The sequence below is a fragment of the Pogona vitticeps genome, chromosome 3 (genome assembly GCF_051106095.1).
Source record: "Pogona vitticeps strain Pit_001003342236 chromosome 3, PviZW2.1, whole genome shotgun sequence".
NCBI lineage: Eukaryota > Metazoa > Chordata > Lepidosauria > Squamata > Agamidae > Pogona > Pogona vitticeps.
The window spans coordinates 102,928,123-103,046,591 of record NC_135785.1 but is presented as its reverse complement, the minus strand read 5'-3'; the positions used below and the strand labels follow the sequence as shown (position 1 = coordinate 103,046,591).

General features: G+C 41.4%; 1 protein-coding gene and 1 long non-coding RNA gene across 6 annotated transcripts; one reads left to right on the top strand and one right to left on the bottom strand.

Moving 5' to 3' along the window:
* Positions 1–6,931: 6,931 nt before the first annotated feature.
* Positions 6,932–68,812, bottom strand: OPN4 (opsin 4). 5 transcript variants are annotated; one of them, XM_078390972.1, is made up of 14 exons: positions 68,060–68,150; positions 67,665–67,720; positions 60,375–60,536; positions 51,847–51,989; positions 42,313–42,446; positions 39,918–40,121; positions 36,384–36,555; positions 34,287–34,448; positions 32,578–32,685; positions 31,790–31,967; positions 23,737–23,889; positions 19,425–19,460; positions 17,899–17,937; positions 6,932–11,720 (listed from the first exon to the last, which is right to left on the bottom strand). In XM_078390972.1, the coding sequence occupies exons 4-14, from the start codon at positions 51,978–51,980 to the stop codon at positions 11,433–11,435; spliced, it is 1,608 nt and encodes a 535-aa protein (XP_078247098.1). In that variant the 5' UTR covers positions 51,981–51,989; positions 60,375–60,536; positions 67,665–67,720; positions 68,060–68,150; the 3' UTR covers positions 6,932–11,432. The 5 variants fall into 5 exon arrangements, with proteins under 5 accessions (XP_078247098.1, XP_072851208.2, XP_020661617.3 ...); XM_072995107.2 differs by lacking the exon at positions 60,375–60,536 and having other exon boundaries at positions 68,060–68,812; XM_020805958.3 differs by lacking the exons at positions 60,375–60,536; positions 67,665–67,720 and having other exon boundaries at positions 68,060–68,812.
* A 15,725-nt stretch (positions 68,813–84,537) lies between these two features.
* LOC110085617 (uncharacterized) lies at positions 84,538–112,283 on the top strand. Its single transcript, XR_012085461.2, has 3 exons — positions 84,538–85,012; positions 106,588–106,760; positions 110,205–112,283. It is a non-coding gene; the product is annotated as an uncharacterized LOC110085617 (long non-coding RNA).
* Positions 112,284–118,469: the final 6,186 nt, after the last annotated feature.

The following is a 118,469-nucleotide window of genomic DNA, read 5'->3' as shown; positions in this document are numbered from 1 at the left end:
AGGTGTACGTCTTTTTATAGCAACAGAATCTTCCCTGGCTGAACTTTACACTCCAGATTCAGAAGGCATTACTAGCCAGGGAAGTATTTCCTCAGTACCCACTTACGTTTGGTGGTGCTAGTAAAGCATATTAAAGATGCCAAAGTTGACAAACTGGTAGAAAACGTTTGAAAATGTGCAAGGGAACAATTAATGGGAATCCTTTTGTCCTGAAGTAATACTTTTCTTTTAAGACATAAAATTTTGTTGCATTTGAGTTCCTAAAATCCTTCAGGTTTACCACAACTTCTATTTATTTGTGGGATTGACAGGTGCCTTTTCAAAATAACTGATGTGCAACACAACTTTATCTAATTAGCTAAGGTGGCAATCCTGTACATATTTGCTTTGGAGCAAGCTACACCAAATTCGGTGTAGTATACTTCTAAATAGATGTTCATTAGGAATTGTGCTCTGACTATCTTTTTACACACCGCTTTTCAGTAAAATGTTCCGGCTGGCTTGCGAGAAAGTGTTAAAACAGAAATGGGGTGGAGTGGGGGTTTCATAATAAATAAAAGTTAAATAGGTGAAAGAATAAAGGAGGAAAAACCAGAAAATTTGAATCATTATTATTTTGGACTACAGATCTCCAAATCCACAGCCAGCATATCTGGTGGGGGATTTGGGAAGTTGTAGTCAAGGAATTAATCCCCCTGAAGCTCTAGTAAAAAAAACTCACACATCCAAGAGAATACAATACCTTTATTGAGCCACTTTTTAAAAAATCAAACAAACAGCAATCTTTAGTGGTTTAATAAAAGTTATCCCTACTTTTGTAATTGTGCAATCTTGAGGACCACACAGTCTTTTCTTGATTTTTTTTTTTTCTGGACCAGTAAGAAAGCAGCATTTAACAACAGCCTGCAACATTTAGCTAAAGAGATAAACCCTGGACCTGCAATTAGTTTGATGGTACTCATGCTGAGAAAACAAAGAAGTCTTTGGTTTTCACCAAAGTGGCATCAGAGGTGGTGTCCAATGAGCCTCCATAGGGAGAGATTGCCTTCCACAGATAGCATGCTATAACCATGAAGGGCTCTGCTGTCATGACCAGCCTGACCTCAGAGGGCAATGGAGGGATCTCTGCAGTGAAGAGTCTCTAAAGGTGACCAGAGTGTGCCTACAGGCTGGCCATGAAGGGCTTGATCATAAGAACAAACAAAAAGGAATTTAAGGTCACATCCATACCCTCCGCTGCAGGTTTCCTTCAGCAGATGCCCGTATAACTGTCCCACAAGTAGAGCTATTTGCATGCAGCAACTGAGATGTTGAGTGGCGAGAAGAGACCATAAGTGAGGGAACTTGTGTGGGGGAGGAAGGAGCGAGAACCCGCGGAACGGCGCCGGACACCCCCCTCCCTGGAAAGCGAGCCCGACTGTGGAGGCGCAGGGGGAGCTCAGAAAGCCTGTCCCGGGCTTGGAATAGAGGTTCCGGTGAGGACGGGGCTGCCTGGAGCTGGAGTTGGAGCTCGGGACCCCAGGATCACTAGCAACCTGCACAAGCGGGGCTTGATCTCGGAGACGCAGAGATTCCTGCCGGCTGAGAGGGTCTGTTGGCGTTTCTTTGGAGGGGACCTGGCGGCGGATGATTAAAGGCTTGTGGAACTTTAAAGATCAGGCGGAGAATCGGGGACTGGTCTTAACGTGGTCTGGGAAGGATAAGCATTAGAGCCGTGGCAGGAGTTGGCGGGTGCTACGAGACAGCGAGCCACGAGATCGGCAGAACGCCGGAGGGTTAGCGCACCAACGCCATGTTGGTGTTTCTTTCCCCAGCCCTTTTCTTCCCCACTTCCCCCGCTTGTTGTCCCCCAGCCTATAAGGACATCACTCTAACTGTTACACTAGGGCTGAGAATGGTGGAATCTGTGCCTTTTTCAATCTGGCCCTCCGTGACTCTGATACTGTTTGTGCATAATACTGGGAACTCTGAACTAAGAACTGTGGTCTGGGAGTTATACCCCTTGAACGATTGTAAATCAGTGCTGCCTCCGATAACATCAAGGACAAGGACACACGGGGGAGAAAGTCAGACCTGGGATGCAGGTGGGGGGATAGTTATTATAGACACTTAATTAGTTGTTCTTTTATAATTATTGTTATTATTTCATTACTACTATTGTTATTATTTTATTATTATTTTATTATTATATTTTACTGCATTGGGTTCATGCATATGTACTTAATGCACATTATTTTTATTTTGATGCACTTTATATTTTATTGTTTTGATTATTTACTTCAATTATTATTAAGTTTGACACTGTTACTTTATATTTTTATTGCTTGTATTTAATTTAGTCCTTGTATAGTATAATTTTTTGTTATTCTTTGGTTTATCTGTATTAGTTTTTTTTTTTTTTTGTCTTTTGCTTTTCTTTTCTTCTCTATCTCTCCTTTTCGTCATGGAATGGGGGGCCCGCTTTCCCAGCGAGGGGCCACAAAACATCTCTGTGACCATTGGTAGAGGGCGATATGGCGTTGGCTCCGTCCCTACTCGTGTCAGAAGAACTTTGAACAGATGTTTAAAGGCTGTTCCTTGTTCTGAGTCGGAGACCAACCTTCAATATCGAGGTAACCAGACCAGCCAGCCCTCTACTCTACGCCTGGTGTTGTTGAATGCCAGGTCTGTATCTAACAAAACCCAACTAATTTATGACCTTATCTTGGAGGAAGATGCAGACCTGGCTTGCATAACCGAAACATGGATTGGCGGTGAGGGGGGTCCCCCCCTAGCTCTCATCTGTCCGCCCGGTTATGCTGTCCAACACCAGGGTAGACTGGAGGGACGGGGGGGGGAGTTGCCATCGTCTACAAATCCACCTTCGAGGTAGCTAGGCGCTCCTCGGTGGTAAAGCCGGGTCTTGAGGCCCTCCACGTGTGGATTGGGGCCAGGGACGGTATTGGGATCTTGCTGGGCTACCGTGCTCCCCGCGACCCAGCCATTTCCCTACCGGAGCTGGTGGACTTTGTCTCCGCGGCACTGTTGGGTTCCCCGAGGCTATTGGTCCTGGGGGACTTTAACGTGCATGCGGGGGCAGGGACCTCCGGTCCAGCTCTTGAGTTCCTGGAGACCATGGCCTTCTTGAACATGTCCCAACATGTTAACGGCCCTACACACGTGGGTGGCCATACATTAGACCTGGTCTTTTCCACCAATGGGAGTGAGAGTGGTCCGATGGTGACTGACCTTGAGTCGGCTCCCTTGTCATGGTCGGATCACCACCTAATAAAATGCACCCTCAAGATGGCTCTCCCCCCTCGCAGGGAGCAAGGACCTATTGTCATGGTCCGCCCTCGAAGGCTACTGGATCCGACTGGATTCCAGGATGCCATGAGAGGGGTTACGGCTGACCTGGTTGGCGCTCCTGTCGAGGCTCTGGTCGACGGCTGGTTCACCGCCGCGGCTAGTGCCGTAGACACGATCGCGCCTAAACGCCCTCTCCGCCGCAGAGATCGCCCGGCGCCCTGGTTTAACCAGGATCTCCGGACGTCGAAGCGGGTCAGGAGACGGCTAGAGCGCAAATGGAGAAAGGACCCGACGGTTTTTAATCGTATAGCTGTTAAGGTCGCTACTAACCTTTACCAAGCTAAGGTAAAGGCTGCCAGTCGAACCTACCTCACTAACCGGATAAGTGAGGCATCCAACCAGCAGGCGGAATTATTCCGTATAGTACGTGACCTATCCGGAATTGGCCCGGGTGATAGGCCTCCCCCTAGTTTTACACCGGACCAATTTGCAGCATTTTTTAAATCTAAAGTGGAGGCCATCCGCCGGGACCTCTCCCCTTTTTTGAATACAGTGAGTCGAGCTGAGATGTCCAGCGCTCCGTCTTGCCCGGTGACTTTTGACTCCTTTCAGCCCGTCTCGCCCGACACTGTGGCCAGGACGCTTGATCGCTGTCGTGCCACCACCTCCTCCTTGGACCCTTGCCCGGCCTGGCTAATCAAGGCAGCCAGGCCTTCAACAACAGAATGGGCTACTGTAATAATTAATGGGTCTTTCCTTGAGGGCAGATTTCCTTCTGCCCTCAAGGAAACACTCATTAGGCCCATCAGAAAGAAACCTAGTTTGGCGGCGGACGAAATTGGCAATTATAGGCCCGTCGCCAATGTTTCTTTCTTGAGCAAGGTAGTCGAGAGGGTGGTGGCCGATCAGCTTCAGGCGCTCCTGGATGAAACAGATGCCCTGGATCCGTTCCAGTCGGGCTTCAGGCCGCGCCATGGAACAGAAACGGCATTGGTCGCCCTGTGTGATGACCTATTGAGGGAGGCCGACAGGGGCAAAGTGTCTCTGCTGGTCCTCCTCGATATCTCAGCGGCCTTTGATACCATTGACCACGGTATCCTCCTGGGGAGGCTCTCTGAGTTGGGAATTGGTGGCCTCGCATTGGCCTGGCTCCGTTCCTTCTTGGTGGACCGCCCCCAGAGAGTACAGCTTGGGGAGGCTGTCTCGGCCCCGTGGAGCCTCAATTGTGGGGTCCCACAGGGGTCGATCATCTCCCCAATGCTGTTCAACATCTATATGAGGCCGCTGGGTGGGGTCATCAGGAGGTGTGGGGCACTGTGCCACCAATATGCGGATGACACACAGCTCTACATCTCCTTTTTTCCAACTGCAGGAGATGCCGTTCTGTCCCTTCAGCGTTGCCTGGAGTCCGTACTGGAATGGATGCAGGAGAACGGGCTGAGGCTGAACCCGGACAAGACGGAGGTACTGAGGGTGGGTGCCCCCACACTTGGGGATATGGGAAACTCCCTCACTTTTGGGGGGGTGACTCTGTCCGCCAGGGATGGGGTCCGCAGCTTGGGGATCCATCTGGACCCGGCGCTCACCATGGAATCCCAGGTGGCGTCCGTGGTCCGCACCGCTTTCTTTCATCTTAGGCGGATAGCCCAGCTGCGGCCCTACCTCGATGTTGGGGCTCTCACCACTTTGGTGCATGCGCTTGTAATCTCAAGATTAGACCACTGTAATGCGCTCTACGTGGGGCTACCTTTGAGGCTGCTGCGGAAACTACAGGTGGTGCAGAATGCTGCGGCCAGATTACTCAGTGGAGTGAGAAGATACCAACATATCTCCCCCACTCTGGCCGCGTTGCATTGGCTGCCCATCCGATTCCGCATCGACTTCAAAGTCTTGATGCTTACTTACAAAGCCCTAAACGGTTTAGGACCTCGATACTTGATGGAGCGCCTTCTCCCACCAAGATCTACCCGTGTCACTCGTGCAAGCCAGGAGGTGAGGCTGAGGAGCCTAACGCCGAGAGAGGCCCGGAAGGAAAAGACTAGAAATAGGGCCTTCTCGGCGGTGGCTCCTCGCCTCTGGAACAACTTACCTCCTGAGATTCGCGCGGCTCCCTCGCTGGGCATGTTCAAGAAACAATTAAAAACGCTGTTGTATAAGCGGGCCTTTCCAACAGAAAACTCCTGACGATTTTCTTTCTATATCTTTTTAATTTCTATCTTTCTTAAATTGTAATGTTTTAAAATTTTGTTGTTGCTGTTTGTTGTGAGCCGCCTAGAGTGGTCTAGTACGACCAGATAGGCGGGATAGAAATAAAATAAATAAATAAATAAATAAATAAATTGCAGAAAATGTAGCAGGAAGCTGGATTGTCACCTTGTTTAATTAAATTGACATTTTGCTGTGAGATCAAAGGAAACACTGCGACAGCTTGATCTGATACATCCTTATTTAGGAGTAAATTTTGAAGCAGGGCATTTACAGTAACGTGCCATTTTGCAGCATTTGGTATTCTCTTCCCCTGGCAAGCAACAGACTCTAGTAACTCTTATTTTAGATGCATGATACACAGTGAGTTGGAATACCTGCCCGTAGAGCCAAGGTTTGGGTGTTCAATTCCCCACCATGCCTCCCAGGAAGAGAGCCACTCTGTGTTGTCTTTGGCAACCTGCACAATCTCAAAGAACTCCCCAGAATGGAACAGTAAACCAATTCAGATTACGGTAGGCCTAGAGTTGACTTGAGGGCACACAATTATTATTATTGAAGACTTTCCTATTTTTATAAGCCCTTCCTAGTCTATCAGGTATTGTATAGCTTAAAGCTAATCCTATACCGATTTTATGTGTTGTTTTTATTGTTCTATATCTTTCGATGAGAGTAATGTATAAGCCCGTGTAAACATATGAAGAGATTTTACCGAATTTATTCATACTAACTGATAAGCAAGTATGCATGAAACTACAGCCTTAGTTTGACAGAGTAGCTCAAAGGCTTCTGCTATGATTCCAAATATTTTACCCACTCCTCTATCAGGGCTTGACCTTGTACAGGTGTGAAAATCCCAAATGCATTCCTGATGCTCCTTTGCAGCAGAGATATGTGACTGGTGAATGTTCTTCTCTCTAAATCTCTTGCTCATAGGCGCCCTAAGAGTGCACATCAGGAGGGATGCAGCTGATATACAGTATACCAGTAATTCCCGAACATGAGGACTCAGATTTTCTTGCATTGCAACTACCAGAATCCCTACGTGACACAACCAATGCATAGGTCTTCTGGGAACTGTAGTCCGAGAAGAGCCTGGTGCTCATTTTTGGAGCCATTGTGTACAGGGATAGAGTTCACAATTTCTGAATTTCCTTTGGGAATGGGAGGGACTGGATGACAACTTCTTACAGTTGATTAATTTACTATCTACTGTACCTTGTGTTTGAGACCAATATTCTGCACTAACAGAAGAAGGGGGAATTTTAATACATCACTTTAATCTTTTTTATTTTGATTAGGGGGAACAATGATCTTGTTTTTAATATACGTCTTTCCTTCTTTCCTTGTTGACCTCATAATCTTGTTTTCAGTCCCAAAGTAATGACAGAGGAAATAATAACAGAACAAGACAGATATTTGGCAAACTACAGGCAGCTTGTAGGGTTTTATACATATTTTGTTTATTTTTTAAAAAGAAAGGTACATCTAGATATTCAAAATAATAAAATACCACAAAATACATTCTAGATATGTTATCAGTGCCAAAAGACAATGACTCATGTCTGGCTGGCAAGAGAATCTGCAGTGCCTTTTGCTGTGATGATACTGTCCTGTATCAGCTACAGTTTCTGTCAGGTTCAGGAGGAGGGAAGAAAGAGGGACAGAAACTATTACTGGGAACATGTCAGCAGAATTGGGGTTGCTTTTCTTCTTAGTGGCTCTTTGGCCAGAAATGAGTAGTTATGATGACACAAAGGTGGAAGGTCTCCCTTCCCTCATCTTGCTGACAGAATCACAGAACGTGTATTATAGATATCATGCAGAGAATATATGAAATGCCTTTCACGTGATGGATATGTCTGCATTACTATAATATTTAGATTACTATATTAGCTCTGTTTTAAGCACTGAGTCCTGAGCTTCTCTCCCTCCTCCCCATGATACCTACAGCAGAATGGTTCACAAAGCAACCATAAGGGTATGCCTATAGGCACTACTGATTACTTCCATCTCTGCTGGAACAAGAGTAGATTAATTACTTAAGCAGATTAATATGCATATGGCCCATGTCATCTAAGGCTTCCCACAGGTCGGGAAACTGGACCAGAAACATTTTGTTTTTCTGCAACAAGAACACAACTATAGAAAACCCCATTTATTCAAAAACAGCTATGTCTAGTGCCACCTGGTAGCTAAAGAAAGGAACAAACTAGTCCCATCCCCTCGTTATAGCTGTCTTAACACAGACTGTGATAGTTTAAAAAGGAGAACATCTGCTATATACAAGGCTGTACAGTCATCTATTTTTCTTCTGAAATTATTGGTATGTTCCTTAAACCAACGTCTATTTGCAGTATAGTATCTAGTGTCTCCTGCTTTCTGAATCCAGACTGAATACTGTATCTCGATTTCTCACTCCATATAAACATTGAGCATCACTTTATTTAAGACAGGATGTATTACTATAGGGATTTTTTTTCATTCTGAGAATTAGGTAATTAAGAACTTCAGAAGTTCTCTTATACTGAATGAGATCAGTAGTCCATCTGGTTTACTATTGCCTTTGCTAGCCTATAATCCACCCACATGATGAAGGTACCAAGTTCAGAAAAGCCGGTCTGCACCAGCTAGAGGTGGTTCTCCAAGCTTTCAGGTTCTCCAAGTCCTTGTGGGAGATACCAGGGACTGAATCTGGGATGTTCATCATGCAGAACATATACCCAGGATGGACACTTCACACACAAGAGAAAAGTGTCCCCCTAACAAAGGAGGGCACGGATCTGTGTGACATATACATGTGCTAATTTGTATGTATAGATGTAAAATTGGAAATAATGACTATCTTTAAGAAGAAATCTAAAGCATCTCATTATGATAGGGTACATCTGTGACTAGGTGATTTGTACAGGACTGCTAAGTCTGCTATCAAAGTGCTAACTGCATTAACAAGGCCTCTGTTCTCCCTTCTTGAAAACAGGCTTAAATCAGACTTGGACTGCATTTCCCCTTGTATAATGCAACAGAGAGTAGACTCCAAGGCCTCCCACAGAAACTGTGACCTGTCCTTCATTCTGCAACACCTGTCTCATGTCAGTCCTGGCTATAAAGCTATAAGATCCTTTTCATTCTGAGCACTGGATTGCTGTTGGAAGCCCCTAAACAGCCCCCCTCAACTCTTCTGGTATTGTGGGCTTATGGGAGCTGTAGTCTGACATATCTGAGAGTGTCAGTACACTGACTGTTCTAGGCTTTTTCCTTGCTTGATGCCTTTCCAGATGGAACTTACAGGACTTCATGCCAAACAGTTAGGATCTGTGGCTGATGGTGCGTAATCAGTACGAGAGACAGAGACTGTCCACACAACGACCATGTGTGGACCAGCTCTTAGGGGTAATATCTGGTTCTTTTGCTTTTAAACCTCAGCTTTTTAACAGCAGTATGATAGAGAATGCGGTACATAAGGTGCATGAAGGCAAAGATGGACTACTTATAAACATGACCTACTTTAAAATTGCCAGATAGTGAAACGTCTCCCCCATTGCCTCTTTTCTCCTATTTTTCTTATTAAAACAGACACCACACAGCAGTAGCCTTGTAAAAACAGCAGGAGAGGAATAAACAAACATCACTTTACCATAGAGTCAGTAGAGGAGCTTGTATGAAGATACACTCGTGCACTACTTCCCTATTCAGCAACTATCATTATCTCTTTCAAACAGGGACCATATTTTTCAACTGAGAAAGCACGGAAGGTGATTTTAATCCCCTTTCTCTCCCTCTGAAAAACAATAGGAGCTTTGCCATACCCCTCCTCTTCTTACGAATTTTTCAAGCATTTAGATCCATTTGGGGACACCTTATATTTATTTATTTATTATTTATTTATTGTATTTATACCCCACCTATCTAGTCATTTCTACCACTCTAGGCAGCTTACAACATAAAGGATAACAAGTTCAAGAAAAATTTATAACAATTAAATAATTATAAATAATTATACTAGCAAATTAAATTAGAGATGGGTATGCATTTAAAAAAAATTGCCAAATTCATTCGAAAATCATGAATTCATTGATTTGTATTCACACAAATCAATGTCCTGATGAATCACAAATCAATGCAATGTAGTGATGTTTGATTCAGCAATTCATTTGGCTGTCAAGCAGCCCCCAAGGCATTTTATAGGGTTTTAAAGTAAAAAAAAAAACAAAAAACAAATTGACAAATCAATTTATCGATTTTTCTGAAAAAATTCATAAATTTGTCGTTTAAGATTTGTTGACCTTGACAAATCATGAATCAAAATGAATCACAAATTTTCTGATTCATGCCCATCTCTAGATTAAATCCTTACAGTTCAGGAGAAAATGAAACAATCTTCTCCTTCCTTCCTTCCTTCCTTCCTTCCTTCCTTCCTTCCTTCCTTCCTTCCTTCCTTCCTTCCTTCCTTCCTTCCTTCTTCATAAAGAACTCATTAAACCAATAATTGTTTTGTATCTGGGAAGATTATCTAAATATGATGGCCTCAGTCCAAATGGAAATCCCAGCTAGAGCAGACTTGATAATAGAAACTTGCTAAGTCAACACTTATGTAGCTTCCTTCCACTAAGTAAGTCTACTCTAGTGGATACTTAACTGGATTTAAGTCCAAGTCCTCTTTCTTCTATGTGATACAAATAAAAAGGGTGGGCAGGTAACAGAGTTCTACTGTGAGATCAGTTCACTCAGTCAGTAATTTTGGTGTACTGGTGTTTCCATGTTCTTGGTTTGCTGGATAGTGAACTAGAGTGAGCAGCTGGCAGGCCTGGGCCTAGCATTATGCAAATTTGCATGGCTATTTGAGACAGCAGGTGGTGGGGATGGGAGGAGGAAGAAATTTCATTAAATTTTTAAAGGACAGAACCATGTGTCTGACCTGCTCTATATTCTGTAAACCAGTGATCCCCCAACCTTGGGCCTCCAGATGTTCTTGGATTTCAGCTCCCAGAAATCCTGACCAGCAGAAGTGGTGGTGAAGGCTTCTGGGAGTTGTAGTCCAAGAACATCTGGAGGCCCAAGGTTGGGGATCACTACTCTAAACTAACTTGCTTCCCTCAGGTGTGGTAGGCAAGACTGTTGTCCTCTTGCCAAGTGTTAAACTACCATGCCATTCAGCTCCCATATCTGGGGAGTTCTAAAAATGGTGACTACCATTATGTTGGAATTTTGTAAGGAGATTACATGGAGTTTTAGCTGAATGAGTGATGCACTGTCAAGATAGCACTCTGGTGATTTTGTTGCACGTGCAATGACAACAACGTGTTATTCTATTCTATTCTACCATTTTGTCCTTCAGCTCAGGTGGCAAAATGTACTGGACGGGCCATGTGGTTGATATAGAAAAGAGTCTGGCAGAATTTCTGTTGCTCATGACACTACAGGGAGGGGGTAAAGAGAAAACAACTAATTTGGGGGAGAAAACAACTAAAAGGGAAAGGAAGGGAGTCCAAAGCTATAGGACTGCTGAGAAAGCATCTGGAGGCTAGATCCATATAATGTATTGGGCTTTCAGTGACTTTCTCCTCACAAGCTGGCAAGGCTCAAAGTAGATTTTCCTGTGAGACATGTGCCATAACAGTCAGACTTGCAAATTAAATTCATGTTTATATTCCGGTGAACAATCTGCAAAAAAAAGGACACTAAATACAAGATACATAGGTGAAGAAAATCACATGCTAACAAACTGACTTTTTTTTTTACCACTTCAGAGAGCACTCCTTTTGAAATGCTAAATGTATCATCTAGTTTGACCTTCAATGAGGTCTGGTAGAAAAATCACCAATGTAGAAAACAAACTACCATAAAAAGATGATGAATGCACACCTTGTCTTCTTGACAGATTTACAGAACTGGTTTCAAGTCCACATAGAAAAGGGATTTATTATTTTTCATCTGGTTCAAAGTAGTTTTGGAAGATTTTCTACACTAAGCTGACACATACTTTTTCCTGAGGTAGGAGCTAAGGCACTACCCTGACACAGCCATTCTAGGTGGGTGCTGGAGTTTCTCTCCCAGCTATAGCCACTGGTCCTGGAGTTGATCACATCTGAATTGGATTCCAAAGGCAGGTCTGTTCTCTGGACATTGCTGAAGGTCACAATGATGCTGGGTATCTGGGCTGCTGTAGATGGTCCATAATAAGAGTCTTCCCTTCTCCATCCAAAAGCATTCAAATCTTCACCTGCCTATTGCATTAAGGAAAATATTTAAACCCATTAAGTGCCTGAGTTGTCACCAGGAAAAAAGAAAGCCGCATCGGATTAAAAAAAGACAGCCTGAGACTCTATCCCGTCAAGTCAAACCAAGCCTCAGGATAATGTACATACAAAGAGTGGAGTCAGTCAAGAAAAGAAACTAATAAAATGCAAAGAAGAGAAATACTTCTAGTTTTGGGGGAGGTAGCAGTGTTAGTTTGTGGAAGGATATCAAGCAAAATCCAAAAAACCAAACAAAAACAAGACAAAAACATATGGCAGTAAGCTTTCGTGGACATGTGCACTTCGTCAGACATATGATAACAGAATGAAATGTAGAATGAAATAGCAGTTTCACAAGTAGAACATTCTAAATAGCCATTGGATTTTGGGGAATGATATATCTACATGCAGTATCTGGAAGTTGAGTCCTGATATATTCTGATATATTCTCCATGTTGGTTTCACTTCCCCCTGATCTGAATCGGCTCATTAGACGGACAAAGGAGGGGGAGTGAGTGACAATCCTACTTTTGCAGTCCTTCTCCACCCATTGTCATGGGCTGTTAACAGTGGCCCTTCTGGTGGATATAGTCCTGATCTTTCTGGGACTGATGAAAGGGCAGCATTATAAGTAGGAAATAGATTGTGTCTAAGGCCCCCACCCCTGCTGAGTGGGGGATTTTCTGTATGCACATGTAGGGCCTCCCTGACTTCTCTCTCAAACCACCTGTCTTCTCAGTCCAAAATGGGTACATCTTGGCCATTAAATGAGTGTCCTTTATCCTTCAAATGAAGGAACATTGCTAATTTACAGAAAACCTACACACACTGATCAATACAAACTAGGGGACATCAGTGTGCTTAACCACGGAACAAGAAATGTCCCCACCTCCACAGAAGTCAAGAAGAAGGAAGACAGACATCTGAAGACAGCCCTACAGGCCTGTGGATATCCAAAATGGGCCTTCAACAGGTCAATGTCCCAGCCCAGCAGGACAATGGAACAATCTGAGACCCAGAGCAGATGGAAGAACCTGGTCATTCCTTCTGTGAAGATTCTTGATCATCCAGGTGATCTTTCTTGTTAGTCTGAAAAGTTTTTCTACCCATCCAAGTAGTTTCTTCAGTCTGAAGAAGCTATTTGGATGAGTAGCGAAATATTTCAGCATAACAAGAAATAAGTCCAGTCACCATGACTCAACTTCCTGGTCATTTCTTACATGGCAGGTGTGACTGAAAAGCTCAAAAGGATTTTTAGTAAACACCACATACTCGTGCACTTCAAACCCACAAACACATTAAAGCAGAGACTCATCCACCCAAAAGACCAGACAGCAAAACAGAACAGAGCAATATAGTATATGCGGTCCAATGCATATACTCTCTGTCCTTTGTCCATCTAATGAGCCTATTCAGACTAGGGGGAAGTGAAACCAATGTGAAAAATGTATTAGGGGTCTCCGACCAACTCTCCTCAGACTGAAGAAGCTACTTGGACGAGTAACGAAACGTTTCAACCTAATATGAAAGAAATCCAGTTGTCATAACTCAACTTCCAGATAACCTCACCTGGATGACTGAGAATCTTCACAGATCTACATGCAATAATTCATGGCCTATGTGTTTTAGGGCACTGTTGTAAACTTTCTTCCAGGAGACAGAAAAAATTTAGGTCAATTTTTTTTCATTTTTAGGTCCTGCAATCATGCTGCCAAAATCAATGTGTGGGCAGAGTTGGCATCTGGGTCTGTGGCAGGGTTTAGTTCCCCCCCCATCCGTGTTGCTGTTTTGTGGTCCTTTCTGCTTTTATATTTGCTTGAGGTTGGGGGCGTTATCTGTAGGCGAATATGGGTCTTCCACTAAGGGCTTTGGAGAGTGAAGTGTTTTTGTCAAAGATGGACTGGAGATAGTTTAAGACGCATGTCAGTGGTCTCAGTTGTGGACTGTAAGTGACAACTAGCAGTGTTGTGTCATTTTGTCTTCTGAGTCTGTCTTGCAGTAAATTATTTCTGGGTATGTGTCTTGCTTTGTTGATTTGTTCCTTAATCATGTGAGGTGAGTACTGTACTATATTTGTACATTGTATTATATATCATTTTGTAACAATGCCTCATACAATATCAAAGGCACCTTTACTTGCTCCTCACGTAATGTGATCTATGTCATCTTTTGTCAACAATGCCCCTCTGTATAGGACAAACAGGACAATCTCTACAGAAACAGGTCAATGGTCATAAATCTGACATCAGAAACCACAACACACAGAAAACTGTCTCCAACCATTTCAGGTTGGACACTTGGTAGAAAATTTGAAAGTCACTATTTTAAAACAGAATGATTACAATCCAAGAACACAGAGGCAAACAGCTGAGGTAAATGTATACGCATGATGGACATCCATATACAGTGGTGCCTCGCTTAACGAGTGCACCGTTTAACAACGAATCCGCATAGCGATGTCGCTTTTGCGATCGGAAAAGCGATCGCATTGCGATGTTTACATAGGCAAAACTTGCATTGCAATGATCGGTAAGCGTTTCGCTTACCAATCTTCGCATTGCGATGTTTTTTTAAACAGCTGATCGGCGGTTCCAAAATGGCCACCAGGTGCCCAAAATGGCTGCCGCAAGTCTTTTCGCGCCCTGCCCTCGCTTACCGAGGTCGCGAAAATGGCGGCGCTATGGAGGAACTTCGCTGAACGGTGCGTTTGGGCCCCATAGGAACGCATTAAACCAAGTTTAATGCGTTCCTATGGGTTTTTCGATCCGTTTAGCGATGTTTCTGCATAGCGATGATTAATCCGGAATGGATTAACGTCGCTATGCGGGGCACCACTGTAAATGGACTGTAAATAAATCTGCATTTCTTACATCATTATCAAATGTAATACTTCTGCTGTCATCTACTGCCATTGTTATTTTCTTCATAACTACCAAGCCCCTCTCTCATCACAAGTCTCAAAGGTAAAAAACTGTCAGTATTCTCTACATTATCTACATGTGATTTCTTTGTCATTTACTTTTATATATTCTTCCCCCCCTCTTGTGTTTTAACTAAATCTCCAGTCTCAATGCCCTGCCCCATCCCATCTCTCTCTCTTCTCTCTCCCCCCCCCATCTTTGCTCAGGCCTGGTGTCTGTTTTCTGTCTTCTGGAGGAAAATTTACAACAATGCCCTAAAACACTGGTTCTTAACCTTGGGTTACTCAGGAGTTTTGGACTGCAACTCCCAGAAGCCTTCACCACCAGCTGTCCTGACTGGGGTTTCTGGGAGTTGCAGTTCAAAAGCATCCAAGTAACAAAGGTTAAGAACCACTGCCCTAAAACACATAGGCCATAAATTACTGCATGTAGATGTACTATTGCCCAAGATTCTATTGATATTTAGAATGTTCTGCTTGTGAAACTGCTATTTCATTCTCTTTCCATAAGTCTGATGAAGTGGACGTGTCCACAAAAGCTTACATTAAAATATAATAGTCTTTAAGATGCCACATCTTTTTGTCTTGTTTTCTTTTGTTTTGTTTCTTTAGTTTCCATTCATGATGCATTGATGTTTGCAATTTCAGGTGGGGTAGGGCTGTTGTGGATAAGAGTATGATGATACCCATAAGCTGAACAGGTGAAGATCATTTTTAAAAAAAACATGAAGTGTGATGATGTTAAGAAAGCCTTCCTGAATATTGATGTGACTTGCAATGTGTTACTTTTGGGTGTAGTGAGGCAAATAATTAAATTCTGTTCTTTCTATTTATAACATTAATACAAACATGTTATATAGGGAGGCAAATAATGTTTATTGTTATTTTACAAATGTTACTTTCAGGACCTTGGGGGCATTTTTCTATTTCTGAAAGATTTAAAAGGAATTAAATTGAATTAAAACTTGCATATTAGTAATGACATAGCAATATAATCTTTTAAAAACCCAGCTGCTAACATTAATCCATTTTTAAAATGCCAAAGTAGTTTAAAGTGTCACCCACAGATATTTAGGAATGCCAAAGCCAGATCAAAATAATTTTTTTTATTAGTAACATGTTCAATTATACTGTATATGAGAGCCCAGAATTTAGCTGTTTCTGAGGAGGTTCACCACATGGGTGAGAAAGACTACAGTTTTCTGCATCTCTACAGCACAAACTGAAATATTTGTTAGAAATATAGGTATGCCTAATTAGGATTAAATGGCAGTAACAGATAATTTTATAGTAGTTCATCTAACAACTCACACAGAAATGGGTACAAGTGCGTTACTATTCCATGTCTCCACTAGAATGGAATAACCCACATCCCAATTCCCGTGTGTGTGTGTGTGTGTGTGTGTGTGTGTGTGTGTGTGTGTGCGTGTTATTATTTTAATTTATTTTATTTTAATTTTATTTTTAGAAGTTGCTCACAAAGGTGTGAGAGGCTGATTGGCTTGTTCTTTTATTTCCTCCATGTTAGCAACATGCAAAGTCTGGTAAATATGGAACCACAAGCCTGAGACAACTGGTATTTCTCTTTAATTTGTTGATAACCCCAATAGATTCCAGTTTGAGAATTGAATACTTCTGTTGTGGTGGCAAAAAGGGGGTGGTGATAAAAGAAAATAATTGGAGTAAGGAGTGAAAGCAAAAGTGCCTTTTTTTAATGCCATTTCTTTTCTATGAGTAATGCAGCTAAAGAAATAGATTGTTAATCTTGGTAACTTCAGAGCAACTCAGTGCTATAAACATTTTTTTTCTGTCATTAAGGATTCTGTTTCCACCTACTCAAGTTGTTAGGTTTCACAGCTACAATTCTATGAAGATAAAAAGCATCCTGATGTTTAACTATATCTGTCATTTCCTTGCCACCCCTTATAGCTTTAGGAGCCTCGTGGCGCAGTGGTTAAACTGCTGTACTGCAGCCAAAACTGTGCTCACGACCTGGGGTTCAATCCCAGGTAGCCGGCTCAAGGTTGACTCACCCTTCTATCCTTCTGAGGTCGGTAAAATGAGTACTTAGCTCCCTGGGGGGCAATGTGTAGCCTGCATAATTAACTTGTAAACCGCCCAGAGAGTGCTTGAAGCACTATGGGGCCGTATATAAGCAGCACGCTTTGCTTTGAATACATTATACATTTTTTAGAAATTCTAGATTTTAAAAATTGTTTTCAAAATAATTTGTTTATCAGTGTTTGCCAGCTCTTGATCATTTTATATGATAATCATATAGGGAAGATTTATAATGAAACATTAATTTGGGAAGTGTATTGAGTTTCTTTATACCAGTCCTTCCTAACTGGGACATGCTTAATTTAGACTATTAAGGAACATAATTTCTGTTTATGATTGAGTCTCTTCAATTTGGCTAAATTTGTAGAGATTCTAATGTCCAAATACTTAAAAAATAAAGATGCAATATTTAATCCTGCTGAAGAACTATGTATATGTTACATCACAGTTGTAGATTTATGTGTTATGCCTCTGAATTTCCTTAATTAATTACTACTGCTACTTGAGCTCATTCCTGTTGGCAGTGGTACAACAAGAAATAACCAGTCAGTAGAAAGATGCAAAAGATATAACTCATGACAGCTGACATAAACACATTTGGCACTTTGCTCTTTTGGAAAAGTTAATGCAAGAATTGAAGAGGAATAAAGATGAAATAGTCTCAAATGCTTTTGATACTGTTAGGATGTTATTTATTGCATTTATTCAATGAGGTGTGAAATAGTATGCTAGGATGATATCGATCAATATATGTCATTTGGTCATTTGTTTGCCTCTGATTTATGGTAAGGAAGGAGGGTTTGTATTATACTTCTTTGGTTGGACAAGATGATCATGACACCCTCTCAAGCCACCTCAAAGTGGCCAAGGCTGTATTTTTGTACTTTGATGCTAGCACAGTTCCCTACCTGGGACAGTTAGTTGTTGTACACAACAAGATGAGGGCAGTGTGTAATACAGTACGTAATTGTATTTCACAATCAAAGCCAGTTTTGGGAGCTTATCACAGTCTCCTGTCACATTTTGGGTTCTTGAAGTTACTGAATTTTCATTCTAGATTCTCAGGCCAAGATTTATTACAGGCTCCACCATTTCACATACCCTTGGAATAAGCCTTCTGTGTTTGACACCATTAGGAAACAAATTGTCCATACAACAGCTTATTAAAACTGGAATGTAACTTACCAGGCTGTCTTCAAAGCTGTAAGCTCCAAAATGTAGTTCCTAGACAAATAAAAGTAACAGTTGAGCAAAATTTCCCACTTCTATGTGAACAGGTTTCTGCCTCATGCCATTAACTGTGATAATTATTTCTGAATTGTCATTTAATATACGTTTGTTTAGAAGTAAATCTTAAAGTTTGATGTAAGTGCACAGTGTGGAACTTTGTTGGCCAGTTCCATGCATACTCAGGCCTCACCTCTAGTGGTTTCAAGTGTTGTGCAAACGATTGCACCTTACTGGGATGTAGATGTAGTAAAGGCTGGCAGTTGACTTCAGAAACAAGTTTGTGGACCTGGTCAATTACTGTTATTTCGTAACAGCAGAACAGAAATGTAAAATAGCCAGAGCTGGGAGAATTTGTTACAATGTGATTAATAATCATGTGTAACAAATTGAAGATCTTAGAACTGAAGAGCTGAAAGGGATCCTATGGATCACTGAATCCAGCCCTGATCAAGGAGGCACAGAGGGGAATCGAACTCCCAACCTCCGACTCCACAGCCAGAGACCAAAACCAATGAGCTATCCAGCAATTCAATTGCTTATGGTCATAACAACTGCCAAACACTGTAACTCCTTCTGAGTAACAGAATGGATCCATCATTTCTTTTCCCACAACAGTGCATCCCCATAACCCTGCTGCTGCGTTAGTTCCTGAACTACTGAATTCATTCTTCAAAACTGAGACTGGACACAAAATGCACAGTTTAACTAACCTCCCAGAAGTGCTGTCCATGACATTTTTGGGCACTGCACTGGAAATGCAATTTTGTGTCATTTCTGATGGTGTTGTGTGTGTGGAATGCTCTAATATCTTATTGTCAGTGGTTCCCAGCCTTGGGTCCAAGATGTTCTTGGACTACAACTCCCAGAAATCCTGGCCAGCACAGCTAGTGGTGAAGGCTTCTGGGAGTTTTAGTCCAAGAACATTTGGGGACCCAAGGTTGGGAAGTACTGTTTTATGTTACAGCTGTATGCAGGGCCAGTGAAAGCGATCCCATGACCACTTCCAGGAGCCTTTCCCGAATGCTGTACATCTATCCAAGAAGCTGTGTATCTTGGACACTGCTTCAGTTCTGGTTTGAAAGAAAGATTTCTGAATGTTTAACAGCAGAATAAAAACCAATTTGCAACATCTAGGAACCAGGATGGCTTGAGCCCCAGTTGGATGGGGCTTTCATAATGTTTCCAAGGAGAAATAGAAATAACACATTGTGTTCTTAATGCATTTTGCCCATCCCTAAATATTGGAATGTACAAATAAGCCATTATAATGAAGATTCCAACTATATCACGTCACAGCACAAAAAGAATGATCAATATTTGAAATATAAGAGCATATGAACTATTAGGGAAAGGCTGATATATAGAAACACTGCTGTCTTTATTTTCTTTTGTCCCTCCCACCAAAACCTCAAATGAGCTGAAAATATGACATGTTCATCCTTCAGTACAAATAAAATTAAAAAGTAACTTCTGATATTCACCTCCACCATGGAAATGTCATCTGCATCCACTGAAGTCTATAAGAGAAGAGGTGGGAAGAGAAGATAACAATAGCATGCAGATGAGTCTTCGCTATGCTTACAACAAATGCTTCCCCCACTTTCACAGAGCATCCCATGCATTTTAGAGTGCTCCAGGGTTTCATACAGAAGTAGTGAGTGCTCCGTCATTAATCTTTATTTATGCATAGGTGCAATTACAGCAGGTTAGTTGTTGCAAAGTTGCCAGTTTAAGGAAAAAGAGGGCTAGGTATTTGGTGTTGTGGTCGACATCCCAGGATTGGGAACATCCCTTGCACCAAGAACTTCAAGTCCAAATACACCATGATGCCCTTCCATAGACAACCCTCTTTGACTGTGAATGAGGTTGGAGGGCTTCAGCAGCCAATCACGGAACAGCAACAGAGCACCCCTAAGCAGGAGAACCCAGCTCATGCATTAATAGATAGAATGGATAGGATGGGCTGCAGCTCCATTCCCTTGCCTTCAGTCTGTAAGCACACTAGCAAGATGCAGAGGAAATGGTGAGTAGGGGGGCCTCAAAGCAGAAGGAAAGCACACAAAATGCTGGGCGCAAAAGGAAGCCCTTGCACAAACAAAAGCACCTCACGGGGGGGGGGGAGACTGCAAGCTCAACGAAGTGTGTGTTTTGGATGCATGGCAAGATTGAAAGCAGAAAGGGTGGGTGGGGAGAGAGGCTAACAACAGTCCCGGGCTACACACAGTGTTGCTTTGTTCTCCCTCTAGCCACTATTTATAGGAGTGCATCATTTGGAAACATGAGTGTGGTTAGCAGGGACGCTAAGTGTTCAGCCGGATTCTTCCAAAACAGAAGCCACCGTGTAACAACAAGCAAGAGTTAGAATGAAATGAAATAAAAAAATTGAAAAGAAAGAAGGTGCCGAATACACTGCTTACACACTACACAGCAATGACAGTGAGTGACAGACAGCTGGAAACAGGATGGTGGATGCTAATGTTGTGGGCTGTTTCCATCAGGATTACCAGAGCTACCTTTTTTTCCTGCAGCATTAATAGCAATCCAATATGCAGGACAGATGGAAGACGTCTCTCTCTGCTAAATGTGTGCATGTTAGGCTGCTGGCCAAAGCACAGGAGCAAGGCTGATGAAAAGAGGCCAACTACTGTATATATTTTCTTGGGTATATTATAATGGTAAATGTTGATTTAAAAAAAACCAATTAGCTTGGCTGTGACGTTTCTGTGGCTCAGTCAGTAGCATTATGTCAATGGCTGGATTTTCTTGCAATCTTCTGTTCCTGGTGATGCTTCTGGTGTTATGTTCAGCTCCACAATTACATATGGAGTCCCTTGTAGGCATGGGTTAAATAAATACTTGATCAGTTGTGTTTTTAAATGGATGGGAATAATAACCTTTACTTTTATGAAATGCAGCTTGAGGTAAATCTAATTTAAATGGGGAGCAGGGAAGTGGTGACAGATTCAGAAGTTAAACTTCCTCATCTGCCGTCATTTGTATTCACAGACAGTACGCCCATGCATGCAGCCTCACTATCTTAGGTCCAGCCTATTTAATCCATCCCCCGAACCTCAGCAGTTTCAGAAATATTTGATGTTACATGCTGAACAGGAAAGGATGTGGCTATTTTCCTTCAGGGCTGAGTGATGCTCTCATGACAGACATCAAGTTCTGAGATGTGAGGAATGTCAGGACTTCCATCAAATGACAGACATGCCTTGATCCCTTTTTAAAAGACAGTAGATTGAGCTGAGATGTCCAGTGCATTGTCTTGCCTGGCGAGGTTAACTTGCTTTCAACCTGTGACGTCCAATGAGGTGGACAGGGTGCTTGCACATTGTCGTGCCACCTCCTCCTCTTTAGACCCTTGTCCGATCTGGCTTCTCAAAGCAGCCAAGCCGGTAACAGCAGAAAGGGGCACCACAATAATTAATGGGTCTCTCCAGGAGGGCATGGTTCCCCCTGCTCTCAAGGAGACACTCATTAGGCCCATTAGAAAGAAAACTAATTTGATGGCGGACAAAATTGGGAATTATAGGCCCGTCGCCAATGTTTCTTTCGAGTAAAGTGGTCGAGAGGGCAGTGGCCCTCCTAGAGGAAACTGATGCCCTTGATCCATTCCAGTCAGGCTTCAGGCCACGGCATGGCATGGAAACAGCATTGGTTGCCCTGCAGGATGACCTCCTGACGGAGGCCGACAGGGGCAATATGTCCTTGTTCGTCCTCCTCAATATCTCAGCAGCCTTTGATACCATCGAACACGGTATCCTCCTGGGGCAGCTCTCTGAGTTGGGAATCGCTGGGCTCATTTTGGTGTGGCTCAGTTCCTTCTTGGAGGACCATCCCCAGAGAGTGTAGCTTGGTGAGATGACTTCTACCCTGTGGATCCTCAATTGTGGGGTTCCACAGGGCTCAATCTTCTCGCCAATGCTATTTAATATCTATATGAGGCCGCTGGGTGAGGTCATCCGGAGTTGTGGGGTCCGGCGTCATGAGTACGCTGATTACACCTAGCTCTACCTCTCCTTTTTTCCTACTGCACTGGATGCTGTTCCAACCCTTGAACACTGCTTGGGGACTGTTCTGGAATGGATGAGGGCAAATGGACTGAGGCTGAATATGGACAAGATAAAAATCTTGCACATGGGCGGCTCTGGCATCAGTGGGTTGGGAAACTCCCTCTCCTTCGGGGGAGTGATTCTTCCCACAAAGAGTGAGATTCGCAGCTTGGACATCTGCCTGGACCCAGATCTCGCCATGGAAACCCAGGTGGCATCTGTGGTCCGGGCAGCCCATTTCCATCTTCAGAGGATTGCCCAACTGCATCCCTATCTAGATGTGGGGACACTCACAATGCTGATTCATGCTCTCATAATTTCAAGAATAGACTACTGCAGTACTCTCTATGTGGGGTTACCCTTGAGGCTGATGCAGAGACTTCGGCAACCAGATTAATAACTGGGGTGAATTCCAGCATATCTTCCCCCACATTGGCTACCGGTTTGTTTCTGCATCGACTTCAAGGTTATGATGATAACATTCAAAGCCCTAAACAGTTAGGACCTTGGTATGCCTGCTCACAGCCAGATCTGTCCGTAGTACCCATTCTTCACAGACCGGGTGGTTGAGGGCCTTGACCCTGAAGGAGGCCCGGAGTGAAAGAACAAGAAACTGGGCCTTCTTGGCTGTCACCCCTTGCCTATTGAGATCTGCCTGACACCCTTGCTGGATGGGTTCAAAAGAGCATTGAAGACCTGGCTCTTCTGCCAGGCTTTCCCGGAGTATTAAGATCTCAGCCTTCCTTTTACCATCCTTTTTGCCATCCTCTCCGTCATCCCTTTTTACCACCTTCATTACCATCTGTTTTAGTTTACCCTATTTGGTTATGTATTATTTTTTTATTATGTTTTAATATTGTTGCTGATATTTTTGTTAGCCGCCCAGAGTGGCCTGGTTGCCAGATGGTGCGGGATAGAAATTCAATAAATAAATAAATAAATAAATGGGAGTGTGGTGTGGGCATATCGTTGCATAAGGAACCTGGTGTTTCACTTATTTTTAAAGACTTCTCAATCATATCAGCAACAAACTCCCAACTTCCTTTTTACATATCTTATACCTGCTTCTGAAAGCCCTTTGGTTCTTGACTATCATTCTCATTAGCACTAAACCTATTCTTTTTTGGGGGGCGGGGGGGGAAATGACTCACTTAATGCATCCCTTACCTATTCTGGACAAGCTGGCTTTGCAATTAAAGTGCATTTGTTGTTGCATAACACAGCAGTCCCCCTCCTTCAAATGTTAGTGGCACAGACCCCACAGTGTCCTGTGTGGCAGAACTGACAGAAAGCCATAGCACAAATAAAAAGTGTGACTAGAGGCTAGAACTGCTTCTCTCATGCTTCTGAAGGAACAAGAGTACACACACACACACAAACTGCTTGTCGTTTTAAAGCTGGAGCTTATTGCTGTAACGTTGCCAACAGGTGGCGGGTGAGGGACAAAGCAAGAGTGACATCACAAAGGGATTCAAACCTGCACCTGTGTACAGCCTTCCTATGGTTTCTGGAAGGATGGAAGGAGAGGTATTTCTCAGAAATCAGAGGCAGACCAAACATAAGCTATTAAGTTTCCTTTTGCTTGCACTTCCAAATGGCAATTTTCCTATACAAATAAATTGAAATGTTTTAGGATAAGATGAGTGACACAGAGAAACCTTCTGAGATGAAACATGATATGGAATGATGGAGGGGTCTGGGAAATGATCTCTCTGAGAATGCAACATTTAATTACCCTTTCAAATATCCCAGAATCATGGCTTCTCAGTTTAGATTTGACTTTGATGTCACTTGTTTCAGCCGTGTCTTCACCCATTTCATGAGAAACCGGCCCATTGGCACCTCTGGAATTCAAACTGGCCAAGTCAGCTTCTGTGTCCGTCCACTCCTGTATACACCAACACAAACAGTTTTAGAGATTCTCTGTGAGTTTTAATTATTTTTCTTCATTCACTTAAATTAGGTGTCAACTAAATGCAGTGAATGAAAAAGAACATGAAAGGAGCATCAGTGTTGGTTTACATGTTCACCAGAATCAAGCAGTAAGTTTATTTCTGAACTATTCCCTTTCAGGATGCAAATGGAGTTCCACATGTTTGAGTATTACTTTAGTGGGAACAGAACTCCTATCCATCAGCAGAAAAACCACATCAGGAATAACATTACATTATTCTCCCTGACATGGTATTTTTCTATTTATTGGAAAATCCTGAACCCCTGGTACTGATCACTAGTATGTACCATTTTGACTTCATCTTTCTCCCTGTATCATGGATAGAGAGTATGTGGGCCTCCAGATGTTGCTGAATGTCCACAACTCCCATCTGTCCTTGCCAGCATATCAAAGGACAGGAGGATGAAAGGAAAAAAAGATGGGAAGATAATTTTGGGGGGGAACTATAATTCCCAGAAACCTTAACCCATCATGTTCTCCTGCTGGCTTAACCCATCATGTTCTCCTGCTCCTCCTCTTGTTGGCTGAGGGACTATGGAAGTTGCAGTCTTCCCCACGCTCTTCCTACAACTGCATCTTACCACACATGAGAACCACCATCCACAGGGAGTCCTTTGCAGGCTCATCTAAACCAGTGCATACAACCTCCCAAACAACTTACATGGCATGCTGGCTTTAGGAATCTGGGAGACGGACTCCGAAAAAATATTGTCCATGGGACAACAGGAGACATCAGGGGCAGAGCAGAATGTGTGTGTAATTCCCAAAATCCTTCAATCAGCACTGCCACTAGCCATGCTGGTGGGGGATTCTAGGTGTTGGGATCAAGAAGGGAAGTTTTTTCTAGATTCTGGTTCATGTGGGACTGTGCGGATGCCCCTGTCATTCTTGATCAGAGTAATGGGTCAACTCAAACTGGAGTTTTCCGAACCTCTGACAGACGGCTTACTTAGACAAGAGCTGTTTTGGCGCTGGTCTTATGCACTGAAAGTTGGGGAGTGAGTGGCTCTTCCACTCTCAGCATCCTTTGAAACTCTGACAGAGAGAAGCATCATGCAAAGATATTGTATGAGAAGGTCCCAATCATGTGCAGCCTTCACATATACAGCCACGCACAGGAAGGATCGTTCTTTGCAAACATTTGCATGATTACACTAATGGGGGCTGTACATGTGGGGGTTGCCACATTATATCTGAGCCAGGTTAGTTCTGCTCCCACATGTATGAGCCCACATTTGAAGAGGGCTAAGGTCCTGAGTTTGTTTGAGACTTCATGTACTCCTGCTTCTTTAAAGCTCTTAGCCCCATAGCAAGGAAGGAATTCTACTGTAACACCTACTGAAGGTAAAAAGAGAAAGGCAGCCTACAAATAATAAACAAACAAACAAACAAACAAACCCTGAAGTGAACAAAGAGTGGGTGGATCATTAGAGATCTTGCCTAAAATCTCAGGAGTGTAAGAATGAAAGAGATGTGGGATTGGGTTAGGGTTATCTTTGGGGGAAGATGTGCTGGAGTTTTTACAACCTTGCGTGCTGACTGTCATTTGAGTGACTGGGGGGGGGCACTTTTCTGGGTTGGAGTGATTATCAATCTATCCAGAACCAATTGTTTGCTCCGTCCTCTGAATTAAGGAGAGCTTCTTTCCTACTCTTTTTAGTCTGTTGAAGTTGTTTGTTTGCTGTTGTTCACAACTGTTGTTGTTGCTGTTTAGTCATTTAGTCGTGTCCGACTCTTCATGACCCCATGGACCAGAGCATGCCAGGCCCTCCTGTCTTCCACTGCCTCCCGGAGTTGGGTCAAAATTATAGGAAGGAGAATAAAAACCTTTCACTACAAGTGTAGTGAAAGGTTTTTATTCTCCTTCCTATAAATGTCTCAGAGTGAGTTACTGGGACCTTAAGTACCACTTTGTGAGAAAGGGATGGACTATCTGGAGAGCTTGAAGCTATTCTCCTTCATAAGTCTCTGTAGTTCTACTACATAGCAAAAGGGAATTTTACCATAAATTCTAAATTCTACAACAAGGCTGAATTATCAGAACACTGGCATCTTGAAGGTGTTGCTTTTGTGGATTACAGCTGAGGGAATCAGAGCTGAGGCGGCAAAAGAAGATGTTGCTCTGCTTTAGCTGCCTTTAACTCAGGCTGAGGCATAGTAGTGAAGGGAAGACACGCTCTGGCAGTACAGGGAGAACAGCAGCAGCAGTTCCCTCTTTCTCACCGGCACATGCCTCCCCATATGCCCTAGACCAGGCTTGTCCAACCCATGGTCCAGGGGCCACATGGGGCCCAGGTCGGGTCCTAATGCGGCCCAGTGAAGGTCCTGCACCTCCCACAATGCTGTGCTAGCATTCCAGTTCTGCTACCCAGCCTCTCTCCTGGTGAAGAGTGGGTCAGTGGGTGAGCGAGGAAGCAAAAAAGAGCTGGAAATACACAGCGAGGGGAAGGCGGAGAGGGAGAAGCTGCCCGCCCTCCCGCGGAGTGTGTGTGTGTCCGGTGGGAAAAAGCCAGCCTCAAACTCTGGAGCCTTAGCGCCAAATTCACCCCGCAGCGCAACAGCCAACTCAGCACCTGGGGGGGGAAGAGGGTAGCTGAGCAGCTCAACGCCGTTGCTGCCCAGAGTAAGGGAGGAAGTCAGCCCAGTGGTTTGTCCATCCAGTTGCCAGGCTTTGGGTTTTCCGGCCGAGCGGGGAGAAAGGCAACCCGCTGCAGGTCGGAGTCCAGAGGGGAGACCGACGCAACCGTGGTCGCCGACTTCAGCGGGGCTGGATTTGGCTGGTGAAAGGCTGAGTGTAAGTAGAAACTTCAGAGTTTCTACTTGGGAAGCCAGCAGCACGGAGAGACACAGCAGCAGGAGGCAGGAGCCTGGTGGGGGAGGGCTCTGTCTCCAGCCGCGGGGTCGCTCTGTGCTGCTAGCTTTCCAGCCATTCTTTCTTTCTAGCTGAAAGAATGTTTGTACCAATCAGCATATTTCCTTAAGCCTCCTTTACCTCAGATTTATCTCATCCTTCTACAATAGGAAGGAATCAAATACTGTATGGATGCATTGGTGGCTGAGAAACAATGTCAAACATCTCACTAACTTCGTTTCCAAGTAAATTTTATATGTTAACTATGTTTTCTATTGTTTTTTTTTTTTTTTTTGATGATGATGATCAGGTATAATTACTGTTATTTTATTTTATGTGTTGCCCAAACCAAATTTTCATCTTCTAATGTGGCCCAAGGAAGGTGAAAGGTTGGACACCCCTGCCCTAGACCATATTTTCGAGAACAACTCAAGAGACCTAGAAAAACAGATGCCTATAAAGAGTGAGAAAGGTGAATCCGAGGAGTCTATTTATTTACTATTTCTCCCTCCTCCTTATCCCTTTTTGCCATATTTTGGATTTTTTGTATGTGTATGTGTGTTGTGTATGTGTGTTAAAGTGTATGTCAACATAATGCTGGAAACCTTCCCCCCCCAACACTGCCATTTTGGGCAAACTTTGCACACACGTAAACACACAAGTGAGTGTGCAAGCATTTCTTTTGGGGGGGAGATTTACTCTCCATTCCTGTGCCTGTCTTTCAGTTCCAATCCAGTAGAATGGTAATAGTTTGAATCCAAATCCCAGTAAATTTCATGCTCTTTTGGAAACAAGTGATAGAAGGAAGGGATGGGACAAAGTGGTACAAATGCTCCATCACAAAGATTTCCTTAGTCTTCCAGGGTAACAAAGAGACAGAACTCAGGAACTACATTTCTTCAGGCTGTTCAAATATTAAAAAGGATCGAAATACCGTATATCAGCCTTACTGCAAGCAAAAGAAACAGGGAACAGGGAAAAGCATTTGTGGAGGCACTATGATATTTATTTCTCTTACTTATAAATGTTTATGTCATATAGATGTGTTCTCCAAACTGATTTCTGTTAACTCAACCTGCTTGGTTAGATTTTAATCAGGGATTTCAAATTTATAGAGTTAAGAACCACTACAGCTGAAAGCCCCTGTAAGAATGCAGAGCACGTCAATTTCCCATAAAAGCACACTACTAAAAAAAATTGCAGCTTAGAAGGCATAATAGCATTTTTGTTTTTCCAGAGCTTGTCTTTAAACACATGCACATACATTTGTGCACGCATGCACGCACACATGTACACACGTGACTGCTTGAAAAATACTATGCTAATGTTCCTTTAACAGCACAGGAGGAGAATCACAGACTCCAAAGTGTAGAACTGCTTCCGGCTTCCACACAAGGAACACTATTTGGCTGCCAAAAGCTTCTGGAGGGAGGAATTAGTCCTTAGATGGATTTGTCAATTTGTTTAAAGCTGCCAACAAATTTTTAAATTTTCTGGTTCTTGATCTGCAAAAGCATTAGCCTTTTCATTCAGAAACATGTGCCCTTCAGCTGTGGCTTTATTGAAGTAATAAGCTGTCTTTCTCAAACATGCCAGCCTCTGTGAGCACAGTTTTTTTTAATGAATTTAGAAGCACAAGCCTTACACAACTCAGGCCTGGATCCCCCAGGAGATCTGAAGAGAGCCTCTGTGTGATCAGAAGCTTCTGGCTGGCTAGACTAGCTACTGATTCTGACAGGCACTACACTCAGATTTTCTCCTCCACTCCTCTCTCCCGCTGACTGCCCTCCCGTTCACCCTGTGGTACTTCAGGGAACTTCTTGTCGCACTGGAGAGGAACAAGACTATAGACTATAACTTCATAAATTCGTTGTTCTTATTTGGGAATGAAGGTGATGCTAAGACTTTCCTATTCTTGTTTTGTCCTGTTAGAATGATGCTTGCAGTGTCGAAGCAAAGGTGAGAGGGCATAGAAAAATGGCAGGAATGGCCCCTCCAGGTGACTAGAGCAATTATCGACATAGGTGGATTGTGGCAAGAGCTGAAGGAACCCCCTCCATATTATAGGGAGAATCCCTTCCTCCACGAGACACAGCTAGTTGTCAGATCTAGTCACTGTAACAGCCAACAAAGGGCACATGAGTTGAGAAGCTTTGCAGTTAGCTTTCTTAAGCAGTAAAAGATATGTGATTATGATCTAACATTCTCCCATAGCTTTGCAAGCTCTGGATGTGCTTTTGTTTGGTGATCAAACTTGAAGAGGAAACAGTGGGATTCTATTTGCACATTGACTGTGGAAACATGGCCTCTTGGGAGACTATGCCTTTGGGGGTAATGTTTTATCCTTACACACACACACACACACACACACACACACACACACACACACACACACACACACACACACACACACACACACACACACACACACACACACACACACACACACACACACACACCCCGAGAGAGAGAGAGAGAGAGAGAGAGAGAGAGAGGGAGGGAGGGAAGGAGGGAGGAGAGGGAGAGATACTTTCTGAATTGGGCCTTCTCCTCAGAGCCCAGTTGGCAACTGGAAGTGAAGGGTTTGGTAATTCCAACAGATATCTCCAAATATTGTTGGAATTACAAAAAAAACATTGGGAGGGCCTGATGACTGTGAATCCTTAAGGAAAAGATGAGGAACTTTAGGCCTTTGCCTGGTGATAAATTCAATTTCAAAAGTTACGCTACTTGTGTAACCATGGAAAAAGGATTTCAGCCATTAATTCTGATTCCAGCCAGCTTTCAGTGAAAATAGCACTGCCTCTTCATGTCCAGCAGCTGCGTTTCACAGATTTTTCACATATCCAATCAACATATAAAATCAATTATCTCCAAAACCTAAAAACTGAACTAACTTTATAAAGGATTGCATCCAGACTAATGGTAGGTATAAATGATGATTTACCATTATTATAGGTGAGACTAGGTAGCATACAAGGAAATAAAACTAAGTCAGCGAGAAAAAGAAGAGCGCAATATTTCTGAGGCTGAATAAAATGAATTTAATTTTATTTACAAACAGCTGACACATTTAAGAGTGGATTTTGTACATTGACTATTTTGGTCTTTTTAAAGATCAATGCTGAGGGCTCTTTAATGATTGTGACAAGATTTTAGTGAACTCTTTAAAAATACTTTTATGTTCACGCCTGAAGTGAATAAAAGTACAGTACTTTTCGAAGAGTTCACTGTAATCAGCATATTTTATATACTTAAATGTTGTCAGCTATTTGTTTTACCTTTAATAATGTTGACTTTTGTTTTACCTTTTTTGTAGTTATAAGTCCTAAAGAAATCTTTCTTTTGTTGTTGCTAAGTAACTATACTCTTTCTTTCTTCGTATCAGAGAGGTGCACAATTTAAAATTAACACATATGAAATATAAGTAAAATTAAAAGCAAATAAAAATGTTAAAATAATTAGACTATTTTGGACCAAAAAGCAGGCTTCCCTGAAGAGTAAAAAGCATTGCAAGTGAACTCGGGCATTCCCTGGGCAATTTAAAATTAACACATATAAAATATAGGTAAAATTAAAAGCAAATAAAAATTTTAAAATAATTAGACTATTTTGGGCAATTGCGTATAGCTGGTCACTTCACTTCCAGAAGCATTGCACTGTAAAGTTGCTGATAAGTAACCATAATACTATTAATTTCATTCGACATCAAACTTTGGCTGATTCATTTTATCATTAGGGGAGGCAGCCTGAGGCTCATGTACAAGTGCCAGCCATGTCATTATATCCTGTTTCAACCATTCCCCTTATGTTCTCTGGACTTTTCATCTGTTGTAAAGGAAAGCTGGGTGTGGCACACAGCCTGTCGAGTACCCAATGAATTAGACCACCACCCTCAAAATCCACAGAGAATCACTGGCCCGTTGCCAGTGCTGAAGTAAGATTCAGCAGCCAATCCAATTCGCTTTTACATATGGAATGGAAGAAAGGGATGACTTCTGGTCCTTTGCTTCAGGCAGGAAAAATTTCTGGACTCGCCCTGCCATTTGTTATTTATTCTCCTTTCTTTCATTGTCATAGTGGTGCAAATAAGACCAGAAAAGATTGCATTCAACAGCTTTTTTGAACTAGCTGAATTTTAGCATTATATCTAGTTCTTGACAAATTGTGAGGAGTCTTAACTGTGGTTTACAGAAACAAGCTAAATTCAAACTAAGATTTATGTATCTTGCTTCAAGAAATCATACTAACCAGTATGTAGGGTTCAGGATTAAGTATTGACTCTGTAACGGAAAATTGCTTTTTCAGAATGCCATCCCCGCAATCCCCCATTGGCTACACTGGCTGGAAGACTCTGGACATTTTAGCCCCCCTTCCATGAAGTAATTATTCCAGACTCTGGACTGATAAACTGAAACAGAAGTGGAAGTTTCCATTCTCCTTACAGCCGTGCCAGAGAAGGACAGGGTGAGTTGAGTTGAGGATACAGTGATGCCTTGTAAGATGAATGCCTCGTGCAACGAAAAACTCGCAAGACGAAAGTGTTTTGCGTGGTTTTTTTGGTGATTCGCAAGACAAATATTTCTATGCCCTTGCTTCGCAAGATGAATAGAAAGGCATTAATTAAATTTCAATGCATTCCTATGGGAAACCACGTTTCGCAAGATGAAATTTTCGCAATACAAAATGACTCGCGGAACGAATTATTTTCGTCTTGTGAGGCATCACTGCAGTACCCAAAGCTGCCAACATTGATCAGGTTTGTTGATGTTGTTTCATTGATTATTCGTTTGTAATGTGAAAAGTCTTTGCAAAGGTTTTTCATTATTTCATGACAGAAGCTCTCATAATAATGTTTATGGCTTGGTTATAACTAATTTTAAGAACAAAACTTATGGAAAAGCAGAACGACTGGAAAAGTTTGCTGTCTGATTTTTCATTTATGCTGTATGTTAAGATAAAGTAGACAAAGGATTTCCTTACAGATTCACTGTCTGAGACAGAAGATAGTTTTCGGTGTCCTCTTGGCAACCCATTTATATCAGAGGACTGGCTGGTGACTGTGGGACGTCTGGTGGAGGGGTTGCTGAAAGATCTGGAGTCCTTATGGGAAACTCTAAGCAGAAATCCAAGGCATGGTAGAAACTGTGCAATCACCATTCTAATAGATAAGAAATTGAACAATCAGTTCATTCCCAATGTATACAGAAATATAATTTTTAAAATATCTGCATATATTATGTGTTCACATTCTATTCTGCATAAGGTAACATGCATATTCATTCAAGACAGAAACAGACAATAGTTTGAAGATACAGTAGCAGCTTTATGAAAACTGGAAAAGTTATATATTCGGCTGTTTCCAGGACACTTGTGGATGAACCTGTAATAGTGCAATTGCCTTGGTTTATTCACTGTACTTCAACAGGGCCCCCGAGAAAAAAATACATTCTGATATTTGTAACTTTTCTGTGTTTTCCTGTGTTTTACTCCTTTTCTTATCAGAAAGAAAAATCCCTTGTGGTGGAGAAGATAGCATACCTGTACAATGTTATTTAAACTGGTAATGCTAGTAGCCCTCCATTTGAAATCACCCTTGGTTATCCTAAATCAGAGATGATAGACCTGTGACTCCCAACCAATTCTGCTGAACAATGTCTTTCAGCATAGCTGACTATCAGTACAAGATTGGAAGGACCACATATTCCCTGTTCCCAATCATTACAAGTTTTCTTTACAGCCAATGAAACGTTACAGCCAATGAAACGTACCTGTATTTGGGATGGGCAATTGCGTAAATGATTGGGTTGTGGATGGTAGAGGCCTTGGCAATCACTGCAGGGACTGAGTTCATGTAAGGTGTGAGAAGATGGGAGTACCTAAAGTAATGAGGAAAAGACATTTTTCAGGTTCTGATTTCTTGACGTACCTTATTCTCTTTATGTAGTATCTTGTACATGTGAACACTCCACTACAAATTTTCTTCAAGTGCTCGATGCACAGGGGCAAGCCAAACATAAAAAATGTTCTTCTGGATGCCCTTCAAATCTCTTGGGGACGGATTAGTATAGAATATTGTACAGACTCTCTCTAAAGGGTCTAAACAACATGGAAAGCTCTCCACCTACAAATAACAGACCAGAAAAAGCACAATACATACAGTAAAAGCAAAACCCTCTATTGGAAAAGCAGTTTGCTGTAGCAAAAGTACACCAGCAAATAACCATGTAAACAATACACAGCAACACTTTCTTAGAAAAGTTCTCTAAAACCAGAACATCTTTACTGGAGGGTAGAAGACATCAAGACATTGGAGATGTCTTGATGTCTTCTGCCCACAGTGTGCATCCTGCAGTGGAAGATGCCCTGCTTCTGATCTTTGATAACTTGGGCAAGGGATGAAATGAAGAGCTGAGAGCCTCACCCTCGTGAACCCAAAGACAGGAAATGGGCAGGAATGTGTAAGAGCACACATTCCTCAAGGTTCAGTGAAGACACGCTCTTTAGAGCAGAGATGAGCAACCTGTGGCTCTAGCACTGCATGCAGCCCTTAGCCTGCCATCATGTAGCCCACTGGCATAATTTCAGGAACCCTCTGTGAGTGATCCATTCAAGCCCCTGCAAGGGCAGTCTGTCTCCTCCTTCTATTGGATGGAAAGGAAGAGAGAGAGAGAGAGATTGAGGTTTTCTTGGACAACAACTCCCAGAAATCCTGGCCAGCGCAGCTAGTGGTGAAGGCTTCTAGGAGTTTTAATCCAAGAAAACCTTGGGACTCAAGGTTGCGAACAACTGGTTTAGAGAATTAAAAATAAGTACCCTGCTTGTATAAACTGAGTTTATAAGCAATTAGGGAGACAATGGAAATGAACTAGCATTGGCCATCTGTTTCCTTCCTCTGACAGAAGATAAGCTGCTGAGTCATGCATTAGCTGAAGTGTCCACATCACCTTCAGGAGCTCTTCACACTGTGACTAAGCTTTCTGGAATCAGGAGCTCTTCACACTGACTAAGCTTTCTGGAATCATTCTGGCAGTCAACATTTTTCTCAGCCATTTAAAGAAAAGGAAATCCTCCTAGCTCTGTCTGTATCCTGTACACATGTTAACACTCTCCATGTCAATGTATTTCTACATATTTAGCTAGGCTGTGCCCCACAAGGAAGTCCTGTAATTTGCATGTCAACAGTGGTCCACTGTGTGATCAAAAACAGGAAGAGGATGCCCAAAACCTACCCCATTCATCAATTTCCCCACTCCAGTTGCTGTTGTGGAATAGAGACCTCCCAGGTCAATTCATAACTGCTTGGCCAACTGCAGAGCTTAAAAACATTACTTTCAAAGCAGTCATGCTTTGCAGGGGGAGGGGTGAGATTATGCCAGCCATGACCCAAAATAATGTATTGTCCAGGTGCTGACCATTTATCCCATGATGCTTACATTACTTCTTTTCCCATTTCAGGAATAATAATACTGATGATTACCCTGCAAAAGCCACCAGAGCGACCACAGAATACGGAGACCAGGAGATGACAAAAAATGAGATTATAACCAAGGCAATTTTGGCCATTTTCCATTCATTCTTAATTTTCTGGTAAATTCTTTGAGATTCTTTGCCACTGTCCAAGCTGATTCTTCTAACGGTCCTGCATAAAACATACATATAATGAAATGTCTCCATGCCCTCAGCATGGAATTAGCTAGTACAGCACATTTTAATACATGCCATGGTTGGCCTTCAAAGATCCACTTCCACATATATGTGGCTAATTTCCTTCTTTTTTGCTACAACTTCATAACTTTAGAAGGGTGGAGAAATTAGACTTGCAGATGATGCTGTGGTTAGATCCCAAAGACCAATGACAATCACACTCTTTTATCAGTTAAAGCATTATCTTCTCTAATGATAGATTATTTATAACAAACAGTTCACTACTCAATATTGTTCTCTTAGATGGGCAGTATAGCTTTTGAATGGATAGCCCCTTCCATCATCTTTACTGTACTTCTCCTATTTAAGAAGAGGTGCCCAGGCCACTGAAGATGATAATTATCTTCTGTTTTCTTTTTCCTTATATAAATAGCATATAAATAGTCAGACAACCATAAATGACCAGGAAATTGACTTCAGAACTGCAGCTGGCAGATCTGGCCTGTGAACTCTTTTTTTTTTTTTTTTTTTTTTTGATACACTGCCAAAATCTCACTTAGGGCACATTGTTACTACCAATTCAAATCAATTTCAGACACGTTTATTTATCACACTCTCAATCAAGGGATTCTAGGAACTCTAATACTGTTGTGGGGCCTGAAACCCCTCAGGGAGAAACATTGGCACATTCATATAACTGCACTTGCCAGTTTATCTGGGGCAAATCATTTTTCAGTGTGCTTAAACCTCCAGTCTACATTTGTGTGTGCCACAAACAGCTTATCTGAAAGTGGAGTTTGCATGCAATATTCATAATTGATAAAGGCATGGGTACTTTGGCCCCTTCTCCCTATATTGTTTCCTTCTCTTCTTGTAGCTCCTCGCTCCATCTTCAGCTTTTCCAGTGCAAGATTAATATAAAGCTAAGAAAACTACAGTTCAGGGCCTCAGATACATAGAGTTCTAAATGCAAAAAACATCTGATTGAATGGTATGTATTTTGGTAATATTCTGGGGCATCTTGACATAGCTTTGGGCAAGGTAGCAAAACTTTGATGGTCCATTGTCAACTCCTACTGTCCTTTATCACTGTCAGTAAAACCCAGGGATTCGGGGAGTTGTAGTAAAAAAAAATCCTGCAGTGCCAAAGGTTTGCTACCCATGGCTTAAGGCCTCAGCAAGCCTTAACCCAGTTCTGAGCTTCATACCACTGGTGCAAGAAAAATAAAGGGAGGTCATCCTTTGTACATGACAAGTTGTATACCGTTCTGCCCTTGGACCAGTTTGCACCAGCATTTACCGTGATACTTCTCTACAGCAGGAGAGGTAGAAGAAATAATTCAGTTAAGAAAATATATGCAACTTTGATTAATTAATGTTTTGTATTTTGAAGTGGTTTCAAAGCTCTGTAATAAATAAAACTCTGTGAGCAAAAAAAAAAAAAAAGGAAAGGAACACAGATGATAAAGAGCAGAGAAAATTATTGATGTACTTTGTGCCGGTTGCAGATTTATGCTTCTTTGCAGAAGAATTTGAGCTTAATAAAAAGGAAAAGTATGCAGAGCACTGGTCCAGATGGACCATTGGTCTAATGAACTACGTCAGTTCTTAATTGCAAACCATGTTCCCTAATTCATCCTGAACATTTCTCCAATTAGATCCAGTGCTCCCCTGCCTTTCCCAATCCTGATTAATAGTAGAGCTGTTTTCTAAATCTGCACCAGTAATCTCCAGCTGCCTTTTATAAACTGAACGAGTGCGTATCAGTATGATGTGGACTATGCCATAGAGTTGACAGAGATTCTGTGTGTGTACTTCCTGTGTCATTTCAGTTTCGTGCTGGCCAGAGAGCACGATGTTTGTGTTTCAAATTCCATCCAATTTGCCAGTAAAAAGCAAACAATGGGGAGCTAGCTTCTAGGTGACTCACCTGTTGGCCTTCTTGATGGCTCTAAAGATGAACACATAACTATATATAATAACAATCAGGGGAATGAAGAATACAAAACAGAAGAGGAGCATTGTGTAGGCACGAATCGATGGGGTGAAGGTGATGTAATCCCAAGAACAGGAAGTCAGGAGGCCCTCTGGAACATAAGCACCTTAGGGGAAAGATAGGGAAAATAGCTTTTAAAAAAGTCAGGTACATTCTTATTGAATTTAAAATTAAATTAAACTGATGGATTTTAAGCTTGACAAACCGAAGTGACTATACCTTTAAAAGTGTCATGAGATGTTTCCTTGCTAGGTAATTGGCTGTTAGTTATTTGAAACTAAAGCTGTATGAACGAGCATAGGCAGAGTTTTACAGAGCCCTGAGCTTCATGGAGAAAATATTCTCTCTCAGAATGTGGATTTATCTACATAGATTGCTTAGCAGTAGGATAAGAATGGACAAAGGGAAGAAACTCTAGATAATTATTTTGGACAATCTGTCCTCTTCCTCTAATGTTACCCCGCAAAGTTAATTCTAAACTCACATAAATTCTAAATGTTCTCATGTGACATTTTTAACCAGGTCAAAGACAGCATACATACACTGGTTTAGAGCCTAGCATCTCTTCTGCAGGGGATCAAAACAGACATTAATGTGGGGTTTCAGAAGCGAAACTCCCTTAAAATGTTAAATGTATTTATTATGCTTGACGCTTCTTAAGTCTACAGAATGCAAACTAGTTTGCTTTTATTTAGTGAGTGGTTATCAGGATATGAGAATAGGCTGTTTGTTTATCTCCTATGAGTCCAGTTAGTTTTCTTATTTGAAGCTGACTTGGCTGCAAATGCTGTAAAATTTGCAAAGGAATAGCTTGGGCTAATGGGAAAATTTGGGGGGCAAGCGCATTCTCCTCCTTTCATCATGATCCACCCACGATTTTTCTAATAGGGAAAGTGCTTCCATCCTCTGATTCTTTTGTTTGCCATCTTCCCAAAACTTAGCATTATTTCTGCTCAGAAGTAATGTATTTGATTGGCCTTGATTAGGAACAAATTTGTCTCAGCATATTCCCCAAAAATGCATATTTCTTGTGAGTAAACATGAGATAAATTCTTAAAGCTCTCGGTAAAACCACCAGCAGAATAGGGATTAATTGGATACATATAATTAATGTTGTGATTCTATTTCTTTTTTTTTTCAATATATAAAAAAAGAAAACCACACAAAATAGAAAATATTCAGTCCGAAACAAAATTAGCAGTGGATGTTAAACTGCTCTTTTAGTCTCTGTAATTTCCAACCTTTCTACTGATCATTTCCATGAAAATTTTGTGTCGTGAGGACATGGTGCGGTTGGTCACACTTTGTTCCAGACTGCTGCTAAGGACAACCCAAGAGCAAAATATGTGCCGAATATCGTATACAGTATTCTGGCTGTTGTCGTTTTATTCTCTGTAAATTGTTTTGGAACATACTGTATTTATTGAAATACGGTATGCAAATAAAATGACTAAATTATGTAGATTTTGATCTACACATATGTGCACCAGGTGCAGAGTTTAGCTTTGGCATCTCAATATACTCTCCAAAGGGGGAGGGGGAGAGATCAAGTAAGAATAGATAAATGGGCCACAGAACATGATCAGAGCACATTTTCTTCATTACTGAAAAAGTATACAATATTCCTCCATCCGAGTGAAGGATGATAATTTTGATTTAGTTCATTTCTGATAATTTGCCAAAATTTACAATATCCTATGGTGGGAGAAAAAGACACTGACAAATTTACTGACTTCATATACATCAAGCTTGAGAAGAAGGCCTTCCAGAAAACAAAGACAGCAATTTCTGGACAGATCTGAACCTTGATATCTCTGTCCTGTGGAAGGAAATAGTGCCAAGGGTGTAATAGACTTTCCAAGACTCAGTAGCATGCTTAGCACATAGCACTTACAGCCATATGTTTGCAGCCTCACTGAATCTGCCTAGGATTGCTGGCTACTGCACTACCACACCCTGCAGAAGAGCAGCGCTATCTAAATAGCCACCCTTTCCTTCAAAGTATGGTTCAGGCTTGGTTTTAAGAAAGCTTCAAGGACTTGAGAATCCCGCTGCCAACTAACCTCGGCAGTTCTTTGTGGACTGGCACTTAGCGCTCCAAGGCTTTTTGTTTCCCAAATGCTTTGAAAAAGTTTGCCGTTCAAAAGACATAACTGGCTTATGGTCTGAGCAGAAGAGCCAAATCACCCTCAGATTTTGGGCTGCAATGCTCCTCCTGTTCAGGAAGGAGCTGCATCAAAAGATGCTTCAACACATGTTCTTTCAATGCTCTCCTTTTTCGCAATTCATATTTAAATATGCATTTTCTTTCTTATGTCCTGTCAAAATCCAGATTAATGAGGAACTGGAGGAGGATGAATTTATGGACAAACCAATGCAGAAGTAAGAATGATTTTGCCAGTCCCCTGATTTGTGATACTAGCTAAAACAATAAAGGGAAGTTGTAGCATCAGTCTGGTTAAGCAAAGGGCTTTTTAGGGGTTCCTGTGTTTTTAATCAAAAGTCTTCTGTTCACTAGTCCCACTCATTTCACTGTTTCAAAGCAAGCTTCTGAGTTGAATGGTATGATAGGGTTCCTCCTCTCTTTTCAATGCTGGATCTTAACACGCAGGAGAGCATTTTAGTTTTAACATATTGGCCGAAATCTTTTTGCGTAGCTACACAAATCACATAGTTTCTGGAGACAAACTGCCCCAGGAAATCATTGTTGATATGATCAGCTGCATGCTGAGTCACACAACCCAGTACACAACAGTGTCTGCAGTGACTTCTTACCTTAAGGCAATGTGCCTCTAAAAGGTGCACTGTTTGTGTTACACCAGCTTAACTGAGCAAAAAGATTTGGGTCACTGCCCTTCACCTTCACTAAACAGATACCTTGGGCCCTTTCTCTCTGATACAGTGGGACAGCTTACAGCATAGTAAACACATAGAATGCTAAGAACTGCCTATAGCTAGATATGCATGAACTGGTGATTTCACATAATTGTCTTTTGTGAATGTTAACAAACACTTTGAATTACACACACACACACACACACACACACACACACACACACACACACACACACACACACACACACACACTTTTCCACAACAGCCTTCTGCTTGTTCACACCTGTTATTTATGTAGTTCAGCTCAGCCTGGCTCTGGAAAGTTATGCAAATGCTATGCAAAATGTCTTCCCTCCCTGTTATTTTCACCCCTGATTTTTATCTCCTTATTTCTGTGCAGTGCACTAATGAGTTTTCCAGCAAAAGCGTCGCTGCAGCGTAATTTAACATGATCTAAGCTCATCCCTCCTTAACATGTCTTAGGGATTCGTTTGCGTGACCCAGAGCTCTTCATGGAGAATTTCTTCAGTGTTAAATATGTAAATCCTTTTCATCTGTCACCAGCTCTAAAAGGCCATTATATAAAGTCCCACATTTCCTCTTATATCAAGCATTTTATTCGGTCTCACTTACTCCATCCAAAGAAGGGGGGGAGACTCCAAGCTAAGGAATACAGCCAGATTCCTAATAGGATTAGCAAAGCCTTCTTCTTAGACATTACTCCAATGGAGGCCAGGGGTCGTGTAATCACAAAATACCTGTCGAGGGCGATCACTGTTAGAGTGATCATAGAAGCAATGCCAAAGAGGGCGCCACAGAAAGCGTATAGTTCACAACCTTTTTTAAAAAAAAAAGAGCACAGGGGAGTTAGTAGGTAGACTAAAAGACTTGTTTTACTTTATTTAATTTTCATTTTTAAAGATTTGATTAATTTATTGATTTAAAGCCCTTGCATCCTGCCTACTACAGCAATGCCCTACGCAATGTATCTCTAACATCTTAAAACATGACATAATAGAAATAAAACAGGGGAAAAAAAATAAGAGAGTTGCCTGAATGTATATATTGGGGAGTTGGTCAGATGTGAATAACATAATTCAGAGGAGCCGGCAAGCTCATGGAAATAACATGTATTTGCTGATCAAATACCATCACGTAGGGGACAGAGCAAACCTCTCTGGCAGGTCCAGCCATGTCATTAGGCAAGGTGAGGCGACAACTTCAGGTGACAGATGCTGGGGGTAATGACAACAATCAGTTGGGTTGGTCTGACTGACCTCCCCAGTTGCTCCCTTCTCTCGAAGGGCAGGGCAACTTCTACCACACAGCTGCCTCACACACAGGCTGGATGTTTCAAGTGTGACAGAAAATGCCAGTCCAGTTAACGTACATATCTGGAATGGGGAAGAGACGTCTTTAGCTAGGATGTCTTCATACATCTTCAGCTAGGATCTGCTTTTTAAATTCTCTCTTTAGGTTTTTCTCCCTTGTCTCTGTATTAGAAAAACAGGGCGGGCGGGTGGGATTGTCGGTTTATGCTATACAGTGGTGCCTTGACATACAAACTTAATTCATATTGGAATGGCGTTCGTAAGTCAGAATGTTTGTAAGTCAAAGCACATTTTCCTATAGGAATGCATTGAAAACCCATTAATCTGTTCTGGCTGAAGAAAAAAAATACCCCCCCAAATAAAAATAAAAATGTGCAAGCCCTAGGGCTGCAAAAAAAAATTGAAACAAACCACAAAAACCCCCACCAGCCCAATCGCACCCTGCAAAAACCACCCAAAATAGTAAAAAGCAGCACACTTACCTCCCCACAAAGCCTCTTCTCAAGCCTCCCGGCCATGGTCAGCTGCCCAGACCCCACCGCCACCAAAACCACAGTCGGCGGGGAGCCATCCAGGAGCTCACCCAGCATTCCCCACAGCAGCGCAAGCCCCGCTGCCATCCAAACCAACAGCGGCAGGGAGCTGTCCGGGAGCTCACCCGGCCTTCCACCGCTGCCTAGCTTGGGCTCCACCACCAATGCCTGGCCAGGATGGGCCGAAGAAAAAATTACCCCCCCAAATAAAAATAAAAATCTGCAAGCCCCTGGGGCTGCAAAAAACAAAACACAAAAATAACCCCCAAAAATAACCCCACCAGCCCAATCCCACCCTGCAAAAGCCAGCCAAAACAGTAAAAAGCAGCATACTTACCTCCCCACAAAGCCTGCTCTCAAGCCTCCCGGCCATGGTCAGCTGTCCGGGCCGGGATCTGGCCAGGAGTCCAGCCAGGAGCTAGAGGCCAGCTGGGATGGGTCCTTGCCTCCCAGCCGGACCCCCGCCACCGCCACCCCATCCCTTTCTCTAACCATTGGGGTGGAAGAGCTATAAAGAAGCAGCCTCTTTGCCACCAGCAGTTAGTCTTTTTGAATTTCCCGCCCCTTTCCCCTGCCTTGTTTTGTTCGTAGATCAAAGCTCCAGCCGCAAGTCAAAGCAAAATTTTGCGGCCGGAGCTGTTCGTAAGTCAATTTGTTCGTAGGTCAGGGCATTTTTAAGTCAAGGCACCACTGTACTAGTCCAGCCTGGGGCCCTTTAAATATGTTGTGCTATATCCTCCATCATCCTCAGCTATGGGCAGCATGGCCACTGTTTGTGCTAAATAAGAGTGATTAAAGGAGGAATTTAAATTTATCATCTGGAGGACATAATATAAGAGGAAAGCTGTTAGGGGAGGAAAATTTATATATATATCTATACAGTATGATTATGACTACACTGAAATGTGTTGCTTCTGGCCTCATAAATGGTTTGGGCTGGCAAAAAATAAAATTTTTACATATATAAAGGCTACAAGAGGTAGGAACAGACAGGGAATGGTTTGCATTTGTTCTATTGAAAAAAGATTTAAACACCTCTAGCAAACCATCCATGAAACATTTGCAAGAACTGTAGTATTAAAAACATGTACATCATCCCCTCAGTACCTGGAGATCCAGCCCAGTCCATTCAAACTGAATCTTGCTCTATACATTGATGTATACCTTTTTTGCCAAATATCCATCGTCTGTTGAGGCTGTTGGTGAAGAAAACTGGACACTGAGTGATGGACATGAGAAAATCACTGACTGCCAGATTGATAATGAACATGTTGGCAGGCGTTCGAAGGCCTCTGCTCCTGTGGAGAAAAGGGAACAGAATGAACAGAAGTGGCAGTCAAGGATGTGGGACGTGAGGTGGGGGGGGCTGCTGCTTTGTTGGCCTCAAAAGCTTTGTGTGCAGCTTCACTTGGGTCAAAATGGAGCAACAAACCAACATATTGATATTGATACTGCTATTCCTTTTCTCCTGGAAAGGATGTTACTAATGCCATGACCCTAAACATACTGGATCAGCCTGCTGGGCAGCACTGATTACCCATCTGGTGTGTTGATAACTGTCCAGAGTGACATCTCTAACAGGCAGAAATAGGGCATGACAGAGACATCTCTTCTGTTTTTGCTAATCCTCAGTGTAGACTGTAAATTGTAAAGTAAGAACACATAGTATTGGTGTACTATGTTAATGCAGAACTGTGGACCTGTGGCCCACACTTAGAAAGGTAGAAGCTCCCCAGTTCTGCTTCAGCTCGTTCAAAATAGTACTTCACATATACGCTACCTCTATTTCCTTTACCAGGAAAGGGAAGGAAAGGAGAACAGGTCAGAAGTCCATTCTGGTTCTGCTTTGCCCCATCACCAAACTTTACAACAATCTTGTAAGCAGTATAACCTTCTAAGTATAATGTTAGAAGGTGAGAAGAGAACATGGATTAGTGTGGTTAGATCATTGGATGAGAGAATGGGAAAAGCAAAATGACAAATGCTGAAAGTTGAAGAAGTCTGTGGAAATGATAATTCAAAGAGAGAAGGAAAAGGATAAGCCAATGAAAGGGATGCTGGGAAAAATTGTAAGATATTGTCAGGAGTAGAAAACTGTCAAGAAGGTCTTAAAACATTATCGGAAACAGATTTGGCTAAGGAAATAGGTACTGACATGTGAATTAGTATATGGCGAAAAACATTTTAAAATCCGTATCTTTAAGAATAAAAGAAAATTATTACAAATTGATTTGGAGCTGGTACTACTGTGTTTCCCTGAAAATAAGACAGGGTCTTATATTAAATTTCGCTCCAGAAATGCATGAGGGCTGATTTTCAGGGGATGTTTTATTAATGTATAACAATCTACATTTATTCAAACATAGTCATGTCATCTTCTGGTTGCTGCACAATGCTACACAATGGTGGAGGATGGGGTTTCACTTAACTGGGGATTATTTTTGGGGTAGGGCTTATATTACGAGCATCCTGAAAAATCATATTAGGGCTTATTTTCAGGTTAGGACTTATTTTGGGGGAAACAGGGTGGAAACCTGCGAAATTAAATATCATGGCTTTAAATACTTCAAGGTATGCTGGAGATGTGGACAGGATGTAGGCATTTATTTCCATATGTAGTGGGAATGTGAAATAGTAATGACATTTTGGAAGTTAGTTTTAAAGAAATGGAAGAATTGTAAAAGTAATGTTAGAGGTTTTCCAAAAAATTGCATTACTATTTACTTTTGAAGACCAGTGGGACTGGGCCAAAAAAGAGAGTTTATTATGAATTTGATAACAGCAGCCAGATCAGTGATTGTGAGAAACTGGAAACCTAGATTAACCTTCAATTAACTGAGGGCTCAATCACATGTGCCAAAAGAACCCTACTTGCACGGATTCTTTTTATCCCTTTTTTGAATCAATACATATTTACATGTGGCCACGTGGTATATACACTATTGGGCTGTGATATTTGTACTGATTCTGTAGGCTGCATGTGCCATCTCATATAAATTGATTCATTTGCCATCCTGTTTCTGGGGTTCCTCACTGCCCTAAATTTTTCTTTTAAAAAACCCTCAAAAACCACTGTTAGCTGATGTGCTACCTGGGTTATGTGTCATTTGCAGCCCATCCTTCCTTTTTTAATTTTCACTTCTGATTCCTTGCTTCATTCTCTATTTTTCTTCCTCCTTTTAACTTCTCTCCTCCCCCACTTTTCTCTTTCCTCCTTTACCCACTCATTTCCTTTTCCTTATTTCCCTGCTTATCTCTCTTTCTCAGTTCTTGGCTTTCATTTTTCTTTTCCCTTTTGTACAGCGTTGGGAGGAAGAAGCGAGTTTTAAAAGACTTGCAAAGTATTGTGAAGAGCAGGGCTAGAGAGAGAGAGAGAGAGAGAGAGAGAGAGAGAGAGATTTATGCAATGTCCCTTTCTTTATAATTCAAAGCAGGAAATCTCTCTTTCTCTGTTCAGGCACTCTTTCCTACAATGGGGGTGGGGGTGAGGAAGACTGTCTGAGCAATGTAGTCATGTTGTTTTTGTGGCTGCTGCTGCTACTAGCAATTTATCCATACCCTTAAAAAATTAAGAGTACAAGTTCAGTGGCCATGAAGTGGCCAAAGCACCCAAAAACCCAACCCCTTCACAAAGTAAATAAATTGACAGCAACGTTCAGAAGTGCTGAAACAAGTAATGAAGCAATACATGATCCGTGCATTTTAAAGCAACCTTCCCAGCATAGGGGAAAGAACCTGACTGGCTAGTCAAGTGGATCAATATTACCCATGCATCATGTGAATGGAAATTTATAAAACTATTTTAAAAAACAGCAGTATCGATATAACTGGTGCGCATTTGGCACGTGTGATCAAACCCTGAATGGTATAATGAAGTGCGGGAAATTGCAGTTAATGACAGGTTGACAGTTAATGTCAAAAGAGAAGTAGTTTGTTGATATATGGTAGGACTTTTTGAACTCTGTATTATTGAAAAGAAAAGTTTGTTTACCTAAACAAGAGATAATGTCATTTTGGAAGGCATCATAATCAACAGTTTGAAGAAAATACTACTGGTCCCAATAGTGGGTGCACTATTTTTATTTTATTTGTTAAAGGAAATAAAAGTATGAAAAATACAAAGAAAAAATATTTAAAACTCAATATACATAATACATTTAACATCAAGTGCACCCATCCATTAATATATGTGTACTAATTTTAGTTCATTTTCTTGAGTTCTAGTAAGATATATGTATTGTTTGTTTCCTTTTATGTTATGTTTGTATATTGTTGAAATATTGTAAATATTAAGAGTGGTCTTAATCGACTAGATAGGCGGGATATAAATAAATAAATAAATAAATAAATAAATAAATAAATAAATAAATAAATAAATAAATAAATAAATAAATAAATAAATAAATAAAATGTTTTTTTAAAAAATAAGCTTGCAAGTAGGGTCAGCAGTGCAACACATTTCCTATTCCCCTTTACATGCTTTATGCGGCTCCTTCCTGTGCTCCATGACCTGCTACGCTACTGTCTGCCAAAAGCTGCCGATAATGAGATTTTGTTTTTCTTCTTCCCACCCAACCACTTTTCTTTTTGTGTTGTGTGGTTTTTTTTAAAGATTGTAAGCCTAAAGGCAAGAAATGTCATTAGTGCTCTGGTAGCCATGTTCAGCTGAGAAGCAAAGTAGAAATGCTTCTGATAATAAATGCACATGCGAGTGAGCATGCCAGCTGATATAACACAGTGAAGTATGTGAACAAAGCTTTGCTCACTAGTCCAGTGACACAGACAAAATGCACGTCTCTTTCTGCTTTGCCCTCCTGTTCTTCTACGCTGGTGATTAAAGGGAAATTAAAGTAGATGGACTATGGATTTTCTGCATCTGGGTCATACTGCAATGGGAATGCATTCTCCACTGTTGGCCAGATTAGCAGCAGCTTCCAGATACAGATTAACCCCAATGTTTTTACATTGCCTGCAACATTTTGTTTTGCACTAGTTACCTAGGCTTTGAAGCAAACAGCGGGAAGCCTTTTCTGTTATTCCTTTGCCAACTTACTCTGTTTTGGGGAAAACAAAGAGGTAGGCCTAGTCTTTTGCTCGACTGTTATTTTCAGTGTAGTTCACGGAATGGAGCATAGCTCTGGGGCTATTTCAAAATCTGGAGGACACCCTTCTTGCCTGTGACAACAACACATTTCGAGGCCTGTTCATTGTGAGAGCAGTTGTTCTCCATCTTTGGCCCTCCAAATGTCTTGGACTGCCATTCCCGGCTGCCTCAGTCGGCGATAAAGGATTGTGGTAGTTGAAGTCCAAAACAAATGGAAGGCCAGAGGTCAAAACTGTCTTTGTAAAGCAATTACCTTTACACTGGGCAGCTTGGCTTAGCTGGTGGATGCTGGACAGCCACAAGCAACTTCCTTGAGTAAAGGGTTGTATCTCCCACAGCCTGCCCTCTAACCCCTAGGGTAGCCTGCTGCCTCATGTGCCATACAGGACATTGTTCGAATGTTGTCAGTGTTGAAGAAGAAAGATTCCGCTGCTAACTGGTGTGTGTATGTGTTGGGCTGTTATTTGTACATAAAATGGGACAGGTGACATGCTGTCTGCTGCCTCAGGCAGAAAAATGTATTGGGCCACTTCAGGGCCATGTCACAGTCACTTTTTCCTGGACTGTTCCCATGAGTCCATGATGTATACTGTATACACCAAAGGCCTAATCAGTGGCCAGTCCCACGTCAGTTGCTTTTTAACCCTTACACATCCCTTCACATGACAGAACGTCTCCATGGAATAACACTTCTATAGAGACACAGAAAAAGTGGATTTGAGAGTTTGTTGTCAGGGATTTGTAGGAATTCACAGATTTGTTGACAGATGTCATCCCAGATGCAGAGTTAATTAACCACCCCGGGTACAAACACAGAATGAGGTTGCTTAGCAGTTACCTCCGGCCCAAAGAGTTCTCCCTACCTTGAGCTCCTGTAGGAAAGTCTGTTCAGTGCTCATCCAAATAACATCTCTGTGCCTCTTTATAGTTAAGTTAGCTTTCAGTTTAAACTCACTGGCTAGACTTTTATTAGTGTTTGTGTATCTTGCAGCAGTATAGTGTAGCTAATTGACAAGTTGTTGGGGTACATCTCAATTGTGCAGACCAAGCACATGACTGAGACACAGTCTGGTGCTTCATCAATTAGTCACAATTTGCTGCAACAGTTTATACAACAGGGATGGAACTTTCATCTTAACATAAATGGAGAAAAGACATGAATGAGGTTCTTAATCCATTCCCTATAGAGAGTCTCAGAAACACAAAATATTTGAAACAAAGGGGCATGGAAAATGTCATGTCCTTTTTGTGTTTTCCTCTTTCCTTGAGGCTTTCTTTATGCTTTCATCCTTTGTCAAATCACCATTTAATAAAGTTGCATTGTGAGGGCTGCTACCAGCAGCCAATCAGAGCATTGAGGAGCAAGGCAGCAGGAACTGTGAAGCTCTATAAAGGCCAGGATTGGTTGGCACCCAGCGAGGAGGGTGCTGTACTGCTCTGCTCTTTCTTTGCTACCATTGGTCCTTGCAGGAATGGGAGACAGAAAACATGACTCTTCAAAATTGACCAGGAAGCTGGTGGTTGACGTGGCTTTTGGGAACTGGAGAAGGTTAGTAGATGGCAGGGATTCTCAGATTAGGTGGAGAAGGGAGTCAACAACAAGTTGCTTTGTGGGAAATATACAGACAAGGGAGCTGATGAGGAGAGAGACAGGAAAGGAGAGACCACTTGGGAAGGGGAAAAAAAAAGAAAATGGGAACTTTTATATCCACAAGATCCAGTCATGTTTTCTGTAATAATAACAAACAGAAGGGAGCTCCCACTCGCAAGCCTCTGTCATTATTGTTGCCCATCAATGATGTGGGGTTGAGGAGGCAACTACAGCAGTGGTCCCCAACCTTGGGCCTCCAGATGTTCTTGGACTGCAACTCCCAGAAACCTTCACCACCACCTCTGCTGGCCAGGATTTCTGGGAGTTGAAGTCCAAGAACATCTGGAGGCCCAAGGTTGAGGACCCCTGAACTACAGTACATATTGTTACTTAAGTGGTGGTGCTGGTAATTGTTTCACTAGGGAATAAGAGTCACATGTTTGTTTTGAGACTCTTGTTGGGGGAACTGAGTCTAGTGCAGTGGAGGGCTTGAGGTTTTTGCTTTCCGTTTTAAAAACATGCCATCTAGCAGCTACGTTACCTCTTTAAAAACACAGTTCAGCTGAAGCCTGTTTGCACAAGGATTGCTTGCCATGATGGACTTTGTGAATTATTTACAACAAAGGTGGAAAATCTTCCTTGTGACTGGGCCAAATGGGGAGAAATGAAAGAACCTGAAAGAGCTAGTCGTTTGCATGTTTAATTAAGGGACCAGCACAAGAAAGATTTGATAATGAAAGTGCCACCCCCTGAAAGAACCCAAAAACAAAACAAACATGAAAGTTTTCAACATGCACATCCCTATTTGTACGTGAATACAAATAGAACTCTATTATTTGCTAACAGTTTCTCCATATAGAACCTTGTCTTTGTATGTAGAAAGCTAGCATCTAGGAAAAGAGAGAGACTGAAGCACTTTGCCATGATCTCTAGCTATTTTTTAAACTCCTCTTTGTGCTTTTGCATGTAGAAAAACATTCAGTCCCATGTCCTCCCCTGCTCAATCTAATATTATATTGTCCAGGCATAAATTTAGTACTTCTATAAACTCTAGACTTCTCTTGCTTTCTAATATCTATGTTTCCACAAACATGGAAAGCCTAGACTATTTGGCACAAAACTCTGGAGTCATCCAATAATATTCTGTCATTAACATCTAAAGAGTTTTTTTAAATATTTGTTTATTACTTTATTTTATTTTACTTTTTGCTATTGAAAGTATCTCATTTCAAATGCCACAAGCTTCTTCTGGAATGGAAACACTGAAACTACTTTCATAAGTATTTACCCTTAAACAAACGCAAACTGTTTGCATAGTTTGCTATTTCAAGGACTTCCTGTGAACTCATAACATATAAAGGTCTAACAAAACAGAATCAAAGCCAAGTATCCAACTCAAATACACAATTACATTATGCTAACTTAGCCCTGATCCCTCCCAAACAGGAATGCTTCTCAGCACCCTCCTCAGAGTGCTGTGATGCTCTCTGGAATATCTAAGGTGGCTACCTACACATTGTCAAAGAGGAATCACTAAAAAGAAGCAAAAGGATGGCACAGATTGGCATATGCTGAACATATATAGGTGAACATTATTTAATTTAATTTAAAGTATTTAGATGCTGTTTTTCACCTAAAAGGATCCAAGACAGCTCACAGTATTGAAATAAACATTTAATTTATATATATATATTCTCTATCAGTTGTTAGTGTTGTCTCAGCAAGACAGAGCAAGAACACAGGTCATCTGATCACAATCTCTCACATTTATAATATTACCTAACATATAATATCATATATATATAAAGTGAGTGAGAAAGATTGTGGTCAGGTGACCTGTATTCTTGCTCAGCCATTTGAGATGGTGCTAGCTACTGATAGACACTATGAAACTTCAATTCTCTTTTCTTATTGTTCTTTCTGTTCTGAATATTCATACTCGAGGGAGAGTAGAGGAAATGTCTCTTAGTAGCAGAGGAAGTGTTGTATAGACATGGGCTGTTAGTCTCACCATAAAGCAGGAGAAGCAGGCAAAACAAACAACTAATCTATATCAAAGATGGAAAAGCCAAAATCCTAATTCTAATCAAATAAGACACATTCCCTTGGAGCGCACATGGAAGAGGATTAATAGTATGTCTCCTCCGTACAGTCAGGGGGAAAAAGGGAAGAAAGAAAGAAGGCCCATCCAGAAGGGTGTGTGTCTTGGATCGATGTGGGCTGAAAACATGATGTCTTTCCTGTGTACTTCCAGAATAACTCACCACAAGCTTCCATATCATGGAATGAGTTTCTTTTGAATTGTGTTTACACACGACACACCTCCTTTTCCCTGTTCATTTCCCTCTCATGCCCTCCTCATTCTCTGTGAGTTTATCCCTAACATGGTGAATGTCTTGCAGAGTTTGAAAGAGAGTCTAGAGTTGTTAACTCTTTTTTTTTTTTTGCAAGATAAAACAGCATCCTGTTTAAATTGATTCTGCCAGGTAAGAAGCAAATGGCAAGAGGCAGCTATGCTAGGGGGAACACTCCTACCCTTCCACCTCCATTTAAAGAGTCAGCCAGAAGCAGCTATGTTGAAAACACTCCCACATGACATCACAACTGATCTCAGGGGAGTTCTGATGCCACATGTCACCACAAGACTCAAGCTTCTCCAAGAGAAATGGACAGACAGAAATAACAGATATCATTCATGCTGCCAAGAAAAACACAGTTTCTAAGCAAAAGGAAAATAATCCTGCAATGGAGGGGAAGTAGGAGAGGATGATTCAAATCTGATGTAACATCATGTAGATATGCTAAGCTAATTTGAATCAATAGGTAACTGAACCTCTTCTTCGACAGAAGCAGATTGAGTGTGTGGATGAGCTCTAAGAGCCAGATTGGAGAAGAACTGTTTAAAATCGATGCAGGAAGTGGAAGTCAGAGAGTCAAAAGGGCAGACAGGATCTTTGGCTTTATTACTCCCAAATGCACTGTGTGGTCACTTGGGCTGGATACATGTTAAAAGGTGATACTTGGAAGATCTCAACCCAACATTTTCAACTGGACTTAGACATCAAATTGCCCATTTTTGGGGCCTGGGCCCTCAACTGAGGACCCAGGGAATTGCTATGCTTCCTGGGTCTCTAGCTAGGGAGAGGAATTTCAGAGTGAGCAGCACTGGGAAAGAAAACTTGATATTTGCATGTGATATATCTCAGTGCCCTTTTTCACATGGCGCCAGGGCTCACCGAGCAAAGGTATTTGTGTGTTGGGCTTGTTTCCCTCCCAATCCTGCACTGCTTCTGCAACATCACAAGGATTGTTCCCATGACATCAGAAGGACCTGGCAAATCTGTCTACAGTGTTTAGCCTATTTGGAGGGATACATTCAGCACCTTGGAGAGCTCTTCTAATGTTCAGACTCAAATCAGACTGGTGTCATCATCTCTCCTGCCCTGATCTTAAGTTTTGGCCCTGAAATCTCATGGTACAGTGGTACCTCGCTAGATGATGACCCCGCTGTACAATGAATCCACAGGGTGGTGACTTTTTTGCGATCACTATAGCAATCGCAAAATTATGTTTCCTATGGGGGATTTTCGCTTGACGTTGATTAGGTCCGTGCTTCGCAAACCATTTGTTTGCAAGACGATGTTTTCCGGCTCCGCAAAATGGCTGCCCTATGTTTTCTGGACCCATGCTTCGCAGGGCGGCCATTTTAACAGCTGATCGGCACTCGGAAAGTGACTTCCCCTGTGGGCGATCTTTGCTGGACAACGAGGTAATTTCCCCAGATGGGGAAATTGTTTTCGCTGGATGCTGTTTTCACTTAACAGTGATTTCAGGGGAACGGATTATTGTTGTGGTGCAGGGCACCACTGTATAGGATGCTATAGACCTGGCACCCATACCTGGGCTGAAGAAAGCTTCAAATTCAGGATCATCCTCTTTATTGCATGAGCTAGGATGTGTGTTCCACAAATACTGTACAGCAGAAAGTAACTGTATTTAATACCTGCAGAAAGCATAGATGACCAGGAGGTTACCAAGAGTCCCTGTGATCCCCACTGCAAGAATAACACCTCCAATGGTATAATGTGCATGGGCTGGCACGTCTGCTGTTGGAAAGGGGTCCGGAAGGTTTAACATGGTGTGTTCCTACAGGGAAAAGAGAATGGCAGAAATTCAGAAGAGCATAATTTGTCTTCCAGCAAACAGCAGCTGTTTCAACACCTCTCTAAGATAAAAAATAATATTAGAATCTAGATGGAACAAACACCTTGGAGAAACTCATTCTTTTCAAAGCTATATTTATTTTTGCTCAGCCTTTGAACACAAATACAGTAGATATGGTCAAAACAGATGAGCCAAAGGGCTATTTTTGTTTGCATTTCCAGCTTGATGAGAGTTTGGAGTTTGTATAAAAGAAAACTGAGAGGAGTGTCCCACTCTTTAAAAAAGACAATACAGAGAGATAGATTTCACATATCTATATTACAAAAGCTTTGTTGTTTAAATCACCTGTTTTCATCATCCCTAACAAGTGAAATTCAATTTGGCAAAAATTATTTATTTGGGTTTCCTAGCCCAAGTATCTTGTTCTTTTTTTTAATTCTTATTCTTATTTGAAATAAAAATTTGTACCAATTTAATCCAAACTCAACAAAAAAAGATGGAGGCCTCTCTCTGTATCCATTGGGCAAATCAAGCAAATTTGAATACACGGTATTGATCTGCATAGTCTATTTCACTACTGTCAATCAAGGGGCCGCAGAGGGCATGGAATTCCTAATCCAGCTGTTGCAAGGCTTGTTCAGCTAATCCTCTGGCTTCCAAGATTTCAGTATACTTTGTCTGCTCAGTGTTTTCAGCTGTATTGTCTCAGCCGAAAGGGCTAGAACCCTGCATTTTAAAAGACTGGAAATCTGAGGTTCAAAGAGTGCTGAATTCCTTGTCCTGTTCTTTGACCCTTGGAGAAGAGCCACAGCTCAGTGATAGAGAGTGCATGCTTTGTTTCTCAGCATCACGAAATATTTACGGGAAAGACTGTCCAGTTGGAACCTCTCCTAACCCACATAGATAGTACTGAGCTAGGTGGCCAGTGATCCAACTTGGGAAAAGGCAACTCCAATGTTCTGAGACTACATTCTGTGACTTTTCACACTGTGCGTGGGACCCACATTGTGTTAAACACATGGTGACTTTGTTGATGTATAAACCAGGGCAAGGAGGATCTAACAAGAAATGTCGGGAGGAAGGAAGTTCCACCACTCTTTCAAGAACTAGAGTGTAGCAAGAGCAAAGAGCTTACAGTTTTCTTTTGCACATTTCTTTCTTTTAGTAACATCCTGCTCTTGCTTATTTATATGCAGAATAATTAGAGGTTGTCAGAAGAGAAGGAAAAGAAATGATCCAGGATCACATTTCTTTATGAAGATAACATGCTGCGCCTCTCAACACTGGCAACAGGACAAAGTGCATCTTAGCCTGGAAATCTATATATTTCTAAAGCTTGTGATGAATTTGGCAAAGAACAAATGTGCACAAAACCATGCACACTGTGGGCAAATGTGCATGATGAAAATAAGGATATGAAGAATGTGCACCAAACACACAGATGGTAATGTTCCATGTTAATGAGACAGTGTATTTCTTTTATCTGACAACATTTTTGTCCAGTGTTTTTATCTTTCAAAGTAAGTGCCTGAGAAATCACATGTGTAAAAGAAGCTGTCCTTATCTCCAGGAGACAGAAGCATTTGCAGATTGAAATAAGTTTGTGTTAGAACAGTCTTTTACCTCTTAAAAGAGTTCTGCTCCAAATAACATGTTAACTGTACTGTTTTGTTCATTCCATGGTCAAAGGAAAATACATTGTAAAATCTATACATTAGCAAAAAAGAACACCCTGATACATATGAATTTACATGGAGGAGTGGGAAGAGGGAGTTAGGCAATCTGAAACAGAACTGAGACAGAGTAAACATACCAGTGAGTTCTGAGAAATGCAATGGAAATGAAGCTACCTATTTTTTCACTTCCCTAGATGCTACAGAGTTTGGTCAAAGAGAGTGAATTCACTTTGTAGTCAATTCCCTAATCTGCCTTTCATTTCCCTGCCATCTTGCTGATTTTTTTTGTTGTTGTTGTTGAACACCTCATGATTTTTAAAACAAAGGATCTTGCCATAGCTATTCTTGAAAGAATCTTCAATAAAGGCAAAGCCAGGAAAAGAAAAGGAAAGGGGCCATAGGGACCATGAATTAAATGTGAGATCTGAATGGGGTAATATCTTTCTTGGGCCTTCAAGTATATTTTTGAAAGATGATTTGTCAAACCTTCAAGGCTCTTAATCAGCCTGAACATTACAGAACTTGGGATGAAAGTCCAAAAAGATATGGCCATTTGGGTGATTATATATGCTACATTCAGAGGAATGCTGTCAAATGCACTTAGTCTAGAAAGGAAAAAAACAGAAAGAGCTGGGTGGCCATTTTGTAAGAAGGCTGTGAGATGTCACCATGTTTCACTAACCAAGAAAGAAAGAATTAGGTGCAGGAAAATAACATCCCTGCATCTGAAGCTTCAGGCCACTTGGTGCCAGTATACCTTCACTACTTTGATAGAGGGTTAAGACAGCATTCAAGCTATAGCATTATCAGTTGAAGAATCCGAGCTCTCTTTATGTTACCACAGAAAACAAAACAGGAACACATTGCAGATCCTTCCAGACAACAATGAAAGAAAAAGGCAGAGAGCATTCTGTTAGGCTTGATCCAAGCAGTTGCTCTGGAAGGGGCTTTTAGAGGAGCAATTTTTTCTTAGCCATCTTTTCTTACTAAGACTGCTTGCTCAAATTGCTAACAGGCCAGCTGGTAACAAACAAGTGTACAAGCAAGACCACACTGTGATTTAGTACAGCTTCATCCAGTCTTGTGTCCTGCAAGCATGTTGAGCTTCAGTGCCCATCACCCCAGTCTGTGCCCCCATGCTAGGAGGTATGTTCCCATCCAGCACATGGAGAGGGGGAAGGTTTGGAGGAAATCTGATCTAGAACACTGTTGGGGAATGTGTAGCCCTCCAGCTTTTGTTAGACTACACATTCCATTGGACCTAGCTGTTGCACCTTGAGATGATGGATCATGGGGCTTCTAGCACCACATTCATTCATTCATTCATTCATTCATTCATTCATTCATTCATTCATTCATTCATTCATTCATATTTATTTTTACTCTGCCTTTCTCCCTGTAAAAAGACTCGAGGAAGGTTACAAATGATTTGGAAACAAAAATATTAAAACAGTTACAAATATAACACATCTCATAATTAAAAATCCAAAATGTATTGATTTTGAGAAAGTATGAAAGTATGAAATAAACTCCCTTTAAAACAATTTAAAAGACACATGGAAAAAAGATGAAAACAACTCCCTGCGCTTAGCATCCATTCAGCAATTTATATATTTTAAAAAGTCTTTGTCTTCTGGCAGGAGTAGAGCACAGAGAGGACCACTTGGATCTCCTGTGGGGGGCATTCCATAGCGTGGGCACAGCCCTCAAAAAGTTAGTTTCCCTTGTTCTTACCAACCATGCTTGTGAGGGTGCTAGGATCAAGAGAATGCACTTTCCACTGTTTAGAGTGGTCAATGTTAAAGACTTTTTTAAAAGCTTGGGGATTTGGCAAGAAATTCACAGAAGCAATAGATCAATTATATTTGAATAACACTTCTGCAAAAACAGTTAATGATGGAATAACAGAACAGATTTCCTTAGGTCGAGGTACAAAACAAGGTTGTCCCCTTTCCCCAGTTCTATTTAATTTAAGTTATTGAAATGTTAGCGAATGCAATCAGGAATGATAACTTAATTAAAGGTATAGGTAAGAGCAATAAAATAAAGATTAATTTATTTGCAGATGATTCATTATTAACTATTAGTAACCCCTTAGAGAGTATGGATAGAATTAAAAACCATTTAGAAAAGTTTGGGGAAATAACTGGATTACAAATAAAATGGCAAAAATCAGAAATGATGTTGTTTAATCATAATAAATTAGAACAGGAATTGTTTGTTGATAAATATCATTTCAAGATATGCAATTCAATTAAATACAGTGGGGTCTCTACTTAAGAACGTCCCTACTTAAGAACAATTCCACTTAAGAACAGCTCCATTTGCTAAATTTTGCTTCTACTTGAGAACAAAAATCCAGATAAGAACAGGAAAAAAAAACTTTCCTGCTCTTTTTTTAACCTTAGGTCATCTTAGGTTAAAAAAAAGTTCTCCCCCTAGTGGTAGAGTACGTATTAACCAGCTTTGCATTAGTTCCTATGGGAACTAATGCTTCAATGTACGAACGCACCTCTACATAAAAAAAACAGCCAGAACGGATTAATTGGTTTTCAGTCCATTGCTTCAAAATTAGCTTCGTCAGAAGTGCTTTTAACACTGTTCCCTGACCTAAGGGGAAAAAAAGAAAAAATCCCCCTCTAGTGGTAGAAGGCGGAATAGCAGCTTCCCATTAGTTTCTATGGACGGAAAAGAGCAGATACGGATTAAATGGTTTTCAATGCATTCCTATGGGAAATGCAGATTCTACATAAGAACTTTTCCACTTGAGAACCACCTTCCAATACGGATTAAGTTCTTAAGTAGAGACCCCACTTGTATTTGGGTATAGATATTTTAAAGGATATTCAGAAAATAAAATAACATAATTATAATAAATTTAAAAGGGATATTAAAAATAAGTTACAAGAATATTCTAATTTGAAGCTTGAAAAATTCTTTAGGATGAAGTGAGTGAGTAGACTAAAAGTCTGGATTGAAAAAATGAGATTGAAGAAACAAATGAAACAAATTCTTTAAAGTAAGGATCCAACTTGGTTAAACTATGATCAATTAGAGAAATGGACTAAAGAATGGATAAAGAATAATAATAAATGTAGAGAATATATGAAATATGAACAAGTCCTTTTAACCAATGAAAATATACAAAAGGATGATTTAGTGAAAGGTGTAGTAAGTAAAACATAAAATAATTATGGAGTTGGAAGGAGATGAGACTGATAGTGAAGTACTGAAAGAGGTATGGGGGCAAGACTTTAAAAAATAAATAAAACAAGAAGACTGGGAAATGATATGGAAAACGAGGTTATTACAATGTATGTCAGTGAGAATAAAAGACAATTTCTATAAAGTAGTTTTAAGATGGTACTTAACACTAGTTAAACTGAGTAAAGTAAATACTAAATATTCAAATGTTTGTTGGAAATGTGGTAGCAAAATTGGTATATATTTTAACTTGTGGTGGCAGTGTGAGAGGGTACAAATATTCTGGAAACTAATTACTAAGGAATTAAGAGATATTTTTGATAGAGATATAAAGCTGAATTCAGAAATGGCCTTGTTATCAATATTTGTTACTGAAGAATATGATTTTACAACTAGAGAACTGCTTACTAATTTATTGTTTGCTGTGAAATTAATTATAGCTAGGGATTGGAAATCTAAACTTGAATTTCAACTGGAAGAATGATACAATGAAGTTTGGAATCTTGCTGTAAATGATAAATTGACTTGTATTCTAAAAGTTAAGAAAGGGGAATGTGACGTCCACCCTCGTACCCCTTTTGCTTGACCTTCAAGCCTCAGAGCACACGAAGGCAAACACTCTTCTTTTACACTTGCTGCCACCAGGTGATCTCTAAATCACCATTTACTTCAGAAAGATTCAGGTCCACACTTCAAGTTCTTTTAAATAAAACTTTGGTTTATTGATTACAGAGATTCATAAATATCTTCAGTAGCTAATCACACCAAAATTTCCCAAACTACACACTCTATTACTCAGTCTGGCTTTTCTCTCCTGCCTGACTCTTACATTTCTCTTATTGACTGAGGCTCCGCCTCTTATAGCATCTCTCTCGGCTCCGCCTCTCAGCAATATGAATATTCATAAATCATTATTTATGGTTTATAACAAACATAAACCATTACATAATATAACATGAACCATAGATCTAATAATTAGAGAATGCTACAGGGAGATTAAAAAAAGATATTTTTAATGATATGTGGGGTAGATTATGTGTTAATAAGAGGAGGAGGTAAAGTCCCAACACAAGGATCAATATACTGTAGTTCTGGAAAGGAGGACAGTGAGAACAGCTCTCCAGAAGGTCCTGATGGTGGTGGGGAGCACAATTATTTTAGTTTGTATCTTGTATTTTGTAGAATTAAAAATTATAAAATTTTTAAAAATTACACCTTCCAAAGATCTTAAAACACAGGGAGACTAGTATGAGAGATTTGTTATGTGTCATCAGTTCAGGACTGACATATATCAACCCTAATAGGGCTTTCAAGTGAGATATTTAAGGACTGGCTTTACCAGTTCCATAGGGACGTGGTGGCGCTGTGGGCTAAACCGCAGAAGCCTGTGCTGCAGGGTCAGAAGACCAGCAGTCGTAAGATCGAATCCACGCAACGGAATGAGCTCCCGTCGCTTGTCCCAGCTCCCGCCAACCTAGCGGTTCGAAAGCATGCAAATGCAACTAGATCAATAGGCACCACCTCAGTGGGAAGGTAACAGCGTTCCATGTCTAAGTCGCACTGGCCATGTGACCACGGAAGATTGTCTTCGGACAAAAAAAAATGCTGGCTCTATGGCTTGGAAACGGGGATGAGCACCGCCCCCTAGAGTCGAACATGACTGGACAAAAATTGTCAAGGGGAACCTTTACCTTTACCAGTTCCACACTCCCAGTGAGCTTCCATGGTTGAGCAGAGATTATGAACCCAGGCCTCCTGAGTTCTACTCTGGCACTCTATCCACTAATCCACATGGAAAGATACAGTCCTTCAAATAGCCTGGAGCCAATTCATGTTGATCTAGATTACAAGAAGCAACTTTGCTGGACTGCACTACTGAAAAGAGGAATGGGAAATGGGTTAGATTGCATTGTGTGGGGTTGTGGGAGCTGCACTTTGAATGCATTTGGGCACCACGAGGTTCAGAAATAATTGTGCAAAAGGCCCTTGTGACAGTGAGTTCCAAGGAAAACATTATGGCTGTGTTGCTAAACTTGTTCATCTGAAGGTAAGAGAAATTGAATTCAATCGGACTTAACTTTTGAGAAGGCATGATTTTAAAGTTTTTTTTAAAAACAGCACTGTAACTATTTTACAAAACTAATACATCATCATCATCATCATCATCATCATCTATTTATTTATTTATTTATTTATTTATTTATTTATTTATATCCCGCCCATCTGGTAAATTTATACTACTCTGAGCGGTACCACTCATCAGCTCAAAACAGAACAAGGCATGGGGCCATCAATAAAATTTTAACAAAGAGATACAATTTTTCATACTGGTGGAGAGAGTTTCAAAATCTGAAGCCTTTTGCATAATCAACACTTAGGTAAGTCTTCAGATTTCTGACATTCTGACATAAAGCCTAGAGAAGCTAGATTGTTATCTGGACCGAGGGCCATTCCCAGACAGTTGACTACAGTACTTGAGCTGAAAAACAACCTCCACATTTTACATATGGAATCTACGTGGGGCTGCCTTTGAGGCTGATGCGGAAACTTCAGATGGTCCAGAATGCGGCAGCCAGGTTACTTAGTGGGGTGAGAAAACACCAACATATCTCCCCCATTCCGGCTGCACTACACTGGTTGCCCATCCGTTTCCGCGTCGACTTCAAAGTGCTAATGATCACTTATAAAGCCCTAAACGGTTTGGGAACTCAATATTTGGCAGACCGTTTTCTCCCACCCAGATCTACCCTAATCACCCGTCATTGCCAGCAGGGACGGCTGAGGGGTCTGACGCCAAGAGAGGCTCGGAAGGAAAAAACTAGAAACCGGGCCTTCTCGGCGGTGGCTGTGGAATGCCCTTCCAGCAGAAATTCGGCTGGCACCCTTGCTGGGTGTTTTTAAAAAACAGTTTAAAACTTGGCTATTTAAGCAGGCCTTCCCTCCAGTCAGCTAAGTCTTTTATTTTCTTTCTCTCATCTCATTCCATTTTGCTAATTTTAATCTTACTGTATTAACTAATATATTAATTGTATTTTATGATTATTTACATTTTATACTGTCTTATTTTATGTTGTAAGCTGTCCCGAGTAGACATGGTCTAGCGGGGCGGGGTATAAATAAATAAATAAATAAATAAATAAATAAATAAATAAATAAATAAATAAATAAATAAATAAATAAATAAATAAATAAATAAATGAAATGGCAGCTGAATTTAATTTAAAATTACCCACAGAGTAGCACCTGCCAACTCACCTGAGGATAGTAGTCAAACTCCTGGGGTACAAAACAGGCTGCAAAGCCTCTCTCACCTCTACTCCTCCTCCCTGCCACTTGCTACCTGCAGCATCTATTGCTGGAGAGGGCAGCCTCACCCTACCTAATGACAGGGCTGGCTGAAGACATTTGGTTGCCTTGAGGCAAAGATGGCACATAATACACATACTGTATGAAAGTTCACTAGATCAGACTGGAAAATGCATCTTACTTCAAAGCTGGAAGTAGAACAGCATCCTTCACTATCCCTGTAGGTGTCAGGCTAGCGGAGGGGCTGTGGGACAGATGGCATGGCTCAGAGCTTTGTCCTTCCAACACTTTGCTACGGCTTCCTGCTTTACCAGCATCTGCTGCCTGAGGCAGCTGCCTCACTCTGCATGATGGTAAATTGCATTAATATCTGCGTTAATATCCAGAACTGACGGATTCATTACTAAAAGTCCATATCATATGTGACATCACAGTAAGGTATTAAAGCCCACTTTGAACTATTGAACTCTGTGCTTTAAAGCAGCTTAAATCAGATGGGCAATAAAATAAAATAAAATAAAATCATTCTTTATCTCTCCTGGGCATATATTTCCTACTCATCTCTCTCTCTCTCTTCCTCTGTCTCCCTTTTTCATTTGTTTAATGCACACTAAAACAAAATGTCATATTCATCCAGTGCCTGGAAGAAAATTGCTTACAAAATTTCCTGACCTTACTATATTTACATCACGGAATATTCTTGAACAGTCTACATATACAGTAATCCACTCAAAATGCTATGGAGTAAACCAGGTCATTTTTTTCATGGACTATATCATTCTCTTGCTAAAGATTTTCCGATGACTAAAAATAAGACACTGTTTACAGAAAATCAATTAGACACAACACGCAAGAAGAGGGGGAAATAACATGTACCTTTATATCCTCCGAATTCTTTCCCAAAGACTTGATATTTCTCAATAAAAATAAAGACTGAGCTTTGTCTAATATTAATGTGAGATTTTTAAGACATGGACTTGCTCCCATGAGTCTTTATATATTGAACAAATTATCACTGAATTATGGAGCTGGAAGTAACATTAGGGGTCTATTAAGCTTAACCCACTGCTCAGTGCAGGAACCTGCAAATTCTGAGGAAGGAGTCTGAACAGTTCCAAGAAAGCCTTGAATAAAGTATCCTTTGTAAGGGGGGTAGGCTCCTACTTACCTTTGGGTGCCCCTTCCATAGCTGGGAAATTGTTTTTAGAAAGTAGGAAGCTAGAGTTATAGTTCCAACCAACTGTCCTTCAATTCTCATTATACTTAATTCCCATAGTTAATTTTTTTTAAGTAACTCTTTAATATCTTGTAGTTTGTTGGACAAAAAAAATCCAGAATGCTACAAACTGTCAGACTTTGGGATTAAACACACCTAGAAGTGAGGCTATACGTCTGTAACTAGAAAAGTAACAAAAAGAGAGACAGGTAACCAGAAAAGAAGTGGAGTTACCCCTCAACAAATAACATACTGTAATGAAGAGTGAGATCAGACAGGATGATTGTTCCAGACTGACAGGTGTTCCTTGTACTTCAGTCACTGTTCATATTGATTATGTGATTCACATATCTTGTGCTTCTTTTCATGTCTGGTACAGTACTGTGTTTCTCTTAACCCAGTGGGAGATATTAGCAAGATTTCTCCTCTGCCTTCCCATCCTTATTCACCATTTTCCTCCGCAAACATTGGCATTTTAAAAAAATTCTTTACACTGCTTTTTATATATTGTTCTTATCCATCTACAATAGGGCCTGCTGTGTAAGTAAATATACACTAAAAATTTTAGATACATTGATTAAGAAAACAAAATATTCAAAAAGTACCTTATACTTCTGCTGCAGATAGCTGTTGATTCAATGTCTTTTTTTAAAAACCACAACTAATGACTAATGGAATGATGGATTTAGCAATATATCGATATAGTGCAAAACACGAACCAGACCAATCATTCTGCTTAAATCTGCAGTTTGTGGGGTCATGGATTTGTTGATTTTTTTTTTGTTTCATATGTATTTCTTGCTTCCGTTGCATTTAGCTCTTGATTCAAACAGGCACTAAACAAAATTTAACCACTCAAATATTGCTGAAATGGTATGTCAGTAACAAAAAGAGAAACGGAGCAGTTGGGGGCTGAAATGGGGAGAAGCATGGAAGAAGCATATGCCTATCTGGTCATGCCCTGTGTTATTGACAAAAGGGGTTCATTGCAAGCCCCACAGAGATTGCCCATTCATGCACTGAGGTTTTGCCCTCGTTGCAGTTTTTTTTCCCTCCATTTTCCCCACAGGACTGAATGGTAGCAGTTCATCTATTTGAGGGAAAATTGAGGGCTCTCTGTGGGCACACCAGCAGGCTGAGGTTCACTCTGCCCCATAGCCACTGGTCACCAGAGTTTGGACACTCCCGTAGCAACATGAAATGTCCACAGTCTAAGGGTTAAGTTATACTTGCATGCTCATAATTTGGGGAGCAATCACTAAAATCTAGCCAAAGTGTGCAAATTGTGTCTGTGCCAAGAAAGAAGCTACGTTTGAGTTGAAAGTATAAAAGGATGATTCTGTCTCTGGCAACTGAACTGCAACGTATGATTCACACAAGTCATTCATTTAGATGAAAACCATGTCTGTGTTTGAGTGGAGACAGTGCACTTATTGAACTTATTGAACAAAGGTGGTGCCCACAGATGTGAGAATCAGCACAGGGACTTTGCCAGTAGTTTCATGCTCATGAAAGCCTCAAAACCTGTTTACAGTAGAAGAGTGAATATGCACGGCATGGGCAATGCACTGATGCTCCTTGTTCTGATCTGATTGCTTCCTTATTGTTTCCCTTCTCCTTGTGATGTCAATCAAGGAGGCTATTATGATGTTGTGTAGTGAGTTAGGTATCTGGATGCAGAACCAGAGGTTGGGAGTTCAGTTCCCCACTGTGCATCCCAAAAGAGCCAACCTGTGTGGCCGTGGGGAAGCTGCACAGTCACAGAAGGGAATGATAAACCACTTCTGCATATTCTGTACTTAGAAAATTCTGAAAGCAGCTGCCATAAATCAGAATTGTGACAAAAGTGCTGTGGCCTCTCGGAAGCCAAGTAAGGCCAGCCATAGCATGGGATAGTTCTTTTTCCATTTTATTGTACTAATTCTTATTTTGCTTGCCAATTTTTTTTGGAATGCTGCCTAGATTCTTTCATGGCCCTTATTGAATTTATGTAATGTTTGTTGAATATTTTTAATCTTGTTTGGGCTGAATACTAACAAATTGGGTTCCCCTAAAAAACAATGTTACTTTTTTAGAATTAACCTGTACAGAATTAACCTGTTCAAGAGCGACATATAAAATAAACCTGCTTTTCCCAGACTAATACCTCCCAGACATTTTAGACTACAGCTCCCATCATGTGCAACCAACATGGCTGGCAATATAGGGGTTATAGTCCAAATATAAGTGTAAGATGCCAGGGATGAATTCAGCTAACCTAAACTAGGTAAACAATAGGTGGTGGTAACAGTAAGCACTGAGCAGTCTGATTCTCCCTTGTTACTACTGTTTGGAGAAAAGAGAATGTTTTTCCTCAGCAAATTAAATAAAAGAGAGAGTCTAAATCTGTTTCATGATAAAGTTCAAATGATATATAGCATCTCCTAATAAGCATGTTTCCAGCATGCTTATCATGCATTAGGCTAAGTGTAAGTTTTACAAAAGGGCTGGACCTACCACTATGTATAATGAGGTAGCCGCCTCATTATGGGGTACATAATGGGGTGGGGAGAGACAAGTGGCAGTGATATACTGAAGAACAGAGCTGTGGATCAGCCAAGTGGCCTACCATGTGCCTGCTAAACTAATCTGTTTCCTTCGGGTGTAGGAGACTACGGTACCATCCTATCAAACAGTGCTCGAAATAAATGTCACCTGTTTCTCTAGACAACTTCTTTAGAGGTGTGTACATGTGATAATCCACAGATTGCTGCTGTGTCATGGCGAAGAAGCTTGAGTAATTCAGAAAAGCTATGGGCTATGCCATGCAGAGACACCCAAGATGGACAGGTCATAGTGGAGAGCTCTGACTAAACATGATCCACATGGAGCAGGAACTGGCAAGCCACTCCAGTATCTTTGCCAAGATAACCCCATGAACAGAAAAAAAGGCTAAAAAATATGACGCTGGAAGATGGGACCCTCAAGTCAGAAGGTGTCCAACATGCTACTGAGGAAAAGCAGAGGACAAGGACAAGTAGCTCCAGAGCTAATGAAGTGGTTGGGCCGAAGCTGAAAGGATGCTCAACTGCGGACATGCCTGGAAAGGAAAGTCCAATTCTGCAAAGAAAAATACTGCATAGGAACCTAGAATGTAAGATCTATGAACCTTGATAAGGAGATGGCAAGAATAAACATTGACATCCTGGGCGTCAGTGAACTAAAATGGACAGGAATGGGCAAATTCAATTCAGACGATTATCATATCTACTATTGTTGGCAAGAATCTCATAAAAGAAATGTAGCAGCCCTCATAGTCAACAAAAGAGTGGGAAAAGCTGTATTATACAATCTCAAAAATGATAGAATGATTTCAATACGAATCCAAGGCAGACCTTTCAACATCACAGTAATCCAAGTTTATGCACCAACCACCAATGCTGAAAAGTCTGAAACTGACTAATTCTATGAAGACTTAAAACACCTTCTAAAATTGACACCAAAGAAAGATGTTCCTCTCATTATAAGGGACTGGAATGCTAAAGTAGGGAGTCAAGAGATAAAAGGAACAACAAGTAAATTTGGCCTTGGAGTTCAAAACGAAGCAGGGCAAAGACTAATAGAGTTTTGTCAAGAGAACAAGTTGTTCATCACAAACACTCTTTTCCAGCAACACAAGATGCGACTCTACACATGGGCAATACCAAAATCAGATTGATTATATTCTCTGCAGCCAAAGATGGATTTGCTCTATACAGTCAGCAAAAACAAAGAAAAAGATCAGTCTACATCCCAATCCTAAAGAAGGGAAGTGCCAAAGAATTCTCCAACTACCGTACAATTGCACTCATTTCACACATTAGCAAGGTTATGCTCAAAATCCTACAAAACACCCTGTACTGAAATTCAGTTACCAGTCTAGTAAGCTTTTATCTTTCATTTCATTTTATTGGTTATATTCCAATATTTCCTCTTGGCTCATCTCCTCTGAATTTTTCTTCACAACAACCGTGCAGGGTAGGTGAATATGAGGATTATGATTAGCTACAGTCACTGAGAGAATTTTGTGGCTAAGCAAGAATTCGAATCCATGTCTTTCTCATCATAGGCCAGGCTGATAGCCACTGCCTTTTATAGATGAAGCTTGGGAGATGGATGTACATCTTGGCCTTTACTTCAAGCAACAAGATCTTCTCCATGTAAAAAGTGATAACCAAGTCACTTTCTTGATCTGCTTCTCCCAGAATCCCCCTGGCTGACATGGCCATTGGCCACGGGGCGTCCAGCAATCTGGGAGGTGTGGTCCAGATACGTCATCTCCCTGAGGCTTCAGGATAGCAAAAGATAAAATAACTGTTGTGGTTATAGTTTCATAGTGACAGGTGATCCCCAGTTTCTAACAGACTATATAGGTCATCCTGTTCACAAAAGTGGATAGCATCACTGCCTTTTTTTTGGATTTCAGCCTAAATTTTTTATGATTTGAGTTGCCCATAAGTATAATCATTTCACACAAAAAAGGGGGGGCAGTAGAAATTGGAAGCTAAATAAATTCATATTAATGTAGATAAAAGGTCAACAACAGATGTAATCTCAAAAGTTTTGAGCTGCTCCCATTTGTAAATGACATCTTCACTGGACCGTTTCCCATTACATCTTTGTCCTCCCCCCTGCCCCCAATACTACGCAGCCTGATGTCCATTTACATGTTGCTATTTTGTCATGTTCTTTGGGACAGACTGCTTCCTTTCTTGCCTTTAAGAGGCAGTGGGTTTTTTAAAGAAAATAGGTATCAAAAAGGTCATTCTTTACAGAAATGAAGCAAAAACCCTGCATAACGTCCCCTTCATATCTTCTTATCCTTCCAGACAATTCTTTTTTCCTCTCTAATATAGACCGTAAGCTCCTTGGGGACAGATTATTATGCTTGCACTTTTCCTGTGTGCTTATGTTACTCTCTAAAATATGATATATCCCACTGCTGCTCTCTGAATAAATCCTGAAAGTCCAATCCCCTCCTGTCTTCATAGGCTTGATGTAATTTTCATATTACAGTACTGTATATGCATGCAAAACACAATATTATTCAGGTTGGCTGTACTAATTTGCAGTCCAGTACTATGCATGAATATTCAAAGGTATGTCCTATTGGTTTAAAGGGGTCTTGCACCACTTAGGTGCCTGGACAACTGCAGCCTAGTTTAAGCCAATTATTATATAGCATTCAGTTCAGACCGTGATAATCCTCTTAGGGTTTGGTTCTTGAGTAAATGGTTATTTTACACAAGGAGGGAACTTGCAGAAAAACTCAAGGGAAACACCAACTGCTCATAGATGTCAGGATGAGGTTTTCTGCATTCCTTCCTCTGACAGTCATGGGAGTAGGACTGCTGATTGAGGTGACAGCTCTCCAAACACTAATTTCACTGATACCTATGCCAAAATCCATTCAAAAAATTTATATCCAATAGAAGACAATTTAAACAAATTCTGAGCCGTCTTCACTATAATGGATTTTTTTTTTGTAGATGGGGGAGAAAGATGTATATTGATCTCTTACAAAGTGTAACAGAGCAGGGCAAGCCTTGTGTGCAGCTAACTCTATCAGGATCAAGGGCCCAACTCTGTAAACGCATGGCTTTTTCCATGCCATATGTCAGCACATCACAGAAAGTAGTTGCTATTCTTCCTCATCTCAAAATAATTTATTTTTCTGTTTCTTTCAGTTTAAAGCCATGAACAAGAATTATTTTGATTCCCAGTCCCAATTATGAGGTAAACAGTGGATAAGGCATTTTACTTTATAGAACACCTGAGGTAAATTCAAGCTATATGTTATCACAAACACCAGAGAAATTGGAACAATATAGCAGTAAAAATAGGAAGACACCAAAATAACAATGAGTCATGTGACATTGTATGAGAAGTGTATTCTAGTATAAACTATCATAGGCCTACTCAGAGATAGACTGCTATTGTCTATGGAAGCTCATACTAGAGTAAAAGGTGTCAACCGGTGGCTGCTGTTGCTACAAGAGACTGAAGCAGCTGTCCTTCTGGAAGTGCATAGCTTTTCTTCAATTATGAAATATACTGGAATTTCTTTCCAAGGGAACAACGTACCACAACCTTTCCTGGAGTGTCAACAAACAGCAGTTTTAACACAGATTAATGTTCACTTATACCCATTGACCTACAAGGTAGCTGGGCAACTCCATAGTCTTAATGAAACCGACAAGTCATTTCATAACAAGGAAAAACAAATTTAAATGTTACCGTCTATTTTTTCTTTTTCTGATCATGTGACCTCATCATATGCCAAACCTTTTTTTCTGCAAGAGATATATACAACAGCAATAAGTTTTCATTTTGTTATTTGTTTTTGTTTTGCCATGGGGACTCCTGTGAAATTATGACCAGCTTCAATCCGTGACAGGTCACACACATAGTAACTAAAGAGATTTAATTGCAGGTTCACCAGTTAAACAGACCACATCCCCCACTTGAAATTCCCCTGGAAGATGCTGGCTTCTTAACTGCATTCACAGTCCCACCACCCCCGAACCCAATAGATCCTGTACAGTTCTACTCAAGATGGCAATATATTTACCAGCTGAACTATTTGCAAGAGGTTCGAATCACAGACTAGCAAACATCTTTGCCACACTTACTGTTGAACTTGATGGAGTCAGATCCACCATCAGCTTGTAGGCATTCACTTCCGAATCATTCAGGGCACCTATGGTTTTACTGCAGTTGAAGTCCGTGGATGGGCATAAGATGCTTTTTTGGAAGGACTGAGTATTCATATGGGGGGAAAAAACAAAACAACTTCCCAAGGAAACAGCACCTAAACAAAGACCAACCAACCAACCAAAAACCAAAAACAAAACACCAAGCAAGCAAACAAAAAACAAAACTCTTCCACTGAACTCTTTAAACAATCAACACAGTTTTTCCCATTTTAAACTTCTCAAAAAGCTCTCTCTCTCTCCCTTGAATATGAGCATAATCCAATGGGAGGTTTTTTCCCTCCATAAAGACTCAGCCATCCCTCTTTCAGCCTGTAAGCTCAGCAATAGGCAGCAGCAGCAGAAACAGCTTTCCATTTAAATATACGTGCCAGCAGATGTTGCACATGCCCAGTGAGGTGCTGATTTGTCCCATGCAAATTCAAGGCAGCACTTTAACTCTTCCATCAAATCCACAGACATTTCAGCTGTTCCGTTGCCCCTTGGACAAATCAAGCCACTGTCACCGTGGCAGGAGGAAGAAAGAGAAAGAGAAAAACAGCCTGATTTTACATGCCAGCGCAAAGGGTGTCATTCTGGAATATGTAAAGATGCATCTAATCACTCTTTTGCTGCCATGGAAGATGGCTTTGTCTGTACCTAAAAACAACATTTAACACAACAACGTAAGGGGTATGACCCAGCCGAAACTTAATACTTCTTTAGAAAATCCTATTCTAAAAAGTACTTAGCTGAAAAGAAATAACTGTGGGCATGAATGTCCTACTGACATCCATAGGGGACTTGTTTTGTCTGCATTGGACTGCAGATAGGCACAGATACAACAGTGATACCTGTTGTATTATTTTATATATGAGTTAAGAACTTCATTTGCAACTATAGGTCAAAACTAATCATTGTCCTTCTTTTCGAAACAGAAAAAAGATATAAATACTGCAACACTAAAGAAAATGCAATGTATGCTGTCTGGTAATCTGTCCTTTGGATTTAAACACAGACAAAAAAAATTAGACTTTAAAAAAATGCTGAGACCGAATCAGTCCTCAGTCACATCCCTCTTTCCTTGCTGCCTGAATAGCTGGCTGCATTCATGGAGCAGTAGTGTGGACATAATGGGCTAACTGGGCTGGCCCCTGCATAAGCATGGGTTTTTTAAATGTCCTGGTAAATTTTGCTTCAGACATGCATCAGGATCTGACTTCCTGCATATATATTAAGACGCATCTGCACAGCTGATCTTCCAAACCCTATGGAGCGTAAATGGTAAGGGATGGCATGCTCTTGGGGCCACCTTAATTTTTTTAATTCCCAAGGAGCAGAAAATAATGTGGGTTGGCCTAACCCCTCTTGAACGCTCATACATGGGCTAGAGCAGCCTTTCTCAGCCTGTGGTTTCCATATCTTTAGGATTTCCAATGCCATCAGCCTCAGCCAGCACAGTCAGTATTAGGCATGCAAAATAGGGAGAGGCACCAGTTTAGGAAGGACTGGGCTGGAAGGTTGTGTGAAGGACTGGCCTGTGCCAAAAAGGTGAGCACCATGCACATATATGTCAGGAGGAACTTCAGGAACTAGAAGTAGAAGCCTTTAGTTCTATGAACAGTTGCGTCACACAGATAACAATTAGAGCTGCAGCTTACAGCTTTGAGTTGATTTTGATGGTCCAAGCTGGTCAGGCCCTCCTGTGTAGGAGAGCAGTGATCCTCAACCTTGGGCCTCCAGATGTTCTTGGACTACAGCTCCCAGAACCCTTCACGACCACCTCTGCTGGCCAAGATTTCTGGGAGTTGAAGTCCAAGAACATCTGGAGGCCCAAGGTTGGGGACCACTGCAGTAGAGGATGGCTGTTTGTGGAGAAAAACAGAATGCAAAACAATGTTTGTGGAGAAAAATGGAAGACAAAAATGACCATGTGGACCGGCCATTAGTCATGTGTCCTTGACGAGTCATAGTTTCTTGTTTTAGGTACCATCTGGAGGCATCACCAAGAAATGAGTGGTTATTTCACTATAATGGGACAGTTTTAGTTGGGCCAGGGAATAATTTTCTGCTCCAGGATCCTTCACAGACCACAAAGATTTGCCCAAAATGCTAAAAGGGGGAGTGATCCTAAAAGGAAGTGACAAGAAGTTTGTTGCCAGTTTTTGAGACTCTGGTGTGTTTGTGTATGTGTGTATGTTTTGTATTGAGTAAAGCAAGAGTGGGTCTTGCATCTTAGTTAGCATATGAATTCCTGCTTCCATTTCCCCACCCAGGCTAGCTACTGGAAGGCACATGAGCATATGAGAAGGCTTTCTACTCCCATTAAACTTTGATGAAGGAACAAAGTCTTCTGTGTTCTGGTATTTATATGTACTGAAAGGTTTAGCTTTCAGTTCTGAGTTGTGGCTTGCTCTTGAATTCTGCCTCCTGTTCTCTTCCAGGTGATGATGTATTTAGGTGGGGTTTCAACACAATTGTTGTGGAGGGAGGAGGTTAAATGCAAGCCAGGCAAGCAAACCAAGCCAAAGTTCACACTCTACATAGGTAGCACCCTGGATAGCTCCTTAAGGAAGTCTTTTAACAGGAGAGAACCCCAGACTGAGATGTCTACACAGTTTCTTTCAGCACTACCAGGAATAGCTGCTTTCATTTAAAGGTGAATTTCCCACTTCAGCAGCCACTGGGTCTAACAGTTTGTGAGAGACTGTGGTTCTACTGAGATTTCTGGGCCCCATGGTTGAGGGTTGAGGGTGTTGGACATTGTAATCCAATACATGAGAAGAGCACCAGTTGCAAAGGCTGCTCCATTACTTTGTATGCAGAGGATATCAGTGTGACCACAGGCCATGAAGGCAAGAACAAATGAGGGCCAGTGATGAGGGCAGTTTGCTGGCACTCTGACATTGTCTCTAAGCCGCCTCTGGGATCATAAGACCTTTTTATTTTATCCTTGGTCCTCATTTGGTCATTAAACCCGATTTCTTTCCCCTCTCCCTCCATCCCTCCTGGCTTATACTGTATTTTGATTGCAGCTTCCCCTTCAGTCCTGGCTTCTGGCTTGTCCCACAATATCTATCTTATCTCAGAGTGATGACCACAATCCAGACCTAACACTGCCTGATAGAGATGCCCAAACTCATATTAGATGAGGGATCAAGCTGAGAGTGGATTGGGTATTTGCCCCATGGATGATGATTTTGGTAAGCACAACTTGTCAGCTCTAAATTAGGATCACCGGTGCAAGAGTGTTACCCCAACCTGGCACTCTCCTTATGTGTTGGGCTATAACGCCCATCATCCCCAGCCAGTATACTCCATTACCAAATGTTCTCCCTACATTTGAAGATGAGGGTTTCTTTGGGCTCCAAGCAAGAAGTTAAAGCTCAAGAGACTGGATAACATCTGGCCAATTATCAGCTATCCAACTATCACAGCCATGGTTAATTGCGGCTGTCATGGTTCCCCGAGCCTTGCAGCCACCCTGTCTGTTCCCTGATTGACCTTAATTACCATCATTAAATTTAGTTGTAAAAATAGATGGCATTAGCTATTACTGAAAAACCTTTTCTGAGCGGAGGGAAATCTTACTATAACAAGGAAAATTGGGCCTAGAGGGACTTACTTGGAGGTTAAAGCTCTTACATTGCTTTTCTGGCTACAGTTCATCTCAGCTGGGAGAGAAAAGTGTTTCTGTACCATGGGAACTGATGGCCATGCCAGGTTATCCTTATGCCTTCTCACTTCTCTTTCCACTGCACCCCCAGCATGCTCAGCAAACAAAAAAAGCAGACATACTTCCTTCTAGGAAATGAGCAGCCCAGATGTTCACTCCAGCTTCTCACAGGATTTCTGACAGCTATATAGATCTATCTCCCAGTTATATAGATCAGCTACTGTGGTGTGCACGGCAAGGACAGTAGCTCAGTAGCAGCAGGTGTGGGTTTCTCTAGTTCAAACAGCCACATGGTACCGGATGTGAAAGAGTTCTGCCTGCCAGTCTGAACAGCCAATGCTAGAGAGTCAATCTCTCTTCCCCAAATTGTCCCTCTTCATATATCTTGGATTGCAACACCCATTCACCTGGCCCGAGGTACCTTGAGGACACTAGAGGTCTATTCAAGTGTTAGGTCTGAAGCTGTGTGGAAGGCTGAAAGAGTTATTAGGGTTGTAATTCACACCCACTCTCATGTCCCCTTGCCCCCTAGAAGTCACTGAGAACTTTGTGTGAGGAATACAAAAGTCTGAAGGAAAGACTGAGTGTGCTCGGATCAACATGCTTAGAGTACTTGTATGATTTAGAGGCATTGCCTTATCTGGCCTCCCAGTCATGAGAACACTGTAAGGGTGTTGAGCCTAGCACACCTACAGTCTTTGTTTCAGAACGTTTGGACCTTCAGACCTCACATAAAGGTCTCAGTGAATTTCACATGGAGAGGGGGAAGCCCTGCCCACATATAAGCTGTAAAGCCTGAATAGGGCTTTGGTTGAGAGATACTGGACTAGATAGAAGAATAATCTTTATAGGTGTAAGGCAGCTGCCTCTAATTTTTCTGCTGGAGCACAAACAAAAAGACCTTTAATTAAACCCATTCACCAGTCTGGTATTAACAGAGCTACCCTCTCATAAACCCCCACCTCCATTTGCCTTTATTTCTTGGCTTATATGTAGGGATCAACAGCTAAAGTGCATGATGGGGCAACTGCACCCAAATCTCTGTTGCTATTCACTGTAAGAAGGATGGGGTTAAAGAGTTTTTTGTCAGTATGTTCTCTGTCATGGAACTCCCTCTGTGCTTCATTCAGATTTTAAAACAGGCATAAAAACAGCATGATGAGAATAGCTCACGTATTGATAGTTTCATTGTAGAATATAACCTCTAGGTAGCATCTCCGTAGGAATTTCCTGTTCTTATTCTGTTCCTGATTGGCACGGGAAAATCTCTTGCCCAACTTCCAAACTATTTGGAATATTTGCCATGTTGTATCTTTCTCTTATTATGTCTGAGGAGGTGGACATCCGCCAAAGCTCACATTAAAACATACCCTGTTTTCCCCAAAATAAGACCTAACCTAAGCCCTATTATGATTTTTCAGGATGCTGGTAATATAAACCCTACCCCCAAAATAAGCCCCAGTGAAGTGAGACCCCTCCCTCCATCACTGTGCAGCAACCAGAAGAAGATGACATGACTGTATTTGAATAAATGTAGATGATTGTACACAAAAAGAATAAAACATCCCCTGAATATAAGCCCTAATGCATTTTTAGAGCAAAAATTAATATAAGAATGTGTCTTATTTTTAGGGAAACATGGTAACAGTTAATCATTAAGGTATCACCATGCTATTGCTGCTGCTGCACTTATTCTTGTTGTTCTTGTTTTGTTGTTGTTTCTGTTATTTTTGTTACTCTTCTTCTTAATTTATCATGCTTGCACAGACTAACACAGCCCTGTGGTTACAAGTTTTATAAGACTTGGCAGCCAAAGGGGAGAGATTATTGGAACTGTAGTCCAAAATTTCTGGAGACACTAGGTTGCTTGTTCCTATTTTATGTCTGAAAAGCAAGTCCTACTTGTTCTGCTTTCACCTGACATATCTACAGTGGAATTGCCTTTGCCCACCCCCTTTTTTACAACACATCTACACAATGGTGTCAAATTGTTGTCCTCCTATGTGAAATCATCATCCGACTGTTGCCCTATTTTCTTTCATGCTGCTTCTGTCTTTCTCCCCTAGAACTGTAGAACACCTGACTTAAGGAAGGAAGGAAGGAAAATGCAATATTTTCTCAGATGTAACCTGCCTCAAGGTTAATCTTCTATTAACTGAAAGGTGCTTTATTAGGCAAGTGAACCTACTGCGATCTCAGCAGAGTGTCACAATAACATTCCTCCTGCATTTTTAAAAACTATTGTATGAGTTTGTTCTGAAACAGTCTTTTAGATTTGCTTCCAGTTCGCACATTTGCACCAAGACTCTTTATAGCATTTTTGAGCATATTTTGCAAGTAATGAAAGTCAGCTTCCAACAGCTGTTAAATAAATAAACATTTTTCCTTTAAAAAAGATTGATTTCTCCCTTCTGGAAACTCAGTGAGGAACTGTAATTTCCTCATCCTCATAGCTGTGTCATGGAATCATAGAACTGGAGGGAACTTAAGAGTCATCAAGTACAATCCTTTGCTTGAAACAGGGATACAATGCCTACTGGTCTGCATGGACACAATGACAACAATAACAACAACAAAGTACTTTATTTTCCAAAATGTAAAATGCCTAATTGCAATCCTGTTTATAGCTTGTAATAATGTGCTGTCACTTCAATTCTGACTTAAGACATGGTTTTCCTAGAGAGAGGATATTCAGAAGTTCTTTACCACTCTCTCCTTCGGTGAGCGCCTTGGGACTGTGCAGCTTGTGCAGATTGCCCAAGGTCATACAGGCTGGCTCTATTTGTAGGAGACACAGGGAATTGAACTCCCAATCTTGGGCTGCACAGTCAGATACCTAAATCACTGTAGCTTACAGTTGAGGAGCAATTATCAGATATTCATGCTAGAGCAGGGGAAGGCAAATTGTGGTCCTCCAGATACCGTTGGGCTCCTATCCTCAGCATCAGTTACCACTGGCTATGCTGGCTAGGGCAGATGGGAGTTGCTCAAGCCTGTGCCAGAACTGTCTTTCCAGAAGCACTATTCAATTGGATTTTCTTTGAGGTAAACAGGCACACAATCAGGAGAAAAGAGTGATTTGTAAAAAAAAAAAACCAAAAAAACAGAGGGGTTGTTACCACTTTATGGTGCTTGATGTGGACCTGGGAAAATGGAATGGAGTTATTGATGGAGTATGAGAGAGGTTCGGGGAAGAGCATGCCTACACACTATTCTAATGGCACACTCAAAATTCTGCAGTGGAATTCTACATCAAGAGAAGACTTGATGTAAAAATTCCTCCCATTGATTCTACTTGGAGCACAAGGATAATATGAAGACGTCTCTATATCCTGCCATCTTTTCCACACACTTTTTTCTTGTTTGTTGAGCTGGATATGGCATTGATGTTCAGAAGACATGCAGGGATATAATTACAGGAAATCCACTCACACTCCTTTATGCTGGAACAAGAGAACAGGGTGGCTCTCTAAGAGTAGTTTCACACTTCTGCACCTTTGGACCTGGCAGATTAATTGTTATAACTCATCAGTGGCTGAAATTTGTTATGCAATTATGCAAATATTAACTTTTAGAGGTGAATTGCTACAAGTTTTTTTAAAAAAAATCTCTGCAGACCTTGTCTGCTGCATACTGAGTTGTGTAACTCAGCATTGAACGGAGAATGTTTATGGAGATTTCCTAATTTATGGCGATTCGTTTCCACAAATTATGCCATTTCTATAAGTACACAACAGGATTTCAGCCAGTGGAACTAACAGGTAGATGTCTTCTGTATTTCTGTCTCCAAATTCCTAGAAATCACTAACTCTTGCTGTTTTATCTGTCAAGGCATTCTATAATTTATTTGACTTCTGTTACTTCTCCGATTCATTTTCTTGCCCCAACATTTTTGTTCATTCAAGTGTTTTTTGAATTGGCTTGCAAAGGTTGAAAACATAACGTAAAACTACATCAGATTTCAGCACATGCTGCTTTCAGTATAAAACAGGAACTAAAGAAAATTGTAAACCCATTCTGCTCATTACAAAAATTTCCCAGGGCCTGAAAAGTTATTTTAGGACTATTATCAAATCCCCCAGGGCTTCTCAGTGCACACCCATCCTGTCAGATTACGGTAGTTGTAGTTCCAAAAAGGTAACTTTTCAAGCTTTTGGGAATTCCAAAATTCTAAATGCTCAGTTTATATACAGAGGATAGAAAGATCTCCTGAAGAAGACATGTTTATAGCTCTTAAACTAAGAGACTGCGAATAAATAGCAACCTACACATGATGCCTTTAAGGAGTTTTAGCTGGGAGGGACATTTCTGGACTTGGTGGATATCAGTCAATTGAGAAGCAGCCAATTGTTCTCTCTCTACCTCAGATACTTTCCCCCACCTTTTTCCCAGCCAGGGTTCAATTAGAGCCAGTGTTAGCAATGGAATCTGTTAGAAGTGGATAGTCAGAGTGATGTGTTCTTTCAGATACGTAACCAGTCAGTTAGTCAGTAATGAACTAGTTAAGCTCAGTCAATGTAACCAGTTACCATTTTTAAACAATATGGTGTTTGTTTTTGTCTATGAAGAACTGTAAATAAATGGAAACATCTTATTCCTTCTCATTGCCAGAGTCTCTGAGTGAATGTACTAAGACAATAAGTGCCAGGTGAGGTAAAATAACAAATAAGAGGTGGTTTACTGAGGGAGACTTGTAGCTAAATGAGCTCTATAGATTCCTGACTGAACAAATTTTAATTAAAGCCCCACATGCTCTGCCCCTGAGAAAAACAAGAACGTACACTTTGCAATTCATAGGTGCTGTTAACATTTCTCGGCAGGTAGATATGGTCACCGTAACCATAGCAGTTCTGCACAAATTTCTTGCCACTTGTGTCATCTGTATCTTTGAAAGTAATATCTGCAAATTACTTCAAAAAGAGAATTGGAAGTAAGCGCATGATCAAATTCCTCCTACCTACCCCCATTTATCAGAGAAAGTAATGAGCTGATTTGCTGTGCATGAACATAGCATGTGCTGAAATTCTAGCACTACTTTAAGATTTGACAGCCCCTTATTTATTGTTATAATAAATAAGTTCGTGATCTGCCTGTTTAAAGGGCTTAAAAAGCTGTGCAATATGGGTTCTTAGAGATGAGGATTTCCTGTCATGAAATAAACTTGCCCTAATTATAGATTTTTATTAGGGGTACAGGTTACAGTAGAGGGATGTGGTGGCGCTGTGGGTTAAATTGCAGAAGTCTCTGTGCTGCAAGGTCAGAAGACCAGCAGTCGTAAGATCGAATCCATATGACGGATTGAGCTCCCATCGCTTGTCCCAGTTCTTGCCAACCTAGCAGTTCGAAAGCATGTAAAAATGCAAGTAGATAAATAGGGACCACCTTGGTGGGAAGGTAACGGCCTTCTGTATCTAGTCACGCTGACTATGTGACCACAGAAACTGTCTTCAGACAAACGCTCTATGGTTGTCCTGGGTTTTTCGGGCTCTTTGGCCGTGTTCTGAAGGTTGTTCTTCCTAACGTTTCGCCAATCTCTGTGTCCAGCATCTTCAGAGGACAGCACTCTGTGCTCTATGGCTTGGAGATGGGGATGAGCACCACACCCTAGAGTCAGACATGACTGGACTAAATGTCAAGGGGAACCTTATATATTACAGTCATTTATTTCAAATTCTTCCATGGTTACAGGCCACTTCTTCCATTTCTTTTTTTTAATGGTTGATTACTTTTGTTGTTACCAGAGAAGAGTCTAACAGTGAGAGGAAGCAAATACGTAGCTGTGGAGTCCCTTTGATTAGTATTGCTAGCAGCCATCACCCTACTGGAGAGGCCATGGCACTAGCTGACAATGCTCTGCACAGAACTCTCAAGCACAAAGAATTTCTGAAAGTGGTGTAATTGAGGACACATACTGTCCACACCCTGCAATGGCTCCTAGAATTGTGTGGAGTTGTACTGTATACTTTCCACCATGGTTTCAGAAGAAGACCATAACTCTATAGTTGGAGATACATTTTGTGCTGACAAAATTACTCATTTTATTGATTCTGTTAAATGCTTTGATCCAACTGATCTTAAACAGGTCTCCTAGAAATTCAAATATGTGATTTGTTACCAAGATTAGAATCAATTCACTTTTCACAAAACTGCTCAGAGGTATGATGATCCCTATACTTCAGCTGATCATCTATTCCAAGTCACATCATTTCACGCTAGTAGTCATCATCTGTAAAACAGTTACAACAGGGATGGGCCCCCTGATGTTGTAAACTTCCATTCTCACAGTCATTTCTCATGACTGTGCTATGTAAAGCTGATGGGAACTGAATTTCAAAAATACTTGGAAGGCTAAAAGTTCCACAACCTTGATCTGCAAGATGGCCATCACACAGATCATGCAGGTTATGTTGTCTTGTGCCTCCGTTATCCGAAAACTATCAGAGTTCAAACAAAGTATCTGTCTAACTGTCTTCTACTCTCATGCTTTGCTTCTCTAGACGGTTCCAAGAACTGATGTTCATTTTCCCATCTACCATCATCTGCCAGTGAGCCTAGCATTCATAGACTTCTGATCATGGTGAAAGAATGGTTCACAAAGACAAAATGTCAAGAAAGTCCTATCCGTGCTTCTTCAGCAATTGAAACTAGTACATATAGAGTGGATGTTGCTGTGGAATTACTTGAGGAGCACAAAGATCTACCCGACTTTGCTGGGTAAAGGACCTTTACTTAGACAAGTTATATAGTGTTGCTAGAATTTTTACAGTGGCAGCAGTTCAAACAAAGATCACCACCATCTCTAGCTCTGTACAAAACAGTACAGTGTATCTCTTGTACAACCTGGGAGAAGCTTTGGGCAATCTCAAAGTGTTGTTTCTGTTGACAAGTGTTGTGCTTGTTCTCCCTAGACACTGCTCGCTCTCTCCGGTCACTGTTGTGGATCCAAATACTGCCAGCCTCCCACAGTGTAAATTCCCACAGGACATCTACCAACATAGCCATGCTAGGATATCACTAATTATTGCTGTGAATTGTTACATTGTGAATCTGGCACATTTTAAAGGTTTTCTTGAATTTCTCCAGGCTCTACTTTTTGAATATCATTACCATTTGAGTCTGATGCTTGCATGCACTTGCCTATGCCCCAACCTCTCCACCACCCTAGGATAACACTTCATATATTTGATGAAGTGGGATGTAGTCCATGCAAGGTCATGCAATGCAAAATGGATTAGACTTGAAGCTGCCACAAGACTCCATGTTATTTTCATTTTAAATACTTGTACAGGTCTTATCCTCCTTAGAATGTTGTAAGCAGCTCACGTGGGGCTTTCTATCCAGCCACTCATCTGAGCTTCAACAAAGCTATAACAGCCAGGTCCTCCACATTTGATTAGTTGTGGCATTTTTTTTATGATGACAACTCTCTCCTTCATGGAAGCCTTTATGTATGTATGGTCTTGAGTAGTTATGCGAGGAGGAGGAGGAGGAAATGTCTGGATCATTGACATGACAATTCCAGGAGATGCCAGAGTTGAAAATAAAGAAATGGAAAAACTATCAAAGTACAGAGACATGGCAATCGAAACCTCTCGCTTGGGGATGAAATACACTTCAGTGGTCCCCGTATTCATTGAGCTTTGGAAATAATATCAATAAATTTCACACAGTATTATAAGCAGTTGCAAATCTCAAAAGTAACACCATCAGAGCTACAAAGATGGAAATATTAGGAACCAGCATACATACTGTGCTGATATTTAACAGATACTTAGGTTTTTGGTTAAAACCTGTATGTGTTATATGATACCAGTCAATGTTTTTATAATCTTGATTGACTGTGCCTATTGTTTTTGAAGAAGAAGAATGAGCCATCAAGTCTATTTTAATGTATGTAGATTTCCCACAACCCCCAAACTAAACTAAACTAAATGTACAATAGAAAATGGAAGGGTTTTGGGTTTCCCCCAGTTTTTCTTCACATTTGCTGAGACTGCTGCAGCCCATGGGGGATCCTGGGTGTGGAAAATTGGCCCAGATCCTCAAAAATACCCTACTTCATTTTTGTTGACAAAATACATCCATTCAAAGGCTACCTTTCCATCTCAGTATGCTTCCAGATAGTGAGTTCTTATCACTGCTGTTCAAAAGTCATCGTGTGGCTATGCCATTTTTGCCTCACTGACCTATTTTTGCTTCAAGTAAGGAAAAAAGAAGCTGAGAGAAACAGTGGGTGAATGCAGGAGAGGTACAGGTGGAAGGCAGCATTGTCTGGACCCCCTGTACAATTCTGTGAATGTGTTGCATAATGAAAGCTTCATCCAAAATCTTGAACAAAGCCTGAAATGCCCCTCTGCCCGTCACTAAAGGGAAGCTTGCCAACTTGTGTTAGAAACCCCTCTCTTATCCCCACATATCTCCCAGTTTAAAAAGGTCAGAAGTATCTATAAAGGGGTCTCTGTATGATATAATGAACAAAGCACTAACTGTGCAAATTAACAAAGAGGAAAAAGCTAAAAAGGGGATAAAGAAAAAAGCCATGGAAGAAGGCTTTCTTTTATGTGACGGCACAGGAAGGAAAGGAAGAATAATGGGAAACCTCTCATTTCTCTTAACATTTTTGGATATAATGCATGCAACATTCTTTCAAAAGCACCCGTTGGGGCAAATGACACAAGCATAATAGAAACTGTCCATTTCCTTAGTCCACAAATGCATATAAATTGAGATACCCCTGGCCATTTCTAATGAAATAAAAGAATAGCTGGAATTGTATGGTGGAGTTTCAATCTGTAAGATTCCTCAGAGAGGTCACAGGCCTGTCATGAACAGCTGGTAGAGCATTATCTCTTCTATAATTATTCCTTGCTAAAGAGCCATTTATTTCATTCAGAGTAACATCTGAAAAGCAGAATGTAGCCCAGGCAGAATCCTCTTTACTTTTTGATCTATATTTCTAGAACTTTAACAGCCATATGGAGATACCCCTGCATAATTAAAGAATGCTGTTTGGTTGAAAAGAGAACAAGTTGTACATACAGAACTACAAGTAATAGCACTATTATTACTACTACTGTTGTTCCTACTGCTGTTATGTATGATACTGCTACTGTTATTACTACTCCTGGATCTAGCAATGCAGTTCTCCAGATGACAATGCTTCTTATGAATTAAATATGCACTGAAGGGTGATATCAGCAGTGGCTGATGGGAACTGCCAGCCAAATGTTTGGAGAGCTAAGTCCTTCAGCTAATGCCTCTCTATGGATCTTTGTTCTGTCATGCTGATATTTTAATGACACGGCTAAAAGAGTGCCCTTAAAGGAACTTAAGACATCACAATGAGAGACGTTCCACACTCCACTGTTTTTCCTTAAATTTATTGAAGGAAAGAGCTTTACTGTCACAGGAAAAGAACAGTAGAGCTACAATTTTTAATTAAGAAAGATGAAACAAAAAAGATGCCGTGGCACTTTAAAGACAACTGCTATATTTTAATGTGGGCCTTTGTGGAACAAGTCCACTGCTTCAGAGACTACATGGCAAAATAGTCACTAAGAGGCAGTGGTGTTTGGTTGTATTTCACACATTGTAATGATTTATGACCCATCTGATATTCAGTTCTTCTGAAGTTAGGCTCTGTAAAGAGCAAAATGAATAAAGTAAACAACAGGAGAACAACATGTGATAATGTAACGAATGGCAGACTTTACCTTTGAGCCTTGTTCTGAAAAGATGGGCCCAGTTATTCTGAAGGAAAATAACAATAGATAACAGTGTAATTATATCATTTCATAATGACTTAAGAAACCTTGACTAATGTTTAATTGCTCTGTATATATCTGTATATATTTTATCTAACTCTTTCCCTCTGGATTCTTGTTCTGCAGTTTTTCTTCTCCAGAATTGTAATGTTCATATCTTGTGTCCTGGTGAATTGAAGTGATTTGAGATAGGTTTCTGTGTTTTGAGATTTCTGACGTCTGGTTTATGTTTATTCATTCATTTGTGTAGAGATTGTTCTGTTTGTCCTGTGTAGACTGCAGAGGGGAACTGTTAGCAAATGATTGTATAGATCACATTAGCTGAGGAAGAACTAAGGTGCCCTTGAGATTGTGTGTAATATTGTTGGGTCCTGTGATAATGTTGCCAGAGCAAATGTGGGGGCTACCTTATACAATTACCTGTATTCAATCTGATAATATCCATTACTGATCATTTTAAACATTGTTGTTGGAAGCTGCCTTGGAAAGACTCAGTCAAAAAGGGTGTTACATCTGCATAAATAACGAAAAATTAAGTCAGTGGATTTTTTTTGTTATTGCCTTCTTAGGGTAGGCAGGTTCAAAGAGCACTAACCAGACTTGCAAACAGAAACTAGCCTGGTCACCTCCAGTAAGGAAGAATCACCCACCAATGACCAGTAGACAATATTGGAGGGAGAGCAATATGATTAGTGGTGGTGGTGGTTCTGCTGTTGCCACTACCACGGGTGGTAAATGACCTAGGGAGAGCTCTCTACACATTTTCAAAATGAATGAATTGGTGTGGACTCTTGGCAAACAATGCTGCTGCAGTTACTGTGTCTGAGCCTACTATGGGAGCCACTGGAGGGGTGTCCAGGAAAAATAATAGTATGGGGTCAATGCCAAATCCTAATCAGGACACACTGATGAAGACATACAACCATGGCCAGAAAACCATTAGCCTGACCTCCTGTCCCATGGATCAAGCAATTAAAAGATCAAAGCATGTTCAAGACACAAGTACTCTAAGCAAGTTAACTCTCTCCCTCTCTCTCCGTGTGTGTGTGTGTGTGTGTGTGTGTGTGTGTGTGTGTGTGTGTGTGTGTGTGTGTGTGTGTGTGTGTGTGTGTGTGTGTGTGTGTGTGTGTGTGTGTGTGTGTGTGTGTATTGTAAGAAGCACAACAATTGCTTTCATAGATGTCACTGCTCTCTTTCAAAAGCAACCTTTTCTCTGGAAATTCAGATAGCCACCTAGTTATTAATGCAGAATCTAAGGGCTGATGCAGGCAAGGTGTTGAATTATAATGTTTTCTGCAATAAACATACTAGATGTGAGCTAGTTTAGCCCTTCTGCCACATACCTGGAACAAAGTGTTCGATAGCATGTTTGTTGACCCTGTCTTCCTACAATGACTTGGCCTGCTGCTCGACCACCATTCACCATTTATGTGTTCTGCTGGAAGTGAAACAAGCAGACATGAGAAGAGTGGGTAGCTTTGGGCAATGAACAGTAAACATGACTGCCATTGACATATATTATGCTAAATCAGATACATAGTTATACATAAAGTGCGTACTTGTACAATTGAGCTGGGCTGGTTTCTTGTGTAGTTTTAAACAGCTATCAGATCCTTCCTCCAGTAATAGCTCCAAAGGAATACTCCAGTCACTTGACACGCTTATTAGGGAGGAAATGTTTTAGAATGTGGGGTTATATGATGTTAATCAAGTCCTGAAAAGCTCCTCTTTCTTACCAGTACATCATTTTCCTCACCTCCTCCACCCCTTTCGGTGAGCTGCTAGAAAATCTGCTGGTGAATGTTGCAAAACCAACAAAAAAAGGGAATGCATTTGATAATAAACACAATATGAAAAACAGAGAGAAAATGATATCAATATATAACAGGAGGCTCATTGGGCAGTGACTAAACTGCAGTATTGCAGTCAAATCTTTGCTAAGTTCGATCCCAACAGGCTCAGGTAGCTGGCTCAAGACAGACGCAGCCTTCCTTCCTTCTGAGGTCGGTAAATTGAATACCCAGCTCACAAGGGATGGGCAATGTGTAGCCCACATAATTAAATTGTAAAGCACCCAGAGAGTACTTAAAATTCCATGGAGCAGTAAATAAACAGCACACTTTTATGTACAGTGGTACCTCGCAAGACGACGCCCCCGCTGAATGATGAATCTGCATTACGATGACTTTTTGCGATCGCTATAGCGATTCGCGAAACAGTCATTCCAATGGGGGATTTTCACTTGACATTGATTAGGTCCGTGCTTTGCGAACCATTTGTTCGCGAGACGACGATTTTTCTGGCTCCGGAAAATGGCTCCTCTGTGTTTTCCGGACCCATGCTTCACAGGGCAGCCATTTTTACAGCTGATCAGTGCTTCGCAAAATGGCTTCCTTATGGGCGATCTTCGCTGGATGAGGAGGTATTTTCCCCATTGGAACGCATTAAACGGGTTTCAATGCATTCCAGTGGGAAAACTGATTTCGCATGATGATGATTTCACTAAACAGCGATTTTCCTGGAACGGATTATCATTGTCATGCGGGGCACCACTGTATAAGCAACTTGTCATTCAAATAAGAAGAGAGCTAGTCCTGAAATTTTGTGGGGAAAGTGCTTCCGCTTGTTGGACCACAAGCCACACACCAAAGGGTCTACATTGTTGATGATATCCAATGCATGTTGAAACCACAGGGAATGGCATAGAACAGCACATTGTGGCTCATTTTTGAGATGAGAAAAGTCCCTACACAAGGAATAATTCAGAAACATGTTGCACATAATACACAGCTTAACATGTTGCATATAATACACAGCTTCTTTGTGCTCCATTTCTCTCTGGTTGTTTTCATGGGTTTTTGAAACAGGTTGCATGCCTCTAAAACAAAACCCACTTCCTCCTAGATTATTTTCAGTTTTGAAACAAGATTGCTCTTCCTCACCAAACGCACTTCCGTGGTGAAGTCTTGAACACTGTTAACTGAAGATGGAGGGAGTCTGTTTTTGGATTGGATTTACAATTATTTTGGAAATGTTTTTGCTGTGTTTGCTAATCATGTTTTACAGGAGACTCAGGCAGTTCTTTGGCTTTTTTGTAGCTACCATCAACTGTTATCACAAAAGACCAGGTGCAGATAAGTGAAGAGTTTCTTAGAAGTGTGGCCTTTTCTACCACAGCACAAAAAGGAAGGGGAGGGGAGGGAGTCAACAGGATGTCCCCTTTACAATATCAGTCTTTTCTTTCCTCACAGCTAAACATTTTAAACCAATATACTATCTTGAAATTGAAGTTAGCTTTGTGGGGAAAAGAGGTCCTCAGCAAAAGGCAAGACTTTTCAGCTTAAACAACAGTACTCCATTAAATTTGTTTCTGTAAAATGAACTGAAACTATCAGAAAAGTGAAATCTACTAAATCAAAGAAAATGCAGGACTGTTTCTGTTGCTTTGAACAGGTAGGTGGAAAGAACTGTCTTCCTTCTGCGCCCCATTTAATTCCCCTTTCCTTTTCTTGAATTGTCAAGACTATTCAGGTGTGGAGATTTATCTCAATTAAATTATGAATGCATTTTCAACATAAATGTCTCCAGCAAAGGAAGAAAAGCACCCTGTTAAATGTTGCGTCTTGCCAGTTTAGCTTTTTATGCTGTAAAAGAGACAGTCACAAATTTACAGTACATTTACCACAAGTAAATAATAGTTTGTATCCAGTTTTCTTTCTCAAGGCTCTGCTGCATGACTCGTGGGCCCCGTGAGACCTATAAAAAGCTAGCCAGGTATCTTCCATGTATCAGCTGCTTACCTAGATCAGCTTTAGAAGAGGTAGCCGTGTTAGTCTCTGCTAGTATATCAGGCAAAACAAAATAAAAATAAAATAAAGAACACAAAAACATTTTTTTAAAAGGTTCCCCTTGACAATTTTTGTCCAGTCGTGTTCAACTCTAGGGGGCGGTGCTCATCCCCATTTCCAAGCCATAGAGCCAGCTTTTGTCCAAAGACAATCTTTCCATGGTCACATGGCCAGTGCGACTTAAACACGGAACGCTGTTACCTTCCCACCGAGGTGGTCCCTATTGATCTACTTGCATTTGCATGCTTTCAAACCGCTAGGTTGGCGGGAGCTGGGACAAGCGACAGGAGCTCACTCCGTCACGTGGATTCGATCTTACGACTGCTTGGTCTTCTGACCCTGCAGCACAGAGGCTTCTGCGGTTTAGCCCACAGCGCCACCAAAATACATTATGGCACCTTAAAAGCTATATTTTAATGTGAGCTTTTGTGGCCAGGTCCATTTCCACTTACCTCAGTCTTTTTGTTATATGCAATAAGTATCTCCATGTGCATGGTTCTGCATGTTCATGGTGGGTGCTTGCAAATAATGGAAAAGGATAGCACTTTTGTCAGTTTTCCTTTACCTGGTACCTCAGAGATTTGTTGAAAAATTTATCAGCGCTAGGCTTTGGCAGAGGACTATGATTGTAATGATGCAGTGGGCAAAGTGGCGGCCTTGTCCTGCATGTGCCAATCTCGAAAGGCTCGGTTTTTGGGCCTCTAACCTCTGTCCCAACCTTGTCATGTTCCACAAAAACATAGTGAACTGCAGCTCTTGGAAGTCTCCAGAGGTGACAATTCACTTTTTAAAAAGGACTTGATTGATTGATTGATTGAATTTGATATACTGCACCTGTTAGTGCCACAACACTACTCTGGGCAGTTCACATAAATTAAACAAATAGTTAATATAAAATCATAACATCTAATCATGTAAAAACAGAGGGCGCTAGAGCATTAATAAAAAAGGCCTCAATGCACCATTTAACTGTCCCCATAAACCTATTTTTTCCAAAGTAGAAATGGACCCCTAGCCTCTTCTCATTTCTTTCTTTCTTTTTTACTTTTTCTGCATTCTTGGCAGTCTGTGCAGCCCCCAAAGGGCCTGTTGGCAGGGAAGTGGCTCCTAGACACTCTGTACTGCCCCTGAAAGTAATCTGATTCTGATTCAGCTAGTACAGAGCCCAGATTTCTGGCTGGTTCGCTTGGGCTGGCAAATTCTATGGGCGGGGGGGGGCTCTGGATTCCGATGAGCGCATTAGCGCTAGCACTGCCATCAGCGCTGATTTTGCTATGGGCAGTTTTGTTGATGGCAACCAACAGTGGCTCTCTATGACACAAGCAGATTCCAGAATGCCTTCCTGTAACATCAGTCCCTGCTAATGTACAGCACAGAACAGAACATCCTCTTTCTTTCCAGAGGGAAAGGTAGAGGATGGCTTCTTCAGTGCCTTGAGATTCATCTGTGGCGGCAAATAGACATCAATAAGGCCTGGGATGTGTGCCCAGCCTTGTGAGCCATGACTTGCTCAAGGTAAGCTGAAACTCCATCCTGAATACAGTCAGCTTTCCCTACCAGCTCCTAGAAGACACACCACAATTGTGTACAGACTTATCTGTTATCTGTCATCCCAGTTTTCTGAGGCAGCTGTTTCGGGTCAGAAAGAGAGCTTATAGGTAACTCATCATCAGAGCTCCACATAAATCCCTGTTAAAGAGACATCTGATATGGGCCTAATTTCCCCATCTGAGAAGTCAGTTTTTCGAGGAATCGCATGCTGCGTCCCAATGGCCAGATGAACCATCAAATAAAGAAAGCTGCTTTGTTGAGAAATGGGAGAAGCTCTTCCTATGAAATTCACAGGCCATCAGCCTTCAAGGATTTTCCTTTTCTACTGACGGGTTATCTACAAGGTCTCTGTTGGCCCCCACCTTAAGCAACTCATCACATTAGGCAATCACAGAGACCCATATACAATGTAGCTTGCTTGCCTCACCCTGCTACTGTCCCGTGCCTCCTCTGGAATCTGACCACATGCCCAGCTTGGACCACATAAGTTTTCTGCCTCTGACTCTCTTGATTCTCAGGAGCCACTTCTGGAACTGGTTGATGTTTTCAGCCACATTATCTATCTCCTGGTCATTTAGATCCATGGTGCCTTGTGCCAGGACTGTTCTCCCACCTTCACTCCCACCTGCAACCTCTCTTGGGCCTTCATCAAGGCCTGGCCTGCTTTCCAGGAAACTCTGGCTTGCAGGTGGAATTCAGCCCTCAGAAATTCCCAGCCTCATCTGTGAAGGGCTCCTTGACTGCTTGGAAAACAGGCTCAAAGAGGGAAATGTGCGACTGGCAGAGCTCTTTCACCCAGCAGAAATGATTAGATTAGGATCATTGTAAGTAATTCTGTTGTGGTGAACCCTTTGATTAACTAGCACTACACCACAGCGAGAAGGAAGGTTTTAAGCATCTCTTTCGAATAATAGAGTGCATTGATCCTAACTGTGGGAGGCAGTGGATTTAAGCATTAACACTCTGGTGCGATTATTTCTAAAGGAAAAATCAAATTCATCTCACATGTAGGTCAATAACATCTATCATTTAGTTCAATAAATCCATCAGTAGGAAGGATGGAACACTGCTGTTCTGCTTGATCGTGTCTATGTGGATTTTTTTTTAGATGCATGCATTTAGCATGCATATTTCTTTTTCACTGAATAATGTGCCATAATCCCCCTTTTTCATTCTTGTTACAGAGTGCTGCATTGCAATGCTCTGCATTTTTACTCGGGAGTAAATCTCACCTTCTTGCTCTCTTATCTCTAAATCTGCACTTTAGCTTGCTGCTGCTGTCAGTCTATGGGGTGGGCAAGCCCCCAGCAGCCCAGTGGCGGACACACTTTGCCAGGATGCTTCTGGCTTCTGGCTCTGGCTTTGGTCCACCTAGCACTCCTGGCAAACTGTAGTCTGAGCAGAGCAGGAAGCATCTTACCCTATTACCGTCTGAAGAGGCATGGCCTATTTGCTCTGTCTACAGACAGCCTATACCTAGCACAGCGTTATATGTTAGAGAGCAAGCACAACTCTATACACAGAATTAGAAAAGAATCTCAAAATGAGTCTTGTTATTTAGTCGTTTAGTCATGTCCGACTCTTCGTGACCCCATGGACCAGAGCACGCCAGGCCCTCCTGTCTTCCACTGCCTCCTGGAGTTGGGTCAAATTCATGTTGGTAGCTTCGGTGACACTGTCCAATCATCTCGTCCTCTGTTGTCCCCTTCTCCCCTTGCCTTCACACTTTCCCAACATCCATCAGGGTCTTTTCCAGGGAGTCTTCTCTTCTCATGAGATGGCCAAAGTACTGGAGCCTCACCTTCAGGATCTGTCCTTCCAGTAGCACTCAGGGTTGATTTCCTTCAGAATGGATACGTTCGATCTCCTTGCAGTCCAGGGCACTCTCAAGAGTCTCCTCCAGCACCCCAATTCAAAAGCATGACTTCTTCGGCAGTCAGCTTTCTTTATGGTCCCGCTCTCACTTCCATACATCACTACTGGAAAAACCTTAGCTTTGACTATGCAGACCTTTGTCAGCGAGGTGAGGTATCTGCTTTTTAAGATGCCATCTAGGTTTGTCATCCCTTTCTTCCCAAGAAGCAGGCGTCTTTTAATTTTGTGGCTGCTGTCACCATCTGCAGTGATCATGCAGCCCAAGAAAGTAAAATCCGTCACTGGATCCATATCTTCCCCTTCTATTTGCCAGGAGGTGATGGGATCAGTGGCCATGATCTTCGTTTTTTTAATGTTGAGCTTCAGACCATTTTTTGCATTCTCCTCTTTCACCCTCAATAAGAGGTTCTTTAAATCCTCCTCAGTTTCTGCCATCAGAGTGGTATCATCTGTATATCGGAGGTTGTTGATATTTCTTCCGGCAGTCTTAATTCCGGCTTGGGATTCATCCAGTCCAGCCTTTTGTATGATGTATTCTGCATATAATTTAAATGAGCTGGGGGATAATATACAGCCTTGTCATACTCCTTTCCCAATGTTGAACCAATCAGTGTTTCCATATCCAGTTCTAACTGTTGCTTCTTGTCCCACATATAAGTTTCTCAGGAGATAGATAAGGTGGTCAGGCACTCCCATTTCTTTAAAGACTTGCCACAGTTTGTTGTGTTCCACACAGTCAAAGGCATTTGCATAGGCAATGAAGCAGAATGATATGTTTTTCTGGAACTCTCTGGCTTTCTCCATAATCCAGCACATGTTAGCAATTTGGTCTCTAGTTCCTCTGCCCCTTCGAAATCCAGCTTGTACTTCTGGGAGTTCTAGGTGCGCATACGGCTGAAACCTACCTTGTAGGATTTTGAGCATAACCTTGCTAGCATTAGAAATGAGTGCAATTGTATGGTAGTTGGAGCATTCTTTGGCACTGCCCTTCTTTGGGATTGGGATGTAGACTGCTCTTTTCCAATCCTCTGGGCATTGCTGAGTTTTCCAAACTTGCTGGCATATTGAGTGTAACACCTTAACAGTGTCATCTTTTAAGATTTTAAATAGTTCATCTGGAATGCCATCACCTCCACTGGCCTTGTTGTTAGCCATGCTTTCTAAGGCCCAGTTGACTTCGCTCTCCAGGATGTCTGGCTCAAGGTCAGCAACCATGTTATCTGGGTTGTCCCAGACATCCAAATCTTTCTGATATAATTCCTCTGTGTATTCTTGCCACCTCTTCTTGATCTCTTCTGCTTCTGTGAGGTCCCTGCTATTTTTGTCCTTTATCATGTCCATCTTTGCACTTTAATATCTCCAATTTTCTTGAACAAATCTCTGGTTTTTCCCTTTCTATTATTTTCCTCTGTTTCTTTGCATTGTTCATTTAAGAAGGCCCTCTTGTCTCTCCTTCCTATTCTTTGGAAGCCAGCATTCCGTTTTCTGTAACTTTCCCTATCTCCCTTGCATTTTGTTTCCCTTCTCTTCTCTGCTATTTCTAAGGCCTCGTTGGACAGCCACTTTGCTTTTTTGCATTTCCTTTTCTTTGGTCTTTGGGGTGGTTTTTGTTGCTGCCTCCTGTACAATGTTAAGAGCCCTCATCCATTGTTCTTCAGGCACTCTGTCCACCAAATCGAGTTCCTTAAATCTGTTCTTCACTTCCACTGTGTATTCATAAGAGATTTGGGTTAGATTATACCTGAGTAGCCCAGTGGTTTTTCCTATTTTCTTCAGTTTAAGCTTGAGTTTTGCTATAAGAAGCTGATGATCAGAGCCACAATCAGCTCCAGGTCTTGTTTTTGCAGACTGTATAGAGCTTCTCCATCTTTGGCTGCAGAGAACATAATCAATCTTATTTCAGTATTGTCCATCTGATGATGTCCATGTGTAGAGTTGCCGCTTGTGTTGTTGGAAAAGAGTGTTTGTGATGACCCGCTTGTTCTCTTGACAAAACTCTATTAGCTTTTTCCCTGCTTCATTTTGAACTCCAACGCCAAACTTACCTGTTCCTTTTATCTCTTGACTCCCTACTTTAGCATTTCAGTCCCCTAGAATGAGAAGAACATCTTTCTTTGGAAGGTGTTATAAATTCTGGAAGGTGTTATAAATCTTCATAAAATTGGTCAATTTCAGTCTCCTCAGCATTGGTGGTTGGTACATAAACTTGGATTACTGTGATGTTGAAAGGTCTGCCTTGGATTCATATTGAAATCATTCTATCATTTTTGAGATTATATCCCAGTACAGCTTTTCCCACTCTTTTGTCGACTATGAGGGCTACTCCATTTCTTCTACGGGCTTCTTGCCCACAGTAGTAGATATAATAATTGTCTGAATTGAATTCTCCCATTCCCGTCCATTTTAGTTCACTGACGCCCAGGATGTCAATGTTTATTCTTGCCATCTCCTGTTTGACCACATCCAGCTTACCAAGGTTCATAGATCTTACATTCCAGGTTCCTATGCAGTATTTTTCTTTGAAGCATTGGACTTTGCTTTCACTTCCAGGGACGTCCGCAGCTGAGCATCCTTTCAGCTTTGGCCCAACCCCTTCATTAGCTCTGGAGCTACTAGAAATTTTCCTCCGCTCTTCCTCAGTAGCATGTTGGACGCCTTCCGACCTGAGGGTCCCATCTTCCAGTGTCATCTCTTTTGGCCTTTTTTTCTGTTCATGTGGTTTTCTTGGCAAAGATACTGGAGTGGCTTGCCAGTTCCTGCTCCAGGTGGATTCTATTTAGTCAGAACTCTCCACTGTGACCTGTTTGTCTTGGGTGTCCCTGCACGGCATAGCCCATAGCTTCTCTGAATTACTCAAGCCCCTTCACCACAACAAGGCAGCAATCCATGAAGGGGAAGTAAACTTTAAATGCTACTAAAAAAGAAAAAAAATCTAATGGAACTTTACATGGAAGCTGAGCAAATTGTATATCTTAATGTATTTTTAAATGTGTTTGAAAGGTTGTTTAAAATGATTCAATAGATCAAGATATGACTCACGAGGCAAGTTTGGAATCTTATTATACCATGGCTTGATAACCTATGAATCACACAGTAGGTTAATTATTTTCTTTCTGCTGACTTTTATCTCTTACTCCATTTTCCTGTTAGGACACCCTGAAGCCCTCACAGACACACACACTTGTTCTTCTCCTTTCTCTTGTAAGAAAAGTTCAGATGTATTTTCTCAATTCTCGCTATGGGTTTTTCAGAAAATTGCAGAGAAGGTGCTCTAATGTTCTTTAAAAGGGCACAACATTTCAAGAAATGTCTTTTACAGGAGTGTTCATAGCCCACCATCAGTTTTATGCATTACTATGCTTAGCAATATTTAAAATATCACTTTATTGTTTTGTTCTTCCTGTGGGGTGTGATTCATCAAGATCTGTTGGTGTGTCTCAGTGCTCAGAAATTACATCAATGAAATGGAGATGAGGCCTGAGCAGGAAACAGTGAAATATGTGAGTTGATGCAAAAGTTTGCCACAAGCTCACCCAAAAAAGAGTAACATGCCAGTCTACTGGCAAAATGCACCCATGACAGAGGACGAACAAAAATGCTACATGGAGATGCAATCTTTGTGTCCTCCAGAATTCTTCACAGGAGAATCTGAAAACCTTCATACTATTGTGGCATTGAGGGTCAAACTAGATGGTACAGACAGCAAGTGTCTAGAAGCAGGGTTCCTTAAACTTTGAGTTGAAAAACACCAATTTATCTTAGCACTGAGTTTGTCATGTTCCACATGTTGGAAATCTGCTTGCTCTTGCTTTCCAAATTGATCCTTAGAAGATAAACATGTGCTTCATTTGCAAATCTGATTGCTCAAAGCTTTCAAGAATTACATGCTTGGAAGGAAAATATTTTGATAGCAGAAAAATGTACATTTTCCTTTGATGTGTATGTTGAGGCTTAGATTTGTTTAAATATAAGAGGGCAGGGGGACCTATGACTTTCTAGATATTGTTGAGCACTAGTCCCTATGAGATCCAAGTAATCTCATCTAATGGTGAGGTCTGGTAAGAGGTATAGCTCAAAAAAGAAAGAAAGAAATCTGAAGACCTGCAGGTTTTGTCCCTTTATAATGACTTACCTCACAGAAGCAACAGAAATGGCAGCAGAGAGGAACTGCTATCTCCATATACTGATGTTTTTATTAGCTGTAACCCCCCCCCCACCTGCCAAGGTCAATTGCCCTCTGAGGTAGAGAAACAGGAATTGGACCAATCCCTCGTCTAGGACATACTAGATGGTATCATCTGGGCCCACTAAACCTTACCTTCAATGGCTGGAGTGATAACAAATGATCCAATGCTAATAAGACTCCTAAAAGCTAAGACCATGTTGAGTCAATCCAACAATGCCATTCGGCATTACAGCCATGTGAGGAAGTGTGAGTCTCTAAGGCGATTCCTGGAGGTCTGCAAAGGCCTGTTTTACAACCTTGAACATCCAGTTTCCATTCCGGCTGGACATTATATGATCTTCATAACATGTCTGTCAGACATCTCTTATTCTCTTTTCCCATCCCTTTTTGTGTGGCTGGAGGGCAGTGTACAAATGCTTTTTCAAAAAATATTTATTTATTTAAGGTATTTTTGCCTTGCTTTTCAGCCAGAAAAGGCCTCCCTGAGCAGCTCATAAGTGATTAATAAAAAACAGACCCTGCTCTCAGGCTTTTAATCTAAAAAGACATGACAAAAAAGGAAAAATCATTAGGTGGAGAAGGAGGCGATGGGGGGGGGAAGGAAATAATTTAGGCACTCATTCTCAGTTATATTTTTCTAAATGGTTTTTTTTTCCAATGAAGAAAGAGCAAAGAAAGCTTTCTACAGTTGTTTGATTGCTGATGCGAGAGCAGAGTGTGGAAAGGTTATCCTGGTCCTCCTAGTCTGCAGTTTCAGAGAGTGGTAGTCCAGAATTGTAACTTCCCCAGATTCTGGGACATTGTGTGCTACTCTTCAGCTCTGTAGGACCAGGCTAATTTACAGAAAGGTTGGGAAGAAAACCTTGCCTCATAATGTCTACAGCATATATTAAATTAAACAATGCTGGACATTAAAGGTCCTTTCCTTAAGCTACCCTAAACCTACAGTTGCATAATGTTAAAAAAAATGCTGTCTCAATGGTTTTCAAAGTATAGAAAGAGATCAGTTTTCCCTTGAAATTTGTCTCAAGTTTGGAGATTGGCTTCTGTGTCCTTGTCTCATCTTTCCCCAAGGACTTCTTAAGGCAAACAATCAGGTATGAAGTAAGACCACAGTCCCACAGATATTAATATTAAACTGGAGCTACCTTTAGGACCTCACTGGAAGGACAGATCCTGAAGCTGAGGCTCCAGTACTTTGGCCATCTCATGAGAAGAGAGGACTCCCTGGAAAAGACCCTGATGTTGGGAAAGTGTGAAGGCAGGAGGAGAAGGGGATGTCAGAGGACGAGATGGTTGGACAGTGTCACTGAAGCTACCAATATGAATTTGACCCAACTCTAGGAAGCAGTGGAAGACAGGAGGGCCTGGCGTGCTCTGCCCATGGGGTCATGAAGAGTCGGACATGACTTAACGACTAAACAAAACCTTTAGGAAGAGTGAGACACCCCACTAAGGCATCAAATGCTGGAGGCAGTGGCAATAGCCTCCCAGCTGTACCTCCTGAACTCCCCATCTTTTCCCTCATTGTGGGAAGAGAGAGGTGTGTATCCAGTGCCCCGTGCATTTTCTAAGCTAACTTGGTACTCTCAAATGTGGTGAAGGACACTATCCCATGACCAGTGTTGAAGAAGGAGCATTTGGCCACATATCCAGTTAGCATTTGTATGTGGAATGGGAAAGGGACCCACATTCTCTTTTGCATCAGGCAACAGAATATCTTGGGCCACCCCAGTCAGATGTAAAAACATTTTTGAGTGTGGAACTATGTCAAAGATCTGAAATGGATTTTCCCGCCACTCCCCCCCCCCCCCGAATATCTAGTTGTGTCTCTGACAGAATGCTCCAAAAGGAGCTACACAATTGAAATGGGCTGCTTTAGGAATATTTCATACCTCCTTCGATGCTGAGAGCAATCAGACATTTACAGAGTGATCTAAAGCCCTTCCTGAGGCTGAATGAGAAAACATGTGTAGTAGATGAGGCAGTGCTCTGTCTGTGTTAGATCCCTGGAAAATGCAGCCCTGTCAATGTTTTTGCTGGTGGGAGAGACCAGGGATGTTGGCAAGTCTTTGGTATCAAGGCTGAAGTCCAAGTCTTAGATAACAAATCCCAAGCACCAAGTCTGCGTCCCTGTTAAAAACAAGCTTTTATTCTGGGGGCCATGCTGATGCTCCTTCAGGTTCATATTCCACTCCCTTCCTTGACATTTCATTTCCCACATCATGCTTTCACTAAAACAAAAAACAAACAAACAAAACAAAAACAAAAAACAACAACCCGGAGGAACCCTATTTTAAAAATCGGGAAAGCTCCACTCTTGCTGAGGTTCTGTGGCATTGGCAGGGTTTCAAATGTGGCATCAGAAAGTAAGAGTCGTGCTGATTCAGACCACAGGACTCTTGAGTTCAAGATGTTGCTCAAATAGTAGCCAGCCAAATGCACATGGGAAGGCCATAGACTGTGACTGCAACAGCTTGTCTTACCCAGATATCAAAAGCATGATAATGTTGACCTATCATCAAGTCGATTCGGGTCCACACAAGGTTTTCTGGGTAGGTAGTACTCAGAACTGGCTTGCAAGTCCATTCTTCCGGTGGTGCACTGGGACTGTGCAGTTCACTCGGGTGACACACATCGCAAGTATGTAACCTTCTCAGCCATGCACATGTTCTGGGTGATCTTTGCTGGTGCCTTTCTTTGGAGGCACAACGGAGATTCAAACTATCAATGACTAAATGACTATTAGCCACTGACCCTTTTATCATCAATGACTTTCCCTCATCTCTTTTTAAAACCTGTCCTGATGAGTAGGGTTAAGTGGCATACTCTTGCACATGGGAAGAAGAGTCCCATATAATCCAACATGTGTCCTCATGCCTTTTGATCTTCAGACAAGGCTGTTCTTTTGATTTTTTTAATATTATCATTCATTCATTCATTCATTCATTCATTCATTCATTTATTTATTTATTTATTTATTTATTTATTTATTTATTTATTTATTTATTTATTTATAACTTCTATGCCACCCACACTACCCAAAGATCTCTGGGTGACCTACAACAATTTGAATACAATAAAAAGTTTAAAAGATAAAACAATTGAAATACAATTAAAAATACAATGCTCTAAAAATTGCCGTTTGAAGTCAATACAGAGGTTGAGGTAATCTCTAGAGGTCCAAAGGTTGCCGATACCAACCTTAGTCCTTGCAGGGGGTCACACCTGCTCCCACGACTACCACCCACACAAACACTGATCTGACAGAAATGGGAGGATTAATTTAAATAGCCCCTTTGTTCCTTCTAGTGGGGAAAATATATGTTTTATTAAAGAATTGAGGTATGTGTTAGGCCCTGAGGGCTGAGACCTCCAAATATGGTAAAAATGCACCTACGCCCCCTAGCAGGCACAAGGGGACATTTTAAGCCAACTGCTTGTTTTAATGGGGGTCCTGGGATGCTAGGGACACAAACTTGGCCACCTGTATGAGAAAGAGGACATGTGGTCTGCCAGACCACATGCCCTCCTTTTCATGCTCATAGACAGGTTATTCTACGGTGTCTTGGGTGGGTAGCTCTTTGGAGTCTTTTGCTGGATAGTCAAATCAAGTGTTTCTTGCTCTGGAAGACCTTTGGATGGGACATTATGTTGTTATTCGTGAGATCTTTTGACACCTATTGAACACATTCCACTCTGTTAGTTTTCCTAACTGATTTTAATGATGGCTTATGCATTTTTCTATCATGATGTTCTCCCTACAGATAAACATTTTAGAATAAATGTTGTGGGAAGGAGAGAATCTGCTAGAAGCTCTACATATGCACATGCATAATATATACCCATCTGCCAAAACCTCTGATTTAGACTTAAAATTCTTTTTCAGTGTCAGTGTATAGGGATAGCTATCCTGAATTCACAACGATGAGAGAGAAAGGGTTAGATGCACTTTTAGGCATCTTTAATATTTATCCATATGCTCAGAAGGCAGCACATTGCACTTCAGAACACTTTCCAGAACTTGTTCCAGGCACAAATTAAATCCCATCTTGTTCACCAGATTAAACTGATTACAGATGTTACAGTGCAATAAATGCCAGGGAGCTGATTGAGCCACGAAGCGCAGTAGTTAAACTGCAGTCAAACCTCTGCTCACAACCTGAGTTTGATCCAGACAAATTCAGGACTCAAGGTTGACTCAGCCTCCCATCTTTCTGAGGTCAGTAAAATGAGTACTCAGCTTGGGGACAAAATGTTGTTTCCATGCTCATGTTGTAAAATGATCAGAGAGTGCTTTAGTGGTTTACAACTTGGTTATGGGGCAGTACAGTAGGATCCTCCCCATCTGCCAGATAAGTATCCTCTGATTCACTTATCTGCTGGATGAAAATACTAAATAAAAAACCCCCAAAATACCTATTTATAGCTATTTCCAGTATGTATTTGCCTGAACTGGCCACTAGAGAGAGACACAGATCACACAATGCATTTGATATAGAGGTGGGGATGAATAAAAAAAAATGTCAATTTGTTTTGATCCGTTACTCGTCAAGGTTAACGGATCAACGAATATGAATATACAAATAGTCTTCGACGAATCAATGAATCAATCCATCGATCATCTTCATTTTAAATGGCTGTAACACTGGCCCCGATGGCCTAAAGACACCAGATTTGCTGGAAATCAGACGCTGTTCTACAACTCCTGAAAGTTTGGTGAGCATTGGATCATGGATCCCTGAGTTATATAGTCACAAAGAGGACCATCCCAGGAAAGATCCCACCAGGTACAGTGGGGTCTCTACTTAAGAACGTCCCTACTTAAGAACAATCCAACTTAAGAACAGCTCCATTTGCTAAATTTTGCTTCTACTTGAGAACAGAAATCCAAGATAAGAACAGGAAAAAAAACCTTTCCTGCTCTTTTTTTAACCTTAGGTCATCTTAGGTTAAAAAAAAAAATTCTCCCCCTAGTGGTAGAGTACGTATTAACCAGCTTTGCGTTAGTTCCTATGGGAACTAATGCTTCAATGTACGAACGCACCTCTACATAACAAAAAAACAGCCAGAACGGATTAATTGGTTTTCAGTCCATTCCTATGGGAAATTTTGCTTCAACTTAAGAATGTTTCAACTTAAGGACACCATTCCAAAACGGATTAAGTTCTTAAGTAGAGGTTCCATTGTACTTCCAGAATCACAACAGAGCTTCCTATGTCTTTCTCTAACACGCCTGCCAACTTTGGTGAAGATTGGATATCAGAACTCTGAGTTATTCACCCACAAATTGGGTCCCCCCAAGACACACAGCACAGAAGCCCATGGCATTGAGGGAGTTATATTTAGCCCCAGCAGAATGAGATGTCCCTTTGACAGAGGCATGCATCAGGGACTGCAACATGGCTGCTGAGACTGCCTGAATATGATAAAGATAGTCCTCAGAAGTTTGGGGAGGGGGCTTAGATGAGCTCTGCAGTCTGAAGCCAGGCAATGGGGCAATGAGATGACACCTGGACAGGCTTTGGGTGAGGCAGGGACAGGCCTGGTTGGAGATTAGCAAAAGGTGGCTATGGAGGTGTGTTGTTTGTTTTTGAAAACAAAAGAAGGCAAGCAACACTTATTAGCAGCAACAATAACACCATCAGATGAATTGCACCACCTCATTGGGAAGGTTCTACTAACGGCATCAGTGTTCCATGTCTAGTCATGCTCGCCACACGAGGAAGTTGACAGCAGCAACATAGAGTATGTTGCCAACAAAGTGTTGGCAAAGTGTTGCCAACTGTGTGTGCTGACAACAGAGACAGTCCTCAGAGGTTTTGGGGGGCTTGGACCGGCTGGCTGTCTTGGTATGGGTTGAAAAATTAGATCAGGTCTGCAGTCTGAAGCCGTGTGATGGGGCAGTGGGGTGACGCCTGGACAGGCTTGGTTGGGGCAGAGCCTGGCTTTGGGTGTCCCAACATGGCCAGACAGCCCTCTGTCGTAGCACATTATGGCCTTCACCCAACACTTTGCTCTTGCACACTTTAGTTCTACAAGAGCAACTATTTATTCATTTTTCTTACTGTTCAGCCTGGGTCTGCCAAGAGAGCTGGACGGCCCTCTTCATTTGTTCAGGGGTGCTGGGATTGGCTCTGGGTGTGCCAGCCAAGAGGGTTAGATGGCCCTCTTGGCACATTCGGATGACACGCAGACAGGCTTTGGATGGGGCAGATCCCAACCGTGGTGCTACTACAGCGGTTAATTCTCAGGGCTGCTGGTGAGCTGGGCTAATTCGTTTGGGTAGTTTGTTCCAACTTCCGCCTACCTACTGAGTTGGCATGGGACTGAAAGCAGAGTGTGTTCCCCATTGGGCAGCAGCAAAGTACCGTGTCTTGCCCCATCAGGCACTGAGGAATTTGCCAGCAGCAACGCAGAGTGTGTTGCCACATCAGGCACTGAGGTAGTTGGCTCCAAAGTAGGCTTTGCCCGTTGGGTGTGTAGTGGCAGAAATCTTCAACATTGATGAGCAAGAGGGATGAGCACAAGCCTCCAGAAAGAATTAATTATTCAGTCAAGTATGCTGTTTTTACCACAAAGGGCTTGGGTCAGCTGAGCTCTCGGTGCAAGGGGAAGCCAGGAGGACAGCTTTGGAAAACCAGAAGATCAGCTCTGCAGTCTGAAACCATGCGATGGTTTTGTTTGTTTCGTTATTGATGAAGAAAAGGGATGGTGGTTGTTGTTGGCACAAAATAAACTCTGCAGTCTCAAGCCGTGTGATGGGGCAACACCTGGACAGTCTTTGGGTGGGTCTGGGACCGGCCTGGTTGATGCTTCCATGCCCTGACAGTTCAGGTCAAGTCGTGTTGGGGTGTTGAGCCGGAACCTGTTTGAAAGCATGTAACTGCAAGTGGATAAATAGGCACCACCTCAGTGGTAAGGTACTAGTAACGGTGGTCCGTCGGGCACTGAGGTAGTTGACAGCCGGAAAGCAGGTTGTGGGGCCCCATCGGGGCACTGAGGTAACTTGGCAGCAGCATCGGGCACTCAGGCACATGGCAGCTGGAAAGCAGGCTTTTGGGCCCCTTCGGGGCACTGAGGCAAAAGGCAGCAGAAGAGACTCTGGTCTTCTTCAGCGAATTTGAATTTCCAGCCCTTTCTCCCTGCCTCTTTGGCTTTGGAGCTCTCAAAGGGCTTTCCGCCCGACATCAGAGCAAACCTTTTGAGAGCTCCAAAGGCACTGATCACGGTGGCAGGTACCCCCAAGGAGGTCTCCCATGGTGGCGGGCAAGCCCTGGGAGACCTCCCTGGGGGTCCCTGCCACCACGATTGGCACCTTCGGAGCTCTCAAAGGGCTTTCCCCCGACATCGGAGCAAGTCCTTTGAGAGCTCCGAAGCCAAAAAGGCAGGGAGAAAGAGCGGGGAATTGGAATTTCCAACCCTTTCCCCCTGCCTTTTTTAAATTTTGAAATGGTGGAACGGATTAATTCCATTCCCATGCATTTCAATGGGAAATGGTACTTTGACTTACAAACTTTTCGACGTGCGAACATCGTTCCAAAACAGATTAAGTTCGTAAGTCGAGATACCACTGTACATCTTTCAGCAGCAGTATTGGCTGCCAGACATGCCAATCCAGGATCTCTGTCCTGATTCGCCAGAGCTTCGAATTGGCACCAGCAAGCTCAGAGAGGCCCCCAAAAGGGGTATCGAATATAGACAAATATGAACAGACTGACAAATAAAACCTAGGAAATAATCATCAAGCCATATTAGTCCTGATTTAAAATTTTACAAATACGGATCAATGAATATATGACGAATTGGCTATATACATCAGAAAAACGGATTCATTTTTATATTTATCCCCATTTCTAATTTGATACTTAGAAGCAGAAGAAACACATTTCATTGGTTCCTATAGTCATCAGGGCTTTGGGAACAATATCAAGAAATTTCACACAATACTATAAGCAGATGCAGATCTCAGAAATAACACCATCAGAGCTGCAAAAAAAATGGCAATATAAGGAACAGCATAGAGACTGCGCCAATATTTAACAGATACTTAGTTTTTTTGTTACAACTTGTATCTGTTATATAATACCAGTCAATGTTTTTATAATTTCGACTGTGCCTGGTGTTTTTGAATACTACTACTACTACTACTACTACTACTACTACTACTACTACTACTACTACTACCACCACCACCACCACCACCACCACCACCAGCACTAACAACAACAACAACTTTTGAACTGCAGAGCTGGGAGGGACCCTATGGATCATCAAGTTCTGCCCTTCTCAAGGGCACAGTGGGGAACTGAACTCCCAGCCCCTAGCTCCACAGCCAGAGACCTAAGCCACTGAGCTTTTCAGTGTTTTTTCAACATCCATGGGGCCAGAGGCTTGAACCGATCTCCTGCAGATACTGCAGTCCTATTGTATATAAGTCAAAACAACAACTCCTAGGATATGCTACACACCGTGCACACTCCTATCTTGGGCGCCACTGACCTGAACCTAGACAGTCTCGAAGCTCTACCTTCCCAGTGAGCACCATGGCACACTGAGCAGGCAAATAGATAACCTAGTCAGAATCTTTCCCAATATGTTTAAATTTTAAACATTTTTTTTTCTGATTTTGCATTTGCACCTGTAAATTAGCATATGCAGTTTGATCCAAGTTGCTGGCTTCTTTTATCTTCTTTTTGTGGGTGCATGTTCTCTCGCTCTCTCTTCTCATAAGGCAGGCCACCTTACTTTAAAGAGGCAGGAAGGCGGGGCTTCATTTCAGCGAGATCAGCCGAGTTTCAAGAGGCTCCTGAAACTGAGGCCACTCACTTTCAACCCCCTCATCTTTGGGTGGGGGGAGGACTTTTACTAGGAGAAGTGAAAGTCTCAAGCAACAGAATCTGACTGAGAAGGTGGGGTGACCCGGGAGATCCCTGGATTGGCCTCTCTTTGAAGTCGCAATCTCAAAAGCACAAACTGAGAAGGCACCATTTTGGCACAAAGCTGTGAATGCCCCAAGACAGAGAGTGGAAAAGTACAGAAGGATTTTGGAAAAATCATCTTGACCAAACTTGAAGTAAGTGGTTTGTTTTACATATGGAACTGCTAAGGACCTAATACAATGAAGAGACTAGGTGTAATCTGTCAGAGAAAGTGACTAGATCTGTACCTGGCCAGACCTGGGAACACTCCCCCCTTCATCTGCGGCTTGGCTGAGAAACAGAAAGGAGGAGGAAGGGGGAGGGAGAAAAAAACCAATTCTTCTTTTATTGCAGACATATAACCATAAAAAAGCAAAAGCAAAGCGTGCTGCTTATATACCGCCCCATAGCGCTTCAAGCACTTTCTGGGCGGTTTACAATTTAATTATGCAGGCTACACATTGCCCCCCCAGCAAGCTGGGTACTCATTTTACCGACCTCGGAAGGATAGAAGGCTGAGTCAACCTTGAGCCGGCTACCTGGGATTTGAACTCCAGGTCGTGAGCACAGTTTTGGCTGCAGTACAGCGATTTAACCACTGCACCACGAGGCACAGTACTGATGGATTTAAATCTGTGAAGCAGCCAGAAACAGTCTTGGGCAAAGGCCTTCTTTCTGTCAATCTTTTGCCCCAAGCTATTATTGTGAATAACTATTGTGGTCACTACCTGCTGGAAAGAAATCCAGATAATATCTCCGATAATGGAACATTGAGACATCGTCAAGAATATTCAGAACATTATACTTAATGGACTGCACCAGATGAAAACAGAGATGGATCAGCTACGTATTTGAACAAATTAAAGACCTGGGACACAAATGGAATTTATAGTCAAGATGGTGAACACAGAGAAAGAAGTGAAACTGCAACGGGGAATCAACTTTTTAAAACCACAATCAAAGACAGATAATTTTATTCTTAAAACCCAAAAGGTTCTAGAAGAAAAAGGTGAAGATACAGTGCAGTGGAAAGCCAATTTGTTAATCCCACTTACGAAGATGTCAACAGCGGAAATGCATCAAATTACTATGAATTTTGATATGAAAGGGAGAAGAATCGAGATGATGGGACACATGCTGTGGCAGATGAGGCAAAGGAGACAATATCTGGAGTGGATGAAGCTCTTAAGAATGGGTGCATGGTCCATAAGATGGAAAACGAAAGATGACATGATAATAGGGGCACAAAATATTGGTTAGAATATGGAGACAGAGCAGTGGAGATAAACATTGTTAAAACTGAGAAGGTATTTTGTGGTGAAAGAATATATGATAAAATAAACACATATTAATGGTTATAACAGTGATTTAGCAATAAAACAATTTAGAATAATAGATATACGATGGCAGAATAATATTAAACCTATAAAACTAGTAAACTTAAAGATAAAAAGAAAGAGAAAGTCCAAGAAAATGAAGATTAGTAATGATAAATATTATGGAAAATTGTTATAATGGTGTGTTTTTTCTTTGCACGATTTCCATCTTTAATACAATTGTATAAGCGGCTGTAAGAATACTTTTCGCTCTCTGGAATTTTATCTTTTCTTACCCTTACCCCATTCTTATCTGACCTCCTATTTGTACCATAACCCCTATCCCTATGAAATGAATAAAAATATCTTTTAAAAAAAGAGGAAGATGCAGGACTTAATTGCCCTAAATTGAAAGCCTTGGATGACCTACTAGCAGAGAGACCTTCTGGGCTTGCTTTTAAAGAGCCTCGTGGCGCAGTGGTTAAAACGCTGTACTGCAGCTAAAACTGTGCTCACGACCTGGGGTTCAAATCCCAGGTAGCCGGCTCAAGGTTGACTCAGCCTTCCATCCTTCCGAGGTCGGTAAAATGAGTACCCAGCTTGCTGGGGGGGCAATGTGTAGCCTTTATAATTAAAATTGTAAACCGCCCGGAGAGTGCTTGTAGCGCTATGGGGCGGTATATAAATCCAATAAATAAATAAATAAATAAATAAAGGAGGTACAGTACCTTGAACTGGGTGTATTCTGCATATTTTGTGGCTTGAAGTAGAGCAACAAAGAACATCTCCAGCTATCTGCATCAAGGTATATATTATACAAAGCCAGTTACATTATTTTGCTATCTGAAGCAAATAATTCCACCACTACTTCTGATCCCTAGCAATTAAAACAACAACACGAATTGCTGCCATTGAAATAAGTAACAATTCTTTGTCCTTTCGTGACACCCTACAATCTGCTACTAGAGTAACGGTAAGGCTGGCCTTGGAAATAATACTGAATTTATTATTTTAAAAGTTTTGTTTGTTTGTTTGCAATGAAGGTCAGTGTGATCAAGTCTTCAACATCTGTTCCTATGCCGTATCTGCATTTTTCTGTCTGTTCATTGTCAATCCGGGCACTTGAGCAAGTGTGTGTGTCCAGGAGTGCCTGAGGGCAGAACAATCAACCAGCAAGACTGGGTATGCTGCTTACATGATTGCCAAGCTATGTTGCATGATTCCAACAGGACTCCGGCCATAATGTTTAGGCATTTTCATGAAGAGTGCACACTTCAATTAATTATCTGGCGCGTGGGTCAGTTTTAATTGGTGAGGGCAAATTGTAATTGAAATCAAGGCACACATTTATTTTCTGGATCAGTGATAGTTCCAGTGTGTTTTGCAGTACATGGGGATAAATGTGGGCAGATACTAACGTTTTACTTAGGATATAATGAACCAAAGTAGAAAATGGACATGAAAGGTTCTTGAAGGCCTATTGGATTGCCCTTAATACTAAATCCAATGTCCAATGTCCTGTGATGCTTGTGTTCATGACACAGGAGTCTAAATTTTTTTTTGGAAGACAGCACCCGTGTGTATAACAGATGATCTGCCCTCAGTGGGGAAGGCTTGGTAGATGAGAACCCTCATATCCTACCCCCAGTTGTCTTTTTTAAAATCTACTATATATGTAGATTGGTAGTCTTAGGTAGTCAATGGGCCATTGCACTCTAGAAGATTACATTCCAAATAATCCTAACAGCTGTCTCCTTCTCCTGCTGATGTCCACTCCATCTCCATCTTCCCAGAGCTGCATGAGAACCTTCTGGAGGGCATGCTGGCAGTTGCAATGAAGAGGGGGACATTTAGTCCACAAGTAATGTCTGTACTATTGGTAGAAGGATATTACTGGATTCTGTTAGAGTTTTATTTGCAACCTCGCATGCTGCCTGTAGTTTGTTTGAGAGGGATTTTTCTGGGTTGGGGTGATTATCTGTTTTTCCAACTCTAACTTTCTAGTTCCTCCCAGCCTTTTAAAAAAGAGCCACACATAACTTCTGAGTGCTTTTTCACTCTCTTTAGTCTCTTTGTTTGCTGTTGATCTGTTAACTGGATTGCTAAGGATGTGTGCAGTAAAGAAAGCAGTATATACAAGTCTATAAGTTCAAGCAACTATAAGTAAAGATTTTTTATTATTTTTTTCTCCTACAGATGCCTCAGTGTGATTTATTGAAACTTTTAATAGCAATTAATTAGAAAGAGATAAACTCTGGGGAACTTGTAGCTATTCTCCTCTGTGAGTATCTGTACTTCTACTGCATAGCAAAAGGGAATTTTATGAGAATTTCAAAACTTTGCAACAGATTCAACCATATGCAGGTTTTTTAAACTGTTGTTTTATCAGTGTGGATCATGTAATAGTGTGGTGCTGAGAGTGTTAACCTGGGATATGGGAATTATGGGTTTTAGTCCCCTTTGACCCACAAAACCCATGTGTAATCTTCAGCCAGTCACATTCCCTCTGTCTGTTCTACTGCACAAGTTTGTTATGAAAATAAGATGTGAGGAGCCAATTATATCTCTTGACAACAATTGGAGAAAATGTGAGAAAACTGGTATTTGCTCCTTACAAGATGAAAGTGGATAAAACTCATCTTGGTGAGTTTGTTGCTGCTGCTTGCCATAAAAGATCATGAGATCCTTACATACTGCTCTTCCTCCAGGACTTTACTATGTCTGAGTTTACCGAAAGGACAGTCACACTGATCCAGGAAAAGTTACTTTTTTGGATTATAACTTCCAGAATCCTCCAAAAACACTAACTTTTCCCAGAGTTGTTGAACACCTTCATGTCATATCCTTCTATGTAAATCCTTGCTAGATGCATAGAAAGGAGAATCAGTATTGCTTTTTGAAAGCCATGTGTAGTGAGACTCTAGATGGGCATATTGAAAGGAATAATCTCTTGTCTTTTCTTGATTACAAAGGTTTATTAAGTCATATGTCACTAAAGCAACTCCTATATAGTTTGGGTTATGCGCCAATCAGCCTGTGTTAGTGAAAAAGGAGAACTAGGAGACAAACATGGATCATACAAATTGTGACCCCCATATTATTTTAGTCATGTTTGTTGGGAGGAGTTGTGATGGATAACTGATGTGGCTTCTGCTCATACCATCATCGCCTAGACCTGAAAGGAGAGGATTACTGGTTGTCCAGCAACAAAAATAGTTCTTGATCCCATAAAAAAAGTTGTCCAGCCCTACTTTACAGGAACAGCTACTTGAAAAGGTCTCCTAATTGTTTTTTAAGTTGAAGGCTACGTTCTTCACTCTTGATATTGCAGGTATTGGATCAATGTTGCACCACATGGCATGCTGGTGACCAACACAGTGGGGCCTGAGAGACTGAGAAAAGGGCCTCATGGAAGATCTTAAAAAGGAGATGGAGTTGTGTGTCATCAGGACCCTGGTGGTACCAGACCACAAAATTCTGGACATCCTCTTTCAAGTTTTTCAGGTATATGTGAAATAATATGGGAAATCATGGAACCCTGAGACATTCCACAGACTAATGGTCAATATGTTGAACAGGAGTCCCCGCCCCAAACCACTATCATTCACCATACAAAGGAAAATCCCAGAAACTGACCCCTTTTTTCACCAGTTCACCACTTCTCTCCCAAAGACAAAGCAACTGTCAGGGCAGCTTTTCAACAAGTGTGAATGGTAATGAGCAGAGAAGGGTATCCTCTAGACCACTGGTTCTTAACCTTGGGTTACTCAGGAGTTTTGGACTGCAACTCCCAGAAGCCTTCACCACCAGCTGTCCTGATTGGGGTTTCTGGGAGTTGCAGTTCAAAAGCATCCGAGTAACAAAGGTTAAGAACCACTGCTCTAGACCAGTGGTCTCCAACCTTGGGCCTCCTGATGTTCTTGGACTGCAACTGGAAGTTGAAGTCCAAGAACATCTGGAGGCCCAAGGTTGTGGACCACTGCTCTAGACCATCTTGACTGCTGCCATTGGTGTTGTCAACATTCAGACTGCCCTTTGCTCTGTAAAATTTGGCATCCTTTTTCCTACTGGCAATGTGGGCACAATATTGTACAGTAATATAGGGCCACATCCTGGGTTTTTGAATTGTGCATATAGAAGCATAATTTCCCACAGTCATAAACCGGAGGGTTTTTGGAGAATTCAATTGTTCCTTAGGCTGAAGTATATGTTCTTCATCTTGATATTGCAGGTGTTGGATCAATGTTTCAACATATGGCATGCTGCAGAATCAGTTCTAAAACCTTCAGCATCTTTACCATGTGTTGATTTTAGGCAGATGATAAACACTAAATGATACAGTCATGTTTGTACAAGACAAGCTACAGTGGCCTTTTGTGAGAAAGAACTATTCCCAATTTAGATGCAAATTTATTTTTTGCCTCAAGAAGCTGCAGTGATTTCACAGAATATTGTGCCTTAACTACAGAAACACTGATTGTGACCAAGACTTGAGGAAATGATTATCCTAAACATTTATTTGCTGAGCTAATCCTCTTTTGTGATTCTTGACACTTCTAAATTTAAACCTTGCCATTTCTCATCCTTAGCTTAGCAGTCAATTTACCACATGGGTATCCCATTCTTCCTTGAAATATCAGATCAACACCCATCCACAATGATCATACCATATGAATTCCATCAGGAACAAGTTATTTGATCCTCACAATTATTTGTTTATTTATTGGTCTTTTATACCACACTCATTAGTGCAAGGCACTATTCTGAGTGGTTAACAATAGATTAAATCCAACCGAATTAAGAATAAATCAAACAAAAACAAAGATTAAAATGTTTTTAAAAATTCAATTTACGACAACACAAACAAGGATGCTATGAATAATAACCCACAATAGGGCAGCGTAGGTTAATTAGATAAACAGTGACATGTTCGGGCTGTCCAATTAACTTCATACGTGAGAAAGGACTTAAACTCTACTGTTCCCAATCTATTCAGTGAACTACACTGGCTCCTTTGTTTTGACTCCTAAGACAACTTTGGTGAGCTTGGAGTGGGGCCAAATTGTCCCTTCCTGATCTGTTTAGGGCTGCACTGATCTGTGATGATAAAATGTTGCTGATCTGTGATGATAAAATGAAGTTTTGGGGCAAATTGCAACAGGATATTTGAACGGTAGATTTTCTCAGTTGTTGAGGTTTTGCCAGGGAATTTTGGTTGTATAGTTTTGGTCTGTCCTTTGCATGTGTGTCTACAGAAATAGTATTGCTGGCCCCTTGCACATCTAGATGCATGCTGGCTTCAGGTTTCTCTGTGTTTTAGTTCAAGAATGGGGAAAGTTCAGCCCATTAATCACATGTAGCTGCAGGGATCCCACAGGGGCTTCTCCCAGATGACAATTACAAATAATTATTAATTATAAAAATAATTATTCATTTTTGGGGGAAGGGGAGAGTTAAAAAAATCTTTGTGAGAATGATAACTCCTTTGCCCTGCAATACTGTGTCTGGTGAAATTAAGTTAAAACTAAACAAAAACAACAACACTTTTTGAGGCTCTCTCAGCTCACTGTTGTTCTTCTGATTGGCTGTAGAATAAGGGGACCCATGTCTGTTACCCCAAGTGTGTAAACAAAACCAGCAACAAAAAGACTGTACCTCAGCATTAATCTACGCGTGCCTTTAAATCCCTCCACCTGCAGAATGGGGTGTATTCTTCTATTTGGCATCCATCTTGGCTGTGGTAGTATCCTTCATCACAATCTGAAATACAGTGTGTGGGGGTTGGGGAGGTGTTGCATTGGAAAAAATAAGTGACTACTCCCCAGCTGAAAAGACAGTAGCAAAGAAAAAGGGTCCTGCTTCTTCATAACTCAGTTCTTGCTGGGTATGGTGCAATTTAAATGTACTGTACCTGCTAATGCCAATTTTAAAACAGATGCAATTGATCCTATAGGCAGAATTCTGTTTGTGATTTGCACTGGCATAAGAGAAATTGCATAAGTCTTGGTTGGAAACTGCTCCTCATCAATAAGCTGCTGGTGGTTGTGTTTCTGGGTATGCACCTTATCACTAGATTTATTGCATGCCAGAAATGCAACCAGCACCTCATCAATGAATGCCAATTTGCTGCTGAGACTTACATGACTTCCCTTTAGCAAGTGTAAATTGCCAAAGGGTTCTGACCCCCATTACAAAGATTATCAAATTAACACAAACACTGAATGGACATAAGTGAAAAATCATTTTAAAAGGAACAATGAAGATACAGACTTTACTGATACTATTTCTTTCAGTGAGTTTGGTGGCTGAAATCCTGTTGCATAGTGGAGTACGTCACAACTAGAGTAGGCCCATTGGTGTATTTAGTGAGTTAGCTCTTCCATAAGTTCCATTGATTCAAATGGACCTACTTTAGTTATGACTTACTACACTAAGCAACAGGATTTCAACCATGAAGTAGAGTTCACTTTATGCTAATGTCACAACCAGAATGGTCTTTTTTAATATATGGAACTTACGGAGAAATTGGCTCATAGAATGCCCTCTGATTCAGTGGGCTTATTTCAATGTGACTAACTACACCAAGCAACATGATTTCAGCCATTAAGTAGTGCCAGAGTGATGAGAGTGTCTGCCTTTGTAAGATGAAAGGAGAAACAATCTGGATTTATGCCAAGCACTTCGCACAGATGCATAATACCTATCAGTGTGCTGCGAACTAGCAGGTAATGCTGTGTTGCTAAGACATGAGGAAAAACATAAACATTTATCACAATAATACATCAGGATGATCTAGTCTATTGTGTCTTTGTCAAGGCCAATTTGAAGAATTATTCTTCGGAACATTGGGACAATGAATGGTGCTCCAGTAGTCTAATAGAAAGGATGCGATTTCTACTGACATTTAGGGCAGTTATGCTTTATCCTGTCTTCTTGGACATTTTCCAGGTCACAGAACAGAGAGTCAAGGAAGCCATGAGGACTGTACGTATGAGGGATGAGGAGTTTGTAATGCAAAATGTACTGTGAGGCATATTTATAAATCCTTGAAGTCCCAGTTCATCAGGAAAACATTATCTTGCTTTTTGCATTCTCTCTCTCTCCCCCTTCTCTCCCTCTTTCCCTCTCCCTCTCCCTCTCCCTCTGTCTCTGTATGTGTGTGTCCCCGAGAGAAGCTGTCTATGGAGAAAGGTGTTACTGCCTAGTGGTTGATGTGATTCCTGTTAAAATTCCCACAGCTTTGGCTCCAAGCTCTTTTTAATGTTCTTGAGATAAGGAAAGGGGCTTACAGAGCTAGCTATACCACTAGGGAAAGTGAGGCAATGATTGCAGATAGTTGTTTGGGATGGGGTCAGGGTGAACTGGAGTGGCTACTCACTTATGTGTGGCATACAGCTTGTCCTGACTGCAGAAACTGGTATACAGTACTGTACTGCTCTATGAAGGCTCATAGAGAAGGCGATCACATTATCAGTATCTCTTCTGTCAGTTGATTGAATCAAGCCGAATGGGAGCAGTGCTGATATGTTAACACCTGTGACAACGCCATCCTAGTTCCTGGAGCTAGGTTAGGTGGGCCTTTAATACCACCCAGCAGGACTCTTCTTATGTTCTTTAATCTGGCCAGTGTTGTGAATAAGAGGCTAGAAAACGTGCAGAGTGCCTGAGGATCTCTCAGTCTTCTGGCTTCATTTGCCTGGGCAAGGGGTCACTCATCTTTCCTGTTAAAATACTTTGTAACATTGATTCCATTCCTTTAGTAGCTTGAAAAAGGTTTTCCTATGGACAGTAATACTGACTCCTAATGAACAGGATCACCGCCTTGTATAAATGACACGTATTTTAACAGAGACATCTTTTACTGAATCCACTTCCAAAAGCAGTGATATACATGTTTTACTATTTTCTCAGAAGCGGTAATTTGTATTATCACTGTTCTTCGCAGGACGTCGTTCTTAGCCAATCAAAGGCTCAATGATCAATACAGTTTTCCACACACCCAGTATGAAATATTGTATATTGCTGTGCTTCTGAACTTCATACAAATCCCTCTGAATTGGTCTGATTTTTTAATTATTATTTTGAATTAGGGAGTCAGCCAATTCACTGGTTCCCACTCCTGCCTTAAAGATGCTCAAGCAGTGCCAAGGATGGGAAATCTATATATCTGTGATACATGCCTTAGTTACTTCCCAGCTAGATTACTTTAATGTGCTCTATGTGGGGTTGCCGATGGAAAGTGTCAGGAAATTTAAATGGGTCCAAAGTGCAGCAGCCAGATTTCTGACTGGGGCTGGTTACAGGGACCACATAACCCCCCTGTTACAGCAGCTCCATTGGCTGCTGATCAGTTACCAGTCTCAATTTAAAGTGCTGGTTTTAACCTATAAAGCCCTAAATGGCCTGGATCCAAGCCATCAAAGACTGTATCTCTCATTATGAGCCGGTTAGGGTGTTAAAATAATCAGGAGAGGCCTTTCTTTCTGTTCTGACACTTTCAGAGGTGCATCTAGTGGGGACACAGAAGAGGACCTTCTCTGTTGCTGCTCCCAGACTTTGGAACTCCCTCCCACAGAGAATCAGGCTGGCCCCATCTTTTCTATCCTTCTGCAAGCAGGCAAAAAACTTTCTCTTCAGGCAAGCCTTTCCTCAGTAACCAGCTATCTGTGGATGATTTTTAGATAGATTGTTATGCATTACTGCTTTGACTGGATTTTTAATACTATTTGTGTTTTCCAGTTTTGTGTTTTCCATTTCTCAGAGTGACATTTTTAAAAAATGTATACTTATTGATCTTTTGTATACTTATTGATATTGTCTGTTAATAATGTAAGATGCCTGCTTATTCATTGTTTGTAATTTTAAATATTGCCTTTTAATGATGTTAACCACCATTGCATACTTATTGTTTTCAATTTAAATATTGTATTTCATTGTCGAGAGCCGCCTTGGGACCTTTTCAAGGAGAAAGGCAGGGTAAAAATATTTTAAATAAAATAAAATAAATAAAGCTAAGGATCAGCCCTCTTTCCCTTCTCTCCAGCAACATTATTCAACCGTGATCAGCACTAGGTGGCCTTCTTTTGCTTCCTTAGAACTAAAGGGGGCTGTTCTGAGCATATGCAGGGGACACAACATTCCTCTATATTGCATAATACAGTGGTGCCTTGCATTATGGCATTAATTCATTCCAGCAAAATTGCTGTAGAACAAAAATATTGTAATGCGAAATTAAAAAGCCCATAGAAACGCATTAAAACCCAATTAATGCATTCCTATGGGCTTGAAACTCACAGTCCAGCGAAGATCCTCCATAGCGTGGCTATTTTCGCTGCCCGTGCAGCGAGGAATCTGTCCCAGAAAAAAGCAGGGAGCCATTTTTTTTACCCGGCAGCCATTTTGAAACCGTTGATCAGCTAGCCGAAAATCGTCGTTTTGCGAGAATCAGTTCCTGAAGCAGGGAACCGATCATCGCAAAGTGAAATTCCCCCATTGAAACCATCATAAAGCGATCGCTTTTGCGATCGCAAAAAGTTTGTCATGATGCGGTTTCGTCATTAAACGGGGCGCTCGTCTTGTATGTGGTTTTTATTCAAATGTGCAGTAAGGCAGAGCATCCAAAAAGACAGAGCACCTCATTTCCCTTTTTGACATGGACCTGGTTCAATAAAGCTCATTGGGATTACACATTTTGCAAAGCATTGCCTATGGTGCACATCCGTCATTTAGTCCTTTGTGAGAAATTTGTGAAAGAAATACTGTGTACATCTGGCTAGACTAACAAAGTGATAGGGGCAGAATCTAGCACTACCTATACATATCAAGTGAACTGCCATCTTAATCATTCTTCAGTATTACTGCTGGGATAGCAACACTGGTGTAGAAAAGCCAGGGCTCTTAGGGTTGAAGCCCTGGACTTTTCTGGGTAGCAGGGAACATAACATCATCTGACATTCCTTTTGGGCTTCCCTGTTCCCTCTGAGCTTACCTGGAATCATCTCAACTGCAGGGGTGGGATCTATTTATCCAGGAACTGTCTGTTGTGCAAAACATCTCTGTTGGGATGCTGCATTTGAGGCTGGTTTGATCTTCAAAGGGTAACTTAAGCACCATCAGCTTTACAGAAGACCTGCTTCTCATTTGTTGATATGAACTGATCCAATTTTGGGCTGTCCAGAGGAAGGAACCATCTGGCTACAGGGATTATCAGGATGAGCTCCTGTGCTTCCAAATTTACCACTCCACAACTGAGTAGACCCCTCCACTTTTCTCAAGAGCAGCAAGCTCACTTAGCAGGCGCAGGACAGATAACCTTGAACACATAGGTCTGTTCTCCAGTAGATGAGAATAGTCAAAGAGTTGCTGTTATCTGTTCCATACCACTCAGCTTCTGTTAGAAGTAACCACCCCACTTTGCCTTATGGGTGGGCTGGTCCTGATTTGTAACTTTGTAACCTTTTCATTCCTATAATTGCAACATACCACAAAAGCAAGTGAGGCACTTTCCATTTCTGTGACATTCTTTGAAGTACTCTAGCCAGACCTGCAGTGGCATGAATCAGAGATTATGCTCAAAAATTCCCTAGCAGAAGAATATTTGCATTCCTTATCAAGTACTGCTGTCTTCTCAGGGGGGGTTCCATATCTGTTCTATTATTGTTGGGTATTCTGAAGACTCTAGTTAATAATAACTGACAGACCCAACAGAGAATCTTGGGATTTGCTATTATGGCTAATTAAGCAAAATACTAATTCATGCAGTGACTGCTTTCATGTGCTAAATCACATTATGGTTTGTAATTGGCTTTATGGCAAATTCCAGTTGCCGTTGGTTAACAATTGCCTTAAAGGAAAGATCTTGGGAAACCTATACATGTTTTAAAAGGTGTATATGTAATGAAATGTCCACAAGGATTGGCCAACTGTGATGTAGTTATTATAATGAGGGATTAGGGACAGAAACCCCCTGTCCAAGCCCTTGAGCTCTCAGACTGGTATCTGGCTCAATATTTGGTAGCCTACCTCACAGGATGGTTCTGAGGAAGAAAGAATTGTGGTTGGTCAACTTCAAGGCCTCTGCTTGCTCTTTTTAAGCATTTTTTAATCTTTAAACCAGCCCTGGGCTGAATAGCCCTTCCAACAGAGAACATCGTCAAATATGTAACTGTCCTCTGAAAGCCCTTTATATAGATAAATGTCCTTCTTAAGTAGGAGACATTGTCACCCTTTTATTCCCTTGCTTCAGAAACCTTTCTCAAGGTCTGACTCTGGTACCAGAAGTGATGTACAAGAGTAATTTATTTATCACTTTCACAGTTGTTTTGTTGTAAATTTGGGTACCCAGTGTGGTGCAGTAGATAAAGTAACTAACTAGGACTCAGAAGGCCTGGGTTTGAATCCCCACTCAGCCAGAGAAGCTCACTAGGAGTGTGGAACTGGTAAAGCCACTCCTTAATCATCTCATTTATCTTGAAAGCCCTATTAGGGTTACTGCGAGTAGGTTTGACAGCACATAACTTGTAAATTATGCTGTGCTGTGTTTACAGAAAAACAGTTTTCACTCTTGCAAAAAGGCAGATCACAAATAATTTCCTGACAATTGTCTACTCAATAAGAAAACAGTGCCTGCTAAGGGGAATGTCTCTGAGTGAAGGGCCATCCTAACCACCAGGCACTCAGCAATCACAGCATCACCCTATAATGATCTCTGCAAGCAAATTTCTCCAATGCTCTGGACTGTTTGCTGGTTTTATTATCCACAGCCCTAGTGCAGAACTGAGAGCTGTGTGGGTGGGGCAGGGAAAAGATATACAGTATTTCTTTTTTGTTGAATAGTGCCAACATATGTTAAGTTTTTTGTTAGTGGACCTTCTGCAAGTTCTAAAGGTATGAAAGAAAATCACCCATCATTTCATTTTCTTCATTTTCTCATCTTATGACTCAACCAGTATTGTCACCACACTGTAACCAAACAGACCTTATAACTCTGTTATGCCTCTCTGTGTATCTCATTGATTTTATGGTAAAAATGCTTTCTGTTAGGAACAGTTCAAACATTCTCGTGTAGTTTCTTTGTTTCCATCTTTCTCTGCCCCTGGGCATTCTTGAATGATGTCATGGGTACCCTACATTGCATTGTCTGTGGATGTCTGCACTAATATACCTTTCCACTCCTATTTCTTATGTGTTTCCACTTGCTCCTTCTTGGATAGATTGGGTAAACATACATATGATTCTCTGCCATCTACTGAGAGAACATTTTCTTCATATTCTAAGCAGTTTTCAGCTAGTAACACATCTTCCCTTTCAGATGACCAATAATCTCTCTCAGAGGCACCCTGAGAGAACAATTCTATAGCTTTCTAAATACCTTATTTCATTTTATTGCACTTCGAAACTGCAGGATACAGTACATAACAAAGAAAGAGCTGTGACCAAATGTATTTTTATGCATTATGTTTTACTAGTGGCAACTGTGGCGTCCCACCAAGGTACCTTACTATGAAATACCAACATGGGGCCATTTTTCCTATTCCCACCCACAATATCGAGACCACACAAATTAGTTTGCTTCCTGTATGCTTCCTGTTCATGGATTTATTCTCCAATGAATTCTGATTTCTCCGATCGAGTTTTGAGTGCCTGGATGCAAAGCAATTGACTGCATGTGTATGACTTCACAGATAGGACATTTGTAGAAACGTTAATTGTTTATGCAGGTGGCATGATTTCAGATTACTGCGGTCTTCTATTTTCCATCTGTTTTGGCAGGGTAAGAGTGTGTTTCTCATATTTCAGCCGCAAAATCACACAGGACTTTTTAATTTTAGTCCCAACACACTACATCCTGTGGGACAAAATATCTGGAACGATATATTTTCTTACGTAGGATGAAAATCTTACGAAGACCAACAAAGACGTGGAAGCTGGATTTTGTAAGCAAATTTCCCAAGTGTGGTGCATTGTCTGTGGATTTTCTGTCAGGAAACTGTAATCGCTTTGCTCAGACAATTTTTGGCCCCATTTTAAAAATCTGTAAAATAGCAACAACCTGGCAGGTGACTGAAACTAAGAAACATTGTTTACAGTTCTTCAGATTACAGTGACAGAAAATGCTTTTTATATGTCTAGTTCTTTGTAACTTTGGCCACAAACATGACTCCTGGGGTACTAAAATGTCCTGCTTGCCTTGATGAAGGTTAAAACTTGACATGATCTCCACATGTCTTCTTAATCCATCCCTGATTTTATGACTGCCAGCTGTCTTGAACAGAAAAGCACGATAAATACTAATACAACAAACACATCATAAAACAGTATGTATGTAGGTTTCTGCAAATTTTATAGACGTGATCCTCATACATACCACCCCACTTCACTGGCTGTGGTCTCCAGTTTTCCCATCGTGCAAAAAGGGCTTGATGCCAGAGTTCAGTCAGCTGCACATATCTAGAGTTTTCCCACTTACTTATGCCTGCCTTGGTCTTCTTCTTTCCAGAGCAGTAAGGAGCCATTTTGGCACTGTGGCACTGTCTCTCACCCTTTCTCCTGTGAGGCATGGGTGTGAGACATCTTTGAAACAGGAAGCAGGAAATGTGGTGTCCCTCCAAAACAGAAAGAAAGCTTATTCTTAACACACACACACACACACACACACACACACAGAGAGAGAGAGAGAGAGAGAGAGAGAGAGAGAGAGAGAGAGAGAGAGAGAGAGACCAGGGTGGGAAGTGTTTCCATTTATTTTCCTTACCAATAGATTAACCTTTTAAATGTTAATGCCCTGAGGCAAAGCCCCAGTGGCTACACTGTAGTTACAGCCTGGCGTCTTCGCTAAAGCAACCAAACATGACATGTTGATAAAGGTAATTGTACTTCGTGATCGTTCTGGACAAAATAGTAATAGCCTAGAGAATTATGCTGTTCCCTTCTTTTGACTTGTACCCCTAAATCACACTTGAATGTGTTTTTTTCCTACTGCAGTCATTAGCATACTTACAGGTTCTGTGGAATTCATATTTCTGAGAAAATAGGTATGGGGTTGTGACCTCTAGGCATCGTCTTATTATGTTGTTCTTGGGGAAGATCAAAATAGGAGGGCTGAGCTCTGCAACCTTTGGAAGTGATTGGTTTCTGGAAAAGGGTGAGTGCAATGCCAGAGGAAGAAGGATTAGAAATTCAGGAGAGAAAAAAAATATATATATATATCCAAAAATAGAAATACCAAAAATAAAAGAAAGAAATGAATGGGGCAATGTTCAAGTAAGCATGATTGCCATGTCAAAGTGTTTAAGGTGAGCTGGTAGTTCAAAGAAAGGGGTAGATTCTTAAGCATGCTTCCAATATCTGGGTTCCTTCTGGGCAACAGATTAGGAAGTATGGGTGAGAAAAACTGACTGTGGAAAAGTAACTTGTGTTATTTAGAACAGCCATTGTCACTACCACTTACCATCATGCAGTAGGCAGCAAGAGGGTTGTGGTGTTCACTTCATCTTTCTCTACCTGGTGTGTGCTGCTATCAAAACAACAGACTTAACTTGTAACAGGAATTCCCTCTCCTGGAATACCCCTTTGACCGAAAGCAGAGAAACAGCCAGTGTCTGCTTTCCCCTGCTGCTTATAGGTGGCCATGACTGAGAGCTGAATTTACATTGCCCTTGTTTAAAAAAGACTAAAGAAACACATTTCAGGGACTCAGGCACAGCCTGTATTGTTTGGCTAGGTGTTCCAGTGCTGACCAGTGGTATACATGGTATATATCTTGTGATTGCTTTCTCCAAAAAGAAATAGCCAGTGTTTGAAAACCACGAAAAGATAAGAAGGTTCAAACATTACAAGCTGTGAACTTTGTATCGTATACATGAAATACCTTTTATTTTACTTCCCTCTTTCTATATACTGTAGTGTAAGCACATTCAGTTCTTTATATACCTCTGTAGAGATCTTTGGCTTTTCACAAGTTCCAGTGACACACAACACCTTCCTCACCGAAACAGACGCCTCTTAATCCGTGTAGTAGTCAAGCAGCACACAGTTCCATTCACACACATTCTATCCCCCCCACAACTCTCATGACACACATCCAACTTACCACAGCCAGTCAGAAGCCATTCACTCACAATGTGTACTAAGACAGGTTTAAATACAATGTGGAATTGTCACAGTGGGCTCCTCTGTTCTTTTAAGTGTTGAACAAGCGTCTTCTAACCTGTA

Coding starts and splice junctions, on each gene's coding strand:
- OPN4 (XM_020805958.3), bottom strand. CDS start 68,197: ATGAATACTCAGTCCTTCCAAAAAAGCATCTTATGCCCATCCACGGAC. Junction 42,447..51,846: donor GTCATCTATGCTTTCTGCAG/GTATTAAATACA, acceptor TTTTCTCCACAG/GAGCAGAGGCCTTCGAACGC. Junction 40,122..42,312: donor ATGGATATTTGGCAAAAAAG/GTATACATCAAT, acceptor TTTTTAAAAAAG/GTTGTGAACTATACGCTTTC.